The sequence below is a fragment of the Nymphaea colorata genome, chromosome 4, assembly GCF_008831285.2.
Source record: "Nymphaea colorata isolate Beijing-Zhang1983 chromosome 4, ASM883128v2, whole genome shotgun sequence".
NCBI lineage: Eukaryota > Viridiplantae > Streptophyta > Magnoliopsida > Nymphaeales > Nymphaeaceae > Nymphaea > Nymphaea colorata.
Genome location: NC_045141.1, coordinates 19478192 through 19613424, shown reverse-complemented (window position 1 = coordinate 19613424; position 135233 = coordinate 19478192). Strand labels below are relative to the sequence as shown.

Genomic DNA, 135233 nt, shown 5'->3' with positions numbered 1-135233 from the left:
CACTCACCAAACCCGGTTCGATCAGGAAAAACCGGTTCTTTCAAACAGTCAAAGCCCAAATATGTCCACCTGTGGCGATAAAAAGCCCTGAAAAGAAAAGTTGGTTGACCGTCATCTGTCCCGAGAGCCCCACAAGTCCACCGCACGTTCACACAGTTTTTGTCCCCCTTCGCTTCTTTTTTTTCTCGAAAATAAAAAAAAAAAATAGTCGATTCTTTATCTTTTTGGCCACTCGTGTGGGCGAAAAAAGAAAAGAACTTACCAAATCCAAAGCATTTCGAAATATTTCGCTTACGAAATAGAAGAAATCAGCCTAAAAATTTTGTGAAACCAATTGAATAATACCAGTTGTCTTTCAGTGGGCTGATTAAGTAAAGATATAAATACTTTTTAAATCAAAAGCGTGACATCGATAAGGTTGGTAAATAAGACACCAGTAGCAGGGCACACTGTCTGGGGGATTCTGGCACCTTGTGGTATCGGAACTCTCAACGGGTCGGACATGATCCGCTCCAGTCTGATCCAAATCCTTATTTATCTTCCAGATCCGATCCGTTTGTAACCTTATTCTATACTCAAGAGTGGTCTAGTTATGAGATTTGCTTTTACGCTTTCGGGTCTTCAGATCCCATTAATTCTATTTTTTCAAAACATGTGCTTAACCGGAACTGGATCAATTTTTTAGATTTGGACAATTCAACTGTCCCACCATGTCATAGCACACCATGCCATGGCACATGAACAACTCCCTCCTTACAAGCACTGTCCCAGAAAAACAAAGTGTATATATATATATATATATATACATAGATAGATAGATAGAGAGAGAGAGAGAGAGAGAATGATGGAGGCTAAACAATCTAGGGATAGTGTTTGAGAATCATCTTTTGTTTATGTTTCTAGTTTGGACCCTGGGTTTGATCTAAAACGTATGGATCCAAATGGAAGGATTCTGAGCTGGATCTAAGCTAATCCAGATCCAAACAGCTGAATTCAAATCCATAGATTCACTTTTCCTCTATTTACAGGGTTGTAAAAGCTCATTTACCAAAAAAAGAAAAGAAGTTTATGAAAATTTTTTCTAACTAATAAGGAAAAAGATGGCGTTGTCGGATGCCGCTGATAGCAGGTGGTGGGGAGCAATCACCGAGCGACGTCACCGCCCTCCCCAACTGCCCCCCACTTCCTCGTGCAAGAGGGCATCGGCTGAGTGAAGTTTAGAGCAACAAAGTGTAACTGTTTCTCTCTATACTTGGGAAATGCTATTTGCGTCTAATTTGCCTAATTAACTCACATCTTCCACAGGAGCACTAACAAAGCGTCCCAAACAATATAAGAAAATGTCAACTTTAACAATATGAAAAACTTCGTTGTGCTTTTATCTTATGTGGAAAATTTCCTTGCGGAAAAAAAATAGAAAGGTTTCCGAACACAAAGGTCTCCGCCAGTTTCGGGGCGAGAGACTGTCACTAAGCTGAGAAAATAAACCATATTGGGATGGCCCAGGAGCTAAAAGCACCCCACCTCTTTCCCCCTTGCCTGTAAGGTCCAAGGATGTGTCAACTTACGCACGGGCGAGTGACTGGCGGGAACAGAGGGCTCCCCACATTCTCCCGAGTGCTAGGAGGCTTTCTGCACGGCCTGCTCAAGAGAAAAACAAGGAAGAGAGAGAGAGAGAGAGAGAGAGAGAGATCTATTTCAATTTTGAAAGCACAATAAAGTAGACACAGATTACTTTAATCACGCCTTCTACCCAAGAGGTTGATCGGAAATTCGGACTTATCTATAGAATGCCCAAGTCCCTGAATTCCAATGCTTACAGGATCACGTTTCGGCTTTGATGAGAGAAACCAGGATCAGGATTTACACTTTATACGAGATATTCAGCACTCAATAGAGCATGATACAGGTTTATACTGAGAAATTACTCGAACAAGGCTAAGACCCAGATGGAATATAAGCCAATGAAACTCTCTCTCTCTCTCTCTCTCTCTCTCTCTCGCGTCTTGTCTGTCACCATCCAGTTCTGTTGCATACATGTAATCATCTCATTGCTCAACTGCACTGACCTGGCGCAGTAGTGGAGCCCCACGCTGGCCAATAAGTGCATCTTTCAACCGCGACATAGGAGAGAAAATGCGGCTTAATTTCTGCAAAATGAAATTACAGAATTCAAAGTTAAAAAGACTGACAATCTCACATGTTCCTGAACAATGACTGAATGCATAAAATGCAGGAGCTCAGGATTCATACTGGATCAAGAAAAATTCATGGTTTACTATTATTATTGACATTCATTTTTACATGACATGTTGGAAAGTATTCATTGAATGGCTCGTGCTGACACAACAATAAAACTACAAATTCTGTATTCTCTAAGAAAGAAGTATATCACCAATAACACAAGGCATCAACAGGGTAGCGAACCGCGAAAACAAAAAGAAACATTGATCAACGCTTTCAGTCATGGTATACTATTATTAAATGTTGTAAAAAGCGTGTCGTAAGCCATATCGGTCTGGCTTTAATATACCGTAAAATATCGTAACATACCGTAATTGTATCATATTTTTTTTAAAAAAAACTGAAAAAATGAAAAAAAAAATCTGAAAAAAATCAATAAAAATTAATGTATCGTAACTGTATCGTAACTATATTGTTATGTATCGTACGATACGGTACCTGTATCGTAACTGTACAATACAAGTGGTGTATCGTATCACATTTTTGAAACGCGACGATACGTATCGTATGATACGGCCCAGTATCGTACGATACGTACAACATAAATTTTATTATTGACATTCATTTTTACATGACATGTTGGACTCTATGAATTGAAGGACTCGTATAGAAACAAAAACAAAATTACAAATTCTGTCTTCTCTAACAAAGAAGTATATCACTAATAACATAAGGCATCAATAGGGTAGCAAACGGTGAAAAATGAGATAAGAGAACTGCCAAAATAAAAGGCAACATTGATTAACGGTTACAGTCTGATGCAACTTGATGGCATTTAAGGAGGCTTAACTATCAGAATGCATCTATTGCATTAAAACAGGTCTTGTTTTTTTATCTTCTCTGGTTTATGTTATCGATGTCACCCTGCATCAGACCATATCAGCCTCCACGTGATATGCGGCAATACAGGTCTCATTTTTTAATTTATCAATATGAAAATAAATTAAAGTGTTTGATCTTTTAACCTCACAAATTTGAAAAACACGGTGACCAAGCCAATACATATTGGCAGATACAAACTGATACAGTACTAATACTGTCTTTGACAACATTATCTCCTGGTATCAGCTTTAGGGAAGCCTTTCCTCTTTTAACATTCACTTCACCATCAATACATGTACCATCAGACCATCGTTACATAATTTAATTCTCATTTAACATTTAATAAAAAGGGTACATAGCACTGTAGAACTACATCATTCAAATGCTTGCAAGAATTGGGCATGTTTATATTAAAATAGCCCAACAATGGAAAGGAGAGGAGAGGGAGCTACTTTCAACTGTACAGACTGCTAGCTAGCCTGAATCACTCTTCTTATTCCTAAAATCCATATGATACCCTAATCATCCATCGCCTTATCAATCAGAGTAGTTTATGAACCAAATGACAATAAGCAACTGATGCCCTCCCCTCATTAGCACTGGTTTCCAGACCTACACCCTCAACACCCCCCCGCCCCAACCTCACCGCTTCTTCCATCAGCTAATTTAATTGTTCGTTTTAATGGTGTTGTTAAGAAAACATCAACTATTTATGTTATGGACTTCTCTCACAATTCTATCCATACCTATGCAATTAATGGATTCTCCCAATGTATGTTTCTGTATATGCTGCATTACTATAATATGATGTATGCTACTATATGTTCTCTCTCTCTCCTCCCCCCCCCCACCCCCCTCACTCACGTGCACTGTGCACACACGCACAGAGAAAATTCAACTAATCCATCATCTCTCGTATCCCCATATTTTCAACTGTATGCATGTGACAGAACGTTAATCAGTGTAAAACCTAGAATTTGTGATCTAGAATCTCAAATCACCCCTTATCTGAAATCCAAACCACTCAACCACCCTTTGGTAGGTAAGAAATGTAATGGAAAGCAATTAAATGTAATGGAAAGCAATGAGATTACTCGAGGAGGAGAAAACTACTAGCCACATGAGTAAAAAGGTTAGAGCACAGACCACCAGCAAATATAACATCTTTTCCACTGAATGGGGAGAATGATGGCATGTTTAACAGAGTAAAATGTTGCAATTGCGACACTATTTTCAGCATCAGATGATTACTGCTTTCACTCTGCTAGTCACATTTATAGGGAGAGTCTAGATGTGGAGAACTAAAAGGGCATAACAGGCCTAAGTGGCACCACCACAACATGTTAGTTCAAGTCAACAAGGAAAGGAGAAACAAATAAGGGGGACAAAGTGGATGACTGATCGCTGATGATAAAGGACTGGGAGGGGAAAGAGCAGGAGGACCAAAAACAAAGTAATATTTTCAATAGGCATCAACTAGAATAGCTATAAATGATAAATGTCCTTCCAGATATATAGCGAAACTAAAATACCTGAGAGAAAATAACCAAATAAGGTTACCTCATCACCGATGCTTATTTGCCACTTAAGCTGTTGAATATGCAACTTCTCCTGCTGCCAACGGTGACCTAGAATGGCAAGTCCCGTCAGAGCTGCAGCAATAAACACAGACCAAAATGCATTTGCCTCCCTAGCCTGAGTATATAAAGACACTGCCCGTCTTTTCCACCATGATTCACGAGGAAGACCAGATCCATTGCATTTTGTCACTTTCATCTGCTTTGATGACATTGCAGAATCCGAAGGATAATGTGCCCGTGAAGCAGAACAGTCTGGCTCTTCGAGCAGTTCAGCTTCAATCAGATCACCTTCGCTGAAAGGGACTGATCCACTGCTATCAGCTTCTGCACAGAAAGGTTCAATTTTAGTGGATATAAGACTGCAGATTGCTTAGTTCGATTAGTCCATTCAAGACCTTGTAAAATAATAACCGTTTTGAAGCTTTATCATGGAAATGGAAGCATCTGACTTTTTTTCATCAAAAACTGAATTCCACGCAAAAAAACATTGGATGCAGCAAAGCATCCAACGAAGCTCCGCATCCTACTGGAGTCCAAGTTCTCACCTGTTCTCCCATCTGTCTCCCCTTCTTCCGAACCCAAATTATGCACCTCCATCTGATCAACAGCTTCATCTATTTCAGAAGCCTGAAATGATTCCTCTTGCAAATATTGATCAGCATACTCTGGAACATTTTTCACACTCCCAGTGAAGAAGACCTCGTCTGACACCAAAGGCAGATTCTCATGTTCGCAGGGTGGAAACACAAAATGTTCAGACATAAACATTGAACGTGCATATTCTTCTTGTAAACCCTCCGGCTCTTCATGTCTATCACCTTCATCTTCAAGCCGCCTAGCACCAGGAGATGCAGAATATGCTGATGCAGTGAGAGATACAACTTCCCAATCATTTCCACGTGGTAAAGTATCTACCTGATCCTTTTCACGGTCTGCCATCTAGGACATTCCCTTACCTGCAGAAGAACGAAGGTTAAAATTGGCAAGTAATTTTCCTTGGAAAGGAATGGAGAAACAACAAAAGAATTGCTCTTCTTAAGCATAAGCTATATGAAGTTACTGGATTCTATAAATCTAAATGACAAGACTTTCGAGCAATCTCTGTGGGTGTGTGTGTGTATATATATATATATATTCATTTAGATTGATAGATGCCTTGTTTTTATATTTATCTCCGTCTAATAAATGTATATGTTTATTTATAGTCAACTGACTTGAACCAAGTCAGACCGATTAGCCCTTTTAGGGTCTTCAACAACCTGTGTCAGACTTCCGATTTTCTCAACTTATCTTTTGGCTATTGATTAGTAACTAAATTTTTTGTGGATGTAAAACTAAAAGAGTAGGATCTAAGCAGCATGTTAGATGACCAAGTGCTTATTTCACTGACACCAGGTAAGCAACAAAGGATATACAGCAGACCATCTACACACATCAACCACACCAACAGACAATACTCGATCTGTTAATCAAGCAACTAACACATGGAGCCTCCAATTTATTCACATTTAGATGCTTCCACTCTCCTGTATACAAAGCACTACTTCCAACAAACAATTCATAAGACCTGTGCGACCATGTGTGCAGTTGCTTGTGCAGTCCCAGTTGGCAATTGAATGCAAAACGGAAAAGGACATTCAAAGAAGAAACTCACGAGAAAACAGAAAATAATATCCAAAACATTTGATGAATGACGGAATGGAAATTCCAATAAAAGTGAAGATGGAACAACGGCACCTGGGCAGTGAATAATCGTGACTTGAAAATTAATTCAAATAAAAGAAAGACTGTAACTCCAGGCTAGAAAACTGCTCTGTTTAAAACCAGAAAAAAGGAATACCAAATACAATAACCTCATTCATCTCCTACCTCAAAGATCCTAAATTCGTAAGCAATCCAGAATTCAGGCTACCATCACTGCATTTACGATATTCACTGGAATTACTAATGCCTATAACCCAACCAGCTGAGAAAACAACCCGTCGATATTGATTATTAAGTAATCAACCAAAAAAATTGACTCGATACGAGATAAATTGAGAGTAAGAAAATTAGATGAGAGCAAAGTTCACCATCAGCTCTAAAAAAAGGTAAACACAATCCAAGCCGAACATTCATGCCATCAACACAATCACAATTCTAGTACCGAATGCAAGAAAGAAAGTTTTAACCAATCAATAGGATAGCCTAAAAGTTTTATCCCACGAAAAATAACCAAAAACTCAATTAGATAAAATGTTTGTAATAAGGACCAAATGTTTGAAACACAATAACCGATTAGCAGAAAAACCCAAAAACGAATCATGAGCTCGAGCCACCAATCAAACGCCCAGGTCTCAATAAAACAGTCACCTTCCGCGGATCAAGATCCTGACCACTATACGAAGAACAAACAAATTCACAAACTCATGTAGTTCAAGTCCCAATCGCCCAAAGATCTTCAATTTCCACAACCAGCAAAAAGTAAAAGGCCAAAGGAAAGGGAACAAAAGAAAGAAGAAAGGAAGATTTCAGCGATCAACCACTGGAAAGCCTCAAAACATTATGATATGAAAAAGAAAAAAAAAAAGCGTCAGGCTCGGATACTCGAAATCGTAATAACGAATTCATTCACCTGAAAACCAGAAACCCTGGATTCAACGCTGGATCCTCGAACGGAACATTAGGATTTGTCGCGCCGACGCGACCGCGGGAAAAGTTTCCCTCTTCTCCTCTTAGCCGGAGAAGATAGGCAGCGGATTTTAGGAGAATTTGCGATAGGAAAAGATGAGAAAACTATAACAATTAAACAAAAACAAGTAAGCAAATTAAGACAAACATGAGAATGGCGCCCCCGTTACTTTGTGTAATTAAACAAGTTGACCTCAATTTTGCAACATTTTCAGAAAAGTACCCAAAATTGATCGTCCGAACTGGCTGCTAATTAGGGTTCTACGACGAGTTGAGCTAACGCGATCTCAACTCGAACTCACTCAGTTAAGTAATTGACTGAAAACTTGAGCTGACAAATGAAATGAGTTCGAGTTACATGAACTTGACTTGACTCAATTAAATTAGAACAAGCTGGTTTAATGTATGTTATCCTTTTTTTTTTGGTAATTTCCAAACTTAAAAATATATGAAAGAGATCAAGTCAAATTAGTAGACGGTAGGTAGACGAGCTTAAACGAGTCGAGCTCAAGCTCTGCATCGATCTGTCGAGTTGACCTTGATCTAACTTTGTGCAGCTTGACCTGAACTCCAACAGAGCTAGAGGTAAGCATGATAGGAGTCGAGTCGAGCTCATGTACAGCCCTACTGCTAATTTAAACGCACTGGGTGTTAATCTCATGCTATAGGCTTGTTTTTGTATTAAGTAAAGTTGCTTTCCTAGATGTATTTAGATACTAAATCCAGGATTTGGCATGTTTCACGTTTGTTGAATTTGGCTTTGTATTAAACTTATTATTTCTTTGAACTCGAATTATTTTCTGATACCAAGTGCTCGAGATCCAGTTTTTGTGAGATAGATTGCAAGGGAAAAGGCTAAACTTTTTTAAGATGGCTAAGTTCAAAGCTCTGCAGTTGCAATATTTCCATAATGTCTTATTTAATTTGATAAATGGTTGATACAGGTCGGTGCGCGGTTCAATTTTCAGCTATAACATAAAAACTGACATTCAAACACGCCATGCCTACCTACCCTATCCTCATTCGCAGCAAAAAACGATCTATTTTATCCGCAAAGTAACGGGTTTATAAATGTTTAACTAAATGGCAATTATACGAGCTTTAGGCCGAGTGTAAAAGGCATCCCATATAATTGGTTCTGCCTCGCTATACATATGAGATGTCTCCCCACATGGTCTAACCTTCTCACATGTGCTTCCTCAATCATTGGTGTCAATGCACCGTTCATTCATAAAAAAGCTACACATGCTCATACCTTCACACTCATATATATATATATATATATATATATATATATATATAGAGAGAGAGAGAGAGAGAGAGAGAGAGAGAGAGAGAAGAAGAAAAATAATTTAATTAAACAAAATACATGCGAAGAGTAATTGACGCAAAAAAGAGCCCATGCAGAAAATGTTTTTTTTTTTTCTTACGACTTATTAAAGGCTGAGAAATTTGAATATTGAGAATCACATGCAAGGACGCTGAGTCACTTGTTTGAGAGCGCTAGGTTCGAGCGCTGTGCCGTTTTAAATACCTTTTAATGTTATAAAATATAACTTGTAGCATGACTTGGAATATATTCGGCGTTTTTTTGGCATTTCGTTTGATTCGTTCGTTGGGCTCACACGCTGGCCTTAGGTGTGCATGCACACACACACACACACAGAGAAGCCACGTCATCTGGTTGGCCAACCTTTTGTTTTCATCCTACTTGGCATGCCACATCATCACGAGAGAGGGAGTGGTGGGGCCATGCGGGACCCACAAGCGGTAGCTCCGGCTCATCGGGCGATCCGCTTTTCCTCTTAGCGAGTCGGTCAGCTCGAACCGTATCGCTCCACCCTTTGCCCGTTTTCCTCCCTCTCCCTCTCTCCCTTTCTTGTGTTCTACTACGAGTAAATCCTCTTCATTTGCCGGTTCGTCCGCAGAACTTGGGATTTTATTTGCTTTTTTTCGTTTGTTTGCTCCGCCTCCTCCCATTTCCTGCTGTCCTCGCTGCCTATTCTCCCTCGCTCTCTCTCCGTCTTAGTTTGGTTGTTTACACTCAACTGATGAAGCACTCCTCTTTTCTCCGAGGAATTATCGCCGTCTTTCTGCTGCCTTCCGGTTCTCCCTACTTAGCAGAGAAATCCGAGGCGGGGGCTAGCAACTTTCTTCTTTGATCCGCTCTCCCCATGCTTCGCCGCCGTTCCGCGATCGACTGAGCTGCGCAGATGCGGAGATCGAACCAAAGGTGTGCATGTCTGGTTGCTTTCCTCTTTCTTTCTCTTTTCTGGCGTCTGCGTTGTGGGTACATTTTTGCTTTTTTTCGGGGTTAGGGTTTGCTGCTATTTAGGCGTATCTATAGGAGGTGGGTGGGAGGTGCCGGTGGGAAGGCAATAAGAAGCGTTGTTGCTGAACAAGTTGGATCGATTTTCAGTGCAATGTGGATTTCTCAACTCAAATTGTGGAGTTCACTAGTGTTTTTTCGAGGCCGATTTACAGGTTATGAATGCTTGATTTTAGATGTTAGTGTGACATTGGCTGTTCTGTGAAATGTGCAAAACGAGTTTACTGGAGCCAGACTTAGGTTCACCAGATTTGATCCATCGGATACTTAGTTGCTTTTTCCTAATTTGGCTGCTTGTTTTTCGATTTTCAAGGTGCTTTCATGTGGTTTGACCACTTTTTTCAGAGTCTGATATAATACTGCACTGCGTTATTTGCTCAGGTTTCGATCAATCTTTATTTGGCATCTGAATTGAGCAACCAGTAGTGCATGTTGTCATTAGGGTGATGAAGGGAATTTTGCCACGGGTAATTGGGTGTCGCAACTTTGATCGCATGAATTGTTTGCTTCTGCAAAGGGATCACTCTAGGCGGAATACTCTACGTTTGGTCATATGTTTTATTTCCTCCATTTAATTGGGTTGTGTATAGTTTTTCCATGCTATGGTGGGACAAGGCGGTTCCGTTTGACCTATATACTTAGTCACAGAGACCTGCCAAACTTCCATCCTTCATCTGTTAGAATTGGTTCCGAAATTGGCATGTGAATTTCATTAGTATATTCGGGCCCCAATTTGTCCCTCTTTCTGCAATATTTTAGGTTTGTGCATCTATACTAAAAAGTAATGTTGTTCCATGGATTATGAAGCTAAACTTGTCATAATGAAAGAAGTTTAATCTTACTGCGTTGTCTTTATCTTTTTTCCTCACCCTTCTTTCGGTTTGACATAATTGTCCTTTTTTAAAGCTTAACTTCGAGAAAGTAGCAATTCAGTTGAATCTGATGGTGTGTTTTGACATGTTGTCCTCGTAGACAATTTATTAGGTCAATTTGCAGCAAGTTTTCTGGACACATTTGCAGTCATCTATTTTTTATAAGTCGACCTTGAGTTACATGCATGGCTACTTTCAACTTTTAAAAGATCTGGAAATATGTTAAGCACTACAACAATTTATATACGTTGAGAAGTCCAGCAGTTGGCTATCAACTGTGCTCCAGAACTATTATCAAATATGTCCCGACCTATCGTATAGAGTTTTTGTCTTTTTGAGTATAAAGTATGCTGTCGAGAAGCATGTATTGGTTGTTGTGGTCTGACTACTTCAATGAGCTGGATTTGGCCTACTTGCTTGTGTTAGGTATCAATCAAATGGTATAGGCTCCACAAGAATATGCCCCTCTTGTGTTGTTTCTTCGGTATACTATTCAGTGCTTTTGGCATTGGTGTAGTGCTTACAGGCTATACTAGTTCAATCCAAGTGATTTAGGATGGTATTGTTGTTATTGTTGATGGATGACGTAATGGTATGGGCTTTAGCATCTAGTGCGGTATGTCTCATGTTTGGTTCAGATGGTCACTAGATTTTTTTTCTTATTTTTCCTTTTCTATTGCTTACTTCAGTGCATGTTGTCTGGAGGGAGGTATCTGAATTCTAAAACCATGGTTAATGTATGTTTTTCTGTGTACTTCAACCTAAGAAGGTATTGCTTATCAGTCCTCCAAAAGATGTATAACACAGACCCTGTGGTGCAGATATCCCTTTCAGGAGTTCTTTTATTTTGACCCTCAGATCTATTATGGTTGAAAGATGCTACACATTCAGCGGACCTAGCTGCACCATTTTTGCCGGAAGGTAGTTCTTGTCTTTTCATGGATCAGCCAATTTGGTCATTGTCAGGACTTTTCATCATATGGGGCCTCAAACCTCCTTGTTTTGGATCTCTAGTTTTGTGTTGTTTATGAGAGGATCTATTGTGTCATTCTAACCTGTTGTAACTAGCAGATTGTAAAGCCAAAGAAAGACGAAGGGGCGCCCAAGCCCAACATTTCCAGCAAACAATATCATTGGCACTATGCCTTCATGGTGGGGAAAATCTTCTTCCAAAGAAGCAAAGAAGAAGACAGGCAAAGATAATATATTTGAAAATTTTCATTTTCGAAAATTGAAGATCTTATCTGAAGAAAAAGGCAGTTTTCGATCTAAAGCAGGATTTAGAAGGCAGAGCATTGACACAATTTCAGAGAAGGGCTCTGCTTCCCGAGCAGAGTCTCGGTCAACATCACCATCTAACCAGGTTTCTCGTTGTCAAAGTTTTGCTGACAGGCTACATTCTCAAGTACTACCACTCCCAGGTGTACAGCATTCACATACAGATCTCAGAAAGCCAGCAGTTGGTGCTCACCAATCAAAATTGAGCAAGCATGAAAAACCATCATCCTTTCTTCCTCTTCCTGCTCCTGAGAAGGCATCAAGCAAGCCTGATACCACTGATGCTGATTGTGGCTTGGGGACCGGAACTGCATCTGTCTCTAGTGAGTGTTCAATTGACAGTGATGATCCAACTGAACCACGCCAGATTGTTGGATATGGTCATCATAGTCCTAAGGGCAATGGACATTCCAATAAATCTGTTGCTAGCAGCCGTTCCAGGTTTGTTCATGTTTCACTTTTTAACAGTGATTGTTAATTTTAATACCCTTTTATCTATGGATATTTTGTTCTGCTATGTGTTTTCAAATTAAAAGCATATGATTTCTATTTTCAAGTGAACTGACTTTTTCTTTTCTCTGTTGTGTGGCTGAAGTGTTATGCGTCCAGCTAGTTCTCCTATTGTCGGTCAAAAGAATTCAAGGCAGACTCTGAAACCTGCAAATTTACCACAATTCTCCCAGGTTTCTCATACTTCAAAGAGAAGAGGACCTTTAAGTACCATTGAACACCCACCAAGCTTGCAGATTCCGCAGTATCATGCTTTTGGAAGTGGTCCTGATAGCTCAATGTCAAGCCCTTCTAGAAGTCCGTTGCAAGTTTTCAGTTCTGAGCAACAAAATGGCTGCTTCTGGGCTCCAAAAGCATACCCTGAAACTTTGCCCTTTGGATCAGGTCATTGCTCCAGTCCAGGTTCAGGTCATAATTCTGGGCATAATTCTGTTGGGGGAGATTTGTCAGGGCAGCTATTCTGGCAACCTAGTAGGGGCAGTCCAGAATATTCTCCAATACCTAGCCCCAGAATGGCAAGTCCAGGCCCTAGTTCTAGAATACATAGTGGTGCGGTCACACCATTACATCCACGAGCTGGTGGTGCAGGCCCAGAATCACCAACTAGCTGGCAAGATGAAGGAAAGCAGCAACAGTGTCACAAGTTACCTCTGCCTCCGTTGATAATATCTAATGCTAATCCCTTTTGTTCATCAAATGCATTGACAACCACATCATCCTCACTCCCACGTAGTCCTGGCAAGGCAGAAAATCCCCCTAGTCCTGGCTTGCGTTGGAAGAAAGGAAAGCTTTTGGGCCGGGGCACATTTGGACATGTTTATGTTGGATTCAGCAAGTATGTATATTCCCCTACAATCATGACTAAGGCTGCTAATTTATTTACCTATAACTTTAGTGTCTTGTCTTCTGACTAATTTCTCGTTGGTTTCTCATACTTGAAATTTGAGTCATGCTATCCTTGTTTATGGGTTTCCCTTTTGCAAGCTTCTTAAAGTTTATCTCATTCTGTGGTTCGAACTTCTTAATTGTAGTTCATGAATCATGCAGTGAGGAACTCATGGGTTTAAGATTATTTGCTATTGAGTTGAGTTTTGTCCCTTATACATTCATGTAAATATGCCTTCTAAATTTCATTATTGGAGACAAAGATTTGCTGTTACACTGTCAGGCACTGTAGCATTTTTTTCCCAATATTTTACTCCCTTGTATTGACTAGATAGTCCCTTTCATTTTTCTGTTTGCCTTCAGTGAGAGTGGTGACATGTGTGCAATGAAAGAGGTCACATTGTTTGCAGATGATGCAAAGTCAAAAGAATGTGCAAGACAACTGGGACAGGTGAATTCCTTGTCATGGATCCACAACATACTTCCATTCCCTCTGGAAAAGTTTATTTGGTTTTTATATCTGATGAACCTTTGAGATGTTTAATTTCATGTCTACATTATGTGGTCAGAATTTTGTGAATTTCTAAGGTTACATTTGCTTTAACAGGAAATTGCTCTTCTAAGTCGGTTGCGACATCAAAATATAGTACAGTACTATGGATCTGAAACTGTAAGCCTTATTCTTCTTAATGATACCACTTCCACTTTCTGTTGCATATTCAGAGCTTTTCCAAAGCTCTCTGTAATTTCTACTATGGAACTGCCTACTTAATCTATGCTTAAATGATATTTTTGTCTTCTTGTATCGGCTCTATGTCTTGTTGAGGATTTATAAGCTTAATATGACTCACAAACATTACACACAAAAATCTTGGAATATCTATGGTGAGTAATGAGTTGAATGAAAATTACCCCATGGGCTGAGAGCTTTAGCATATAGATTTGGTTGAGCTTTTATGCACATCCATGTGCTTATTTAGTTGTCTTTGCTTCCCTTGACTTAATATGCTGAAGTGTATTCATTTGGGAAATCCACTGAAGGAGTTAATTTTTCACCTATGCGAAAGGCACAGAAATTGCTTGGCAGGGAATAACCTTAATAGCTAATGATCCTTTCAAATGATAGAACCTCCAAATTCAAAGTCTGAGTGCATCCTATCCATAAAAGAATCCAAGTACTTGGTCCATTGCCTCCATGTACTGGACCCCTTACTCCATCTGATTGTTTATGAAGCCATGACGAACCTTTGGTTGAGAATTTATTGAAGGGTTAATCTTTTTATTTGTATTGCATTTTTTTTCATCTGGAATTTTGTGTCACAAATAGAAGAATCTTCTTTTGTGGTTCAGTAAGGTCTATCCATCTTAACGTTCATCCACCCAGAAAAATGGGGAGGACAAGGATGAGAGAAAGAGACAAGGATGAGAGAAAGATATAATACTTGGTCAGGTTATGACTATTCTGCTGAAAAGTCACATATATTTGAGTCAATCCGACCTAATTAGTGCTCGTTTTCCTCCAAGTTATGTTAGGACTTAATTCTACATACTAATTTTCTTGCTATTTCTAGCCTTCTTTTTTGGTTTTCTTTTTCTTTTTCTTTTTTTTTTGGGTTGGGGGGGGGGGGGGAGGCGGGGGCGCGTTTGGTTTGGAGGGGGGGGGACCGGGATATTATTGAATTTGTGATTTTTTGGAGTGTTCCACAATAAGATGTGTAAATTAGCGTGGATCTTTTAGATCCTCCCCTCCATGTGCTTTGGTCACTAAATGGAATGGTGGTGTTTATACAAACTACAGATCAAAATGCTTATGAGTCTGTACAAACTCTGTTACTTTATATTATAAGGTGATGGTTTGACGTAAATGTTCTTTAATACCTGTTGTCACAACTGATTTTATGTTTCTTTATTTTAAGCAGATAGATGATAAATTGTACATATACCTTGAATATGTTTCTGGTGGTTCCATTCATAAACTACTTCAAGAATATGGGGCATTCAGTGAACCTGTTATCCGCAGCTATACTCAACAAATTCTCTCTGGTCTGGCATATCTGCATGCAAAAAATACTGTCCACAGGTGTGTGCCAGTTCTTTAGACAGCAATTTAGATTTTATATATCATTTGTCTTATTCATTTTATTTTTTCAAAGAGACTTTTGAAATGTCTTTTGTGCATGTTCTCCGTAGGGACATAAAAGGTGCAAATATACTTGTTGACCCAAATGGCCGTGTGAAACTCGCAGATTTTGGGATGGCAAAGCATGTAAGTTTTATATTCTGTTTGTTCTGACCTATTTTCTTTATGTCTACTCGACCATGTTGGCTGCTAAAGATTTCTGGTTTTCTTTCCTTGTACACTATTTATCACTATCTAAACAAGTAGAAAGTCCAAGTGCTGGACGCATCCTCAATGGTGTTTGGAGCTGCTCCTAGTTCTCTTTTTTCCCTTCCTTTTGTGTAGATGAACAAGTTTATCCTGTGGTCAATGAAAGAGTTTTCCCTGTTCTTGCTTTTGCACAATTTGTAACCTCTTAAACACTTGGATTCCTGTCTACCATATTCTCAAAGTTGTACAATTATATAGTCCATCATCTTTGTGGAAATTCCAATTTTTGTTTTTGGAAAGTTATAGATGATGGCATGTCTGTTTTAGTCGAAGAGAGATAACTTATTTGATAGACAAATTATGGTTACCAGACTCGTTCATGGGTAAGCTTTGCCAGCCATACATGGAGAGGCTAATTGACTTCACCTGATGGCTATTTTACAAGATACCACATAACAACAAATGCCTTTATGTTAGACTGGTATCAAACAGAAATCATACATATTTCCATGCTATATAACATTGCTGAACGTGACTTGCAACTGCTTTTGTCTGGATGGTGTTAGAAGGTATAATATGCACTATCCTCTTGTGTACTTTATGGAATGCACTTATTATTCGTTAGGTCGATTTCATGTGCATAGCTGAATAAAAACTTGGAAAATACATAAAAACTGGTTTTTGATTTCAATTGTAGAATGGATTTTTGGTGGACGCTTCTTTATGATTAATTTTGTCTTCAACTTCTGACTGCACTGCCTCTGGTTTCTCAATCTGTATTGTGAAGCACTCATCAACATCCCCAAGAGTTTGAAAAATCTTGATAGGCAGGCAATGATATCGGCAAAAATATTACAGTATTTTAAATATCACCACAAATATACATCCTGAAAAGATCATGGCATTATCTTGCAATTTTTTTGAAAATGTACATGTTCTATTTTCATTTGTTATGCCTACTTTTTTTTTTTACTTTTTCATTTCTGCATTAATGTGAAAGTTTAAACATTGATAGCTTTTGTTGTTTTTCTTTATTTCCATTTTTCAGAATTCTTAGGTTTGGAAGAAAAGGTATTTTGAAAAATTCCTAAAATATTTAGCCAAGAAATCGAGAAAAATATTTATGTCAGAATACCTGGGGTACAATTCTTTGGAGAATTTGTTCTCTTCTTATCATTAAATGGAAAAGCATGAACATGAAGTAGAACTGCGTTTGGAGTTTCCAACCCTGAGGAATGGCTCCAACTGTGGTGTCTTATCTGGGGCACCGAAGCCATAATTTGGACCTGGATTTGGATCAATCAGATTGAGATAATATATTGAAGGACCAAGGTCAACCCATTACATATGGATCATGCTATTGGTGGGTGTTCTTTTAGCATCAAACCCTCTGTGTTATCTAATCCTCTTTGATTAAGGTAGCATAATCTAACGTCTGGTTTCTACTTGAAACTTGTGCAAGGTATCCCAAAATTCCTTCTCAGTTTGATGTGCTTATAGCACCCATGACAACGCCAGTGTATCAAATTGAAAAGTGACCTAAGTAACTCACCTGATCTCATTCCTACTGGATAATAAATGTTAGAATTTGATATTCTATGGATGAAGTATAACTGGCTGCAGTTTGAATTTAATAGGGTACGTAAACTCTACATTATGCTAATTTGACCAGATTTGCTGTGAACTTCATTTCTTTTTATGAAGCTAGCATTCGTGATGGTGAAGATTCTTACGAGTTATGACATTCTTATTCTATTTGTGTCACCTTTAGTGATTTTCCTGGACCATTCAATATCTTTATATGGTGTGTTATTGATGGTCCTCATTGTTTTACAGGATTATCTAATTTTTGGTCACTGATTTGTTGTTATTTAACCTTGGCAGGTTACTGGTCATTCACTGGCATTGTCATTCAAGGGGAGTCCATATTGGATGGCACCTGAGGTTAGAGTCTTAGACTATCCATTTAGTTGCTTTTCCTGAATCTGGCTCACCTGCCAGTAATCCATGGTATAATTCGATTAATTGGGCAGGTTATTAAAAACTCAAATGGTTGCAATCTTGCTGTGGATATATGGAGCCTTGGATGCACTGTATTGGAGATGGCCACAAGGAAGCCACCATGGAGCCAGTATGAAGGGGTCAGTGTGGTTCTTGTCACTGGAACTTCTGAAACTGAAAGTAGTGCTGGAAATAAGTGTATCTTGGAAAATAAACTTACAGTTTTATTTGGCTATCCATGTAAGTGCATGTGTGTGTGTGTGTAGATGCAAAAGTATAACAACCCGACCCACTCCTGGCCTCGGGCCCCTGGTTTGGCGGATCTCAACCCGCCCCCTAGCAGTTTCGGATCCAACCCCAAAAAGGTTAGGAACCAGGACAATCATCTCATCAATGACCCTCATTTATAAGCCCTTGAAAATCTCACACAATCTTCAATACGGGACTAAACTTTTGGGGCGTTACAATACACCCTCCTTAAGGCACACGCATCCACGCGTGTGGGTCCGTAGGTCCAAGTGTTGAAACCGGCTCTGATACCACTGTAACAACTCGATCCACTTCTAGGTTCGAGCCCCTGGTTCGACGGATCCCAGCCCGCCCCTTAGCAGTTTCGGCTCCAGCCTAAAAAAGGTTAGGAACTAGGACAATCATCTCATTAATGACCCCCCCTTTATAAGCCTTTGAAGATCCTTCACAATCTTCAATATGAGACTAAATTTCTGGGGTGTTACAATGCACCCCCCTTAAGGCACACGCGTCCGCACATGTGGGACCCATGGTCCGAGTGTTGAAACTGTTCTGATACCATTATAACAACCCGACCCACTTCTGGGCTCGGGCCCCTGGTTTTGCGGATCCCAACCTGCCCCCTAGCAGTTTCGGATTCAACCCCACAAAGGCTAGGAACCAGGATAATTATCTCATCAATGACCCTCATTTATAAGCCCTTGAAGTTCTCACACAATCTTCAATATGGTATTAAACTTTTGGGGCATTACAATAAGTGCTAGATGACCTGAATTACCTGTCTACATGTCCAAGTGAAACTTCATGTTTTTTCTCTTTTCTCTTGATTACCTCGGACTTGGGGTGCCAATGCAGCTGCATCAGCTAAACAGAAGATTTATAATGCCCTGCTACGTCATTGACATTTTCCAATTATACAAATAATATTTTATATGAATACTTATAAATTATGATATGCTATCTTGGTGTCATTGCTCATGCCGCTGCTGATTCTTTCCGTCCTTTTTCTCTCTGTTTGCTGATGATCCAAAGGTTGCTGCACTATTTAAAATTGGGAACAGTAAGGAGCTTCCAGCAATTCCTGACAGCCTATCAGATGAAGGAAAGCATTTTGTGAAGCTATGTTTGCAACGAAATCCATCAGACCGTCCTACAGCAGCTCAACTATTGGAGCACCCTTTTGTTAAAAATGCTGCACCACTAGCTAGGCCTGACCTTAGTGGCAAGCCTTGTGAACTGAATAATAATGTTACAAGCATAATAAGGCAAGCGGTATGATACTATCCACTTGTAGCATTTTCTCTCTAGTTTATTGTCCTTAGATTTGTACTGTATGCTTCAGTTGTATTCTTGCTTAAGAGAGTTATGGGATAATGGATGCATCTTTTTGAAAGCTTATTAAAGTGTATCAGTTGGTCTTGTTCTGTCACAAGTCTAAAGACTCTAAACTCTAAACTGAAGTTATAATGTACAAAATACTGCCAATCTTTCTCATATGTCTAGATGGTGTCAGTTGGTATGTGCTCCAAGAACTAGTAATTTTGACTCTGAGAATGTTATCCTGCCCTGACAATCAAAGATTCAAGAACAATATTTCTCTCCATTGCATGTTGATCTACCTAATATGTATCATCATCCTGATCATCTGCAATGAATCTTGTTACCAGTAATTTCTGTGATCACCTTTTCAGCAGTTGCCAAAAGAGGGGTGATATATTTTCTTATGCACTACAATTCTTAGCTTTGAACTGTAGTTTGTCTCCGTTTTAACTTGTCGTTCCATATTCATATTTCTGTCTATGCATACCAGGGTGTTGGACATGCAAGACATCTTTCCTCACTTGATATGGAAGCCATGGCAATCCAGAAGGATAGAGTGGTAAAATCCTTTCAGTTGTCCAGGTTGGTTGCCTTCTCTTTAGTGCAATGATCCACAAGATGTAGTTCTTTGTTCTACTCTGGAATTGTGATTGGGTGTCAAGTTTTAGTACTTTCTAAATTTATCGGTCCCTCCCTCTGATTATGACCTGATTCTGTTGAGGTAAAGCTGTAAAGGATTTCAAAGCATCAGTTCGTTTGAAAGGCTTGTTTTGATGGTTGATAGCTGTCAAAATGGATTGTGTTATTAGAGTAAGAAAGTATGTTAACGATCATGTTTTAACATGGGTTCAATTTTTTGCTTTTCAGTGATAATCATATGCCACCATTCATGTCCTTGCCTGTCTCCCCGACTGGAAGTCCTCACCTTCACTCCAGGTCCCCACACCATGTCAGTGGAAGGATGTCCCCAGCATCTATCTCAAGTCCACTCACTATGTCTGGCTCATCTACACCGCTTACTGGTGGCAATGGAGCAATCCCATTTCATCTGAAGTATTCTTCCATCCATAGTGAAAGTTATGGTGGTATTAGGTCACCAGTTGGCCTCTACCTGAATTCTTCCACTATTGGAACTTATCACGACTTGAAACCTGATTTTTTCTTTGGAGCACAAGAATGCCCTTCTGTTTTACAGGAAAAAAGGGCCACCGAAAACAACATTCGTGGAAAGGCATTTTCGAGGCCAACTTATGGAGAAAATCAACTGCAATATGGTGGACGAGTAGCACTGGGTGAGCATGTATCACAGCTTTTGAGAAATCCCGCAAATACAAACTTGTCACCAGATGTAAGACCAAGCTCTCCTATGCTTGGTCATCCACGTCAGTTTGTCAAATCTTAAAGAAAGGATGCCGCAGGAACACGAGGGAATCGGGACTCTGTTGGCTGTAGACATGTTGGTCAATTCTGTGGGGATGGTTAGCTATGGTGCCGTGAGTTACACCAGACCAATTTGTACAACTACCCCACAAATGTGTGAAATGTCAATAAGGTTGAGCTATGGGCTGTTAGATTGGGAGGCTGATCTTCTTCTCTTTCCATGCTGGCACTTGTGTGAATGGGGGCGACCAAGCGTTAAACTTTGCTGACAACCTTATTGGACATTGAAAATTTTACAGAACGTGAATGTTTCCCTGGCAGTTGAATCCTCCTCTGCTAGGTGAGTCTTCTCTTCATGTCTGCTGTTGTTCTATACATCTGACCCCACTAAGCTTTTGAGTTTGTTACTTACATGATTTAGTATTTTGTTTTGATATTGCAGTGGATAAAGGATCAACTGCCAACCCTTCACATTCAGCTTTTTATTGTTTTTCTTTTGAATCACCTGAATGATTGTACAAGTTGGAGAAAATGTAAATTCTAGGTCAACACCAGAAAGTGTAAAAGTCAGGATTCAACAGAGGACAGTCACGGCATTTCTGAGTCTCTGCCTGTACTAAATCCATGTAGTTCATTCAGTTCTAGCTCAAGTAGAATATTGTAGTCATTGATGTTGTAAACTTACCTGATGTGCTAAGGAAAATTTATGTTTACCTTCTGGCTCGATTATGCCCAAATGAGTGAAGAATAAGGCAATCTTTCAAGTAATGACCATCTGGAACCCATAAGTGACTCCTCGTGTGTGCTTAAGGTGCTCTATCTGTTATCTTTTGCTCTCTCGCTAGAAAAGTTCTACTTGCTTTCACATGGCTACTTAAGAAACATTTGATATAGCAGCAGTTCACTGTTGTGGCCTTATGGAGAAGTTCAACAACATGGTCAGATAAGCGCTCCTCTTCAGTCTGTTGGGCTCAGTCCACAACAGGACCCTATGCTTTGCTGGTCAGATAGACCCGTGTTTTGCGTTTGGCTCAAGTTTCCTTGCAGTTCGAGTTACTTGTTCCTTCTCAGACTGGTTTTTCTTGCAGGAATATTGATGGTGAGGTTTAATTCATGTTGCATGCAGTTTATGACTTGCATATTGGAATTCGGTCGTAATGATGCTTCTGAAACACATCCATTTGGTTCAAATTGTTAAAATTAGATTTTGGAGTGTAACTACGCAGAACTAATTCTGTTATGTTTTACCTGTCAGTTACAAAGCATGCTATTGGACTAGCAGAGGCAACATACATATATGGCATTAGAAGATGCACATGTAAAAATTGAGATTAGGTCACCACGTCTTTGTGTAGTCCAGTAATTTTGGCCATTCGTTGACGTCAAAACCCCGATAGAATCAACTGGCATCCAAGGATCCTTTCTGAAATGCCAAACATTTATCCTTCTGGAAGCCCAAAAAAACCATATTTTTTATTTTTATTTATTTCTCTTGAGTTCTTCATTTGTACAAGACATATCTTCAGGTATCTTGGTGGGGAAAAGGACAAGATATTGGATCTTGACTCATTCTTCTCAACTAATGCCAATTTGTGATGTTGGAGACAAGGGTATGGGTTCTACTCTATGAAAATTCTCAAATTGAACTAATCAAATATTAGTTCATTAGATGCAGATTTGAGTTTAACGAGCAGAAGCTATTAACTCTATTTGGTTAATTACCTCATGATCAGATGCACGTATCTATCAATTTGTGACAGCTCTCAAGATACGAAGCACTTCAAGTACTGGAGGAAATCCTTGCATTCTCAGCGAGTCCCATGGAAACTCACTACTTTACACAAATTTGGTGAATCCTTTATGTTTTTGTAATATCCTGCGATTTGTTAAATGAAGTCTTTGAGAAATCGCTACTGCTCTTTCAAACATGCTTGAATAACATATACAAGTATGGGAATGCTGAAATCAAAATTGCTCAAGCCTTGGGCCTACTAAGGCCGAGTCGATCTGCAAGTATTTTTCTAGAATGCTAATAAAACTGTTAATAATTCCAATCTAGGGCCGCTGTTAACAGCTATTCAACCGGAAAATAAGAACAATAACTCTTTAAGATATTAAATTATTGGATTTGTCGTTCTAATGGCAAACAACCCAACTTTTTAAGGAAAATTTGTCAAGAAAATAGATACTAAGTTTATGATAAAAGTGCAAAAGGGCCCCTAACAAGCGGATGAATAATAAATCACCACCCTCACCGCCTTGCTTCTAAAGCTCATCAAATAGGCCCTGGACTTTTCTAGCTAATTTTCAGACTTCTTTTAAAGACATAACAAACAACCTGCTTAGCCTTCACATGACATTGAGTGTCATGCCCCTTTTTGTAGGTGAAAGGGCATAACAAGCAACCTGCTTCACATTTTAGATTAGAAAAGTTTGAAGAAAAAAATGCAAACCGGCGCTTATCTTTGGCAACTATGACAGATGCACGCTCAACTTTTGAAGGCTACTAAAAAGGCCCTCATGTTTTAATCACATGAAATTCCATGCACTAATATGGTTAATGACAAAAATGCCCTTATTTAAATTAAGAAACTTTTTATAAGGACCGAAGTGGAACTCAAAAAAAATGAAAAGACTTAAAAGGACATTTCTTTTTCAGTAATTTCAAAAATATTTATTTTTTTCTTTTGGTGGTGCATGCAACTCTGCTTCTGAACTTGCAAAACCTAGCTGGACAAGAGGACCCGACAAGGAGGGGCAATAGTCACCCTCTCTATCAGGCCTCTCTCTCTTGTTTTGACTAGAGATCGGCCCCCGCCCTCTCCTCAGATGTAAAATTTTCAAAAATTTTATATGTGAATTTCAAAAAATTTAGTTTAACATATATAAAAATTTTTGAAAATTTTTATTTTGGCCCCTATTGTAATTGTAAAACTATAGTTCAACCAAAACTCCTGGCTCCCCTCTCGGCCACAGCGGAGAGGGTGACGGTCGCCTCTCCCATCAACGACCCTTTTAAATTTTGTTGCTTGGGTTGGTAGCTATAAATCTTTTGTTTAGATGTCTGGGATTTCTTTGTCCAGCGTGGTTGCACCAACTTGGTTTCAAAATGTAATAACATGAACTGGAAAGGTTGCTTGAAGCTGCAGGTAAAAGCTCAACAAAGCCAATCATCACGAGCTTCTTGCTTGCCAGTATTTTGAGCGAGATGTTTATGATTGTTTTTCAGAACCTACTCCTTAAAGCAAACAATGAGATTTCACAATTTTCGAAATAATTTGGAGGCTTCTCCTTTTCTAATCGTTTGTTCTTCCATATGTTGAGTTGTTTCTGATTTCTACTCTTTCTTTGCAGTGCTCCAGTGAAGAGTTAGATGATGTTGCTCTGAATCCCATAGTATTGGTCATGGCTGGAAGAGTCCACAATTTCATATGGTTCTGCATTAGATGCTACAAAAATGTTTTGGTCTGCAATATTACCTAGAAAAAGCCAGTTTGAGGCTGCTGCAAAGATGAGGGCTGGAAAGGGGAAGACTGATTCTGGAGGAGATCTTAGTTTGCATTGTTTAATTGGGATTCCTGAATACGACCAGAATGTGGATGTTTCTACAAATTCGACAAAAATAATTGTAGGTGCAGACAGTGAAAAGTCAGTCACCCAACCCTTCATGGTAAGAACCTACGTCGATACCTCAAGATACCGCCCATGCGAAGTTTCAACTTGCACGTTAGTGGTAGAATCAAAAGGGAGAACTGTCGCCTGCCAGCCCCTACACGATCTTGTTGAACCAACCCCATTGGGAATTGCTGTCCTTCAAAAAGTTGAAATTGTTATAGGGTGCAAAAGAGGAGCGGCCATTTGTAATTGTTTCAAGTTAGAAAGGAAATTTAGTGTACAAAATTACTCTTCACAACTAAAATTATTTCAAAGAAGACTTACAAGAACAAGAATCGATGCCGGCGTCGCCGTAGTCGACCCCCGTTATCCTGCCGCAGGCCGAGGGTCGACTTTACCCTCATAGAACAGCAAAGCCGTCGATATCGAGGGTTGTCTGTCGACCTTCCGCTGTGCAGGGGACGAAGGACGCTGTCCTGCCATCGACCCTCGTCTAGTCTCAACCTCTTAGGAGTTTGGAGGCGTTTGTTCACCATAGAGAGGGATTTAGGGGGAAATAAGCAGCCTCCAGGGTCGAACTTTCTCCTCGAACTTTGCGCATTAAAGACACAAAACAAGTAAACAAATTTTCATGCTGAAGTGCATTTGTGTCCATGTCGTGGGGGTGCATACAGGTGGGAATTTTACTTGCCGAATACCCTGAAATTCATTTCCTGGTTAATAAATGCCCCGTTGAGCATTTTTTCATAAGTATAGTGGAAGACTCTTGACACTGTACACATTGAAGAACCATGATATTTGCATTTGATCGTTGCTGCTTAATTTAATTGACTTGCAGCTTTATTTCAAACGGCACACACCCATAATTAACTTGAAGTAATCACCTAGCATCACATAACGCATAATGAAAACAATCTTCAGATCATATGACTCAAGTGACACCAAGTATCTATTGCATTTTTCGTCTACAAGCTTCCATAATAAAAACACAGACATGTTTTATCCTTACTGGTTGGTTTTTGCCCTGTTGTAGCCGGTTATCTCTCGCTTTCTGTCTTTTTTAGATAGAGGCGCATTCAGGGGCCTTGAATTCATAGAGTTTATAAGCAGATCACTGGATCAAGTTCTTACTGAAATCCCAGAGTTTCTTTGCCAGCTCCGGGTCTCTCGCATGGTAGCTTGGTGTTGCTTCATTGGAATCACAGTAGTACTTACCACTTATACCTCTGACTTGGGGACTCAGTGCAACATAACATGTGGTTGCTGCTCCCTGTAAACCATTCATTGTAAGGTAAAACTTGAGAACAAAATGTTTTAGGCAGGAGATGAATGAAATGACGTTCCACAAGCAACTAAGAAATGCAACTGTACCTGCTGGACATTTTTCAGCGCAAAACCACTGACAACTTGTGCTAAGCCTGCAATACAAATTCAAAATTCACTCACCTTGAAGCAAGTTAACAGGTTGAACTTTCAACTATTCCCAATGGGGTGCTGGAAAGTAGTCACAAGTGACAACAATTATGATAATGCATCGTATCATTCTCCTAGCCCCATATACTTCATGGTGAACATACAGTACGACCTGGAGGAGTGTAAGTGGGTTGAGCTAACTGAACCGAAAAATGACAAACCAAACCATTTACACGTCACATTCAAGGAACATCTAACCTCGGGTACATCCTATATGTGCCCATTCTTCAGCGGACCAGTCACCAGACACATTTTCGGGACTGACACAAAGATCTAAATATTGTAGTCGCATCTACCAGAAATCAGACTCATTATACAGCTGAACCCATTCACACCAATGTAAAAATTCATCGTATTGCTTCCTATGATGTGCCCACTCTTCAGCGGACCAGTCACCAGACACATTTTCGGGACTGACACAAAGATCTAAATATTGTAGTCGCATCTACCAGAAATCAGACTCATTATACAGCTGAACCCATTCACACCAATGTAAAAATTCATCGTATTGCTTCCTACGACACGTTTTGTTGGCATGTTGAGTCACCAGGTAATATTATGTAGCCTCTGTATTTGCTCTGTGTCGCTTATTGTCCTGTATCGACCTGTATCATTGGATAAACAGTTGTCCCATACTTTTATCGTGTGCTACATTACATTGAACACTCATTTTTAAGTTTCTCGATCAATAGCATTAGTGATTAACCACCCACAGGGGCTTTTCCAGCCCAAGGTATCATTTTAAGCCCCATTCCCTGCAGGTTTAGGGGTAAGGGGTAATTTTCTCAAAATATTAACAACTATTTGCAAAGGAAACAATGAGTAGAGGCACAGAAAATATCATGCTTGGTGAGATGTACCTTCTCCTGTTTTACCACATGATAAGCATACTAACTGAACAAATATTAGTAGCAGAAAACTCACTGTTCACAATACTATGGTACCGCAAAAGGTTGGTGGCAATTGATCCAGGATGTAGTGAATTAACAGTTATCTGCACCCCTTCTTCCTGTTTCAAACAAGGAGAACTAGTTGAAAGTTCTGTCGTGAAGACCAATCCAAATAAGAAAACATGAACAAATATTCTTGTGGATGAGAGATCTTGGGATATTACCACCATCAAGTTACACTTCTCAGGTATTGATTGACAACTAAGATACGACAAGATAAAGTGATATGCTATTTCACATGAAGGACAAGAGACTAGATAAAAATGCTTCAAGCACTTGAATTCTCTCTTTTCCAATTTAAGACCAAGCAACGACAGTTCAGGAAACAAGCAAAAGAGCAGAGTCGATTTTCTTTTTGGCTGTTTCTGGGATAATCAAGAAATATGAACATTGGGAAATAAGAAGAGAAAAGGATCTGATAACCAACAATGACCTGATTCAGTTCCAAGCTATCTGTAGAAAGCAGATATTGTTTTGTAGGGCATAGAATGTGTTTTTGGAAATTGAAACAATTTATTAACTTCTTTCTGACTCCAAAAGTTTTACTTAGTCTTCCACCGGCCATGTTATGTCTACTGAAATCATTTTAGGGTTAGTGAAAGTCTGAAAATGCTACATCTAGAAGGATATTATTTGTAAACGTTATATTTTGAACATGGTTCGATTTTATTCTGTTACAAGTCTTCCTGTGCTTCAGATAACATTATCATTGTTTGTTTTATATAGCTGTAATTCTTCCTGTGTTTCAGAAAGCACCATTATGGATTTGATTTGCTTTATATATTATAAGTATGATATCGCACACAATATAACTTTTCTAGCAGCCTCTTGTTCACCCCTCAATTCCTTTTCAACATGTCATGGTTGACTTTTTACTGCTGCAAGTTTTCCCGTGTTTTTAGAAATCATTACCATGGATCTGTCATGTTTTAGATATTATAAATATGCTACTGCACTTGATAAAAGGGGGCTAACTTTTCTATCAGTCTGTTGTTGGACTCTTCCTTTTCAACATATCATAGTTTGATTTTCTACTGCTACGAGTCTTCCCATGTTTTAGAAAGCACTATCATGGATCTGATTTGTTTGATATATTACAAGTACGTGATTTATATATTAAAGTATGACAATCCATTTGATGAGTACGGGCTAACTTCTCTAGCAGTCTCTTGTTCATCACTTTGTTCCTTTTGAATGATTATGGGCAGTATCTCAATTCGGAATTATAGTCTGTTTCAGCATAAAATTGATTAATATTGTTGTCATATCTATATTTAGCATACCATATATGCACGCCTCCATGTCCTTCCTTGTCTATCACCAATTAGAGATCGCCTAATTAAGCACTTCAACCGAAGATTTTGCAAATTTTAATGTTCATAAAGGACTAACACTGATAACTACAACAACCATAATTTCAGTTCATTGCAGTTTTGTTTTTTCATTGTTAAATATTTTATGGCAAATCTAGTAATTGGACTAATGAATCAACAAGTACTCGTGTATATTTCCTTATCAGAGTCAATAATCACACATGGATGTCATGAATTTTATATTTTCACAAAGTTCAACTAGTTCTCATCAAATTCATGTGGCCAATGCCCTCAAAACAAGGATTTTTGCAATGCAGCAAAGTTCAGTTAAAGTCCCATACGTTTCTGTGCCCTCTTGCTCTTGCCCATAATGCCATATGTGGCATGGATTAATAAATTGAATGACATTTTAAGGTTCAACATGATGCATAAATCTCTTCAACAACAGAAAGCAAAAAATTTAGAATTAGCTTTCTAGACAATTTAGGAGATTTTATAAACATCAGTTGCTTAAGCGGCAGACAAGGAAATCTATTAGGATACTTGTCTTTCTAACGATCCATCCATCAGCAATTTACAGATTATCTCCTTTCATAACAGTCCCAATTCATAACAATAGACCGTTCTTTCCTCTTAAGACTCCTTCATTTCATTACAAGAGGTACTTACTTCACACTGACACCATGAGTCATTCCTCTCAAATAATGCTCATAAGGATAATTTATACTGCAAAACAGACACTGGTTCGGGCATTTCTCAACCTTTAACATAAAAATGAATCTGATATACTAAAGGGTTTAAGCATCACAAATCATACTCCAACCATGATATTTGCATTGTAGTCAGTTTTTGTACTGCAAAATACTGGGAGGACCTAACATAATCTTGGGAGGAAAAATTCCTACGAAATGCTCATGAGACGTGTCCACCTAGAACCAGTACTAACCTCAACACTCAGAGTTATTATCTTAATTGACACACAGTTCGCCACGTGTCAGAACATTCAAGAGCTTATTCTGTCAGAAAGTATCACTAAAATACCTTCCAGAGGCACTAAATCATTTTTTTTTTCTTTTGTTGCCTGAGTGACAGGCAAGATAGATTGTTGATTTTATGCCAACCTACCGTCCAAATTTCAGTAACTTCTAACCTTTCACTCTATTTGCAACAATACGAGGAACTAATGCTTTTACTTTATATCACAAGTTGAGACCTAAAAGATTCCACATGCATTTGTAAAAAATAAAATAAAAAAGACAATAAGTTCAACAACGAAGTTTTTATTGTCTTCATTGCATGACACACTTGAGGAGCAAACACCTTTAGATGCCTAGAAAGCTCATTCGCGTGCAATATATTTGCCAGCTTTGATTGACCATATGCACCAAAGCTTCCGTACCTACATATTTAAAAGCATTAGGGAAAAAGAAACCAAATGAGAGAAAACTTTGATCACTTTCTTCTTCTAAAAGTCCATGAGAAATCAATGAAAGGATCATCCAAATTTTATATAGTCATATATCAACTGGACTATGTTCTCTTGGTTATTGGGACAATTAACTCTGTCGAAAGAAGCAGCACCAATTGGTAGAAATCAACCAAAATATACAAATGTCAGAACTTACCCTGATTTGTCATTTATTTTGTCAAATCGAATCCCCTCTTTGTAGGCAAATTTGTGTGCCTCAGAAGAAACATTGACAATCCTTCCTTCTATATTACTTTCACGAGCTGTATTTTTCATTTTCTCCAACAAAAGATCTGTCAAAAGGAAATGGCCTGGAAAGAGCACATAAAAGCCACTTAGCTAGATTCTCACTTAGCAAACGGTACCCACACTTTTCCTATTTCACGGCATAGAAGTGATGCAAAAGACGTAATGGTGGGAAATACAAAATAAAATCAAGTGCTTCCTTTATCCCATGCACCTTGAATTGAGTGCTATACGATATAGATAATTATGATAACCACCATGGCACCATCAAAAAAATGTCAAACAACTGTGAAGACATTGTTTGAATCAGAATTAGCATTTTATAAATTTTAAGTTTAAGCATATTATAATACATATGCTCCATCATAACAAACACAAAAACCAGTACAAAATGTCCTTAAAGATAGTTTAAGCCATAACTTATTTGTCACAATGCAATAACGTACGTCGCACCCTAAGCACACCCTCAAGAAAGGCTGACACCATTTCTTTTGTATTGGAGTCTTATAAGCAAGACATACCTATATGATTTGTTGCAAACTGCAGTTCAATTCCATCCTGGGAGAGAATAAACGGAGTCGCCATAACTCCTGCATTGTTACTTCATCCATGCACTAAATAAGTGATAGAATTATAAAGTTCAATATTTCTATATGAAAAATAAAACTATACATAAAAAGTATTGCTGTGTACATGAGAATATTCAATGGAAGATTGAGTGAACAATATTCAGATGCAAACTTCTTTATAGATGTCTTGGAGGTAAGGTCTAGCTCCATGACATCAACTTTAGCAGTTGGGTTGTCCTTGATGATTGCGTCTTTAACATCTCTACCAGCATTCACGTTCCTGACTGCCATAAATACATGTACACCTCTCAAAGCAAGAACTCGAGCTGTTTCAGTACCAATGCCACTTGATGCACCTGCAAATACAAAACCAGAATGGGCTGCATAGGGGCCAATTGGAGCACACCAATAACACTAGAATTTGACAACTGGCTTGCATTTGAACTTGCTCAGGAAATTTGAAATACAATTATTGGATAAAATAACTGCCAGAAATGTGTGTCAAACAAGATATTTTGCCTCTAATTTTGATGGTACATCTATGTCCAATGGAGAAGGCGTTACCTTGTAACGCAAAAGATTTTTTTTCTTGGCTTCCTATCATTTGCTTGTTGTAACTCACGTTTTGTCCTTATTTTCTTTTATACTTGTTTCATGAAAACCAGAGGTTTCGGCTCGTAGATACTTGTGTTGTTGGCCATCCGTATCATGATTGACAACCATGTCCAATAATTCAAAATTTCAAACTAAGGTTACAGAGTGACGGTTGTTTGGCCTAGGGATAGTTCGTGCACATTTCCTTGTAACCATTTATGACACCAATGGTTGTTTTCATTCCCTTACCGGATCTGGATGGAGCTTCCTATCGCTACTGCTGTCCTAAACCACTCCACCAGGAAGCAGTTGTCTATCATTCCCAGAAACCAAAGCACATTTACATATTGTAAACGCCTCCTACTGAAAATTTTAAACATGATTTGTTCAAACAAGTGGAAAATAACCTCCATTTCAAGGCTACATCCTACCTTCACATGAAACTAGAGGTATATTCACTAACTTCACCAAAAAGAATTCTGAAGTTATTTTATATACGTTCAAGTTTCAACATACACGTCGTAGCATGACCATGTCAGGTTATTGAATTCCTCTCTCGCCTAATTGTGGCTTCTGGTAGATATTATCGCCCCTAATATATATATCCTTCTACCAAAAACGGGTTTTCGTACATTACGTTTGATATTCATAGGCTACCAAGTTCATCTACAAGTGATAGAAGTGTTCCAGTAGAAAGTTCCTAAGTGAGCGAAAGTGGAAAGGAAGTATCTACTATCGACCACTGTTTCAGGTCATTCGACACCATCCATAAACTGTCGATATATTCAGACTTGAGGGAAATGCAACATTAATAGAACTAAATATGTGATAGGAGAAAAAGCAATATCCACCACGGGGCCATATTCAAAGTTCTTCATATCTAACACTTTCTCTCGTCAAAAAATGTATAGGATGGTACCTAAACAGAAAAATACGAAAATGAAGCAAAGACTGATCTGGCACAAGTAATACTTCGACCTGCCAGACCTAAGTTGACAACCTCAAAGTATGAGCAGGAAATCCGACCCTCTCTACTGTTAAAATCAAGTATACAAACAAATACCAAATACAGGTCGCTACTTGGGGTAATGGTGAAGTAAACTGAAAAAAATGATTCAAATTCGAGGCCGTATCAGGTTTGTTGATTTTTCTAGAGAGACAGTGATAATGAGGGGCTCATGACCACAAAAATCACGATCACCACCTTAGTTCCTCTAAACCAAACTCAAAACACCAGCAAGGGTGAAACAAAAGCACAAAGAGATGGGCACCCACCTGTCACAATAGCAAAGAGACCACTCCCATCTAGACCATGCGTAACTTCCTCGGCTGTCGAACGTGCAGAGAACCCAGAAGGCCCCTTCCAACCCAAAAACCAAACCATCTTTCACCTTGCCGTCTCTAACAATCAGACATGCGATGAACAACCTGTCCTATCTTTGCAACAAAATCCTATCCGATGAACAACCTGTCCTATCTTTGCAACAAAATCCTATCCGATGAACAACCTGTCCTATCTTTGCAACAAAATCCTCTCTGTGCCGTTCGCCTTCCTCGGACCATATGATTTTATGTGTGACAGAAAAGGAAAGTTTCTTTACTTTTTGCTTCCTTGCCTCACCAGAAGGACCAAAGCGGGTTACACGTCAGGAGGATACTGTCGAGTAATAATGGCTCCCTTCCGGGGTAACGGGGACGGACGTCACGGACCACTCTATCACCGCGCTAATAATCTTCTCAGCACTCCCCAAAAAAGAACTTCACTGTCATTTTTCCTGTAATGATTCTTTTAGCACCGAAAGAACCAAACCTTTTTTTTAAAGTTTGTAATATGCTTATAAAAAATACATTTAACCGTTAGTTCTCAGGCTGTTGCTCCATCAAATTTAACCATAATTTGGCATGGGTGTTAAAGCATCAAACGCACAAAAACATCCCACTGACACCCTCACTTTCTTCCATCCACAACTTCTCTAACACTGAACTTCCTAACAGTTTACGCTTCAACAGGTTCGAGATCTTACAGTGTTACGGATTCTTCTTGCATTTTCTGTTTAATTTAAAAGCTTCTATAAATTAGTAAACAATATGATAAGTACAGTTAGAATGACACAAGAATCCATATTGTTGTTTTAGAAACTTGGTTTGTTCTGGTTTAAAGGTTACGTGTAGCATTGATGCACCTTGGTCACACGATGATGGCAGGCAAGAGGCTGAGAATCGTATAAACCATAGTTTTAAGCATATAGTGGAACCGTGGCTATTTGCTGAAACTTACAAATGACAGTGCCTTGGTCACACTAAACAATAGTTTTAAGCATATAGTGGATTCTATATATAGTGGAACCGTGGCTATTTGCAGAAACTTATAAATGATAGTGCGTTGGTCACACTATTGAGAGTATTTTTAAGTTCGGAAGTACCTATGAATGCACTCGTAATAGTATCGCCAATGGCTATAAGCATGTGTCATAGATAACCGTTATAAATTGTCATTCTCGTTATCCGATTGCACCTCAATCATTTTTCCCATTTCTGGTAGTTGGCTTTAGACAATGTCCACACCATTCCTTTCGGAATCACGTTATTGATGTATGCTTGACAGCATTGGACCTGGAATCCCTTGTGTGTGGGACTCCTAGAGCAATCAAACACCAAAATTCACTTCCATGTAAAAAAAAAAAAAATTGAGATCCTCTATGGTCAAAAGTTCAGATTCAAAGTTGGATAGGATGGTGTTTTTTCCTTTGAATCCTCAAATATAAGATTCCCAATGACCTCAAATCACCTGGCATTTCATTCTCGCAAACAAACACACCCCTTCATGCATATCTATACAAAACACTCGCAGAGCTAACAAAGAGTGCTTCGCACAAAGCATTTGCAACTTTGAATGCACCGACAAAGCCCTGAGTAGGCAGGGACAAGCAGTCCTTGGAGGTCTTGATCCTGAAAAAGAAAAAAGAAAACGTTGTAAGACTAATAATTTCTTTGGAGGTAGAGCCCTATGGCACCACTTGTAGTAGACACCGGCGAGGAACTCTTGAAGTTGGCATAGGATCTCGACAGCTCCATCATCTTTCCGTTGCTTTCCGAGCTAAACAGATAAGCCCGTTAGGTGGCATTTGAATGACACCCTCAAAAACTTAGTTTTGGCAAAACTTGGTTTTGCTAAAACTTGGTTTTTTAACGAGTTTTCAAAACCTGATTAGTCTGTTTAGATAAGGCAAAAGCCAAGTTTTCACTTTTCAAAACCTAGTTTTTGTTTGGATGACAAAACCAGAGTTTTTGAGGATACTTGTAGGAAAAAAAAAATTCACGATCTGAAAAATGAATAATGGTATAACTAAGGTTCGGCAAGCCTATTCCCGTTGCATCTTAACATTCATTTCAATTTTAAATAACACATGTTAAAAACATCAGGTGCACAAACGAGAAACAATCCTATTTTAGTAGCGAATCGAATAACTTACCATCTCAGTCATCTTAATCAACATTGTCAAAATTATATCACCAAACTATGAAGGTAACATCCATGCAACTACATAATATCATTTAAGTTACCAACTGGTGTTGCCACAAGATATAAACCAGATTCCAATGAATCTTGCATGCAAGATGAAAAATAGATGACCAAAGCTCAAAGAAACCTTAATTTTTTTTTTCACCTTGTTTAGCAACTGTGCCTTTAAAAGATACGCACATCCTTTTCTTGTCACTAGGTAACACATTTTATGAATACTGTTGTTGCCTGAAATTGCTGCTCGAGTGATAATTAACTACGTTTCAGGAGTCATTTCGACTTCCCCAACAAACTGACCAACACCACGAACATGTGACTTCCCAAAAGTTGGATCAAAACTACAAAGCCCAGCGGTTTTTAACACTACTACTATGATAACCATGACTTGCTCGCAACAAATATCAATATCACGATCTCCCGTCCAAACAAACCTCACCTTACCAAACTAAAATTTGGATGAAAAATGCTAAACTCGATCCAAAAATATACCAAACCATTTTGTATGAAAAATGCGCGAATTTTTGTAGGCTTTTATATATGCATATGAAAACCGATGTAAAACACATCAAACAATGTTTTTTCACAAACTGTTTGAATCTTTGTGGGATTTATGTGCGTGTGTATATATATATATATACATTTGTTTATTTATTTGTTTGTATTTATATATATTTTTCTATATATCCGTATCTACATTTTTCTAAATTGCACACCCATAACTGGGTTATGTAACCCAGACCCAAACCCATTACGGCATGACAAGAAATTAAAAGCTTTTGCAGGAGAATCAGCATCGTAACATGACATTCTCCTCTCTACTGTAGATGAAAACGCACATGGAACTCAAAACCACTGGTTGAAGGAAAGGTTGAGAAGAATTGAGTACCCACAAGCTGACACCAAGCTTGGATCAGGCAGGCATGGCATGGAGAAGAACTCTGGGCAGCGCCGTCCAGATGAATCCCACTGTAAGGAAGAGATGGGTCCGCCGCAAATGGGACGTGGAGATCTCCAAACGATGAGCCAGAGTGCATTTGGAAAGGAAAATAAGAAAAAGGAAAATAAAAGGTGGTAAGAGAGAGAGAATGGGTAGAAAGAGAGCGACTGTGGGGAGAGAGAGAGAGAGAGAGAGATATATATAAAGAGAGAGAGATATTGGCTTCTCTTCACACAACCGTAGCATGGCGACGACGATGACACGCACTCGGACTATAATTAGACTAATTAGTTAAACGCTTCAAAGAAAAAAAAGGATGAAAGAACGACCAGACAGAGTTTAAAAGGCAGCCCTAATTTCTCCCCTTCCCTCCCCACTCCCCCAACACATTTACACGACAAAAACTTTCTGTTCTTCCACTTTTCGTTATCCTCTCTCTCTCTCACATTATCGGCGCGAAAACTACCTCCGAATTTCAAAGGACGCTTCCTGTTCGTTCCCAGGTACCAGTTGAATCTTGTGTCGAGACTCTATTGCCTCTTTCCCACGAATCCCCACATCGTCTTCACGGCTTCACCTGGCAGAGAACTTTTCCGAGGGGAGACAACCTTTTATTTGTTCCCATTTTGTTGGGCCTTTCGGGTGGTGGGCGTCGCCGACAGCGTCTTGGTTGGTGGTTCCTGGAGAGTTCCATCTGCTTGTTTTATGGTTCAGCGTTTTTTTAGGAGAGGGAGGGTGGATTTATTTTATGTTGGTGGTACTGATTCTTGGTTCCCTCTTTTTTTCTTTTTTTTTATACTTTACCGCTTCTAATTTTTCTTCCCGGCTCCATTTGTCTTCCTGACATTTTACTTTGTGTGCTGGTGATTTGCTTGTTCGTATTTTCGATGATGGTGGTCGGGTCATTCTCTACAGCAACGGGGCGGTGTTTGCTGTGGAGGTCTTGATTAATTCTAAGCTCGGTGACAGTGATTCGATCTACGCGGGCCTTTTCTTCTTTTGCTTTTGGATATACCTTGGCAACGCCGTTCTGGTTGAACTTTCCTTCTTCTCGCCCGCGGTCGGAAGGATGGGTTCAGTTAGTTGGTATCATCTTGACATGGTTGGTAGTAGGAATAGTTGATCTCGCTGGCGTTTTGGAGATTGGCCTTCTGATACCCGCGTTCGGTGGCGTTATATGCTCTCAGGGATTAGCACTGGATGTCGGAAACTAGTATGGCGATCATTAAACCAGAGGTATGTGCTCGTCCTATCCCTCCAAGTTTCTTTTTTGATTTTTGTTAAACTTTCATTGGGTGCCGTCATAATGCACTAGGGTTTGATTTTTTTGCTTTTATTGTTGTGTTAATGCTATCTAATTTTTGATCTTTGGGCCCGTAAGTCACATATGAAATTATTCTTTGTGAGAAGTTCATGACTATTTAAGCATGGGGGGGGGGATGGAGGAAAACTTCGGCATCGGTTTGTGAGTGTGGCGGTTAGTGAATTGTGAAGGGGAATGGAATTTTATTACCCAATCGTTTCCTCTGTCGCAATCTAGGTTTTTTTTGGTTGGATGTGTATAATAATTGTAATAATTGGTCATGTCATAGACTGTATTTAGGAATTCAATAGTGCAGTCTGTAATTTTACAAATGTTTTTCTTTTTCAACTATACGTTGGCAGTCTATGAAGTCATTTATCTGGCTGCAAACAGCCGATGGATCAATTCAGCAAGTCGAGGAAGAGGTTGCAATGTTTTGTCCCATGATATGTCGAGAAATAGTTCAAACAGGTATGGGCTCGAGCAAAAACTTCGCAATTACACTCCCTCCTCGGGTCAATCCTGCCATCCTCAGCTTGATACTTGATTACTGTCGGTTCCATCAAGTTCCTGGGCGCTCAAACAAGGTTTGAATTACCTGTGTCCTCCTGTGGCTCTTTCTTTACTCTTCCTGCTCGTACCTGTGCATCTCGAGGAGCTTTCTGATGCTGCATATGCTTTAGAACATCGACCCTTAAGGATACATCTTGCTGTCTGTAGGAACGGAAATCATTTGATGAAAAATTCATCCGCATGGACACAAAGCGTTTATGTGAGCTGACATCTGCAGCTGATAGCCTTCAGTTGAAGCCTTTGGTTGACTTGACTAGCCGTGCACTTGCTCGGATGATTGAAGGAAAGACACCCGAGGAGATAAGAGAGACATTCCATTTACCAGATGATCTAACAGAGGTGGCTGTGATGTTGAAGAATGTAGTTCTAACTTCATCCTTATGGTTTATTGACATTCATCTTAGCAGATTAGGCCTGTTTTCAGGAAGAAAAGCTGGAGCCTTTGAGAAATACAGCCGATGATCCACGTATTCGACTATTAAATAGGCTGTATGCGAGAAAGAGAAAGGAACTAAAGGAGAGAGAAAAGTTGAAGGTAAGCTGGTTGTACTAACACTCGGTGACTTTTTACATTCCCTGAAAAGCATTAGACATAATTTCTGTCTCTGATGTTTGCTCAATAAAGTACCGCATTTTCTACATTGTATGAAGTTAATATATGGCAGCCTATCATCTACATGCTGCTGATTATTGTTTCATGTCGTGGATAAATACTTGTGCAGTATTTTACATAAGAATCTCGTATGATATTGATACATTACATAATGCAAATGTAAAGCAAAATGAGATGATAAGGATACACTTCTGAAACTAGTTTCAAGGATGTAGCATGCTGTCTCACTCACAATTTGCTGATGTATTGATTGTTCCGGTATGATATGCAATGTATCTTACATTACGTTTACACCTTCAAAACATACAAAAGCGACATCCTTTTTGAAGTTACTAAATTTCGTAAACCTGAACATTAAATTCATTGGGAAAGGCATTCTTAGACAATTAAAGTAAAAAAAAAGGTCTGATTATAAGTTTCTGTAATCTATATCTGTAATTAAAAGTAAGGATTTCAAGTTTTATGACCATTGAGTTGTTTCAAGACTCGAAGGAGTAAGTCATACACAATAAAGCCTGTTTATTTTGATAACCTTTGAGTTTTGAGAGCAATGTAAGTGGTCGATTTTAATTATTTCTAATGAAAGTGTGCTTGTTGTAGGTAGCAGATACTTGTTACTTTGTTATGATTATGCAATTAATGCTTTCTCATAAGAAAAATTATCTTTGTTTTTATTTTTTAAAATCAAAATTTTATGATTTTTTAGCATTAAAAAGTTTAATTTGCTATTTGATGTTATTTTACATTATATATTTAACTCTGGACCTGAACTTTGTGGGTTGCGTTATGCATTTTACAACATTGGTTTTCTGAAACAGGTTAATGTTCTTATGTTTGAAGATATATTCTATGCAGATATGCATATTTTGTTTTCATCTAGATTTCTGATCATGTTTTGGTTTAAACGAATCACAATAATATGTTTCAATCTTTTGCAGAGTGTTGAAGTTGAGGAACATGTTGATGAACGATCATTGGATGATCTTCTGTCTTTTATTAATGGAGGAGATGGAGGTATACACGATTTGGTTTTGTCCTTTGTGCCTTCTTCATCCTAAGTGCAGGAGCTCATGCTTTCAGGTGGCTCATTGTTGTGTGCTATAGCACCTTATAGGAATGATTCTCACTTACGATCACTGTTTCAAATCATCATAGGGATATCTGGCTGTCATATTCGAAAGCACATTTTTTGTTTTGCTAGATCCTTATTGTCTGCGATATGTGAATTGTGAAGGAGAAAAAAGAAGAGAACAGTGACTGTCTGATAATGTAGAATATATATTCATTTTCAATGAATTAAATTACGGTGGTGTTCATTTCTGTAACTTAAAATTCTATGCGTTATCATCTTTAGTCTTTTCCTTCTGAGTTCCTAGTGAGAACACTATAGTTAGCATCTAAATGTCAAAAAGATCTCCTTACCGTTATAACTTTTCCGTATTTCCTTTCCCTTGGCAACTTGGGGGAGGAATCCCTTCTCATGACATGGTTGCACATTGGGTTGGGCCTTTTGCGATCCATTAATATATGCATGGTTCGATGGAATCAATTAATGTCACTTGAAATATTCATGGCTTGGGTTATCCAATTCTCTATCCAATTAAAATCCAATTTGGGTCAAGATAAAAATGGGTTTGGGTTTACCGTGTTTGCATATGAATTTGAACTTTGAGTCAGAACTGGATCTAATATTTGAATAAAATTCTAATATGAATAGATTGCCACATTTAATTTAGGCTCATCAGGCTTGATATGTTTTCTTAGAAAATCAATCTGAGCTGGAGTCTGAATTTGAACCTGATTAGTTACAATCCAATCAAGTTAGCTTCATTGAAACCTAGATGTGTAGATCTGTCTGCAGTCTGAGCTATTCACATCCCTAGCTGGGTGCTATAAAGAGCCATCACAAGTTTGTATAGAATATGCATGTGTTGATGTATATTCAATTTAAATGCGCTATATTGTTTCTGCTCCTTTCCTTGTTTTTTTTGCTTTTCTAATGGAGTATTTGTATGAAGTAGTTAAAATTGTCTTCTTCCACCTCAATTGAAACTTAAATTGTCAATATCAGAAGTTGGGCATAAGTCAATTAAGATCCTACATAGTACATACACTAGCCAGGTGCTGGGGCTAATTGGTTTGAGTTGGTCGACTAAAATGAAATCACTGAGATAATATAGAAACACGACCAGAGACATAAAAAACGTAAATATAAGCAGATAAACAGATATATGGAAGAAACACATATGCAGATTTACATGTGGGACATGTGCATAAACAAATAATACATATATCTTTGTATAAGGGGTTACCCGATGACGTGTTTGAAAGAAAAAAAGGAAACTTGTCTTCTTGATAGAGAAAAAAGAAAACTAACCAAATGTGGGACTGACCAGAAAACCTACTAGTAGTTTCTCCGGTTGGTAGGGACTTGTGGCTCCAGTAAGTCAACCAGTCATGGTCCATGATTACATGGCTATGGACTAGCCAGCGGACCACCAACTATAGCCAAACCTACTATGGACTAGCCAGCTGATCACCAACGGTGGCCAAACCTACTAGTCACTTAAATTAATCATTGGCAGCACATCCTGGGGATGGTTCACCTTTCTGGAGTAGGCACTACCTTAGTTAGATGGTTGATACTCTAGACTGATGGTATCTAGAATGCCTAACCTTTTCTGACCTGCAGGCTCACCTTGTAGTGCCAACTGCCAACCACACACACACACACACACACACACAGAGAGAGAGAGAGAGAGAGAGAGAGAGAGAGAGAGAGAGAGAGAGAGAGGGGTGTGTGTGCACATCCGACATCCTGACCTGGAGGCTGACCTTGTAAAAATTCTTTGATGTGGTTCTTGCCGGAAATTTGTCTCACTTGGACAAACCTGAAATTTACATGATATATGTATGTTTATTTGGTCATTTTATTTGATAAGCTTATTTTTTTTATTTAATTAGGATTTTTATTTTTTTAAAAAATTACTGTTATTGATGTTCACCTTGACTTGAATTTCTGTCATTGACTGGGGAAAGCGATTAACCAGTGGACTTTTTTGCCCTGGATGTTGAAACATACTTTCTTGGCAGCTCATGGAGTGTAGTACATGGGCCATCCAATTTTGTTGATTGGACAGCTCTTCTTAAACCCGACACTGAGTTTAGTCTTTAATTCTCTGGATTGATCTTATAAATGTTAAGTGCTTTTTCTTTATTTGTACTTTTTTGCAGGTTCCAGAAAAAGCAGGACACTTACTTTTTATCTTATGCTTTGTGGTCTCACTTACCTTTTGACCTGGTTTTGTCACTTATGCATGTTCCTCTCGTGAGTTGAGGTCCTTAGTTTGCATTTGTTATTTATATTTATATGAAGATTGTAGTTAATGTTTCGGATCTGTCGCACACTTTCAGGGTAACTATTTCTTCATCAATGTCATATTTGTCAATGATTCCTTGTGCTTGATGTGATAAGGAAAGATCCTCCATCTTTCTTCATTGCTTTCATTTTTATCTTATTTTTGTATGTTGATGTGTATCCACCTGTTTGGTATGAGCTTGTTTACCTCTTCATGAATGAGATTTGTGGACAATAAGGTGTCCGTATAAAATGACTAGTTAAATGTCTGGATTATTTCAACTTGATGTTTGGCTTGTAGTTGATCATACATTATTGGGTGCTCTGTTTTCATTGTAGGTGTTATTTGTATTATACGAGTGTTCATCACTATGCTGGATGTTATTTTAGTTAATTCTCCATTTGGGATATTGATGTTGGGTGAAGGGTATGTCTTTTCATCACTGTGCTGTACTACATTCTTGAACCTTTCTTTCAGGAATCTAGGGTGGTATGCCATTTTTGCTTTTGTCATACTACTAGCATAAACAAGACTTATATCACATATATTATTTTGGAGATCACATTGTGTAACCAGTCCTGATTTCTGGTCTCAGATGTTTTTCCATTTGAGATGTAAGTTCTGGAGCTTGTGAAATAAGGTCTGAATGGTAGAGTGGATGATCTGAATTTATTCTGAAATCCTGTGGTGTCTTGTGTGGATTTTTCACTGTAGGATTGAGTCTGTTGCTCAATGTCTTAATAAAATTTTATTGATGTTGAGGTGGTAGCCATAGGATTACCTTCGTGCCATTGTTTACTAGTTTTCAAATTTCACTTGCACAGTTCTTTTTTCTTGCTGTAGTGGGAGTTCCTTTTCTAATGAAGTTATTTTTTATTTGGTTTCTGATTCATGACCACTTTTTTGATCTATTTCCAATTTAGATTCTAAAGGAGTCCGAGGTGCTAAACAAAAGAAGAAAAATAGGAGGAAGAAAGAACTGCCAAAATCTCATGCTTCCAGCAATGGAAAGGAGAACCATAAGGTTGTTGTTTGTATTATTGCTGGTTTTTTTCTGTAATTCTTACTATTTAGGAAAAAATGCAAAAAAAGGCATCTTAGAATTGACCATTTTCAGATCAACACATAATGTTTCAAAAGTTATGTATGGGTGCTCAGCATTTATGTAAATTTTCAAAGGGGCGTCTTAAGCTGCCACCATTCACTTAACTGTGGTTTTGCTAATAGGGTTAGGAAGTCAAATCAAAATTACTCTGCACACTTCCATTCTCCAATCTTCATTAGTTTCTAGTTCTTTCCCAAAATTTCTATTACTTTGAAGATGCTCCCATCACTCAACTCGTGAGAGACAGATGGATTAGACATTTATAAGAAGTCAATTTTAATTAAGTCGAAGACAAAAATGATAGAATCAGCCATAAAACAGAACATGGAATGATGACATGGTCTCAAGACTCTCAATGTGAGGCAGGTCAGAACTAGAATAATTCAATGAACCCTGTCACCGACTCCCAACATTGAACAGTCCTTTGATACACTGCCCTAACTGTGATGGCTGGCCTAAAAACAGGGGTTATTTCAGTGGTTCATTTCCCATGGCAGTGATTTCTGCAACCTATTATCAGCTTCGCCCATTGTAAGGCACATGCCCCAATTGTAGCAAGCTGGTGGCAGTCTTGCAGTTAAGGACACAGATCATATCTGGTGGAATTGGGGAGATGAGAAGGGGGGGGGCGGGGGCGGCGAGCTGCAGAGAGAGGGTGGGAGAGAGCAATCCACCATATGATAGTCTGATCTTCAAATTAGTTGGAACCTCCATGCACTTGTTTGAAAATGAAGAGCAATAAGACGAAAAAGGAATCCCAATGGCAAAGTTGGAGTATATCAATCTCACCATTAAAACAAAGTAAGAAAAGAGAAAAGGAAAAGGAAAACCAAAAACATTATAAATCTGTAAGAATCACAGTCCTGCATGAGGAAGAGGAGATTGAGGCTGTGAGGAGCCAAAGCAGTGAGCTAAATGAACAGTAACTGCCAAAAAAGGAGAAATAATAATGTAAAATTTAATATGCAAGGTAGTACTGTAATTTGTATCTTTGCCTGGTCTTCTCTGTCAAAAGGAGTCATGAGAATGGTTTTTCGGAGGAAAACTTCATTATCTCAGGCAGTGAACTATAAAATTTCAAATGTTGGGCATGTATTTGTAAAACAAATAAAAGTTGTGCATGATTTTTCTTTAATCTAATTTATTTGATCTCTTGTATAAGTTGATGTTATTGGTCTGCATGTACCAGGAAATCAATTCCCTTTCCACTGAAAGCCATGACAATGATGCAACTGATGGTCCATTATTGCCTACTCACGCTGCTGATTTTAATGATGCTTGTGATGATAAATTCTCACCAAAGCTGGACTTTGATGACGATATTGATGATGGGCTGGATCCTATAATGAAGGAAAAACTTGACCGGTGTGTTGAATGCATGTTGATGGAATTATTCTATATTCATTGGTTTTCTACTCATTGTGGACTCTTTTAGCCTGTGAGCTTGTCTCTAAGAACATTCATTTATGTCACCCTTTTCAGTATGACCTTTGTGATTTGTTTCAATAAATTCTTAGGAAATTACGAACCTTGAAAATGATTTACCTTTTTAGTACTGATTTCATATCTGAAGCACTTCGTAAAATGTGGCATGATTGCTGTTTTCCTGACGCGGTCACATGTATCTAGATTTAAAACTATCACCTGATGCTAACCAGGACTTACTAGACCTTATAATGACTTAAAGTCTTAAACCTATTCAACTGATTTTCCTATAATGTAAGGCTGTAAAATGGCTCAGAGGGAGTTAGAAACAAGTGGAGTCAAAGGCCAAAATTGGGTCAAACTCATGTTAGCAAACTGAGGGGGTGACACATAGTTAGAAGCTGTGCCATGGGGGATTGGCATGCCATGAATAAATCTGACTTACTGGGGTGGTGATAGGAACATCTTTTAGTCCGTATCATGGATTGACTTGTTACAAAAGGCAACATCCTCCATTCATCTGATATATGAAGAGTGATACTGTTAAGGGCAAGCGTTAGTCTATTAGACTTATGATGGATGTTGCAATGGCATGCTCTATGTTCTCATTTTTCCTGCATTCGGAATTGAACAATGAGAATCTTGACCAAAGGGATCTCACAACAAGTGCATTGTCCGCAGCAACTTCATTTTTGTTATGCCCAACGATTGCCAGAAAGATGTGTGTGTGTGTGTATATATATATATATATATGTATATGGAAAATTGAATGGTGATTGGCTTTTAAGAGTCACCCAACTATCTAATAAGGGTCGTCCGATCCATCATGATGGACGGTTAAGAGAAAAACATGGAGAAAAAGGTGATGAACATTTTCGTTATTTAGTATTAGTCACACTTTTTTCTTCTTGTTTCTCTCTCAGCCATCCATCTGCTTCAGATGGACGGTCCTGGTTAGATGGCTGGTGACTTTGGATAGCAAAGTCATCATTCACCCACCATGTGTATATATATATCTCATGAGAAAAGGAGGGATGCATATCCCAAATAACAAGGACTTCAGCTCCATTCAGGATAGAAGTTTTGAGGTATGACTAAAAATCTTTTACACATCTGAAGCGACTGCATAGGACTCGAAGAGTGGATTTTTTCAATGTAATTGTAGTATTAGGCAAGAGGAATTAAAGTGAATGAAAAATTGTTGAATCAAATACAAGAGATGATTAGTTAGGTTTATTCATTGATGCACATTTACCGATTTCAATTTCTGCCTTGTCATTACTGAACTAACTTTTCTTCTCATCTGCACTTATGGGACATTATGGTATTGCCATTTGTCTTCAGTCGGGATTCTTCCTGATTAATGTTCTCATATTACTGAGGTTTGGTGAGTACAATAATATATCACCTAGGAAGTCTAGACAGCCCCTTGTATCATTTTCAGCTATCAGGTTACTGGATAGACTAATGGATTCAATAAACGCTTGAAAGTTTTTAGTTGTTACATTTTATATGTTTTCAGTGTCATTCTTGGCTCGGAGGTTTCACGTTTTTGCCTTTAATGGCTTTCAGTATGTTTGATAGGTTTAGTTTGCTGTATTAAGGAATGGTCGTAAAAAAAATTCTTTTTGCGGGCTAGCTATCAAAGCAGGCTAAGATACAAGTTTCGTAATAGCTCTGTAGGGAAATGTGTAAGGGCTAATGTATTAGTGGGTCATTGACATGTGGACACAGTCTCCACGGTGGCTGGAGAACGCAAATATTCAATTACTTACATTTCGTGTAAAAGGAAGTATAAGATTTCTCATGCCTGCAGAAATGCTAGTTTCTAAAGCGATGGAAAGGTATACCAGTAAAGTCATGGCAGCTGGTCTAGTGATGCAATGCAGTGCCAAAGTTAGTGGACAGGCAAGAGAATGCCGTACTACCCTTTGGCAAATGATGAGGCATAAAAGGATTAAAAGTAAGTACCGTTGATTACTAAAAAATAGGAAAGTGTGGAAGAGTAGAAAGTCTCAACAACTGGTCCTACATACATGATAGGCACATATAGGGTACTAAACTTGATTTTGTTGAGGTGGTATAGGTGGGTTTGCCACTTTAGTTTTGGACAGATTCTTCTGGGTTTCTTGTGCTGTTGACTTAGGCATGCTTTTGTGGTTGGTCGCTTAGCATTTGCATGCTTTTATTCCTCAGTGGCCTCTAACATTATTTTGGCCTCAGGTTTTTCAACTACTTGTGAGGCAAGTATTAAGTTACTTTATTTTCTAATTTTTTGCAATATGGATGGTAGATGCTCCAAAAAATGTTTTTGAGGTGTCTTATTCTGCATTTATAGGCATTTATTCTATATTTATTTATTCATGTACTATTGAGTTACTTATTGTTTCAATAAGCTACTATTTGCCTATTTGGTTATGAGATAGAGATTATTGGTCTGTAATATGGGGCAGAAAGGTTTTCGGCATTCCAGTTTTGGTACTAGTACTTCTGGGTGCCACCACATAGTGCTGGTGTCGCATGACACCTTGAAAAAATGATTTTTCGTTAAAACCTGGTTTTGGTAAACATAAATTTTTGATGAGTATTGAAAACGGTGGACATGACAAAAACTTGTTCAAGTGAATAACAGTGGGGGAAGGTCTTTTTTTTTTTTGGGGGGGGGGGTGGGGGTGGTGGAGTTACACTCACATATGGAAATGGTGTTTTCAGAAAAACAGGTTTTTTTCGAAAGCGCTGTTTACAGTCCATCCAAACATGCCAAAAGCAGTCTATTGGAGGCAAAATGGTGTTTTGCCTCCAGAACACCGTTTTGGGCATGCATCCAAACACAGCCTTAGTTTTTTTTCTTCCAAATAGGTTTCTACAATAAACTTTGACATGTTCTCACCGAAGGGCCAGAATCTTACTTGTGTGAGCACATTTGGGGCAACACTCTACATACATTCACTCTTTCTTCCCTGCACCTGCTTCTTAAGGGCATGTGCCAAACTAAATAACCAATTTTGTAGTTCCCACTTCTAAATCATATCTACATGATCTTGATATCCACCGAAAATAGATTTTCTATGCCTTGTCTTGGATAAGGAAAAAATGGATTTTTAGGAGATTGACCTTGGAAGTTTCAGGCTTGCAGCCTAGTAACTGCTTGCGTCCTTGGCCTCTGAATTCTTTACTACAGCCTGGAAACATCGCTGGTAGAAATCCAAAAGGTATCGATCCCAGTATGATGTTTTTGCTAGCTATGATGATTTTACATCTGTGGATTAGGTTTTAGAGGGATTATAGGAAATGGGAGGGCCTAGATCCATGCTTTCTTGTCATGTCAACCCATGAACTAGTAGCCACGTCAGCAATCACCTGGGCTAGTCCATGGGCAATTACTAAGTTGTTCTCTAGTTATACTACATTTGTTTCTTTTTTTTGCCTTTTTTAAAAAATATTTCTAAAAATAGTTTTTTTCTTTGCCTGGTGTTTCTTCCCCTATTTAACATGTTCTGCTTGTACGGAGTTCCTTCTTTCTAGTTTCTATTAAACATGATTTCTGTTTGCCTATATGGTGTACTTGATCTATAGTGATATTTTATGTCCTTTATTAGTTATTACTTATTACTTTTGGCGTTCCTATTTTTGTTTCTTTATATTTTTCTATTGATTATATTTTTGGGGACCAATGCATCCAACTAGTTGCTTTTAGGTGAGGTTCTCTTTATCTTCTTTCCATGGTTTAAGGTATTCATGTAGATGCACATATATATGGCAAGCTTAGGATAGCTTTAACAATAACCAGATAAAAAATGTATACCTCATAGAGTTTGTTAGGCTATTGACTTTGCCACCTCACTTGAACGAGAAATATACTAGGAGCTTCACAATTAAATTATGCTTCTTTGCTATATGGTCTTGGGCTGTCACATAGGTACGAGTATGTGTTCAGACTATTTTCAGAAAAAGTTGTGTATGAAGGTACGGCCGTATATATATAACTTGTAGGGCAGAGTTATGATCTCTTTGTCAAAACTGACTTTTTTTAACTTGCATTACTCAAATAAAACTTCTGCAAGAGTTTGGGCAATCATTGGTGATCAAGTAAGTTAAAGAGCCTGATTCAGCACTCGACCTCATTGCAGGTGTTCAGCATGTGACTGACTCAGCACTATTCATGTGTAATTAATTTGGCATTGGAACATGAAGATGTGTGGTAGTTTGGTTTATGGAGATAATTCATTGTCTTACTAATCTTGTAACAACTTGACTCAGTCCAACATTAGGCTCGGGTCCTTGGTCTCGTGGATCCCAATCCACCCCCTAGCAGCTTTGATTCTCGCCCTAAAACACTTGACCATGTAGCCAACTTCCTTATATGTCATTGCAGATTCTTCACATTCTTCAATACGAGACTAAACTTTCACACTCCAACACTTGACAACACTTGCCCATGTAGCCAACCTCCTTATATGTCATCGTAGATTTGTCACATTCTTCGATATGGGACTAAACTTTTACACTCCAAACCAAAAAAAGAAAAAAGGTGTCCATGTGTTTGCCTCGAGCGGGTGGATTGTGGCAATGTACATTGAAAAGTTTAATTCCGTATGTAAGATTGTGATAAATTGAAGGGATTTATAAGGTGGTTGGCGAAGTGATAGATTGTTATGATTCCTAGCATTTTTTGGGTGAAAACTGAAGCTATTACAAGGTAGTTGTATATGCCAAACCAAGGGCTTGAGCTTGGTGTGAGAGTGAGTTAGGTTGTTACAGTGGATGAGAGCCGGTTCAACACTTATACTTAGAGTCCTACATGCGTAGGCGCGTGTACCTTAAGGGTGGTGGATTGTAATATCTGATTATGAGAAGTATAGTCCTGCATTAAAGATTGTGAAAAATCTTTGAGGGCTCTAGGGTGCGGGTTGGGGCAAACCACGGCCTGGGCTCGGTGTGGGAGGGGGCCAGGCTATTACAATTCTATTCTTGTGATTGTTATCACTTTTTTCTTATTGTTTTGTGAACTCCAGAAATTATTCTTATTTGCTTTCAAGTAAGATTTACATGCCTGAGGGTATTCTTGCTAATTCAGATGTTATGGGGTTCAAATCTCTGCTTTTAATTTTGATATTCATAAATTCAGGGAAGTTGAAGATTTTGCAAGGAGACTTAATTCAGGTTGGCCTGAAAGGATGCAAGAAATTCTTTCATTAGGTCAAGAGAGACGACAAGTTCCAATATCCATTACTGGCGATTCTTCCCAGCGAAGATTTACAGGTAAGATTTACTTGCTGACCATACTTAGATTATCTTCTTTTGTTATTTATATTAATTAGATGTTGATTAAACTTGTATGATGATGATTCCTAATTGCTTAAGTAGAAAGGTTGCTGGCACATGTCTAAACTGCTTTCCTGAATATTAATTTATTTATTTCAGTTCATAGGAATTATTAACTTTTACAGTACACAACACTGAGTATATGCTTCTAATAATGAGTCATGGGGATGTGTTTTTTGTGTGAATGCATTTGTTTGTCAAATTAGTTTCCTATTGCTTGGTTAATGCATGTTATGCTTGCCGTGGAGTATTCAGTACTTCTGCATGCTAAAAGACGTTGGATTTCTGAAGGCTAAGCATGTTCTTTCATACTGGAGCTTTGACATTTCCTATAGTGTCCAATTTTTCCACCTTTAGTATGGGAGCTTCGACATTTCTTACAGTGTTCAATTCTTCCACCTTTAGTATAGAGCACACATTAGATGGTGGAGAGCTGATAGGTTAGAGCACTGGGCAGTATGCCACTTTAAGAAAAAATTTGGCTGGGGGAGGGAGATTGGGGTTGTTGGTTGGGGTGGGGCTTGACGTCAGGGTTAGTATTAACCTAACGTTGGGATCTTTTTCTTATTATCTGAGTTTAGCTAAGTTTAGCTAATTTTTTATTTTAAAATTTGCTTGTCATAACTACTAGTCTGGAGCTTCTTTTGGTAATTTCCATGGTATTCTGAGCTTTTAACCTTGGGGATTGTAGTTTCATTCAGATACCAATAAGGGACTCTTTACATAAGCTTACTTGTTGCGTAGGGTAACCAAGACATTGTGATTAAAGAGCTCCAAAAGGGGTTGTAGGCATTTATGGAGCTTCATAGAGCCAGAGTGGGCAAGTTCCAACTTCGGGTGTCTGCCTATTATTAGAGAGGGTCAGGTGGGAGTGGGTAATGCCCACTCTTGGTTTGGGTTGTTCCCTTCCTGACTTCTCTGGCTCTCTGTCTCTCATGTTTTTCTTTTCCCTTTTTGACAACTAAATGTTTTGATATGTCTGACCATATATAACCCACTTGTTGGTTTCAACTTTTAGTCTTTTACAATGTTCAAGCACATCTTTCATAATCAAAGTTTTGTCATGCTTTTGGATCTTGATTGCTATGCTGCAGTTGGGTATGTAATATTCTTGGGTTTACACATCAGCTTTTACTTCACGTAGTAGTATACGGGGTTTTGTATTTTGATATATATGGCCTTCGTTACTATTAGAAAATGTGCTTCGTTTTGCATAATGCATATAAAACTCCTTCGGATGGCTTTTCTTGTTGCATATTTGAGGTAACTTTGAATTAAGTAGTTATATTGGGGAGCTTGGCAATTTTTAGCAACTACGGCAATGGTTTTCATTTTTGCCTGCCTTTTTTCACGATATGCCTATCCTTGGTGCTGCTATGGCGACCGTAAGTTTCAAATAAAATTCATTTTTTTTTTTCATTTTTTCATTTTTTCAGTGTGGTCAATGATAAAGTCTATATTGTGGTCACTGATAGAGTTTTTAACTTTTTATTGTTGGGAATCTATATCTATTCTTCGGTCAAAACGATAGGGAGAGTCATTACTTAGGAAAATGGGATATTCTCCCTTTTCATGTTTTTTTAATGAATGTACCTAACATTTTTTTTCTTTTTTTGCTAGTGGAATTTGTCCTGCACATCTCTTTCTATGAAATGACTTAGGCTTTGTGGCATTATTAAATAGTTAATAAAATTTAGGGAGGTGTGTGTGAATATATAGAGAGAGAGAGTTTAGTCTGCATCTACCTGTTTTATATGACGTATTTAGGTTACTTTTTCAAAGCACTCCTTGTGTCACGGGCAGTTTTTGCCATGTGCATTCAGGCATTGAAAACTAGATTGACATCTTTATTTTTTGTCTGAACAGGTCTCAATCGAACATAAGCTCCTGTCATCCCTTTGTGCAGCATGAATGACCATGTTGTGCATTGTGTGTTGCTTCCAATCCCCACTTGCGGATTTTGGTAAAGATTCCAGTTGCTATGGAAAGCAGCTGAAAAACCAAATGTTGAAGGCAAAAGTCCGTGTGGAAGCCCATTTTGAACTCAGGGCTTCTAGTAGAAATTGCAGTGTATTTCCACTGACATTGATGGCTGGAGTACCTCTGAAAAATCTGCCGAGTTTGCTCTCTCGACCGAACTGCTCTCATGGCCAAAGTTGTGCACCAGTTAGTTGTAAAATAGTTTTAACAGCCGTTACCAACCATGTGCCTGCTATGTATTTTGCTACTGCTTCTGTGCATCTATTTTTCGTAGGCTGCAGAAAGGAACATCTCATGTGCATCCTATGCATTATGATACGATTCTAATTTTATTGAAAGGGCAACTTTACACAAAAGTTGCGTCATGTGCAGAGAAACCATTGCAGGGGGCCGATAATTGTGATTGAGCAATCGGTGAATATATATATATATATATATATATATATGTGTAGAGAGAGAGAGAGAGAGATTAAATGGTGACTTTGGTTTTTTAGAGTCATTTTCAACCATCTAACTTCGTTTGAGGTTAAGAGATAAACAAAGAGAAAAATCTATTAATACTTTGTCATTAAGTACAAATTTTTCTTAGTTGAGAGAAAAGTAATAAGAAAAAGTTGTGGACTAATACATAACGACAAAGTATTCATAGTTTTTTCTTTTTGTTTTATCTGTTGACCTCAAACGAGGTTGGATGGCTGAAAGAGTGAATTATGCAATGAGCTCATGTCTAAAACTATGAAAATCAACATAAAAAATCATATTTTAAACATTCAGAGGAGTTTTATAGGCTAAATCTTGCATTGTAACAGAAAACGTGTTCTTTTTTAAGAAAAAACATGATATTTTTTGGTGTTTTTTTCACTGTTTTACTTTTTTCATTTTTTTTAGTTTTTTTAATGCCAAACAGTTTTTTTTATTTTTTTATTTGTTGCAAATCTTTTTATGTTTGTGTTATTAGTTTTTTAAATATTTTTTTTATTTTTAATTTTTTAACATTTTTAAAAATTTACGGTACTTTTCTCGTTATTTTTCAAGCTCAACGAATTATATGAGAAAAACCTTGTTGTTTAAACAGTGTCGCATGTGGAATTTATATCATGTGATATGTTGCATGTCGAATTCAGGTCATGTGATATGTGATCATCACGATTGCTGACTTCTGTTAGTGCTCCCGCCTTTGGAGAGATTGGATCCGTTAAACCCCTTCTCAACTCAGACTTCAATGCAAACAATCCGATCAGTTTTGTACCTGCGGAAGCGTTCTTGTTGGTCTTCTCTTGTCATCTTCTGTTGCTGTTGAGGGCAAACAACTGTGCATTCTTTCCTACACAGAATGGCTCCCAACGATCGACAAGAGCAAAATCGTTTCTCCGTCGGACAAATGATGGAAAACATTTACAAGATCGAGAATGTCTATGATATGCAGAAAACGGCATCGAAAAATTTGATTCAACTTCCGAAGGCGGTCTGTGAGGCAACAAGAATAAATATGCGTAGTCCATTGAATCTTGCAAAGAGTGAAATGCCAAAAGCACGTCATGCGTCCACTTTTGGGGTTTTGGTCGTGCATGATTAGCTTTTGCAGAAAAATGCCTCATGAAACAAATACTGCTCTCTGTGTGGCTGGTGAACATTCTTTTCAGGAGTGTTAGTCTGGGCTTGGGCATGCCAGACTTTTTTTTCAGGGTTCATTTGACAAATAAAATACTTTGTGAGTATTTTATGAATCTGTCACAATGATTAAGGTAAATTTATGAACACACAGTTTTTTGTCCCATGAGTTTGCCATAATCTTTGAAATAGATTCATATAACACTCACAAAGTGTTTTAACTGCCTTAAAAAACTAGAGAACATTTTATGAAGGAACAGTGAGGCAGATTCATGGAATATTACAATGACACCTGTTAGAGCATGTGGGTAGTTGATGTTTTCGTTTCGACTGTACAGCTTCTGACAGGTACATTCTTTCCTTTGCGCATCAGATTAGCCTTTAACGTTCTCTTAGTCAAAACTAATTTTCTTGTAATGAGATGACGTGAGTACCAGAAGAGGAGATGTGCCAATTGCAAACCTGGTTTATTGACAATGTGATTATGATGCCGGCCATGATTTAGAAGTCAAATAACAAAATTTGTCTTGGAATTGCTGATGCCTTTCACAACACGACGTAGAAATGAAGAAAATAGTAAAATTGGTATACTTTCACCTTGCCGTGGCCCCAATTGCTTATGTTGGCGCACGCCATAATTTGAGTCCTATGATTTTTCTCTTCTTTGATGTTAAAAATACACAAAAAAAAAAAAAAAAAAAAAACTAGCCTAGTTAAATCTTATTGACTTAAAATAAATAGTACCACAAATATAATATACAAGCTGGAATAGCTCAGTTGGTTAGAGCGTGTGGCTGTTAACCACAAGGTCGGAGGTTCAAGCCCTCCTTCTAGCGGGTTCTCGCTTTCATTTTATTTTTTCTTCGGGCTTCGCTGGGTGTTTGTCAGTACTGTTTGGAATAAAGATTTGGCTAGGAATTACTTTGTGAACCGAACCAACTTAGCTAAAGTCTTAAGTCGAGTTAATGGATTTAGTGGCACTATAAGCTTCTCAAGCGCCCAAAATGAAATTTTTCTTAATGAAAAATATAAGCAGGCCCAATAAGGTGATGAGAATGGCTTCTCTGATGAAAGAAACTAGGAAGTTGCTGATGCGCCACACACTAAATCACAATACATTATTTTCTTTTGAACAAGTCTAGACTTAACTACACAAAGGAAATTGCTAAGATTCAATTTTTTGGGACCTATGGGTAGGGTTTTGTGATTATATATTTTTGACTAATTCGACATTTTGAGTAAGGATCAAATCTGCATAAAAAACTAATGTCATTATCAAGTCCAGCCTGTTATATATCCTAAGCCTTTGACTTTGTCTTAAAAAAAAGGGGGGTCTATCATTGGTGGTCCTCAGATGTTGCATTCGTGTTGCCTACTAAAGATATATTATTCAAGCAAATTAGACATATTTTGGAAGAACAATCGCTTCAGGTGAGCAGTAGGAAATCCCATTGTCTCAGCAAAAGTCAAGCCTCTTTCCCCACTTTTAGAGGATTGTGTGATAATGGGGATGCTAACAAAGTGTTTCATAAATCTGTCACAATCTTCAAGATATTTTCATGAATAATGTTTTAGTTCCTATTGCAAATTCTTTGAAAGAACAGTAATTTCTTATTCTATGAAAGGTTTGTGTGGGTTCCTTCTTATTAAACTGCGCATGTGGATCCCATCACTTTATTTTAAACCCCAAAAAATGTTTTGCAATGTAAAAATCAGATTTTTTTTTTTCTAGGGGAGCACTCTAAAATGGTTTTATGAATGCCTAGGTGATCTTAAATTTTGATTGTAGAATATGATCTAGACATTAAAACAAACATGAATTTCATGTTACTGCCTTGGTTTTAGAACCTAAAGATCATGTCTGCCAGTTATTTTGATTATAAGGTAAAATACTGCTACTTCATTTGGGTGATTAGGATAGTTAACAACTAAGAGTTTGAAAAGACCTGAAAGGGTTTATATTTTCCATGGGTTCATGATTACGGGAACTTGTGTAGAGTATGGTACAACCGTCAATTAGGATGTCGCATTTCCACATTTTTATGGTCTAGCGGATAAGCACACATGAGAATCAAATATGTGACATGGTTTTTGCACGCCCACCAGACCAACTAGCTATACTAGGCGTGTGTCAAAAGACTACTACCAATTTTAAAATTTATCCAATTAATAACGTTCTTACTCTTTCCTACATGAAATTTTATGGTTCTTTTATTTCATTTGTTAAACGGATTTTTTGATAGGAGTTTTCACTGTTGAACATCAGCAGGTTGAAGAGAATAATTTTCATTTAATGTTTGATAGTTTCCAATAATCTTTATTCCATTTTTCGAAAAACGCGTTTGAGGATTCTCATAAGACGGCGCCAATTCTTCGAAAGGTAATTTAATCCGAGTCTCTTGTTCTTGATTGTCGTTAAAACTTAAAACTGAAGCTTGCATCAAGAAAATAGTCAGTAAAAAAATATGCTGCCGTAATTTTGAGATTGTGAACATGATTTGTTGTTTTCTGAATCTCCGTGACACGTTGTGTTCTTTGTGTGGGACACTTGGTCCCAGCCAAGCTTTTGTGTACAACTTTTTCAGAAAAGAGATAAGACTTCTGTAATTTGTAAATAAAAATACATTTTCCATACAAACTATCAAATAAAAAGACGAAGTGAATTTCCGTTCACTTGAGAAACGAAGAAGTACTAACTAAAATAATGAAAATGTAACTTAGCATTCGAGAGTGAAATTAAAAAAAGCTGTAATTAGCTTTTTCGTTTCTTCAATGGGGAAAACTTTATTCTAATATTTTTTAAACAGTTTTCACTAAAGAACCTTGTTTGAAAAATTCAAAACACCACTTTTTCGTTTCAAAAATTATACAAAGACAGGTAAGTTTGAAAATGCATAAATTTCCTTTTCATATAATAATTCAAGTTAGAATGTCTTAAATAATTAACATATCAAGTTTTTCAGTTGGGCATCCACGTGTGTTGTCTTGCGGAAGAAGTCGCAAGGGAACGGCAGTAGACGGAACCACGCGAGGCAAGAAAGAAACGACTATTCCACGTTACATAGCGGGCAGGGACAAAAGCCATGGAAATTCCATTTCCCCCTCTTTCGTGATCCACAGGTGAAAGGGCGGCAACGCAGAAGCTGCAAACAGAAAGAGAGAGAGGGACAGGGGGAGACTGCTTGGCGTGTTCGTTGATCTTAAACGAGGGCTTGCTCCATTCCTCCCTTCTCTTTCTCTCTTTTGTTTCATAGGTAGCAGAACCGATAAGAAAGCCTTCTGTCCTTTGTTTTAGATACGATGACCACCGTGAAGTACGTGGACGTGTTGGTTCTCTGTTATCTCGATTGGTTTGATATTTGAGGAGAGTTGAGATATGGAATGCTTCATTCTGTTTTCTCTGCACCTGTTGGTATCTTGTTCCCTTGTCAGTTTTAGTACATGGTTGGTTTCATAGATTTTTGGTGATTCTTTGATGGGTGTTTCTGTAAACGTACTTTTTCGGTGGGCAGCCTCTTGATATTCTCCTTTTTTGTTATTTCAACAATGGTTGACGTAAAGGGTTATGGTTTTATAGCGAAGCGGAGTGCTTTTGATGTGTAGAAGTACGTGGTTCTGCCCCTTTGTTTCCTTTGGTGTATGTAAACTGAGTCCTGTATTTATTTTGCTTTTTCTCGTGTATTTCTTAAATGTTTGCTACCCTGAGATCTGCTTTTCTTACTTTCATTATTTCATAAGAACTTTAGTTTGTGATGTATCCCTTCTTGCCAGCGGTAGTTGCTGCATGAACAAGTAATGTGACATCTTAAGCTTCAGCGGTAGTATTTTCGACACGACTGAATTTTTCTGGACGGAGAGCCGACGAAGATAAATTGTTGCTAGAATCGAAAAGGAGCCAGTTCCTGGTTCTCTCTGTCATTTCTTCTTTCTATTTTTCTTAGAATTTTTCTTGCGCGAACTACAGCCTGCGGGCCTAATATGTAGTTCAATAGTAACCGTTCCGTATGCAATCTTGCAGAATAGTTTGCTTACTTTTGCAGATAACCAAAGAGTTGATATACATTTATGGTTCTAAAACAGCTGCAATCTGTCCATCTTGTGTCCATCATGGTCGTTTTACATCTTATTCTCTATGGATTGATGTTTCCAATTTTTCTGTTTTTTCACTCATATACACACACATGGTTCATGAAAGCATGTTCAAGGAAAATGAGGCTAAACCATTACTGAAATGGTGGTGACCATATTTGGTGAACTGGTTCTCAGGATTTTTAGGAAAACGAATAGAAAATGCGTTTAAATTAGTCTCTGAATCCTATACTGGAGATTCTTATGACTATCTTGAATTTGTGCAGGATCTCTCAGAAGCAGCAAAGATTTGTGTGACTTGGTCTGACATGCTACAGCACAGGCTCACGAATTGCTAAGGTATCAAATGTAAAACGCTGTTTTTACTCGAGACCCAATGCATCTGCACTAAGGGAATTAAATCAGATTACTTGGTTCCCATATTTTTTTTGTGTGGAGAACAGCCTTGTAGGTTGTTTCCTTTTTGCCACTAATGGGGCTGGGCTGGTGAAATTTCTAGCAGGCGAAACCTGCAATCAACAACTATTTCTGCAGTGAAATTGTTACAATGGACGAGTTGCACGATTTTGTGGAGCGAACAATGGAGGAAGGGTTTGAGAGATTACATAAGCAACAAAAGGCAGCTCAAGATGAATTCAGGAAGCAGCACGAAGTAAGTATTTCAAATTTTACTGTTCAGCGACCAATTAAAAGGTCCTCTAGCTCCAGTGTAACTAGTGATGCAGAAACTATAGCATATTGAATTATGCTAATCGGATGAATGAGGAGTTTGTCATCTGATCAGCCTGCCCTTCTAAGTGGCAGCTTTTGTTTCTGTTGAGATTTGTATTTCATTTAGTGCTCATGATTTTTATAGTTCATCCTCACAATCTACGGAATAATAGAATAGTTTGCTAAAATCTTGGAAAGCAAGCATGTATTAGGAAAAGACTTTCCACTACCCTTTGGAATCTCATATAACCCTTATTTGCATTTAAATTGTTATCGGAGAACAAAGGGCAATGATCCACCCATATGGAGCTCAAATTAACCCTTCTTTGCTATAAAATTGTAACAGGAAGACTTGAAAACAATCGAGGAGTTGCGTGATCAACTCTGGCAGGCAAAAGAAGAGAGGTATCAAGAAATGTTGAACCGTCAAAAAGCTGAACAAGATGCATTTGAGGCTGAACACAGGGTAAATTTCCTAAGCTGCTGTCCTTCAGCATAAGTGCCTGATACAAGTATTTTGTTTATGTTTGACAATTAAAACAATGAATTTGGAATTCATATTTATGGCTGTCTACATATTCAGTTACTTTATGGTGGCCATAAAACTTATGACCGCCCTAAATATGTTCATTGTTTTCTGACTGTTGAAAAGAAATGACATCTGCATGTTTTCGTGCACACCTGAGGGGGTATGCATGTGTTTGAGAAGGAGGGAGGGAGGGGGTGGTGGGGTGTGGCATGAGTAACGGACATTGGCGAATCACATTCATGCACGTTATTTAATCTGGGCGTGATGAGATTACGATAGAGCACATGGTTTATTGGTTTTCCATGTAGATTCACATTGATATACGCAACTGAACTTGGGCGTGATGGTCATGCATGGTAGAACATATGATTTTGCGTGTCATTACTTTTCTGTTCAGTCTGTCTGTAGTTTCCATCATGATATTTTTAAGTTCTCTTGGACAGGCAAGACTGGCGGAAGATCTGCTTACAGAAGAAAAGAAACAAAGAAAAGCCGTGGAGGCATCTTTGGCTAAAGAGAGACTAGAGGTAAATGTACTGAGAGAAGAGCTACGAGATGCATGGGACAAGAAACATTCACTTGGAACTGAAGTTGGCAGCTTACATTGCATCTTAGATGAGATGCTAAGACATCAATATGAAGGACCATCTGAAGTGGAGAATGAGTTCGGAGCGGAAACTGAACTGCAGAACTACACTATACTCACACATACAGAATTGGTTGAGGCAACAAGCAATTTTAGCCAAGGTTTAAAAATTGGTAATGGAGGTCTGGGAATTGTATACAAGGGATGGATTGACTCTAAAATGGTTGCCATTAAGGTGCTTCGGTCAGAGTTTCCTCAGGGATCAAGGTTTCTTCGTGAGGTAAATGTCTTATATAATTAAAGAGTAGCATCTAACTAGTTTACATACAGTTTAAAAATTTCCTCACTAATTTTGTAATATGATTAAATGTGCAGCAACCACATCAGAGATAGTGAAAGACGTGGAATAAAAAATTAGAGGCAAGAAGAAACAATTTTGAACCTATTTACTTCATTATAAAACACACACACACACACACACACACACACACACACACACACACACACATAATTTTCAGTAAACTGAAAAGTGGTTCAGTTCTGAAAATGGGACTCAAAGTACACATGTAGCTCATGCATGCACAAGAAGAGCTGCAGTCATGGTTATTAGTGGATGTTCAGAGGTTCACATGCCTAATAAAGTAAAAGATCTCATTACATACTGAAAGGGCAGAGTTAATAAGAACAGAAACGAGCACTCACATTTAGCTGCCTGCGCACATACATGCAGACAAAGCTAGTATTATAGCTGTTAATGGATGTTGACAAGTTCACTTGAACATTGAATTTGAGTATGTCATTAGATAGAGACAGAAAGGGACAGTTAATAGAGAAATTTTAGAATGTAGGGGAGATCTTTTAATCCAATTGCTATGGACTTCCTGAATAATTCTTGAGAGTGTAGAGATATGGTGAGTTTGTTAGCATCTACCAATGATCATAAATGTTAATTTTAATAAACTGAAGTCTAGGCTTATTTATGTTCTCATTTCATAAGTTTGCTAGGAGACCCTTGAGGGCAATTAGTTGGTATATAGGAAACATGATGTCCTGAATTGGATTGGACAAAATGATTTGGATAATGATCACTACTGTAAGCGACTGCTTCTGCTAGCGTCTAAATCTTTTTGGATGTAAAAACTTGCTCTTCCATCTAACAACCTTTTATGAGGATCAGCAATTGTACCCCATTACATCCTTCTATGGATGTTAAAAAAGTTTAGCTCTAAAAGTCTTGGAATTTTGTTGTATTTGTAGACTATTAAGATCGGTATAGTTTCACTATTAAAGAGCGAAGTTGGGGAAGTGGCATCTCTTAGCTCTTTTTCTGCATTGTGTCGAACATCATCTTTATGATATTGATGTGTCAATTTGCTTTTGTATTCTCAGTGTATTAGGTTTGTCAAATGTGGCAATTTTATTGTATCCATTATTATAAATCTCAATTATATCTATGCTACATACATCACTTTATATATATATATATATATATATATATATATATATATATATATATAGCAAGAGAGAGAGAGAGATGTGCCGCCATGTGCCTTCAGTCAGAAGCAACTTTTTTGTGGTACAAATGGATTCAGAAAATTTTTCGGTTAAATTAATGCTTTGAGTCACAATTTTTGAAGCAGAAATTTAATATTTCAGGTCATCAAATTTTGATGCCCTGTAAGCTGTTGATTTTCTTCTCCCACATTTGGATGATGGAATTCGATATTTTTTTTCTTTTTTTTTTCATTAATAATTCATGTTATCAGTTCCATCAAATTGACCCTCTGATCACTTGATTGGATGTCTTTGCGTGGATGCTTGTTCACGTAGAACATAGTCAATCCAGCCTTGGACATGTTCATCTTTCTTTTAGGCTGATTTTTTTTTTTTTTGTTTGGTAACAACCATAAATTGTATCCCATTCTTGGAGAACAAAATGTCAGACCTTGTTCTCTTAAGAAATACTAGAATGCGAATGGTCTGAGGTCTCATCATGGCAATAGTGAGATAAGAGATGGAAAGTGCTGGATCATGTAAACTGGGCTGCATGTTATAATGTGATGCCAAAAAGAAAGGGTTGTTTATATTCTCTTGATGTTCTAATTTTGTGCATCAAATTGGTTTAGGATTATAAAACATTCAGGATGAACTGAATAAAATGATGTATATCATTTGTACTATAAATCATTCGGTCAACCTTTTCATATTGTAAAAATATTGTAGTCACATCAACATTTTCTCATAATTTTTCCAAAGTTGACAGTTAACAGCTTTTCCCTGCTACAGATGATTAATCTGCTTAAACTACAACATCCACACCTTGCTACCCCAATAGGACTATGCCTGCAACCTCAATCCTTGGTGTATGACTACCTCTTTAATGGCAGCCTCGAGGACCGCTTGCTCTCAAAAGATGGGATAAGGCCACTTACATGGGAATCTAGATTACGGATAGCTGCAGAGATATGCTCTGCCATTGTCTTCCTTCATTCAAATGGTATAACCCATGGCAATCTCAAGCCCAGCAATATCCTTCTTGATGGGAATTTGAATGTGAAGATTATTAATTCTGGTATCAGCCACCTTTTCCGTGATCATTACCACACTTATGTGAACAACGACCCAGGTGGTTTGCATTCTTACATGGACCCAGAATTTTTTGAGGAAGGGACATTGACCAAGCAGGTAGACATTTATTCATTTGGAGTAATAATTCTTCGGTTGCTAACTGGGAGATCACCATTGCTGCTTGTGGAGGAGGTTCGGAAGGCAAAGTCTGCTGAAAAATTGAAAGACTTAATTGATCCTGTGGCTGGGGACTGGCCCTATGTTCACATTGTCCAACTGGCAAATTTGGGGTTGGAATGCTGTAATGCAAGAAGGGATTCTCGACCTGACTTGAAATCTCATGTCTTGAGGGTATTAAAGCCAATGAGCCCCTCATCAGCAGCCAACTTTGTTCCTCCATCTGCACCAGTGGAGCCTCGACAGCCTCCATCATATTTCACTTGCCCCATTTCTCAGGTTAGTGATATTATTATTTTTCTAAGAATCAAGGTCCCAGATTCACAAAACGATATTGTTGCATATGAAGATACTTCAATCCATTTCTTAAACGGGGGGAGAGGTAGGAGGAATGAGGGGAATCTTGGTGTTAAATATTGCATTATATTGTAAATGAACACATATTTTTGTTGCAGCAACTGTATTAGTGCTGAAAATAGAAGCATTGGTTCATTAGGGAATAATTAATTCCCACTGCATTAGCATATCCTACAGTATTCCGGTTTTTTCAATGTAGTGTGTTTAACCAGCTTGGGAGTTTGAGTGCTTTTCTATAGGGAAGCTGGAAGATTGCAATTGATAGTATGTTCCTAAACTTTGTCCGTTTGATCCATCTTTCTGCATGTTTAATTTTTTTTGCAGGGTCCTCTGATTTTTTGGTTGTTTCTTTTGCTTTACTTTATTAACTGAGTGTAGTTGCTCAGTATGCATCTTTATAATATTGGAATTCGGGCAAATGATTTTGTTGCATAAATGCTGAAGTGTTTTATTCTGTCAGTATACTAGTACCCATTGTATTTGTCCAGTTTTGAGTGGAAGAGGTTGAGTTGAGGTAGAATCAACACTAGCCATGTTACTGTTGTCTCGTGGCACAGGTTCCACTTAAATGCCTGCTCTGGCATTTGCAGACCAGACTGTTGACATGCAATCTAACGCAGCTTGATATTTAAGGGAAAGTAGGGGTGTTAGATTTCAATAGAGTCAGCCTCGATCTTGACAGTAACTGCCCCATGAATTCAGCAATTCCATCTAATTAGATTTTTTATGTGACTATTGACTGCCCATGCATGTTACTCCTTCACGTGGAGCGGATCATTCACACAAATATATTGAATTTAGACAAATAGATCTGAGGCTGGACATCTCCTGGGGCACAGGGTTATGAAACTTTATAGGCCTAGGCTCTTCGACAATCAAATTTGTAAATGCATTTCTCATATACAGTCATGAGATCGATGCTCATGTAAATATGTTAAGAGCCTCTTTTTGTCTCATATATTTCACGTGTCTGATTTTATCACCCCTCTTCCTGAATTGCAGGATATCATGCAGGATCCACATGTGGCGGCTGATGGCTTTACCTATGAAGCAGAGGCACTGCAAGCATGGTTTGATGGTGGCCATGACACATCTCCTATGACAAATTTGAGGCTAAATCATCTTAATCTTATCCCAAACCTTGCCCTTCGGTCTGCAATCCGCGATTGGCTTGATAACTCCTCAGGCTCATAAACAACTTCGTGGTGGGCATCTTTTGTGAAGGTATGGTTCTTGATGGAGTTAGCGTTTGTGGCTCCAGCTGCCGCAGGATTGGTGCTAAAATTAAGGGTATCTTAATAGAATTCAAATTTGCATCTCGTTCTGGCCAATCCCCACCCTCCTTATGGTTTCTGGTTCCTGTCTGGGTTCAATCACAATGCATTTCTGCTCTAATAGGTGGTTTAGTAGTTAAATGTTGAAGGGGTTGTCTGACAATCTGTAAATGCTGATTTTTGTTTCTAAGGAAGCTATGGTGCGTGCGCATGAATGTGTCTTGGAGAGGCGCCACGCAGTAGTAATGTTGATTGTCTGTAAATATCTATGTACATGACAGTATATGTTATGACTGTTTAGAGCTCTTTATTAGTTTTTTAAAGTACTGCATTTCTTTGTTATCTTTTTGTTTCCAAAATTGTAGGTATTAGGTGCGCTGAACCATGAAATTGCTATGGCAAAGTGAAAGATTGACTTAAATGCTGGCAGGGAAGGAACGCATTTTAATATGGCGCTCAAATATGGAGGATGCCCTTATCCTCTATCCTCGTGCTCTGAAGTTGCTGGTTGAAAACTTACCCATCCATAGTCTCTTCTCAGATTGGGGTAGTTGGATGGAGTCACATCACATACGATTGTGTCAGAATTGATGTTTAAATTACTAAAATCTGCTTCCCTCCAGAAGAAGTCATTATTTATTGAAAATATGACTCAGAGTCGGATTCACAAGAAACCAGTAGACCCGGTCTTTCCTCGAAATAATGCCGTGAGACTCAGACTTCTAACAAATATGAAAGTATGTGGGAGAAGGACATGAGAATCCTGCTTATTGAGACTGAGAAAGACTCTGGGTGAAAATTTTTGCTCGTACAAAACAAGTTAAGGTAAATTGTTTTTTTGGTATTTGGAGTCACCGGACTAATGTAACAACATAAGCGTTGGAAGGTTTAGATGAATATGCAACCAAGAGAGAGAGACCATCCCAGCTGTTGTTTTTTCAGGCTGATTTTCACATAAGGGTTCAAGGTTTTCGATCTATTTGATGTCCCTACCATAAGTTTCCAGTCGTTTAAAAATGCCTATGGGGCCTTCACTTTATATATATATATATATATATATATATATATATATATATATATATATATATATATATCATTGTTATTAAATGTGAAAAAATGCGTCTTTTAAAAAAAACGTCAGAAAATAAAAAACACGTTTTTTTATATTTTTATATTTTTTATAATTTTAAGTATTTATTCATTATTTTAAATTTTTAAAAAATTTACCGAGATTTTCCTGTTTTATTTTCGAGATATATAACTTTACTGTATTATATCTCAAAATTTCTAGCCGCATAATACTCGTATACGTTTTTTGTGACAATGATATATATATGTAACACACACAATTTGTGAGTGTCATCCTTGCGCTGGGCCAACCTAATCTTCATTGTATCATTCCAATTTTATCAGTATATATTCCCATTTTATCGGCTCTTTCTTTGTCTTATATAAGATTTTTACTATTTCAAATGATAACCAACATGAATCCTCAAGTTAATCCAACGACTTCAAAACCACAACGAAAGTAACTCCATAAATTTCGACGACTTTAAAGAGTTGACAACATGCCTCGTCAATCTTCCTCGAATTAATACGTCCTCCTCACAATCATCCTTACAAGTATCTGCCATCTTCCTCTACAGGTACATAACGCGCTAGTTATCCCTTCAATCTTGTGAAATAATGCCCTCTTGGGTTAGAAAATGTCAAGAAAAAGAAAAACGAGGCTCATTGACCCTTTCTACTCCTGCATTTTCTTTTGTAACATTTTAGGATTAGGACGTTCTCGGAGAACCCATCTGAGTTGACTTGAACCACTGGGCCCTACCTGGTCAAGAGCCAGCGTCGTAAGATAATGGCTATCCATGAACTCCCCATCTGCCGTATTTTGATCTACATAGAATTGCAACCACTGGACCCCCATTTACATGTTTCTGCAATTTACATGCTGCAGAAAACATTCTGAATTTGACCTGAGAAAACTTCCGGAAGATAACTGAATGCAGGAAATCATGAGGGATCTACAAATCGCAGCTGACGGTCTAGTAATGGCCATGGCATGTCCCCTGTTACCAATCTTGATCACATTGATCATGAATACAGTCTGACTTGAGAAGAGGGGAAGCGTAAGCCATTGGAATTCATACGATCAGCTCGTGCCGGATGTTTTTCTTAAGATGTGGTGTCAAGTAACGATCTGGCGTGGGAAAAGGAAAATGATGTGCCAACTTGTAAGATGATTTAATACGATTAAACAGTTCATTATTGCTTCCACCTCATGATTCTTTGTACTTGTATTCAAGCAGTCTACAAACACGAAGTCACCTATATAGTTTTTCTGAGTCTAGAATATTTATGAAATTTGAGGGCCATTGAGTTCTCAAATTGTCATTATACCTGTATGACCACCTTAATTGAATAAAACGAAGCGTTGATTCTTAGCAAGTCAAGCACATAGATTAGATTTGTATGGTTTTACAAAAAATACACAGAAAAGCCATAAATATCTGTCATATTTAGTTGTAATAGTCAACAAGAGAGAGAGAGAGAGAGAGAGAGAGAGAGAGAGAGAGAGAGAGAGATCAATAATGTAAAAGGTTGGAAGTTTCTAATGTTATGCAGAGTTTGTCCCACAGGACCACAGAAAAAGAAAGGGGATTTTTCAGTTTACAAAGGTAATATACAAGTATTTGCAGTGTAAGGTCGATGCTTACGCATAGCAGGAACAATAGACACTATACAACCACTATAAATAAAAAAACAAAGAGAAACATGCCTCTGTTGCAGGTTGTGAAGGCCAATGACAAGCTGTTTCCTTTTGCTGGCTGACCTTTTTCATGGGCTACAAGTTACAGGGAAAAGCTGCCACCGTTATCATAATGTGGACAGCACTTCAACTTTCTGTCTCCGTGGACCACCAGCACCAAGTTACTTACAGTTCTTTTGTTGGAAAGTTACAACAGTTTCCAACCTGCGACCATGGACGAGGAATTGAGGATTCATGCTAGATCAGGTGTCACGTTATTGCACAAACTTTATGAAATTACACCTTCAGAGGTCAATTTTGCAAGCGTTTCTGGAAAAGCTAGTTAAACGGACTTCAACATCATAGACCAAAACCTAGAAAACAAAGATTCTTGAATCACTTTATTCAGGTTTCTAAAAATTTTATAACAGAGTTTTTCAAAATTTCAACATGTTTAGTCCACTGAAATTCCAATTCCAGTAAATCTTATGTACACCACTACTGCATAAAATAATCCAGGAGATTAGATTGAAAGTTCCAGACCATGAAGATTAAATTCATACAGTAAGATTTTCGAAAAAGTCTTCAAACTGTAATTTTTGAAGTGCAATTGCATGAAGTTCGTGCAACCACGTTGCGAGCAATCTGGACTTGAGACAAGAATGGGCAAGGGATCACTAGCAGGTGTAGTGACTGAACCGCATTCCCAGTGCATTTATTGATGGATCTCACAAACAAGACCCGCAGCGATTTCATGCAACATTGAATCTTCCAGAGTCATAATCAACTTCCCATGGAATATTCATCAAACTTAATTTCCTTGTAACAGAGAGAAGGATGGCTTTTCTCCTTCAATGACCATACAGAAATCGTGGAGTTGAATGCGTCCTCTGGTTCCTAACTTCCTAGACTGACCTGATCAGGAGTGACTACACCACTCTTGGATTGCAGAGCGAAGAGCACGATTTGGTGTCAGGTTGAGGTGGCTAAGCTTCAAGTTCGTCATTGGAGAAGTGTCATGGCCACTGTCCAGCCATCCCAGTAACGCCTCTGCTTCATATGTGAAACCATCAGCTGCCACTTGAGGATCTCGCATGATTTCCTGCATTATTGACAATTTTCACAAGATAAGCATAAATACTATAACAAAATATGTATAGTATTACAAATATGGCTGATGATCCTGTTCTGCTCCTGAGCAATAGCTGAAGACAGTGGCGTCGTGACCCGGTCTCCAGCAGATTTTCAACATGAAATAATTTGACATGCTGTTCTTAGTTAAAGAATTCAAGGTTATAGTCTAAGCAATCTCTAGTAATACGAACCTGGAATATGGGACAGATGAAATATTCTGGAGGCCGTCGAGAATCTGTCACCATGGAATGTGTTGATGGTGCTAGTGAACCCTTCAATGGCTCCAAGACCCTCCAAACTTCTGTTTCCAGATCTGGCCGGCATCTGCGGCTCATGTTGCAGCATTCCAGCCCAAGGTTGGCCAGCTGAACTGCCTGAACAAATGGCCAATCACCGGCTGTCGGATCAATGATTGCCTGCAAATTCCTAGCAAAGTGTGCCTTCTGGACATCCCTAGCTATCCACAATGGTGGCCTCCCTGTGAGCAACTGCAGAATTATAACCCCAAATGAGTAGACATCGGAAAGCCGTGTAAGCTCGCCGGTAGCAAGGAACTCTGGGTCCATATAGGCGAATGTGCCCTTGGGATTGGTGGTGACGCAAAGGCTGACAGTTGAGTCCTGCTCTGGGAGGAGACGGCAGATCCCAAAGTCACCGATTTTGGCAGAAAGTTTGGAATCTAGAAGGATGTTTCCAGGCTTGAGGTCCCCGTGAACGACACCAGCAGAATGGAGGAAGAGAAGTGCAGAGCAGATTTCTGCTGCAATGCTAGTCCGGGCTTGCCATGTCAATGGTGGGGTGCCGTCCTTACAGCTTAGTCTGTCTTCCAGGCTGCCATTCGGAAGGTATTCATAGACAAGTGCACACGACTCAGTACATGCGCCAATAAGGGTGACAAGATGCGGATGTCTCATTCTACTGAGAACATTCACCTGCAGAAGAAGAATTATTTGTCAGAAAAAACGAAACGAAAAGAAAAAGGTACCTCTGGTTCATCAAGAAACTTTGAGGGTCTCCTGGTTGGCTAGAGACATGGCCAAGCAGGTCGGCTAGGTCCATCTCATTGTCGGAAGAAGGAAAACAGGTCACTCAGCTATCACGTTTTGCTTTCTGTGATCTATTTCAATTTGGAGTAAGAACAAATATTGTACATGGAAGAACTATCGACTCACCCAGACTTTAGATCTTTACTTATGGGCTATCTCAAAATTATGGTTTTTGAATACAAAAAGAAATGATCATAAGAAGCAAGTTACCTCTTGATGGAATTCAGACCCTCCCTGCATGCTCTCAGAGTTCAGCATCTTGATTGCAACAGTCGTATAGCGTATTCGTCCTCTGTAAACTGTGCCAAATCCTCCATCCCCTATCTTCAATCCTGGGTCAAACCCGTTGGTAGCATCTACCAGCTCTGCCAGAGAGAATTCCGTGAAACTGTGCGCCATTCGAGACGCTTCACCAAATTCCTCCTGCCGGATGTTGAGCTCTTCAACCTTTGCCATTGCATCTTCCATCTGCCGCTGCATCTCCAGCTTTTCCCTCTCCATCTCATCCAACGCGTGCAGAAGGTCGTCCAACTTTTGATTCTTCTCTTCCAACTCACGCACCACTTCTGTGATGCTTCTCTCAAGCGAAGCTTTCTCGACGGACATCTCACGTATCTCTTCCACGGCATCCTTGTGTTGCTCCACTAGCTTTTCCAGCTCAAGTCTTTCTTTTGACAGCGCTGCCTCTGCCTCTTTCCTCAACCTCTGCTCTTTTGCGGACAAAACCTCCGCTATCCTTGCCTGAGAGGGAAAGAGAAAGAAAGATGTTCTTACCAAATTGTAAAGAGTTAGGAGGAGAGAAGATAAGCTGTCCATTCAACTCACTTTTCGTAGGGCCTCGAGGGCCTCCTGCTCTGCTTGCTGTCGCCACTGTGACTCCTGAAACGCTTCCTTCTTCGAAGCCTGTGCTTCTTCCATGGCTTTCTTCAACCGGGCCAGCATTCCTTCCATTTCCAGGGATTGTTGCTGAAACTGCGGTTGTCACAATAAGCCTTGATAAATATATCTCTCACACACACCGTTGAATCACACCAACACCAATGTAAGTGCAGGTCTGGTCACTGAAGTGGTAACAGCCTTTCTTTCTTCTTAGAATACAGATTTTGGTTAATCAGTTCCACATTACAAGATAAATGGGAATTAGGTAACCAAAAAGAGAGTTATGGTAAACATATATGCTATCTGTTCTGATTTGGATGACGTCAAAACTATGCTACAAACTCACCTTTTAGCAGTAAAACTAATTTCATAAAAAGACCTTGTTTTGATGCTATAGCAAAGTTACGACACGGTTTTACTGTCACGTTATTCTCTTCATGAGAAAAGTTGCGGACAGAGAATGATGGACGAGATTGGTTGGTGCAGCTATCATTTCTGGATAAGTAGAAAAATTCCCCCCTCACCATCTTTAGTTGAAGATAGCAAATAAACTTGAAGTTTGGAATTTCCGAGTTTAGAATCGGGTTTGTATTCCCTATTATATCAGCATAAGTTTCTTAGCAATCTCTTTGCACAATAAGAAAACTTTTGTCTGCAAGGTCCCAATTGTTTATAAAACTGGCTCAGATCCAAACACTGATGTGGATTCATGGAATCATGGGCCAAGAAAGATCTAGATGAAGCAGATCATGCACCTGCATTTTCACTTTCCAGCTTCATGAGAACCAGTTAAATATCCTTTATAAAACTTTTAAACAAACCCATGGACTAGTGATATTTGAAAAGCAGTTAAAAATGTGATTTTATCGACGATATTTTCATCACAGTACGTTCTGCGGGTAAGCCGTTTAAGAGACGCATATGCAATTGTGCCATACCTGTTCTTCAGAAGTCTCTGTCTGCGGGAATGAACGATCAGCGGCTATGGGAGCGTCCACACCCGGTTCCATCGGCGGACCATCTTCGCCGCCGGTCCTCTCCATTGACAGCGTCGAGGACGACGCCCGCGACGACAAACACTGCCCATCCTCGCACGAAGACCAAGTCGTCCCCACGGAATTAAGAGAAAGACTCCTCGGCACCTCCTCCGTCCTTCCGATCGCATCCTCCGGCGACGGCGAGTTGGCGTAGTTCGACTGCGGGGAGCCAAACCAGCGGCTGAATGAGGAGCTCCGGCGGCCGCCTTCGGAACCGGAGGAGGGGTGGGTGGGGCTCGGCGTCACCGCGGGAGACGACAGCGAGGCGTAAGGTTCGCGGGTTCGGATGTGGGTGCCCTTGCAGACGAACCGTATCCGGCACGACGGGAGGGCGTGCTGGTTCACGTAGATCGCCTTCTTTGAGGTGGGCGTCTTCATCCTCCTGTCAAACAGATTTCTCTCGCATAAGATTTTCTAAGCTACCCAAAAATTTAGATGAGCCTTTTCCACAGGATTCCACTCAGGCTTAAACTGACTCTCCTAGGAGCACCATTTTGTATCATTTTGATTTTAAGCTCTATACTTAAATAGAATTGGCTTGTCACGCTCATGAAATTTGCCTGTGAGAATGACAACCACCATGCATCCAACAACTCCAACTGTTAAAAAATCATTGTTGAAATTAAATATGCGGAAAGCGATCAAGATCAATTAACTTGATGTATCTGAAGATCTAGTGTCATTGCCGGCAGTGGTTGTAATAATACAGTGAGTTTGTCAAAGATCCTCATTCTTTTTTTCGAATTTTATGACATTATGATCCCGACATTGGAAGAAATGATGATAGAGACAGAGAGTGATGAGAGGATGAAGGACGCATACTTGGAGAAATTTTTGTCAGCAGCAGCCCCCATGACAAGCTCCTCAATCTCATGTTGAGCAACTAATTCCACTATTCCTTTCCCCACGTCCTCCGATTCAATAACGAGACGTTCTGCTTCTACCTGCAACACCAACAGAAGGTCGGTGGGAAAGAGTTCTCTTTACATTTTCTTTTTTCCTAATGGAAAGCTAGAGTCAGGCGAAAAGCTTTAGTGGATTATGATTAAACATGTTCGGTAGCAATGAATTCTTGAACATATTCAATTTAAAGGTATTGATTCTAATCGCTAGCAGGTGGACAAAGCTATTTTCTGTCATTGAGCTGCAATTTAACATTGGATGTGTGTGCACAAGAAATATCTAAATTAAGTAAACATAAGGATGCGAACATGAATTGATTAATAGCTACCTAATTAATTTAATTGATACTATGATCTACAAAAGTATTGTTTTTTAAACGGTAAACGACAAGTAATATATTATTTTGAAAAGATATTTTACATATGAGACTTTGTAAATTCTAAACCATTTTGACAGAGAGAGAGAGAGACCTTTTTGGAGGCACAAAGCAATAAGTAGCCATCAATTGCTTGCGTCATCTCCTGTCGCTCCAGCTCTCTGAATGCCTTTAACTCGGACGCCTTCAACTTGCTAGCGTGCATCTTCCCCCCAACTGTAAATTTCTCTCTTGTTTTAGATAAAAACCTAGTTTAAAAACTAAGAATAATAACAATAATATTTAAACGAATAAACTTGATTAGACAGGAATTTTATAGTTTCAAATGCACCCAACTTGAATCAATTCTGACTTGACTGGATAGTCAGAATTTGTAAGAAAACAAGAAATCAAGCAAAAACAATCCATAAGATGTTGGGAAGCGAGAATCAAGCAGCGCAGGAACTGATAATCATGTCAAAGGCACCAAAAACAGAGCTCAATCTGTGGGTGGTTGCCTTAATTTCTTAAATGAAACTTTTGTAAAAACAAAATCTCAAGTTAAGCGGTTAAGTGGAAGTCATGAACAAAGTTGTCTGCACAAAAGACAGTAGGATGAGTTTGCGAACTTTTGATTCACAAGTCACTGATGATTTTTTTTTTTTTTTTTTTTATAGAAAAGAGATGCCCTTTTTCCCGATTCTAAGCAGAACAGACAGACACGTAGCAAAAACCGGAGAAGAACATCCTTGTTTGTTGTGTTAATCAATTCCGTCTCCTAGAAACAGAGATTCTCCCTACCCACTTTAAAGAAAAACAGGATTTTCTTTCAAAAAGTTGGTCTACCTATAAAGTTCCTTTTCCTTTTCTTCTAAAACTGCAAAATCCTGAAGGGACAACACAACTTGAAAGAGACTAGGCAACGATCAACCTATGAAAGTTCTTTTTTCTTGAAGAAATCTCATCTAGAATTGCAACCATGGATCTTGGAACTGCGAAAAAAAGCGAGAGAGAGGGAGGGAGAGAGAGAGAGAGAGATTACAAGGGCCAGGGACCATTTGGTCGGGCTGATGAACGTGAAGGATCACCACCTTCGCTCCTTGGTAGGCCTCAAGGCTCCATAGAAGTTTGTTCCTCTCTTCCTTCATGTTCCTCCCCACCGCCACATACACTTTTCTCGACGATGGCGACGGCGAACCAGCTCGGCTCTCCGCCCCATCCCTTCCTTCCCTGCTCTGACCCGCCGCGATCTCCTCCGTCGCAATCAGGTCGTGGAATCCACCGGATTCTGGCATCCAAATGACCCACAGCGCACCCTCAAACCGCAGCGCAGCAAAATCTCGCTTCCGTTTCTTTCCCGCTCAGAAGATCAACAGCCTCCCGCTCTTCCGGGTTTTCCCGCCGTTTCAGAAGATCCTAATCTTCTAACTCATCGATTCTGCAGCGTCGTTCCGTTCCCGCGCTCGAGCAAGCGAAGCAAGGACGCGGCCTGTTCTTGTTTCTTCTACCGCACGGCAAATGATCCCACCGGAAGTTACAAGCACCACAGGTCCACAAACTGCACTGCACATCGAGCTTTTAAATGTGCCAAATTCTGCCTAAAATTTAGATCAAGAAACGTGATTCTGCCCGGCCGAAATTCTGAACCTAGGAAGGATCCCCGGAGTCCAAATTCTGCCTTTTCCTTTTTACCGGGGAAATAAACCGCGATTTCCAGGGAATTTCAAAGTCCGTACCCCTAGTAATTTAATATGATCCCTGGGCACCCCACCGGTTCCTGGTCGCCGAAATTGGGAAATTTGAAGAGAAAGCGAAGGTAAATCTCGAAGAGGTAGCCATCCAAACAGGATCTCATGTCATCCACCAAGGATCGAACTTCCCTCCCACGACACCGCAGTTTTTTCTAGTGGCAGACGAAACCCCCCGCCTTCCCTGAACTATCCACATTTTCCTTGTTGGCTTTCCTCTGTTCTTTCCATTATTTTATTTACATGAATTAAGAATGTTTCAACTGAAACCCAAATTCGAAAAGTGATTACTTGCGTTGGCCTTCTTCATCCATGGATCGACCTTGAAGGAACCTTCCGCCTCCCATCTCCCACCTCTCCTTTTGTTTCTGACTTGCAGAGTCAACGCCCGCTGTTGGGGACGATCCTGGAATATTCCTCTTCCTCCTCCGACGAAGCGGAAGCTGTTGAGCTCGGTTGAAGGCATCTGCATACACCCGGGATTTGATCCGTTGTGACGATAAAGTTGGAAACCACATGGCTCGTTCGCTTTCGGGAAATGGAAAAGGAAGAATTTCTTGCTGCGGTAAGAAGGGAATAAAAAACTTCCATCTTTGGGTATTGCTAATAAATGCCATTCCTTTCTCACCATGAACAGTCGAAACCTTTCGTTGTTGATCAGTTGAACCGTCTTTTTTGCGAATAGTGTGCCATCCTATGTTGTTAAACTGGTTTTTTGGGTTGAATCGTTTTCTCGAAATGGTCAAAGAAATTGACAGAATGGTTAAAAAACTTCGGCGCGTTCATCTGATGCACAGTTTTTCTGTCAATTCGAGTAGAATCGGCCAATTGTAAGAAATGATGCAAATTTGTTTAGTCCATTCCAGCCGAGTTCTTGATTCATTTTCAGGAAACATTTCGATTCGGAAACTGATCCGTAACACTTGGATGAGGAAAACTTCATGCCAAAGCAAAGATCCCAAGTAGCAGGGCCAAGACTGTAAATGGGTGTCCATCATTCTGAGAGGACACCAAGTACCAGGGCTAAGACTGCCAATGAATGCGCCGCATTATGAGAAAAAGTAAGAGAGAGATCCTTTCTTCACAACTCATTGTTAAGATAATTTAGTCTATTGGTTGACTGGGTCTATCTATCTTTCTCGGGAGAGACTGGCCCAGTTGTGAGTTGTCTCGATTAGCTGTCGCCAGGAACTAAATTTTTATATGGATGCTTCAATGATCAAAATGCTACCAGATAGTCAGAGTCAATGCTGGATATTCTAGTTATTTTCAATATATTCATAAAAAAGTTATTCTTAATATATAGCCATTAACTTAACAAAGAAATTCAATATACAGCATCAGCTTAGTGTTTCAGTATAATAGTAGTAGACTTTAGTCTTCGGCATCTTCGCTTCGCTAAGAATAACAGTCTTTCTTACATCCATGGCCGCACTGAACAAATCCTCAAACGAGATCCGAACTCCTAGCAACCTAACGAGAGCCTAAACGTCTGCAACTACCATACATTTGATTTGGAAGATGGCATCAATCATAAATTTAATTTCAAAGATGCTGCGAAAGTTGGTGAAATTTTCTCAAAATATTGTTTCCCGGATAATAAGTTGGGATGAGCCGGATCTGCACCATAAACCACCGCATGCGGGTCATCTGCTAATATGGTTGCGCATCAGCGCCGTCACTGGTGGATCTGAAAATGCTATTCAAAACCCAAGAGGTTGTAGAGAGGTTAGAGATCCACTTTGATGAGCACACATGATTGGCTTTGCAGCTAGAATCAGATGGATCTGTAATGGCGACAGTGCACATGGTTCTCATGGGCTCGGCTGTATCCTGGATGAAGTTCATCATCAGAACACTTGGGTAAGTACCAAAATTTGGATCGCATTTATGGTTCTACCTTTCCTTTAAACTTGAAAAAAGTTCTGATGAGGCTACACCTGATCACCAAAGAAGCTTAGTGTTTAGGATTTAAAGCATTAATTTTTTATGGGTAGAACGGAAACGAACCTGGCAACTGGCCAGGAACAAGTTTTGAGCTTTGACCGACCTCATTGCAGTTGTTCAAATGAATGATTTAAGATGGTTCACTTCCAGCATTGACTCATTGAATTTGTTAAACATAAGCTAGTTGGTGCACACAGGGTTGACCTGAGCATCTAGTTGCTATTCCAACCTGGTGGTTTATACTGTAATCGGAGTACTTGGAGTACCAAGCATCTAGTGCGGTCCAATGCAGTATCTGTTTCTTCTTCTTCTTTCATGCCACTCAGAAACCCAACAGTACTTGAAAGATCGGAAGACACTCAATGGCATTTGTAAGACCTCACCATTATAAGAAATCGAACCGAAAAATATGCTGTTCTATTGAACCAATAAAAAAACAGAAGAGACAGAGGAAGAACTACGAAGGACGACAAAAGAAATGTGCGACTGCTACGGTTGCGCTCAATTGCTTTTGAAATCTCCTTGTTGCCAAGAACTACATATTACTCGTTGCCTGAACGGCGTGAAAGTACACCAAGAAAAATAAGTTGGTATAAGGGAGATAATTAATGAAAATCAAGTACCAGTATTTCCATTTTTTATATTCCTAATACGCAAGCTGGGGTTATTATAGCCCTTGTATTGAACACAAGCTCCTGAACCCAAGAATAAGAAAACATGTTAAGCAGGCAGCTATTTGTGGCAAAATCAGGACTGTATTTCTACAAATTTTTTTATTTAAAGAGAAGAAACAGAGATCTCCAAACAATATGATTACGTAACTTTCTCTCTATGCGACCGTCAAGCAGGCATTAACTGAAATGCATTGAACCACCAAACCAGGCACGCCAGCAAATTAATGCCATGCACCACGCAAGGCAGGCTGCTTGTAAAGGAATCCGAAACTACAGTTCTCGGGGTGGGAAGAGCTTGACTGGACTCCACCACCGACTTCATCTGAAACTGACCTTCAGCAGCGACAAAGCATGATGCAAGGGGCGAATGAACATCGATCGACCTGGCCAAGAAAGTCTGATGTTTTTGCGAAGGAAAGGTGCCAATGAGTTAATGACCGACTTGGGAACAGCCGGCTGGCGAGAACAAACGGCATCAGGATGAGAAACCCCCACATGGAAAGCAAGTGATACATTGCCTAAAGCCAAAGGTGGCCCACCATACAAAGGTAATATAGGAATTTGCTGTGTCGTGTCAGATCGATGCTTATGCATAGTAGGAACGATAAACACTCTACAACCACTATAAATCAAAAAACAAAGAGAAACATGACTCTGTCGCAGGTTGTGAAGGTCAATGACGAACTGTTTCCTTTTGCTGGCTGACCTCATTCATGGGCTACAAGTTACAGGGAAAAACTGCCACCATTGTCATAGTGTGGACAACACCTACAAGTTCCTATCCCTTGGATCACGAAGTTACATACAGTTTTTCTGTTGGAAAGTTACAACAGTTTCCAACCTGCGACCATGGACGAGGAATTGAGGATTCAAGCTCAGATCAGGTGTCACGATGTTTTGCAAAAAGTTCATGAAATTAAACCTTCAGAGGTCAATTTTGAAAGCTTCTATGGAAAAACTAATTAATTGGACTTCAACATCATAGACCAAAACCTAGCAACCAAAGATTCTTGAATCACTTTATTCAGGTTGTAAAAATTTTAATACCCAGTTTTTCAAAAATTTCAACTCCGTAAAGCGATCCAGGAGCTTAGATTAAATGTTCCAGACCATGAAGATTACATCCATACGGTTAGCTTTTCACATCTTCAGACTGTAATTTCTGTAGTGCAATTGCATGAAGTTCGTGCAACCAGGTTGCAAGCAATCTGGACCTGAGAGAGTAGAATGGGCACGGGATCACAACCACGTGTAGTGGCTGAACTGCATTCGCGGTGCATCTATTAATGGATCTTGCAAACAAGACCTGTAGCGATTTCATGCACCATCGAATCTTCCAGTCATAATCAACTTCCCATGGAATGTCAACAAATTTAATTTCCTTGTAACAGAGAGAAGGATAGCTTTTCTCCTTCTTCAATGACTATTCAGAAATCATGGAGGTGAATGCGTGTTCTGGTTCCCAACTTCCTAAACCGACCTGATCAGCAGTGCCTACACCACTCTTGGACTGCAGAGCGAAGAGCATGATTTGGTGTCAGGTTGAGGTGGCTAAGCTTCAAGTTCGTCATTGGAGAAGTGTCGTGGCCACTGTCCAGCCATCCCCGTAATGCCTCTGCTTCATATGTGAAACCATCAGCCGCTACTTGAGGATCTTGCATGGTTTCCTGCATTATTCACAATCTTCACAAGACAAGCAAAAATACTATGCGAACATATGTATAATATTACAAATATGGCTGATGATCCTGTCCAGGTCCTGAGCAATAGCTGAAGACAGTGGGCTCATGACCCAGTCTCCAGTGCATTTTCAACATGAAATAAATTTGACAAGCAGTTCGTGGTAAAAGACTTCAAGGTTATAGTCTGCAAAAATATGGAGTAATGTCTAATAATAACGAACCTGGAATATGGGACAGATGAAATATTCTGGAGGCTGTCGAGAATTTGTCACCATGCAATGTGTTGATGGTGCTAGTGAACCCTTCAATGGCTCCAAAACCCTCCAAACTTCTGTTTCCAGATCTGGCCGGCATCTGCAGCTCATGTTGCAACATTCCAGCCCAAGGTTGGCCAGCTGAACTGCCTGAACAAATGGCCAATCACCGGCTGCCGGATCAATGAGTGCCTGTAGATTCCCAGCAAATACGAACTTCTGGACATCCCTAGCTATCCATAATGGTGACCTCCCTGTGAGCAACTGCAGAATTATAACCCCAAATGAGTATACATCGGAAAGAGGTGTAAGCTCGCCGGTAGCAAGGAACTCTGGGTCCAAATAGGCGAATGCGCCATTGGGATTGGCGGCGACGCAAAGGCCGACTGTTGAGTCCTGCTCTGGGAGGAGATGGCAGATCCCAAAGTTACCGATTTTGGCCGAAAGTTTGGCATCTAGAAGGATGTTTCCAGGCTTGAGGTCGCCGTGAACCACACCAGCTGAATGGAGGAAGAGAAGTGCAGAGCAGATTTCTGCTGCAATGCTAGTTCGCGCTTGCCATGTCAATGGGGGCGTGCCGTCCTTACAGCTTAGTCCGTCTTCCAGGCTGCCATTCGGAAGGTATTCGTAGACAAGTGCACACGCCTCAGTGCATCCGCCAATAAAGGTGACAAGATGCGGATGTCTCACTCTACTGAGAACATTCACCTGCAGAAGAAGATTTGTTCTGAAAAAAAGAAACTAAAAGAAAAAGGTGTCTCTGGTTCATCAAGAAAGGTTTAGGGTCTCCTGGTTGGCTAGAGCCATGGCCAAGCAGGTCAGCTAGGTCCATCTCATTCTTGAAAGAAGGAGAAGAGTTCACTCAGCTATCAGGTTTTGCTCTCTGAGCTCCGCATAGCCAAACATAAATATGGGCCACAATGCACCCTCAGTTCTGTGATCTATTTCAATTTGGTGTAAGAACAAATCTTGGACAAGAACTCCCTACTCAAGAAATGATCATAAGGAGCAAGTTACCTCTTGATGGAATTCAGAACCTCCGGCCTGCGTGCTCTCAGAGTTCAGCATCTTGATTGCAACAGTCGTGTAGCGTATTCGTCCTCTGTAAACTGTGCCAAATCCTCCTTCCCCTATCTTCAATCCTGGGTCAAACCCGTTGGTAGCATCTACCAGCTCTGCCAGAGAGAATTCCGTGAAACTGTGCGCCATTCGAGACGCTTCACCAAATTCCTCCTGCCGGATGTTGAGCTCTTCAACCTTGGCCATGGCATCTTCCATCTGCCGCTGCATCTCCATCTTTTCCCTCTCCATCTCATCCAACGCGTGCAGAAGGTCGTCCAACTTTTGATTCTTCTCTTCCAACTCATGCACCACTTCTGTGATGCGTCTCTCAAGCGAAGCTCTCTCGACGGACATCTCACGTAGCATTTCCAGCTGAAGTCTTTCTCTTGACACTGCTGCCTCTTTCCTCAACCTTTGCTCTTTTACGGACAAATGCTCAGCTATCATCGCCAGAGAGAGAGAGAGAGAGAGAGAGAGAGAGAGAGGTAACATAAGCCCAACAAAAAGTTATACTCTCGTTGAGGTTGAGTGTACCAGTATTTTACTATTACAGAAAATTAACCAAATGTCATACAAAATGGAGGAAGCCATGCGTTCCACTGAGACCGCCGCATTTCTATAAATAATATCATTTCTAGAGTTCCAAATGACCCACCAAAACGTAAACAACCAAATTCTCCAGATGGTGTGACATTTCTTTTTGTGCCTCACTCAAGTTGATTCATGGATCAAGTCCTGAATTGTAGATATGTTTGTGACTTTGATAGGGGGCATAGACCAAGTAAGTGCATAAAGATCTTGAGACACTCGACAAAACCATACCAGGTGAGTAGTAGTTTCTTCGGAACAACAACATAGAGGGCATCTACTCGCAAGGTGAAAACCAGACCTTTTGAGGTTATTCTGAGTCTGAACGCGGTCCAATAGAATGAGACATGCAAGAGTTTTGGATCGTCTAGTAGAACCTCTAGCCCAAAGAAGATTATGGGGAAACCAATTGACCCCGGGAGATTGAAGCAAGCTATATGCATGATGTACAGAAAAACACCCTTCGCCATCTCTAGCACATGAAGAAAAATGCTTTATAAAATCCGTCTTTGAATTGAACTTGGTGAAGGTAGATATCCAAGACTTCATCAAATGAGATGTTCTTCATCTATTGGGGAGAGAAGAGAGACTATGCAAATTGTATTTGTGATGCAAGGTCATCGCACAAATAGAGTTGGAGTCTTGGATGAACGCCCACTACTTTAATATAAGAGAAATATTTCTCTTCCTGATATTTGGGACTCCTAAACCTCCACGAGCAGAAGGTTGAGTAACGTATTCCCAAGCCACAAGATGTTTTTTCCTCTCCAGGTTTGTCCCACACCACAAAAATCTCTTGAGAATACGATTGATCTCCCTTTCTACCTTGACAGGTAAGGAGCGCACCGATATAAAATAAGATGGCAAAGAGGAGAGCACATGCTTGATCATAGTTACCCGGCCAGCTAGAGACAAATATCTTGATTTCCAAGAGGCCAGTCTATTATTAATATTATCTATTATTGGCAATCAAGAGGATGTCTTGATTGCTTGAAGTTGAAGGGGAAGACCCAAGTACTCGATAGGTAGATCCACAATTCGGCATTGAAAAATATGAGAAGCCATAAACCTAGTGTATGCATCGACATGGAACAAGGTAATAGACGTTTTACCTTCATTGATGTCAAGACCAAATGCCATAGAGAAGATACGAATAATGAGCAATGTTACCATCATCTGTTGGAGAGTTGCTTCTCCAAAAAGGATCAAGTTATCTGTATACTGAATAATATTAGATGAGAGACCATTCACATTGATCTGGTTAAGTAACCTGCTTGCAACCGCCCTTTTAATCAAGACTGCTAAACCTTCTACTGTAATATTGAACAAGGCTGGGGATAGGGGGCAGCCTTACCTAACTCCTCGTTGTGGTATAAAGGAGGGCCCTTGACGTCCATTAACCACGAGAGATGCCTCTTAACAATGATCCTAGAAGGTTTAGGCAGCAAAACTAATTTCATAAAAAGACTTATTTTGAAGCATTAACCAAAGCTCCGACATGGTTTTAGTGTCACGTTATCCTCTTCATGAGAAAAGGTGCAGTTGTAGAAAAATGGATGAGATTGGTTGCTGCTATTCCATTTATTTAGTTGAAGATTGCAAGCATCATATGTTTCCTGCTAATCTCTTTGCATGTAAGAACACTTGTGTTTGCAAGGTCACATTATAACTGTTTATAAACTGGTTCAGCTCCAAACATGGATTTAGATTCATAGGCCAACATCTAGATGAAGGAGTTCATCCACCTGCATTTTCAGTTTCCAGCTTCATGAAAATCCTTTGCATGTCTTTTATAAAACTTTGAAACAAAACACATGAATTAGTGATATTTGAAAAGCAATTTAGAATATGATTTATCGACGATATTTTTCATCACGGTACGTTCTGCGGGGAAGCCCGTTAAGGTTGAGGAGACGCGTATGCGATCACGCCATACCTGTTCTTCGGCTGCTTCGGTCTGCGGGAATGAACGATCAACGGCTACGGGAGCGTCCACACCCGGTTCCAACGACGGACATTCTTCTCTGCCGGTCCTCTCTGCCGTCAACGACCGCCGCGACGACCCATCCTCCGTTGAAGACCAAGTCGTCCCCATGGCATTAAGAGGACTCCTCGGCACCTCTTCCGCCCTTCCGACCGCAACCTCCGGTGACGGCGAGTTGGTGTAGTTCAACTGCGGGGACCCAAACCAGCCGCTGAATGACCTCCGGCGGCCGCCATCGGGACCGGGGGAGGAGTGGGTGGGGCTCGGCGTGACAGCGGGCGAGGAGATCGCCGCGTAAGGTTCGCGGGTTCGGATGTGGGTGCCCTTGCAGACGAACCGTATTCGGCACGAGGGGAGGGCGTGCTGGTTCACGTAGATGGCCTTCTTTGAGATGGGCGACTTCATCTTCCTGTCAAACAGATAAGCAGCTCTCAGCTACCCAAAAAACTTAGATGAGTTTCTTCCAAAGGATTTCGCTCAGGCTTAAACTAAACTCTCTTAGGAGCACCATTAAAGCTTCCTGCGTGTATCTTTGTTATTTTAAGCTCTATACTTAAACTGAATGGGCTTGTCACGCTTATGAAATTTGCCTGTGACAATGACAACCACCATGCATCCAACTATTCCAACTGTTAAAATCATTGTTCAAATTATATATTTGAAAAGTGAACAAGATCAACTAACCTGATGTATATAAAAGATCTTGTGACATTGCCTGCTGTGGTTGTAATAATGCAGTGAGTTTGTCGAAGATCTCAGTTTCTTTTTTTCAAAATTTATGACGTTAAGGTCATCATGTTTTCAAAGTAGTGCTGACATTGGATGAAATGAAGATAGAGGCAGAGAGTGATAAGAGGACGAAGGATGCATACTTGGAGAAGCTTTTGTCAGCAGCTGCCCCCATGACAAGCTCCCCAATGTCATGTTGGGCAACTAATTCCACTATTCCTTTCCCGACGTTCTTGGATTCAATAATGAGATGGTCTGCTTCTACCTGTAACACCAACAGAAGATCGGCAGAAAATGTTAGTTCTTTTACATTTTTTACACTAATGAAAGCTGGAATTAAGTGAAAAGCTTTTGTGGGTTAAGATTGAAGATGTTCAATAGCAATAAATTCTTGAACATATTTAATTTAAAAAGGTATTAACTCTAATCACTAGCAGGTGGATAAATCTCTTTTCTGTCATTAAGATGCAATTTAACATTGGATCTGTGTACACAAGAAATACTAAGTAAACATAAGGATGTGAACAAGAAGTAAACGACAAGTAATATATCATTTTGAAAGACATATGAAACTTTGTAAATTCTAAACCATTTTGACCGTTTCGACTGAGAGAAGATAGAGATGGAAACCTTTTTGGAGGCACAGAACCACCAGTAGCCATTAATTGCTTGCATCATCTCCTGTCGCTCCAGCTCTCTGAACGCCTTTAACTCGGACGCCTTCAACTTGCTAGCTCGCATCCATCCCCCAGCTGTAAATTTTTCCCTTTTGTTTTAGATCAAAACCTAGTTTAAAAAGCTAAGAAGAATAACAATAATAATTTAAACGAATAAACTTGATTAGACAGGAATGTTATAGTTTCGGATGCAGCCAACATAAACCATTTCTGATTTTGACTGCCTTTGTATGCATTACTACGTAAGAAAAAAAGAAATGAAACAAAAATAATCCACAAAACATTGGGAAGCGAGGACCAATAACAATGTCAAGGGCACCAAAAACAGAGCACAATCTGTGTGGTTGCCTCAATTTCCTAAGTGAAAATTTTATGAAAGCAAAAGCTCAAGCTAAGCGATTAAGTGAAAGGAAACCGAGCTTGAGCATTTTCTTTCTTTCTTTCTTTTTTGTTCCACCAAACGTGGAGTATGTTTTTGTAAAATTTTTCTTGCACACAAACTTTTACCTTATTCCATTTTTTTTCGCAAGTACCACTTGAGACAATCTTTAGGTTGTGTTTGATTCGCTGCAGATTTAAGATACGCTGGGATGTGATCTAAGATCCTAGGATATTAGAATTTCAGATTTAGATCACACCACCCTTCATTCCGCCTTAAATCCATAGTTTTATACGTAATATGGAATCTGTTTAAAATTCATGCTATCAAACGCAATCTTAATGAAAAGCGGTAGAAAATATAGCAAATTATGCTCCCTTCAAAAGACAAAAGAAGCTGGTGTTTGCCCTCCTTATTTATAATAAAAGAATCATCCACGGGAAACAGTAAAAAGAAATGGGTTTCTCCTAAAAGTGCAGAAGTCATGATTTGTTTTATAGAAAAAGGAGTGCCCCTTTTCCGCGATTCTAAGCAGAACAGACATACGTGTAGCAAAAACCAAAGAAGTCCCTTGTCGTGTTAATCCATTCGAGCTCCTAGAAACAGAGATTCTCCCTACCCAGAATAAAGAAAAACAGGATTTTCTTTCAAAAATTTGGCCTACCGCCTACCTGGGCAACGACCAACCTATGAAATTTCTTTTCCTTTTGCCTTTTTCTTGAATAGCAACCATGGACCTTGGAACCGCAAAAAAAGCGACAGAGAGAGAGAGAGAGAGAGAGATTACAAGGGCCAGGAGCCATCTCCGAGGGCTGGTGAACGTGAAGGATCGCCACCTTCGCTCCTTGGTAGGCCTCAAGGCTCCATAAAAGTTTGTTCCACTCTTCCTTCATGTTCCTCCCCACTGCCACATACACTTTCCTCGACAATGGCAACCGCGAACCAGCTCGCCTCTCCTCCCCATCCCTTTCTTCCCTGCTCCGACCAGCCGCTATCTCCTCCGTCGCAATCAGTTCGTAGAATCCACCGGATTCTGGCATGACAATGACCCGCAGCGTACCTTCAAACCGCAGCACAGCAAAATCACGCTTCTGTTGCTTTCCCGCTCAGAAAGAACAACGGCCTCCTGCTTTTCCTGGCTTTTCCCGCCTTTTCCAGGGATCCCAATCTTCTAACTCATCGATTCTGCAGCGTGTTCCGTTCCCGCGCTCGAATAAGCGAAGCAAGGAAGCGGCCTCTTCTTGTTTCTTCTGCTGGAGGGAAAATGACCCCACCGGAAGTTAGAAGATTTCTGAGGAAGTTTAGTTCAAGACCATGAGCACCACAGAAGCGCTGCACATCGAGCTTTTAAATGTGCTCAATTCTACCTAAAATGTAGATCAAGAAACGTGATTCTGCCCGCCACAATTCTCAACCTAGGAAAAATCCCTGGAATCCAAACTCTTCCTTGAAATAAACTGCGATTTCCAGGGAACTTCAAAGTTCGAACCCCTAGTAAGTAGTATGATCCCTGGGCACCCTCGGCTCCCAGGTCGCCGAATTCGGGATATTTCAAGCGAAACCGCAGGCTAATCTCGAAGAGGTAGCCATCCAAACAGGACCTTATATCATTCACCAAGGATCAAACTTCACTTGCACGACGCCGAACTTTTTTCTACTGGCAGATGAAATCCCACTCCTTCCCTCGAATATCCACATTTTTCTCGTTGGCTTTCCTCTGTTCTTTCCATTACTTTATTTACATGGATTAAGAGTGTTTCAACTGAAAACCAAATTCGAAAAGTGATTACTTGCGTTGGTCTTCTTCCTCCATGGACTGACCTTGGAGCGACCTTCCATCTCCCTTTTGTTTATGACTTGCAGAGTCAACGCCAGGTGTTCGCAGGCTGGGGACCAGCCTGGAATATTCCTCCTCCTCCGACGAACCCAAGTTGGCGGAAGTTCCGCCGTTGAGCTGGGTTCAAGGCATCTGCAGACTTCCGGGATTTGATCCTTTGTGACGAGAAAGTTGGAACCGGAATTGCCCGTCTTCTTTCGGAAAATGGAAACAGAAGAATTTCTTGCTGCGGTAAGAGGGAAAAGAACTTTTTCTTTTGGCACTGCTGATAAACGTCACTCAATTCTCACCATGAAAAGTTCGTAACCTTTCGTTGTCGATCAGTTCATCTGTTTTTTGCTAATAGTATGCCATCTTATGTTGTTAAAACTGGTTTTTGGATTGAATCGTTTCTCACAACGGTTTGGAAATTTGACAGAATGCGATTACTTTTGAATCGAAAAGAAAACTGAGAAAGTGATTTTCCAAGATATATGAAAGAAACGGGTTGAAGTGAATAATGGCATAAGGTTTGATCATTTCGAAAGAGGACAAGTAAGAAACATTCAGTAACGAAATTTTGGAAGTCAGAAAATCAGCAACTTCAGCACCTTCATCCAATGCACAGTTTTTCTGTCGATTCGAGTAGAATCGGCCAATTGGAAAAAAATGATGCTAATTTGTTTAATCCAGCCGGTTTCTTGATTCACTTTCAGGAAATAATTCGATTCAAACTGATCCCTAACAACATCGATGAGGAAAGCTTCATGCCAAAGCAAAGATCCCAAGTGGTAGGCTAAGACTGTCAGTAGGTGTCCCTTATTATGAGAAGACACCAAGTGGGTGTCCCTCATTATGAGAAGAAACCAAGTAGGTGGGCTAAGCTGTCAGTGGGTCTCCCTCGTTGTGAGAAGACACCAAGTAGCAGGGCTAAGACTGTCAATGGATGTGCCGCATTATTTCCTCACAAACCCATTCTTGAGATAATTTAGTCCCTTGGTTGACTGGGTCTATCTATCTTTCTCGGCAGAGACAGACCCAGTTGTGAGTTGTCTCGATTAGCTCTTGCCAGGAACTAAACTTTTATATGAATAATTCAATGATCAGAATGCTGCCACATGGTCAAAGTCAATGCTGGATTTTCAAGTTATTTTCGATATATTCATAAGAAAAAATTATTCTCAATATATAGCCGACAATTTATCAAAGAAAGTTATTCTCAATGTACAACTTCAGCTTGTTGTTTCAATATAATAGCAATAAACTTAGTCTTCGGCATCTTCGCTTTGCTAAGAATAAGAGTCTTCTCTAGTCCATGGTTGCCCTCAACGTTTTTCATTCAAATTTGACATATACATCCTGAGGGAGTCGTCACAACAGACAGGATGAAGGCCGGTAGGAGAAGTTGTCAACAGACAGGATGAAGGCCGGTAGGAGATGAGAGTTGGTGGAGTCCGTTTGTGAAGTGGACCTCATAAAAGCTTAAGAGCCAACACTTGGAGAAGTTGAGCAGAAACGGAGTTCCCAATCATTTGTTTTTCAAACAATAGTTTGTCTTAACTGTTTTATTGTTTAGGGCTAAAAATGTATATACATGTGAAAGAGAAAAGAGAAAATAAAGACATGGCGATACCATAGTTGCCCAGAACAGAATAAGAACAACAGTCTTCTTCACACTCTGTCATGCCACTGACGGACTGCAGACCTAAGAGCAAGATTTAGTGTGAGGTTGGAATGGCTAAGCGGCAGATTTGTCATGGGAGAAGTGCTATGCCCATCATTCAGCCATTCTTGTATTGCTTCTTTCTCGTAGGTATAGCCATCAGCTGCCATGTGTGGGTCGCGCATTATATCCTGCAATTTTCATTGGTAAGAGTCAATGGCATTGGTAGTCATGTCACATCCAGACGAGTAATAGTTCACATCATTGATCACATCTTGTGATCAACTTCTCCGCGACGAGCTCACTTTCGGCTTGTTTTTTCAATGGGCTTTCGTGAATAGATCACAAGCTGAACCAAGCTCGACAGCCGAAACGTCTGCTTCATATATTATAGTTCATGGCACATAAAACAAAGGAGCCGTAGCAAACCGTACCTGTGTAATGGGGCACAAGAAGTAGTCAGGAGGTTGCCTAGAAGCTTCTGGTGCGGTATTTGCTGCCGAAGATTCTGAGCACCTCATTCTCATATCATTTAGTACCCGCCAGATGTCAGACTTCAAGTCAGGACGCAGTAGTGAGATCTCGGCGCAGCATCTCAACGCCAGATTAGCTAATTCTAGTGCCTGCTCAAATGGCCAACGTCCAGCTCTTTGATCCAACACTTCCTGCAAGTCTCCTCTATTCACCTCACGCTGAATGTCGTCTGCTATCAGAAGTGCTGGGCGACCAGTAAGCAGCTGTAGGAGAATGACTCCAAATGAGTAGATAGGCCCACCACCTAAATGGAACTCAGGGTAAATGTTGGCCAAGCTACCCATTGGGTCCCAATCATCTAGATCTGAACTGTTGCAGGAAGAACAGAATCCTACATCAATCTTGGCGACGAGATTAGCATCGAGGAGGATATTGCAGGGCTTCAAGTTGTTGAGCACCACGCCAATGGAGTGGAGAAAGAGGAGGCCGTCACATATTTCTGCAGCTATTCGTATGCGGGATTGCCATGTCAGCGATGGGGATGCATTCATACGGTCGTCCAAGTTTCCATTCTCGAGGTATTCGAATACGAAAGAACTTAACTCGCTGCACCTGCCGATGAAGGTGACTAAGTGTGGATGTCTCATTTTGCATAACAAGCCCACCTGGAACAAGGAAAATACTTGAATCAGGTCCATTCCGTGCAATGCGTTCAAGCAAATGCTGCACTATATGTTACTCCATTAAGCAGGACCTGTTTGCAGGTGAAAGCACATGCAAACAAGTCCGGGAACCTGTGAAATTTCCTTCACTGGGCCTCCATTACTTCTTTTCTTTAGTGGTACCAATTTATGAGCATTTTCTTCTCCCATTGAAATAAAACCAATGCATGCAGTCTTTGTTCAACGGTCACTTATCAAGAGAAGCAACATGAATGGTGTGCACATAGAAGGTAATCGGTCCCTGTTAGTCCTTGGGCTGCATGTGGGGATATGGTTCAACAGATAAGGCCATTGTTTGCAGAACAGTACAAGATGAAATAAATACACGCATTCTCGATGAGGTTCCCTTAAATCCTATCTCAACGAGAATTGAATTTGATCAAGTTTCAGGTTCACTGAAATGTTAGAAAACGGCAAAATGCCAAGAAGAAACTAGAAAGTGAATACCTCCCAATCCATGTCATGCCCACAAGGCAAGGGATCAACAGTCAGCCGCTTGATGGCCACTGCCGTGTGATGGACGCGCGCCTTATACACGGTTCCAACCCTTCCTTGCCCCATGATCAGGCTGCTATCGAAGTTGTTGGTGGCCTCTTCCAACTCTGCCTGAGAGAACCGCATTGTTCCTGCAGCCTGCGCTCTGCGCAGCTCCTCCATCTCCTTGATGGCATCATCCCTCTGTTTCTGCATGTCCAACTTCTCTTGCAGCATCTGCGCAAGCGTTTGTACAACATCATCCTTCTGCTTCTGCATCTGCAATTTCTCCTTCTCTGCAACGTCGAGAGATAAGCGTACTTCCTGCAGCTTCTCAGATGTCTCTACTAACTGGGTTGTCATCTCAGGGAAAAAGGACTCGAGTGACGACTTTTCTGAGGCCAAGTTTTCCACTTCTGCCATGATATCTCGTAGTCTCCTGACTATATCCATTCCTGGCCTGATGAGGTCTGATTTCTCCTTTCCTACAAGTCGTTATTTGGTACTTCCAGATAGGATCAGAAGTACCCAGTAGAAGAAATGATCTGTTTTTAGGTGCCATTAAACCCAAATGAGTTAAATCTAAATCAGATATAATTCTTGAAAGATTCACAGTCTAACTTCATTGTTTTGAAGTTTACATGACAGCATTCATTTCTCGCATCACACTGTTTCCTAGAACCCTTTCATCTATTATAAACCGTTCACTTCTCTTGCTTTGGCTTCCCTATGGATTCCCATGTTCTTTTTATTCACCATGTTCCATATACTAATCAAACGTCAGAGGTATATTGATTGACCTCACCACATCACTCACCATAAAATTGAACCTGGAGAAGAGATTCTCTGGTATTTGTAGCATTGTGCGACTCACCGATAGATTAATATGCAGGATAACATTGTTTCACAATGGTGGCAGGAGCCTTTGACAAATCTTTCCAAGAGATAAGTCAATGATTTATCTTGTAATATAGAAAACAAAACATTGCGTTGTGTTTACGGTGAAGCAAATGTTCCAAAACAAGTGGAGATCTAGGTAAAAAATCATGGCTGACCATATTGTGAGGGAACTGCTATATATTCGAAGTAGGAAATGTCCTGACTTCCGAAGTTCTTTCGGGATATTTTGGCTTTCTTTCGCAATTTTTCTTGATGAAGATTTGAAAATCCAAAATTAACACAGTTCTGCTCCCTTTTTTTTCGGAAAAAAGAAATGCTTGGATCGGACAGAAGCAGATTCCTAGTCAGGGGAGAGAAAGTGCTTCAACTCTTGACCTCCTCCTGAAGCTAAACGTAGTATGTAAGACCTCGAAGCCTGGTGGGTGGAGTTTGATTTTGACAATAGGCCTGTTATTTTTCGATATTATTTCTTCTATCGACATAGGAACATTATGTCGGAGGCATGGTATCGTGTTACTCTTTTCATGTTGGGGAGTGTGCACAAAATATATCAAGAAAGAAGGAACTGGCAACAACCCAAGAAGCTACACATTTTTCCTGCTGCAGAATTAGAAACAAAAAAATGTCTCATTATAAAATCAAAATTTATGTAAGGAGAAGAATACCTTCACGATACGAAGAAGCTTCAAATGATCGCGAACGATCTGACAGACTATATTTAAATTTCTTCCCTTCAGTCTTCATACATTGCAACTGCATCTCATCACTGCGTCAATGGTTCATTTTATACACAACTGAAAAGGCCGTCTGTGGACAAATTCAAAGGACTCTCGTACCCTTTCTCCGTGGGTTCCACTGGGAATTGAGTGCGAATCTTCCTGCCACCGTCTTCACATGTCGGTCTTAAATGTGGCATTCTGGCAACAAGAGCTGGGTAGGGATTGGAATCAAGACTTTTACTCGGTCGGATCTCCAAAAACACTTAATAACATTACAACGAGATTGATGATCGATAGAATATAAATCATAAAAAAGAAAAGTCTAACGAAGGAGTCTTAATTAGGTTCTTAATGTGAAAGTAAACCTCTTCCTCCTACCATGGGGACATGGTCTTCCCTTGACAATGAAAATGACATTTTGCTTAGGAATGTCAACGGATCGAATTCGAACCGGATATATCCTTAATTCTATCCACTTTTTTGGATATTCATGTGTTCTCATATCCAATTCCAAACCTAAAATTCGATTTTACAATCCGAATCTAAATTGAATCCGATTTTTATATTTATATCTGAATCTGAATCTAAATTTTGAACCGGATTTTGCCAATTTTCAAAAATTTAATAACATTAGATATTGAATATTTATCTAAAAATAAATCTGATCCATATCCGAATCCAATTTGATATTTATGTACATTCGAATATGATCAGCTGCCATTTATTAAATTGGAATTCGATTCAATTTCTTAATCGGGTATTAAATTTTTTTTCACATCTGATTTTTTCGAATTGGATCGGTTAGATATTCGATTCAAATCGGATATATTGACATTTCAAGACTTTTACTCGGTCAAATCAGGTCAGTTCCTAGGCTCCTGAAGTAATATAGTAAAAGAAATATATGTTTAGTTGCTATTTTACCCAAGTGAATTGGATCTAGGGCTGTTCAACAAGCCCGAGCTCGACCTCAACTTGTCCAATAAAACACGATTTGAACTTGACTATTTCATAAACGAGTCAAGAGTTCCAGTCAAAAAATGAACTCGTTTAATTTCATGAGTTGAGCTTGAACTAGGCAGATTCGACTTGGTTAAACTCTCTTAAGTTCTTGGAGAAAGAATATGTAAAGGAAAAAAAAAGTTTTCTATTGAGGCTGGCAACCTATACGTTCAGGGCTCAAACCTTAACATATCACTTTATATGAATGGTAATTTTTTATAGATAGTGCCGCTAAGCTCTAGCCGAACTTGAGCTCGAGCTTAGCCTAGCAGCAGGGGCGGAGGGGGGGCCGCCTGGGCCATGGCCCAGGTGAGCGCAGGAAAAAATAATTTTATATTAAAAAAATTATTATTTTTTAGTTTGGCCCGGTCTGTCGCTCCTCTTGGTCTTCATGTTTAGACTCACTAAACTCGAGCTGAGCCAAGCTTGAGTTAGCGAGCTCAAGTACAAAACGAGCTGGAGCCGTGGCTTCTGCCACTCAAGCTAAAGTTCGAGCTCTCATGAACAGCCATAGTTGAATCTAAATCACAAAAAAATGTTGAAAACAAATTCCATCGAGCATGCCTCCACAATCTAACTTCATTGTTTTAATGTTTGCTTGCCTGCATTTGATTCGTTCTCGCTCCACAATGTTCCCTAGAGTTCGATCACCGATTATAGAACATCTACGTCACTTGCCTTCGTTTTTCGTATGGATTCCCATATTCTTTTATGCTCACTGGCAACCCATGTTTCAGCCGCTTGATGGCAACTTCCGTGTGATAAGAGTCGCAACTTATACACGGTTCCAACCTCTCCTTGTCCTACGATTCAGAACATGCGAGCCCTTTTGAATGTGTGAATGGTCCACCATCTTTTCCTCCATTACAAAGACAAATTCTGCGAGAGTAGATCGAGGTGGTGGCTATCATAGCCTGGATCTCCCGAAACACTGATTCTTTTTTATCTCATTTTTGCATGTCTTTCTTTTGCATTTTCTAGCTACTTTTTTGCTCAACTTTGGCGATTCAAGAACGACAAAGTATCCACTTTCGGTAGATATTTTAACCAAATTATGATATTTATGTTGTCCAAACAGAATGGTCAAAGTCAATGCTGGATATTCAAGTTATCGATATATTCATAAGAAAAAGTTGTTCTCAATATATAGCCAACAACTTATCAAAGAAAGTTATTCTCAATGTAGAGCTTCAGCTTATTGTTTCAGTATAATGGCAATAAACTTAGTCTTCGGCATCTTCGTTTTGCTAAGAACAGTCTTCTGTACTCTCTAGTCCATGGTCGCATGAACGTTTTTCATTCAAATATCACATATACATCCTCAAGGGGATGAATGTCGGTAGGAGATGAGAGTTGGTGGAGTCCGTTTGTGAGGTGGACCTCATAAAAGCTTAAGAGCCAACACCTGGAAAAGTTGAGCAGCAACGGAGTTCCCAATCATTTGTTTTTCAAACAATAGTTTGTGTTTTATTGTTTAGGGTTAAAAATATATTTATACGTGTGAAAGAGAAGAGAGGACAAGGTGAAGGCGCCATATCCAACAACATGACAAAGCAATACCATAGTTGCCCAGTCTTCTTCACACTCTGTCAAGCCATTGACGGATTGCAGACCTAAGAGCAAGATTTGGTGTGAGGTTGGAATGGCTGAGCGGCAGATTGGTCATGGGAGAAGTGTTATGCCCACTATTCAGCCATACTTCTATTGCTTCTTTCTCATAGGTGTAGCCATCAGCTGCCATGTGTGGGTCGTTCATTATGTCCTGCAATTTTCATTCGTAAGAGTCAATAACACTGATAGTCATGTCCATCCATCTGGCTTCAGGGAGCTTAGATGCCAATGTACAAATGTCTTGTGACCATCTTCTCCGTGAGCTTGCTTTCGGCTTGTTTTTTCAATGGGCTTTTGTGAAGAGGCTTTTGGCAAGCTAAACCAAGCTCTACAACCGAAACGTCTGTTTCGTACATTATAATTCATGACTCGTAAAACAAAGGAGGCGTGGAAAACCATACCTGCGTGATAGGGCACAAGAAGTGGTGAGGAGGTTGCCTAGACGCCTCTGGTGCGTTATTTGCTGCCGAAGATTCTGAGAACCTCATTCTCATTGCATTTAGAACCGGCCAGATGTCAGACTCCAAGTCAGGACGCAGTCGTGAGCTCTCGCAGCAGCATCTCAATGCCAGATTAGCTAATCTTAGTGCCTGCTCAAATGGCCACTGTCCAGCTCTTTGATCCAATACTTCCTCCAATTTTCCTCTATTCACCTCATGCTGAATGTCGTCTGCTATCAGTAGTGCTGGGCGACCGGTAAGCAGCTGTAGGAGGATGACTCCAAATGAGTATACATCAGACTTGCATTCGTGAGGAGCACCTAAATGGGTCTCAGGGTCAATGTAGGCCCAGCTACCCATTGGGTCCCAATCACCTGGATCTGAATTGTTGCAGGGAGAACAGAATCCTAAATCAATCTTGGCGACCAAATTAGGATCGAGAAGGATATTGCTGGGCTTCAAGTTGGTGTGCGCCACGTCAAAGGAGTGGAGAAAGAGGAGGCCATCACATATTTCTGCAGCTATTCTTATGCGGGATTGCCATGTCAGTGATGGGGATGCATCCATTTGGTAGTCCAAATTTCCATTCTCGAGATATTCGAATATGAAAGCACGCAAATCACTGCAACAGCCGAGGAGGGTGACGAAGTGTGGATGCCTCATTCTGCATAACATGCCCACCTGGAACAAGGAAAATGCTTCAATCAGGTCCACTGTGTGCAATGTGTTCTAGCAAATGCTGCACTTTTACTCCATAAGCAGGACCTGTTTGAAGGTGAAAGCATATGAAAACAAGTTCCGGAGCCTGTAAAATTTCCTTCAATGGGCATCCATTACTTTTTTTCTTTAGTGGTATCAATTTATACGCATTATCTTCTTCCGTTGAAATGAAACCAATGCAGTCTCTGTTCAATCATCACTTAAGAATCATTTGCATATGAAAGGTAATCGGTCCCTCTTAATCCTTGGGCTTCACGGGGGAATATGGTTCAACAAATAAGGCTATTGTTTGCAGAACAGTTGAAGATTAAATAAATACATCTTCTCAAAGATGTTCCCTTCTTATGGAAGCATTTGAAAAGTAATATGGTGCTCGGCAAGAGCAGAGTATGTTGTTATCTGAATTGTGCCAAACATAGCTAAAAAAGACTCCGTGATTTCTCTCATCATTAGTATTGTATCTCAACGAGAACTGAATTTGATTAAGTTGCAGGTTCACTGAAATGTTAGAATACGGCGAAATGTCCAGAAAGTGAATACCTCCCAATCCATTTCATGCCCGCAAGGCAAGCGATCAACATTCAGCCGCTTGATGGCAACTGCCGTGTGATGGAGTCGCGCCTTATACACGGTTCCGACTCCTCCTTTCCCTACAATAAGGTTCCTGTCGAAGTTGTTGGTGGCCTCTTCCAACTCTGCCTGAGAGAACCGCATTGTTCCTGCAGCCTGGTCTCTGCGCAGCTCCTCCATCTCCTTGATGGCATCATCCCTCTGTTCCTGCATCTCCAACTTCTCTCGCAGCATCTGAGCAAGTGCTTGGACAACATCATCTTTCTGCTTCTGCATCTCCGATTTCTCTTTCTCAGCAACGTCGAGAGCTAAGCGTACTTCCTGCAGCTTCTCAGATGTCTCTACTAACTGGGTTGTCGTCTCAGCGACAAGGGACTCGAGCGCCGACTTTTCTGAGGCCAAGTTTTCCACTTCTGCCATGATATCTCGTTGTCTCCTGACTATATCCATACCTGGCCTGATCAGGTCCGATTTCTCCTTTCCTAAAAGTCGTTAATTTGGTGCTTCCAGATAGGATCAGAAATACCCAGTAGAAGAAATATCTGTTTTAGGTGCCACTAAACCCAAATGAGTTAAATCGAAATCAGAAACAGTTCTTGAAAAATTCCATTGAGATTATGTGACTCACCCATAGATAAATATGCTGGATACCACTGTTTCAAATAGTGGCAGGTGCCTCTTACGAATCTTTCCAGGAGATTAGTCAGTGATTTATGTTGAAATATCAGAAAAAATCGTTGCCATATTGTGAGAGAACTGCGATATACTCAAAGTAGGTGATGTTCTGACCTGCTGAAGATTTTTGGGGACATTTTCGCGAGCTTTCTCAAGTTTTCGTGATGAAGATTTGAAAATCCGGAATGGACACAGCTCTCTGTTCCCATTTTACAGAGAAAAGAAAAGCTTGGTTCAGACAGTAGCAGACTCCTACAGCTGTTATTTTTCGATATTAATTCTTCTATCGACATAGGGACATTATGATGGAGGCCTCACATCGTGTTACTATTTCATGTTGCGGAGTGTGCAGAACATATATCAAGAAAGAAGGAACAGGCAACACCCTAACAAGCTAGACAATTTTCCTGCCGCAGAATGAGAAACAAAAAATGTCTCACCATGAAATCAAAACATATATAAAGAGAAAAATACCTTCACGATACGAAGAAGCGTTAAAGGATCGCGAATGATCTGACAGACTATAATTTGCACTTGAATTTCTTCCTTCAGTCTTCATATATTGCAACTGCATCTCATCATTGCGTCAATGGTTCATTTCTAGTATTTGGATTTCTAAACAAGTGGAAAGACCGCCTGTGGACAAACTCAAAGGACTATCTGAACTCTTTCTCTCTCTCTGTGGATTATACTGCGGAATTTGAGTGCAAAGCTTCCTGCCACGGCCTGTACCTGCCTGTCTTAATTCTTCATTCCTTGACTTTAAGTTTTAAAATGAATGTGACATTCTGGCAAAAAGAGCTGGCTAGGAATTGGAGACTTTTACTCGGTCAGATCTCCAAAAACACTTAAAATATTAAAACGAGATTGCTAATCGACATGTACAGAATGTAAATCATACAAAAGTCTAAAAAAGTCTTAATTAAGTTCTTTTTAATGTGAAAAGAATTAACTTTCTGCTACGTACCGTCGCGTCATGGTCCTCCCTTGACAATGAAAATGACATTTTGCCAAGTAAGAGCTGGCTTAGTTGGATTCAAGGCGTTTACTCGGTCAGGTCAGCCAAAAAATTCGAAGAAAAATTTTAAATATTCTAACAAGATTGATGATTGACATGGATAGAATATAAATCATAAGGGGGAACAGGTCTAAATTAAGTCTTTAATGTAAAAAAAAAAAATTAACGAATAAAGCAGCCTTGCGACTTGTTGCCTCTCCTACAGTTAAGGTTGGACGTTGGGCCGGGCTGGCCTTGTGAAACCTCGGGCCTCGGGCTGGAGTTTATGCTCGAAGCTCTGCCCAGCCTGATTATTAACGGGTCGAGTCGGGCTTTTTAGGGGAAGGTGGGTGGAGCAGTGATTAGTAACATACAGTACATACGAAGTACACCAAATAAAACTAGGTCATAAGAGATACACGGTCCCCAAAGACACAAAAGAAAATGAAAGGATATGAGGAGCCAACATAAGATGAAAAAAAGAAAAAGACATAGTTACATAGTATAGTTACATAGTATAGTTATTAGAATATAAGAACCTCACTGCTTTGAATTAAGTGTACCATCAAGCACAAGGTTATGCAATGACCAAAAAGATATGAGAGGGCCAACATGCCACATCTAGAATACGAGCCAATATAGGGCTCCCAATTACACATATTGTTTAAATATGTATTCTGGGTGATATGATCCTCGTTGATATACCATTAACAAAAAAAAATACAAACTTTTAATCAACACGTCCAACATAAAAACATTAGACAAAGTGCAATCCACAAGTGGTTTTAAGACTAACAATGACATTAATAAATTTTTGTTCCTCAACCATTAACATAATTGCATAATAGTTAAACCTCGATTTTCACCAATACTTATATTATATGGCTTCATTTCATCATTTATCCTGCAAAACATTTTTAATGGTTATTCTACAAAATACATAAAAATAACATGTAACAAATATTAAATAGCAAACTGAAACACACAAAATGCAAAAGGTTTATTGCAATGAAGAATTATCATTAGTCACTAGAAGATTCCTTCTTATCTTCAAAACTACAAAAATATATTATCACAAGCAAACTATAATGTTATTATATCACGAAAAACAAAAGGAATGATTAAAATCTAGCATTAAACAATGAGAATCTTACTTTTCGCATAAATCGTCTTCATCACAAATCCAATTCTGTATGCAAATTAGTGCTTCAGTAGTTTTAGGAATGATTAACATCGATAATTATTAACGTTTCTTCCAACTACACTGAATGCAGACTAAGATGCAACTGTAGATATAGGAATTGCCAATATATCTCAAGTCATTTTCAATAAAACTTTATATTTACTTTCATTTACCTTTCACCAAGGTTTTAGAGGAGATGTAGAACTCATGTGATATGTGAAGAACATCTCTTAAAAAATCTCTATTTTCTTTAACTTTCACTATGGCATTGTTTGCATTTTCATTTTCTTCATCGTTTGTACCATATTGTACCATTGCATCAACTTATTCAAACTCCCAAACAAATACTTCAAATACTCCAATTTGGACATAGGATCTAAAACAAATGTCATTGTAAGGAAGACATTGTAGTTTTTTTTTTCTAGTATTTGTCAAATTTTTTTTTACATTTTGTTTGCCAAGTAACCTTATATGATCATTATCTGCGACACAATGTATACACAAATGTTCGTATATCTTTTGTATTTTTTCGAAAACTACATTAGTTTTTACATGTCTAGTGGTAGAGAAGATATTTGTAACATTACAAAATAGCTTCAAAAACTGGCACAAAGAAGTTACATAAGACCATTCATCTTCAGAGGACAAATTTATATAGTTGGGATATTTTTGTAAAACAATGTATCTCTCAACATGACATATGTAAAGTTTTATTGAGTTGGAACATCATAGGTTAATTTTTTTGTACAATTCAAGTCCACTGTCTTTATATAAACCTTAAAAGTATGTAATCGCTTTTGTTATCCATTTACATATTTAACTTTCATGAATTTTTGAAATTGTATCATGCAGATCTTGCATAACATCTTGAACCATAAGATTTAAAATATGTGCACCACAACCAATATGCAAATGATGCCCTTCATCGAAATAAGATTTCTTCTTCTTAAGTTCTTTTTCAATGTAGTTATTGTGTTATCATTGATCGAACAATTGTTGGTGGTAATAGAAAATAACTTTGACTGAATGTTACATTTAGAGATGCATTCTCATAAAACCTCATACAAACTATTTGCATTATGTGGTAGAAGTATATATACAAAATTGAATATATATGCATGCAACTTCTAATATCTATCAATATATCATCTTTCGTACTAGTAGTGGAGGTATTCCATTCATATCATGTTCGTGTTTGTCCGATCCGATCTGAAAAAAGAAAAGGCGGCAATAAATGAAAGATCCTTGTAGTTCCGATACCAGAGACAAAAAGGAACTTAAGGAAAGGAAAGAAGATTATTGAAAGGAAGAAAGGAAAGGATTTGATGATAAGGAGAAATGGCAATTATATGTTATTAGTGCTGATCATATAAAAAATGAAATTATATATCATTATCTATACAAAAAATTGTATGTCATTTTTCATATAAAAAATGCAATTATATGTCATTATCCATACAAAAAATTGTATGTCATTACTATTGACTATCACAAAATTGAAATGAACTTAGAAAAGAAAGAGAAAATTCTAATTATAACAAACACACACATGCTCTAATCGAATAACTATGGTGTTTGAGGGTCGAGGGGCTTCCCTTCCTCGATAGAAACTGGAATAGGTTGAGGGCAGAACGCTTAGAGAAACCCAACAGAACCAATGGATATATATAAAAAATAAATAACTCAATGTTTGTTGTAAAGTCCTCATAACAAATGTCAATGAAACTCACAGCGTAGAATTATTTATAAATCTTTGAAATCACATTTTCTTAGTCTTGTACATAAACATAATATCTCTTTTCAATGTTCTTCTAATGAAACAAACGTTAAATTGCAAGCCTGAAGAAGTTTTCCATTATATTTATATTATGCCAAATTCGGGCTTGATAAGATAAGTCCAACAAGTGGGCTTATGGTACCCAAGCCCGGTCCCCCGTCGGGCAAGGTATCGAGTATCCACTGGCAGCCCTACTTACACTATTGCTTGGTTTCAACGCCTGGTCACCATCATCGAACACTAACCGTGAGTTCTTTTAAAACCCTTTTGAAAGATAAGGCCCAGACCATTTTAACAAACGAAACAACCTTTTCTGAATTTCCAGCCGAAAAGTTTGGTACTGTCAACAGAAGCTTGAAGTACTTTTAATATTCTGTTCATGATTCTTGTTCACAGATTTGAAGATTATACACGAAAAAACCAGGATTTCAGCAGCTGATCGTGTATTCAAAGAATCAAGATTACACCATCAACAGGATTTTCGTAGAAATCATGTTTGTGTGTGGTGCAAGAGCATTTAGCAATTAAGAAGATTTTATGTAAAAATTTCAAGGAAAGGTACGCCTCCAAGAAAGAGGGAAATTTAGTGCCAAAATACTACACCGAAATGAATCTGGAGGTGCTTTCGCAGTTTATATCCACTAAAACGAGGATACATGGCCATGGAATTATGCATGTTCATTGTCGTTTCTGGAAAAAACTCGACTCTATGCGACATTTTGCAGAAAATAGTACGGCCGGGCTTTGAGATTATGAACAAGAAACTTAGTGCCGGAAAAGTACCTTGCCCAGACAGTGAAGGCAATGAATTTTGGCACTATACCAGGGTGGTGGCGGTCATAGCCTGGATCTCCCTAAACAACTGATTTTTTTTTTTTTTCTTTCTTCCATCTCTAAATTTTTTCATTTTTGCATGACTTTCTTGTGCATTTGTTAATCAATTTTTTGCTCAGCTTTTGCCGATTAAAGAACGAGAAAATATCCAGTTTCGGTAGACATTTCCACCAAATTATGATATTTGAACCGTTTTAACATTTTAAATGAACTGGTGATTGTTGGCAAGGTCTTGATTAGTCGGGTAGGTAGGTCGGTCAGCTTCACCAAGTTTTTGCTGAATATCCCCGACCCGCCTCTTTAGAAGTCATGAATAACCAAAATCAGCAACTAGTATACATTTGATTTGGAAGATGGCAACAATCGTGAAATTGATGAAACTTTCTCAAAAATTTGTTTCCCGATAATAATTGGGGATGGGCCAATGAGTCGGAGCTGCACCATAAGCCACGGGATGCGGGTTCATCTGCTAGTATAGTTTGCGCATAGCTAGATCCAGCGCCCATTACTGGTGGATCTCAAAACGCTATTCAAAATCCCTTGAGCACCTTCAGAGATCCACTTTGATGAGCACACCTGATTGGTTTCCATTCCAACCTGGTCGTTTATACTGTAATTGGAATACTTGGACTACCAAAACATATAGTTCAGTCCAATGCAGTATCTGCTTCTTCTTCTTTCATGCCACTCAGAAACCCAACAGTACTTGAAAGACCGGAAGACGATGGCATTTGTAAGATTTCACCACTAAGAAATCGAACAAAAAATATGCTGTCCTATTGATACCAATCAAGAAACAGAAGAGACAATGGAAGAACTATGAAGAACAACAAAAGAAATGTGCGACTGCTACGGTTGCGCTCAATTGCTTTTGAAATCTCCTTGTTGCCAAGAACTACGTTACTCGTTGCCTGAACCGCCTGAAAGTACACCAAGAAAAATATCAGTAAAAGGGAGAAAATCAAGTACCGGCATTTCCATTTGTTATATTCCTATATGCAGGCTGGGGGCATAACCCATGTATTGAACTCAAGCGCCTGAACTCAAGAATAAGAAAACATGTTAAGCAGGCAGCTATTTGTGGCAAAACCAGAACTCTTCTATAAAATTTATGATTTAAATAGAGAAATAACGTTAATTAATGAGATCTCCACACAAATCTGATAGATGATTCTGATTATTGTTTTCAAATCATTCAACTGGACGCTACAACTCAGCACCAAAGTTTCTTATCATTGCTAAGAGAAAGCAGACTTTCCACAGTTGGTCATTCAATACGAACAGAGAACCTAAACCTGGACTTTACTGGCTTATACTTTATACTCACTAGTGAAAATAACACAACCCCCTAAAGCTGAAAAGGGAAACCTTGGAGATTACATCATCGGTACAAGAACCACCTGCTCCGAAGACTGCAATTTATCTGGAAAATGACGAAACATAATCTTTTTGTGTTATTTCTGAATCCAACCTCGACTTAAATTCAAACAAATTAATCTGTCTTATTTCCATTAACAAAACCCATCCCTGCCATCAACTTGAGAATTCCAAATTAGTCCTTGAGGTTAAACGTGTCAACTAAAACTCTTCTTTCATGAAATGACAGTCTTAAAAAATAAGAAAAACATGTCAATAGAACAGAACAAGTCTTTTTCCAAATGATATCAATCCATTTGGTAAGCACAAGACCATAGAAAGCTGCTTAGCAAATAGATGAATTTGTCTCAAATATGTAAATGCCAGGGTGTCAACCATACAAATGTATAAATTGCCTATATGTCAAGGACGAAACTGGAAAGAAGCTCCTTTTTTTATGAACAAAGCATAAGCACTACGTTTGAACTTGAAGTATACGAGCCCATCATAAATACAAACACCAACCTGTTCATAGAGATATTCAATCTGCTGGGCTTGTTGGAGCACATGGGTGGACATAAGGTGATTTAATGCTGACATTTCAATCATCTTAGTTTCAGTCTCTTGAACCGCATCCAGAAGGCTAGATAATTCCAACTGCAGAGACATTAAAACGAACTCGAATAAATCTCATGAAATACAAGAGATCACATTGCTAAAAGAAATTCCATAAGGTCATTTCATGGAACACCTAAGAACCTGTAGAGCACGTGTTTCATCATCCAAGACTTGCTGCTGGACATTGACAAATTCTGGCTGAAGCTTCCCACTTTGATTGTCCATAAGATCAGCAGGTTCCGAGCTTTCTGCAGAAACTGTTTTCACATTTCTACGCCGCAACCTTCTTGGCATTGCTTTGTCAATAGCATCCTGGAAACGAATTGCCCTCAGTTGATCAAACAGTGATGTGACAGAATGAAGCCGCTCACTTAAAATTAAAACCTGCAATTAGATGACCCACAATTAGAAAGAGGAACATCCACAAAGAACATACTAATTGTAGTTCACAATTGAGGTTATGCATAGGGCAGGAAAAATGGGTTGGTGCCTGAGTGGGAAAAAAGGTAGACCATTGTGGTAGGTTCTGTCACATGGATGCAGACAAGGATGCAGGTGTGGACCCAGATACAACGTAATTTTCAAAACTCAGCTGCAGGACACAGCCTTATACACCCAGTCGCCCACACACACACAAAATAATATTTAAAGTAAACAAATGCATATATTCATTATGTACATTCATATTTATAAACAATTAAACGAAAAATTACAAAACAAGAGTTTGCCATGTCCAAGCCATATCCCATACCATGTATGTCTAGCATGTTGATACAGGTTTAGCGCCCTTTCAGGCATGTCTGTGTGACATAGATGGTACATTAGCAGTAGAATGCATCATACACTTCCACCAGGACCATTAAATGCTTTCTTGCGAAGGCCAGCTGATACACTGGTCACCAATACAATCAAAGGCATGCCAGCATCACCAAAGTGGAGAAACAAATTTCTTGGCTTCTGCCATTTAACTGTATTACAAGCCTAACAAGAAAAACCCGATGTGATTGCCCCAAAAAACATGAAACATGAAAAATTGATCCACCAGAAAAATAGCATTCAACTCAAGCAGTATATATTATGGCAATCCTGACTCATCTACTGCAATCACTAAAACACCAAGGACCTGTCTTTGATCTTTTTCTTCTCTTCACTACAGCAGAAATGACTTGCAGTCATGAGTCACTCAGTAAGCAATAGTACCAGAAAGCCGTTCACTTTTAAACTACTTGATTTTCACTTCTTTCTTCATTGGACAAAACTTATCATCCTTGTGTTACAGTTTCTTTACCTGTATCAACATTATCAATCATTAGAGCATCCAACTTCTTCTGGGACACCCCCTCCTTTTTTTCTTTTTATTTGTTGCCTCCAATGAAAACAGGTAAATATATTTAAAAGATCATTGCGTCACTGACAGTTGCCTTGGTCAAGTTTAGATAATTTAAAAACCAGAGTAAGAATGACAACGATATCAAACAACTAATTGGACTCAGCATTGTTTTTTTCCCCGATTGTTGCATCTAATTGAAAACAGGGAAGTAATACAAAAAATCATTGCATCACCAACAGACACCCTGGCACCTGCCAACAGAGAACCCGTAAAAAAGAAACAACTAGATCGAAAATAGTTCCAATGGTAATCAATAAGAATCATGGAAGCCCAATTCTCAGACAAAGTCTAATCTTGTCATGAAACATGGTCATAATTTTTTACGTTCTTTGAGGACATCAGAGCCATTAAGACCATCCTCTGAAAAAAAAGCACTTTACAAAATGAGATAAAACTTCTTGCATATATTTTGAAGGAGAAGGAAGACGTATTTCAACGTTTATATTTCATCTTCAATAAACATAAACCTTTATATGCAGACACATGCACATGCAAACATATTTATGTATGCAGTGCAGCCCAGCAAAAGAGCCAGGTTCAAGAAGAGCCTAGGCAATAAGAACCCTCTCTCTCTCTCTCTCGTATATATATATGTATATATATATATATGAGAGAGAGAGAGAGAGAGAGAGAGAGAGAGAGAGAGAGAGAGAGAGAGAGAGAGAGAGAGAGAGAGAGAGAGAGTCAAGCAACCACTGCATGGGTATGACTCAGTCTAAAATTGAGCATGTGATTATCATTGGAAAAAGAGCCCTATTCTAAAGCACGAGTGAGGCAAGAATTGAACCCATTACTTACCAGGTGCAAGATCTAACAATTATACTAGGCCCACTTTCTCTGAAATACTATCAAAGAAACCTAACTATATTATTTGGAGACTTGGACAGACTCGTCAACCTTCACTTAGCTTGCACTCCTTGTCAAGCTAGGCTCATCGCTTGTTCAAGCTCTCAAACAAGCCTGGACTAACGCTTAACAAGGACAAGCTAAACACCAGGCTTGAGCCTAGGTCAAGCATTGAACAACACCACAGCAAGGCAGATCATGACATCATGTCATAAAATACCATTTCGTTAGTGAAAATCAACCATGATGTTCTCTACTCAATTCTCATGAAAAAGTCTGCTCTCTACAAATAAAATACATGATGGAAACCAATTGCTTGTAACCAGATTCACAGAATAACATTCAGAATCTAACCAAAAACAAAAAAAAGAATGGTGATGATTCTTTCTTACTTTCCCTGGTTTAAGCTCAATGAATGTCTGGAAGTGGACTTACAGAAAAAAAAAGTAATAGTAATAATTTATTTTTCAGTAGAAAATATACAGCCTGATTTGAACCTCACTCCTGATAGAGGAACCACTTTAGAAAATATTTTGTGTACATCAACAACACACTAGTCTAAATTATGTATGGTAGACCATTATTCAAAGTCAGCCAACTTAGATATCTCATGTTTCTCACAGAAGTGACTGCAGTGATGGCATTTGGCATGATATGTGTAAGCAATTTTGTACATGTAAGCAATGGCATCTCTAAGGACCAAACACATCACAAGTTGGAAAAAAGATGCAGTTTAAGGGTAGAACAAAGGCTAATAGTAAAGAAGATGGTCAACATGAACAAGAATTTGGTCCATAAGCTGCTCTTATGAAATCAATGTTCCATTACTTTTACCAGCAGAAACAAATAGGGAACATCAACCATACCACACCATGCTTGTGAGCTATTACATCTGCATGAGGATGAACTTGGTTACTCAGCCACAATCTTGAGTTCTTCTTGTCATCAACATTTATGGTATCTTTTAGAATATCAATTTGTTCTTTGCATGTTTTTATGAATACCCCAACCTGCGCAGAGTGAAGACATTAGATTCAAAATGTAAAACAAGTCACAAGCATATGAATATTAGATATCTTCTAAAAAAAAGAAGGTATAAACTATAAAATATTACTATAATTTCGCAAACAGAACAGAACTACATTTAGAGCACACTGTAACATGTTGAAGAAAGGAAAAAAGTGCAAAAATAACTAAAGATAAAAATATAAGAACTAATAGGAAACTAAAATGAATTATACAACAAGAAACTTCTTTGGGGAAATTCACGAAGAAATGCCATCCAAGCCTTAAAAAGTTTTAAAAAACCACATGATGTCTCCCTTTACCGGGTCCCTTGATTGAGATGTAATTTTTGTGAAAGCTGAACAAGGTTTCTCTATAGACACAAAGGATTCTCTTATCTAGGCAAAATGTTTGCCATATACGTGTTGCCTGAAGATCAGTTCACATCCTCAAACAATATTCCCTCTTAAGCAGTCTTGTCAGCCTTGCAATGGAATAGAATAGGATAAGAATTAAGAAGATAAAAAATGTCTTGCATTTTTATGGGAGTCGTACAAAAAGTTGGTGATTTTATACAGCACTGAAGCAATAATGTTTAATATTTGACAGTGGAATCTAGAATGCAACTCACTTCATGCTCAATGCTGTCTCGTTCCTGCTCAGTGGCCCGATGTGGCTCAATGTAATCCTTCCGATGCTTCACAATAAACCTTTCCAATTCATCAATGCTTTGAAGCTAAGCAACAAAAAAATTCATAAACATGAGAAAACTGTAAACAAAAGCACTTCGAACAATTTCATTACGCAACCATTCATGCATGGACAATCAATTTATTAGGAGCTACCCACATACGAAGAGCAGGCTAACGTCCAAACCAGAATCATGTAATCAATGCCAGAGGTGCAATTGCCAACAACTGAACATTGTTAAAAAACCTGAACATCATGCTCTTGCATAAACGGAATTACAATCTTAAACTTACACTTCTCATTAATTGAGCACACATGAACTGTGAACCTTGATTCTGTTCTATATACTTAAGGACTGAATTGTACAAAAGTATTCTTCCTATCCCTTCCAAGTCATTACATTGGTGACTGGGCTCCCTACTGCAAAATTCCCCATCCAACATCTAGATCCTAATCCTGTAATAAGGTAGGTCATGAACACGCAACCTCCCAATCTAATCGCCTATTCACACTCAAGAACTCCAAAATGAAGTAGTGACAAAGAATCATAAGCATACCGTCAAGAGTGCAGATTTAATAAATGATGAGCGTTCTCGAGGCTTTGACATGATCAAGGATGTGGATATTGCGGCCAATTTGGACTGCAACAAATGTAAATGTCCCATTCACAAATGTGTGAAAGGAAAACTCAAGACATTATAGAAAGACAATAACCAACTGCAGAAAGAAATTCATGCAGGCATTAAGTATGAAGTTTCTAACCAAAAGTACAACACAAATGATCAAAGGTTCTCAAAAAATTTTACAAAGGTAAGCAAGTTACTACTAGCCGAAAAAAATTCACATACCTCATCGTACCCTAACGAGATCGCCACAGAACGCACGAGTTCCCTAAAATCATTAGTTCTATCCCGAATATTTGACATTCTTGGAGGACAAAAATCTGCGAGAAGATAACAAGCAAATTTCCATAACATTCTAGACTACGAAGAAAGTAGGAACGAACTAGCAAAAAGGAAGAAAAGGTAGACACTGAAAACAGGAAGGATGATGCACAGGAAGAATTTAACGTGGTAAATTTATCATGGAAAAGAATGCTGGAAAAAAAAATACAGAATGAAATTTTACCCTCTTCTGATTTGAGGCCCTGTTTGATTGCAGGAAAGTTTTTTGCAGGGTAAAATTAACTGTGTTTAGTGCACAGGATAGTTTTTTGCAGGGTAAAATTAACTGTGTTTGGTAGAATTACCTATAAATATGGGGAGTAGCTGTGAGGAGAATAACTACTTTCAATAATAACCCTTAACGCCATTAGACTTGAAAATCTCAAGCCCAACTATCTACCCATAGTATTCGCCACATATTATAATAACTGAACATCTTTTCATCTTAGTAAAGGTCATGATAAGTCATTGAGGTCAAGTTGAAACATGAATTGTCCTTTTGTACATAGAAAAAAACAAATGAGAGCATCCCAATCACATGATAAATCTCATCAATGTGGAGTAGATGCTCAATCAATGTGGTAAAGATAGCACAAGATTGACGGGGGCCATAATAAATGGACACAAAGAGAAAAGAGGTAAGAAAAGAACCACAAACAGAGTCACTTTTAGGGCTTTAAAGTAAGGAAAAACATTTGTTTTTTGTGGTCTTCGGAGGCCTTACAAAGCATGTACTTCTGAATTCTTACACTTTTGGAACTAAAATCATAGTCTATTCTGTAACCAATTTCTATTTTTTTCATTCATGTGGTCCTCAACTTCACCAATTAAGAAAACAGACACGTAATGTAAAAGCCAATGTTGATCAGGTTGCCAAGTTGATTTCTCCCCTCGGTCCTTAGCCAATCTTGCTAATACCCAACCCAAATATCACAAAAGAGGAAAAAAAGAAATTAAACTTCACCAAGATCAGTCTTTAGAAATAAATTCTAAAGGAAACGAATTTGAGAGAGCGTGAAAGGAAAAAAACTTAGGAAGCAAAAGAAAAAGAATCAGTTGCAGGGAAATTCAGGTTTCTTAGCTAGCTTGGAGTGGGTGCCTTTTGACAACAGTGAACCATCAAAAACATAGCCACAGAGACAAAGAGTGACGGAAAAAACAGAGTAACTTCAAGCCAAACAATCTGTACTTAGATAAAAAACCATCATACGGGAAAGGAAACAGAAATTAAAAGCAAGAGCAGGGTAAATTTCCTGTTGTGAGAGGTATACCTGAATAAAGGAGCAGCCGAGAGGGATACGACCAAATCTCCTGTTGGTATTGAAGGCCTGCGTACGAAAAACAGAAAAAAGTAAAGATGAGTTTTCACCAAACAAGCGTGTGAGAGAGCAACAAAGAGACGCATAGGGCTCACCTGGGGCTGCAAGCGGGCGACGTTGGGTTTGACAGGAGAGACCTGTGCAGCGAGAGAGGAGAGGAACAAGAGAGCAAGAGAGGAGGAGACGCAGCGAGAGAGGGGAAGAAGTGCGTCGACGGGAAAAGAGGGGAAAAATTGAGAGCTTTGTCTCCGCGAAAAAGTCCGACCTCAACAGGTCGGACTTTTTTCGGCATGAAATTTCATCCGATCGTACGACTTTTTCCTGTGAAATTTTATAGCGTTTGATTCACTCGCCCGTATAGTTTTTAACCGATGCATCAAACAGGGCCTAATTTCTTAATCACTGAGAGAATCAACCGCTGGAAAACGATCTCTTACGAACCGGATCACAACAGCGGACAGAGAGATAGGAGGCAATGGTCGTTGCCCTCAACCAGAGAAAAAGAATACGGAGAAAGTCACAAGGACAATTAACGGTCGGCAGTCCAAGCCCGATGCCACAGGCAGTCTACATCTAGCTATAGCGAGGACGTCGAGCAAGACCCTAGAGGTCAGAGATTCCAGAACGACTGCGTAAAGGTCGAAAAAGAAGTCACTCCTGCAGGTCCATTAACAACAAACACCCACCAGGTGGAGGAAAAGTCTGGAACACCACCAATAACGACGCTCCTTGCTCCGGCGAGCTTCAGAAGGGCCAGGCTCAGGTCTCGAGTGAAGGATTCACAGGCTGACCACGATCGACGGAGAGCGTGCCAAGAGGAAAGGAAGCACTGCTCGGCAATGGAGCAATGCCAGAAAAGGCGGTCGCTAGATTCTTCTTCCGCTCGGCAGAGGCGGCAGCTGCTGGGAAACTGGACGGCGCTCCGATGCTCGACGTTGAGCTAAGTCGAAACGCCGTCGCCAAGATCAGCAAGGCGAGAGATAGAGGGAGACGATCACTGGAGGGGAAATCAAGGGACTGATCTACCGAAAAGCGATCGTCCATGGTTCCCAAAATGGCGGTTGAATTTTTCTGCCGGGGTCCATCATCTTTTGCGGAAATTACTTGAAAGGACTTGGTTCATTTTTTAAAAAATGGTTAGTAGCTTCGATTTCTAATAGAACCTCGTTGCCTAGGCGCTATCTTACCCAAGATCATGGTCAGCAGGGCGAATGGATTTCAACTTTGTGGTCTGCCACCGCTTCTCCTTCTATTGCAGGAACAGGGTTAGAAATATAACACCAGATCTACTGGCGTGTTCCTACGCTGCAGCCTTTCCGTGAAATGAAACTGACCTCTAACTTCCTTTTGTAGTTAAGGAAAGTTGAACCGTGGATCACCTAACTTACTTGTCGGAAAAACGTCATGACTTGGAGAAGATAGAGAGGTTGAGATAGAGAGGTTGCCAGCAACAACGTCTGTCATCTTCAAATCATCATCCAATCGACCATGGAAGGGGTGACTTTAGGAGAAGAAGAGAGATCAGTAAGAGGCCGTTGGCTGTAGGTAGAACTCCGCCATGCCGGTTAACGTCGGACTAGAATCCGGCCACCACCATTGACAAAGCTCAGGAGGAAAAGAAGAGAGAGAAAGCGACATCCAAATGGAATCAAATCTTCATTCAAACGTAATCCCAAAAACCATAATTACAAGGTTATATACATGAGACTCAATTCACTTAGCTCTTAACCAGAGACTATACAAAGAACTTAAAGTAAAACGATTCTAACACATCTCAAATCGAGACGGTACAAAAGAGTAAATAAATATAAACAAAAAGGGCGCCTGCAATGGATCTGATTGCGCCCGCTCTCTCTATGGATTCGGACCTTGTCTCACTTTTTTCGACCTCAACTGCACCGCCCGCTCCTCCCACTGCAGCCATATAAGTAATGCCCAATGGTTCTATAAGGATCGAATCTTGAACCATGTCAAGGTGTCGTGTGGTTTAACTCACTCGTGTGCACTTGGCCCTACACACATAGGTGCTAGTGTCAGACCTTGCAGGTCACTTCTTGAGCTTGCGCACATCCTCGCCCACACGCAATGATGCGGCTGCTTCTCTCGGCGCTCTCTGCCGAGACTAACCTCACAAGAGAACAAGGACATAAGTCTGTAGGGTGGTAATCAGCGTGCCTAGCTGCTACTCACGTTGTTGGTCGGCTTCGCTCTAGCGCTCTCGGCCAAGCCTTCGGCCGTCCTCATTGGTGCCAAAATTAGGCACGTATCAATTTTGGTTTTTTCTTTAAAATGATTCCACAGGTATATGCTGAAGTATGAGAATAATGCATTTGAGTTGTATGTATTAGAAAAAAACAATCCAATACTTGCGTTTTTAGAAGTTTTAGAACAGAAAGCCTTTTAATTAATATATATTATTTAAAATCAGCCGAATATCACCATGATTTTTTTTAATTTTGTGCAATGAAAAATAATTACAAAACATGCATTTATAACGCCAATTGACCACAGTTTTTAGCCAAAGGAATACATTTTTTACAACAGTTTTTAAATACATTTTTTACAACAATTTTTAACGACACAAAATAAAAAAAATAACCATAAAAATATTTGGTTGATTTCAATTAAAGATTAATTTGAAAATGGAAGTTCCATCTTTTCGCATTCCAAATTCTTGTTTACAGGTCATGACACGACAAGTTTTTTATTTTGGAATTTTTATATGTTCGGATAGTTTAAAAAAGAACTATATTACCGATAAAAATAATATATATCTAACGCATGATTATCGCCCTCCAGTACACATTGAGCCAAATTTCTCCATAAAATCGGTGCTGATTATATGACAGCTTTTCATTAAACGCAAAAAGTAAGAAAAATGAAATGCTCATTTTTGCAATTATTCCAAATAAAAAACTATATTTTCATAAAAAAATCCGAGCCACTGATTTTTTTTTATCCTTTTAAAAAACATGTATTTTCATGGAACGTTCCTAAATGATATCAGCCGAGAACACCTGGAACCATGTTTCTAAAAGGGTTTGAGAAGAAAATGTTTGCGAAAAACTTCTCACACGTAAATTCTTCAGCAGGAAATAACTTCACCTGTTTTGTGGGGTTTTTTGGCAGTGTCATTGAGTGTTTCATGATGAATTTGTCGTGAAGTTTAGTCAGAACAATGAAGTACTAGAAAATGTATTTATAAATCTGCCTCAATTCATCAAACATTCACAAAAGGTGCCTTTCATCCACTCGGTGCGGAATGATTGTTTTGCAGCCGTGTTAGTAACGATATTAGTTGGCTATTCTTAAGATATATTCGTCGCTTGGAAAAATAGGACGACAAAGGCTCAACACGGGTAGACAAATTAAAGCAACTTACAATTTACAAGCAATATGTTATAAATCTTTCCATTTCGTATTGTTATAAACTTTGAAAAACAATGCATGTGGACGACAAGGCATCTATAAGTATTGAACTTAACTTGGGAATTTAAGTTATTTTTTTTTAATATATCGGTTAATTCGGCCGCGTATCGGCTAGTTTTTCGAGGGGATTGTCACATCGACCTGCCTCTATGGGGAAGCAAGGTGAATTACTTTATTTAATATGCTCTCCTTTTCTTGAAGCTAGCAGCTGCTGCGACTGGGCCTTCGGTGTTCTGCAATTCCTTCGTAATATCAGGGAAAAGGATGAAGTGAAGAGCCAAAGAATACAACTGTTGTTACATGCAACGAATACAATCGTCTGAATGTGGCAATCAATCATAAAAGATAATCTAATGCAGTAGTTGGAGAGCTTATGCATCACCTTTTCACCAAGGTCTTGGACAAGGGGCATGCATTTAACACACAAAGCATCTATTGTCTGAACTACACGATTCATTGCAACACCTTCCATACATCTGATTCCAAGTCCGGCCGATTCTTCCTCTCCAGCTCACAGCAGTGCAATCCCAAGTTAGCTAGTTGCACTGCCTCCTTGGATGGCCACTTTCCTGCTGCTGGATCAAGAATCTCATGCAGTTTCTTGGAAGACAATACCTTCTTAACCTCATTCGCCAATCCAGAGCCGGGTTTTGCAGTCAGTAACTGCAAAAGGATGACACCAAATGCATAAACATCCGATTTGGCCGTCAATTCACCGGTCGCCATGAACTGAGGATCTACATATGCATAAGTTCCCTTGGGATCAGTAAGCCTAAATATTGTGGCAGCAGATTCTTGATGAGGGAGGAGGCGACATATGCCAAAATCACCAATCTTTGCGTTGAGGTTAGCATCAAGGAGGATGTTGGCAGGTTTTAGATCGCCATGGACAATGGTGTAGGGCCTTGCAAAATGAAGGAAGAAAAGAGCTGAGTATATTTGTCCAGCTATCCTGACTCTTTCTTTCCATGTAAGTGGAGATGGTGTTGGAACTGTCCTGCTTCTTCGAAGAAGTCGATCCTCCAAGCTGCCATTGGGTAGGTATTCATAGACAAGGCAGCCAGCTTGGGAGCAAGCACCAATTAATGTTATCAGATTTGGGTGTCTCACTCTTGTTAGAATATCTACCTGCAAAAGATAGTAGCTTTAGTACTTTAATCCACAAATGTTCCTCAAGTACATAAAAGTCCATCAATATTATATCATGACAAAAGGGCACAAAAAATCCAGTAAACATTTATACTGTAGCGTTTACTGCTGTATGCATGTTTTCCATTGTTGACTTTCCGGTGACCTTAGCTGCTGAGACACTTGTGCTTCTTAGCTTCAAGTGGCACATTTGCTTTCAACCTCGTGAGAACCATTCTCTCAGGCTTATGTGAAAATGATTCACATAAGAAAAGAATTTTATGGCACTGAAGTACGAGAAAATCTTATGTTGCAAGTTTGTTAAATCAAAGGACATACCATGAGAAAGCGATTCACAAGGTCGGGTTAGAGCCCATGCACCCTATTTCACGGATCGAATGATCCTGACTAGAACATAACATGTAGAAATACAGACAGGAGGATATTTTGGTAAATCCTTAGCCTCAACTGAACCACACGCATGCCCCGATACTTTTTGCTAGCAAGTGGTTAGGCCTCCTACAAGCTGTGGATATACGGAAAGTTTAACACTCTCATCTTTACTAGGAAAAAACTGACTGATAAGCATCTAGTTAAGCACACAAACCTAGGCCTTGGCACATGTGAATATGTGAGACAAGTAGGGGTCCTTAAGACAATGTAGACGGCCACACAGGAAATCCTAAGATGCTAAGTTGGATGCTATAGCCAAGCCACATATAAGAGAAATTGGAAGTGAAGCATTTGAGAGAACTTCCGACTCTCTGTTCATTTTCTATTAATTGTTGCCCCTGTATTGTAGCGCGCAGGCTACAGAGGATAAAACAGTTACCTCTTGTTGGAACTCAGTTGCTCCCTGAATGCTGTCAGAGTTCAGTTTCTTGATGGCAACTGTGGTGTGGCGGATCTTCCCCTTGTACACAGCACCAAATCCTCCTTTACCAATTTGTGAACTTGTATCAAACGTGTGAGTAGCCTCTTGCAACTCCTCCAACGTAAACTCAGCAAAACTTGGAACGGCAGGACTCTCTCTCCTAGAAGATTGAGATGCTTGCAGCTGCTCGTTGGTTTGCTTCAGAATGCGCTCCGATTCAGCTAACGCCGTCTCAAGTTCGGCCTTTTCTCTCGATAGCTGGGCAATTCTGTCATCCTTCTCTTTCAAGAGTTCCAACAGCCTTTGTTTCTCTTCCGCTGCCTTTCTATCTTTGTGCTCCTCTGCCCATGAGTTATCACCAAGTTTTGCCTTTTCTCAAGTGAAAAGGGAATGTCTTAGAGAAAAGGACAATGCATGAGTACAGAAAGCATATATCGTCAAATGAACTGTTCTTAGATCATTCTAGAAGTCGTGCTCCATTGTAGTCTATTTAGGAACGACCTGAGTACAAGTTGGCGTTCCTCAAAATGGAGGACAGAAAGCTTCTTTGTTTGAAGTTTCTTTGAAGTGAATATAGTTTTCTTTTTTCCATTGAGAGTAGTTGAGACAAATAATCACGAAGACATTAATTCACACATATGAACAAGTGATTGCAAGTGGTAAACGTTAATCTACACTATCTAAACAACTTAAGGTATCTCCGGTATTGCCTACGTTTTTATTAACCTTCTCTTCTCAGTTTCAGCATATCTGCATATGACTTCCATTTTCTTTTTCATTCTGCATATTAGTTTAGACATCACAAAGTTGGTGCCTACCTCTGCCAGTTGACGAAATGAAATAGATCCTCTATCATTTTCTGGATCGTCTCCTGCCATTTCTTGTCCATTTATTATCAGGGACAATGTCCTAGCGGGAGCGCCGGCTGCCAAGCCGTTATCTGCTAACTGTGAAGGGTCGTCCGACCGTTCTACCTGAAAATTGGAGGATGGCGTCCGCCAAATATCTTCCTCACCCACGAAGGGATTGGTTGATGGCACCAAAGGAACGCTGAGCATCTTGTGGAGAGGGGAGGGTTCCCTTGTACAGATTTGGTTCCCATTGCACACGAACCATATCTGGCAGTGAGGAGGTGCACAGGCCTTCACATGGCGAGCTTTCTCTGAAGTTGGTGCTTTCATCTTCCTGTGGCAAGAGTCATCCGGATCAAGGTTACACAGCAAGCCCACTTTCGGAACGCCCTATCCCGAAGAATTTTTTAATTTTTTCAAGCGAATCAAAATATTCGCCATTAATTATCCCGATTAGCTTTCACATAGTTTAAACAGTATCAACGTTCAACACAAACTAATTTATCCCTACGCAGACTCCCATTCAAGTCATGATATAGTGTTTGGGGCACAAATTCTTATTAATTGCTGGCTCTTGAGCAAATTTTCAAGAAATTTCAGTACGCCTTTGGGAGTATGTGTACTCTATGGATTTTCATCTTAACAGCCTTTTGTTGTTTCAATTTCAACAATTAATTTCATTTAAAAGCTCAGTTCCATATCCGTAGCATAATCTTAATGATGGACATCACATTTCAAAACACGCTCAGAGGTCTTCAATTTTTGTCGGTAACTGTGAAAGAGCCTCAAGGTTTCAGTTTGTCATTTTGAAGCGTCTGAAATTATGTTTTGTTAAGTATATTCACCTTTCAGTTTTGAAAGTATTTGTTCATTTTTGTTTGATGGCAAAGTAGAAAAGAAAGAATGTTTTCGTCATTTATCTCAGGTTAAATGTTCTCACTGAAGGTGAACCTCAAATTGGCAGTTGTCAGCAAAATATGGACATGTATAAAAAAAAATAAAACAAAAAACGTTAGGCCCATTTTGAAGATTATGGCCAAAATGTCGACCTTAAATGAAATTCTTCCTTTAGACATGCCAACATACAGGCTTTCTAGCACGATTGGATTCATTAGGTTGGCCATGTGTTATTCAATATGACACGCACTAATGCAGAAATGGGTCTAGTGAGTCAAAACGATAAAATTATAAGGGACCTTGGCTAATGCTTGACGTTTGGCTTCATGACATGTTACACATTATTATTCTAACCAGGGTTTGCATTCAAGAGAACAATGGATCAGGACCTTCGAGAAGAACTATATGCTGTGTTGTACCTATATTATTGAACTAAAGCATGAAGTTAGTAATTGCACGATGTTGTTGTTCTTTGAGACAAGTAAATACATCTAGATGGAAAGTCAAGTTATCATATGGCTAAAATTTAAATAATTCGTTGCTAAAAGGACTATAATCATTATTAAATACACCTCAACCCTCGTAGCACTATAAACCAATGGTAATGCCCTTTGCCGTGTGCCGGATAGTAATTTCTTCCCACTTTGAGATATAATAATACATGGTAAAGTAATTTATTTTAGGAATTTTTACATTGGAATATAGTGGCCTTGACAAATCTGTGATTGGACATGAAGGCATATGATCTGATTGTAATCCTGCTTAAGTGCCCGTGAGGGCTCAACTCAAATATTGCAACCTACACCTGACTTCTATTGGTCATCCTTTGCTAATTGCTGTACTATGCACTAAAATATTTAAATGAAAAAGGTCGAACTGGCTCTTACCGATCATATTTGGTGTCCGAAGCAGCTCCCATGACAAGTTTCCGGATATCATGTTGCGCAACCAAGGCCAAGATGCCCCTCTCCACACTCTCTGCTTCTATGACTAGTTTGTCCGCTTTAATCTGTAAAAGCAGCAACTTATCACGCCCTCTTAAGGTTACAGTACTGGCAGATAAGTGACAAAACTCGGAATCGAGCAATCAAGACAATAAATGTTCTCCTCAAGACTCGGGCTCAGCTGCAAGTTTGAGTCTGAAGTTCAGGCTTTTATCATGAGACCATCAACAGCCAAAGAAAGTACCAATAAGTGCCTGGGATTCAGTCATATTATATCCACTCGGAAGCATGATGATCTAATGTAGCTTTGACGCTTTCTCATGCTAAAAATATGATTCGCAATTTTACCTATGCTTCTCATGCATTTCCGTAAGTTTCTAATCAACTTTCCTAATATCGCTCTAAATTTTCTAAATTGATCATCTATGAATGTGGCTAACTATTTACTAAATAAATATGGGAGCGAGACTGCAATGAGTATCACGAACAATGGCCAATGAGGCAGGTGAGATGAGACATCCGAAATCATAGAAAACAGGGCTTCACTTACCTTTTCTGTGGCACAGAGGTTTAAATACTGCTGAATGACTTTCGCCATCTCTTCTTGACTCCTCTGTTTAGGGGCGTCTGCTTCACGTGATTTAAATATCGAACGATACAACTTCCCTCCGACTAAAGGAAAAAAAAAAAAAACAGAGAGAGAATATTTCAGTCCAGATGCCACCACGCCAATAATAATCGAAGCAACATATTTATGTAGCAAACAAGAACAATACTTTCTGTCTCTCTTCCTTATACCGAGTCCATGGACGGAATGGTAGGTTGATTATTTTTCTTCTCCAATGCTAATTACACCTCGCAGATGTATTTTGTAAAAGTACATATTCGCATATGAAGTTATGCTTGATGTTGCATCCTAAATTAGAGAATGGTAAAAATAATGATTTATAGATTAATCTTGTCCAAAGTGTTAAAAAGCCCCTAAATTTAGATTTTTAAAATCACTAGGTGAATTGACTTAAGTACTTCAAACCAAGAGGTCTCGACTTCAACACCTGGAGTATCGGCCCTATCAGCATGCCGTAAAACTAAAGCTGTAGAGACACATTCCCGATGCGCAAGGGAGGGGTAGCAGGTGGTTTTAGACCCATACGTAATTAAAAAGAGAGAGAGAGAGAGAGAGAGATAATTAACATGCATTTCCTGGATTAGGAAAATCAGTCAAGTAAAGATCTTGTGCTTTTAATGTCATTGAAAATCTCAAATGTAACTGAGTGCATAATTCGCACAGCAAGGTGGTAAGTTCTATGAAGCAATTTGGTGCTTCCAGAGCACATTTGTGGCCTCTAAAATGTGTTCCTAACATATGTTTGCTGGGGCGTTTGTGGTAACAGAAACACTAGTAAATCATTTTCTCTGGACTCCCGCAATGATAAAGTTAACTATTTTCCTTGCATCCGTGCCCCACCCACCAAACACCAAAAGGATGGCCCTCATCCGGGTTTGTCATTTCTTAGATGGCTTGAACATTTAATTATTCGGTTCTAACTTCTAAATGATCGTCCATGTAGATCCAAACGGCTAGGTGGTCCGATCTGTCGGGTTCCTACTCCCATCTAGGTGGTTCGAACAAAAGAATCATGCTTCATGTCATATCTGCAAATACGGATCTGAGATTATTCAGAATCAGCTCCAAATCCCAAGCCGCAAGACCGTTGATTGTGGGTCCAAAACTCACATGCAGTGCCACAACAGTGTGAGAAGCACATCCAACGGTAACTAATTCGTATAAAATGTGAATCCAAATTCCGTAAAAGAAATCCCTATATTATTAAGTCCGGACTCTTCTTTCTTTTTCCGGATTTATATAATCCACCATCTGCTCTGGATAATTATATCCCAATATGAACTGAGCGCTCCAGAAAGGGGACGCCCATCCATGTCTATTGTCTGGTCCGTCAGACGAGCATGGTACGAGGGTTGGGTTCGGTCACCTGGATCTGAATCTAAATGCAAACCAATCAGACCCGGATCCAATTGCACACCCTCATCCCCCATCCCCGCGACCTGCGTGCTCCATGAACGTTTTAACCACAGAAGGTCAACATCTATTCACTTGAATCGGAAAATTTCTACTTACTCGGAGTTTCATCGTCGCTTCAAAAGTCTTCAACATAGGAAATTGAGTCCAATCATCCAAGAACGAAAAATTTGAGACCACGGAAACTTTTGGCAACTATTGAAGAAAATAATAGGCTCATAGCGTCCATGCGTCGACCGATGAACGGAATCGATATTTCATGGATTGGATTAGGGTTGGAGAATGAGCTTGAAGTAGGAAACTGGCTCAAAGCTTGAATTGAATTTGAGAAGAAGGAAGGTGAGATTCCTTGCGGCCCCGAGTGTTTGAAAAAATATTGCATCGATGTGATTGTGGAAGCAGTATGAACAAGAAATTAATCCAAAGCCTGAAGCGAATCGTAGAAAAGGAAAGCCGGATTCCTCCTGACCGTAGTTTTCATCTTTCACGAACTCATTCGGATGGATAAACTGAAGCAAGAGAATCCGTAGAAAACGAGATATATCGGGAAAAAAAACAGGGAATTGAATCGGAACTTTCAAGAGGACAATGTCGGATAAGATCTTTTACGAAGAACTATAGATTAGGGAGTGAGGGGAACTTACGAGGGGCGGCGGGCCTCTCCTGAGGATCATGAACGTGCAAAATCACGATCGTCCCGTCGGGGAAATTGCGGATGCTCCACTTCAGGTTCTTCACGTTCTTCTTGAAGCACTTCCCGAGGGCGACGTAGACTCGTTCGGGTTGATCGGACGGCGGCCCGCCGGCGATCTCCCTGTTTTCTCCCATTCGATTCCTCCTCTCGCTGCCCGCACTCGCAACGCCTAACTCTCTCCTTCTCCGATCGCCAGAGTCGCCTCGATTTTCCTTCGCTATCTCTCCTACAGTCGTCCTCCTCTCGGCTTTCCGGCTTCGGTTCTAAACAGAGGACCTCGGTCGCCGGAATCTTTCCGTTTGCATCCCTTAAGTTCAAGAGGCCATCAATCTCTTTCTTGTCTGTGCGTGTGGGGAAGATTGAAAGGAAAGGAGGAGGTGGGAGGAGGGAAGTTGAGGAAGAAGTCGTGGTGGAAGCGTCCAAGTCAACCCACGAAGCCAAGCAGAACGAGGCTGAAATGGAACGAAATGGGACCCCTTTTCTTCTTTTCTTTTTCTATTTTCAGCACCGATACTGTCCTTTTTTGCAATAAGCAGAAATTTACATCCACCATTTGAAAATCTTTTCCGCTGGTTTGAAGTTGAAGGAAAGAAGTTACATCTGGACACCAACCTTTTATCAACAATATCAGAGACAACCTTCTAACACCCTCAAGTGTTTTTTCTACCAAACAACCTTTAAATTTAATTAACATTTTAATTATTTTATAAAGTGATTTTTTTAATTCCACCTTTACTTTTATAAAGAGAGGAGTCATTATTTAATAAATAAGAGTATTTTCAGTCATTTTCAGATTACGACAGATGCCTCTTGTATGGACCATAACATACAACATGTTTTTCGCAAGACTTTAACTCAGCAGTTTTATAAAAAAAAAAAATCAAATATATTAAAATTTTGAGAAAATGGGAGGCTTTCGTCGTTAATGATTAAATTTTTGGTGGTATTTAGAAAAAATATTATTTTCCTACCCTTCCCATGATTAGCGGAAATTTTGACAAGGAGGACCTAACTGGTGCTCATATTGAAAGAGCATCCATGTTTTAAAAAATTTTAAAGTCAAGAGCCTTTCTTGTGTCCAATTTAAGTAGCAGAAAGTAAGAGTTCAAACATAGGCATAATTTGGTTATATATATATATATATATATATATATATATATATATATATATATATATATATATATATATTCTTGACAACCAAGTTCGGTGGCTGATTGCTCATGAATTAGGTGGATTTTGACATTACATCTTGCTTTCTCGATCATTGATGGAATAACTTTTGAAGTTTTAAAAAGTTTCGAGATGCATATTATCGTCATCAGGAATATTATCCGCTAGCGTGGCAAGTTGGACGGATGCTTAGAACCGACGAAATTAATTTCTATCTTTACATTGGATTGGATTTAATTATACATCTGGATCTAACAAGATCATATAAAGTTTTGGTTACCTAGAGAGATGACCTTATCCATTTGAATTGTTTGATTTCCTGTCGACGAGGCTCCGCTGAGACCTAGTTACTTAAAGGGGTTCGGCGTAGCTGATTGGACTAGTGAATAGGTTGGGCGGCCTAGTATTGGTTTGGTTTCTATGAATATTTGTCCCATATTAAAGCCGAAGCAACCCTGAACCCTAATGAGTATCAACTAGGAGGTCGCAAATGGACAAGAGCGGTGAAATTTCGATAAACAAGTACTGGATGGATTTCAAAGGTTCAACATCTATACTTTTAGATGTTAAAGTGAACTTCAAGATGTCGGCCTAAGTACTTTTAGGAAAGCCCTTTGCATTCAAATCGAACCGGATCGAATCGAATCAATGACTGAACGCCTATGATTTGATGGTTGACATAAATTGACACTTGTCTGCCTAACCTCAACTTGCATATTGAAAACAAAATCCTATCAAGGGTGGAGCCAAGGGCAGCATGGCCATGGGCTCCCTTCAAATTTTCAAAAAAAAAAAAAAATCTAGTTAAAAAGAATTTTATTTAGTTTATATAAACAAATTTAAAAAATTATATTTTAGCTCTCATGAGCTAAGTTCGTTTTCCTTAATAGCGCCGCTCTTATGTCGCGTAATCTAAAACTGAAACAATTGGTGTCCATTTAATGAAAAATTCCTTTAAGTCCGATTCTGAAGCCTATAGTTACTATATGGCAATAATAATTCATCATGCCCGCTAGATGTAGACTTGAAAGACTTTCAAGTTGAAGGAGGTCTAACCAGGGGCGGAGTCAGGATTTTTTCTTAAAGCTGAGCCAAACAGTCTAACTTCTGGATCTGAGTATAGCTAAACTGAACCCAAATTCAAACAGAATTCAAACAATGTAGGACCCAACTTAAAATTTTTTCAATGTAATTTTTTTTTTTCAATTCGCTAGGGTGTGGCCATGGCCCAAGCAAGCCCCCCTCCCTCCTCTCATAAGTCTAACGTTATCTGCAATATATCTGTTGGCACAAACTAATAACGGTGCACCTTACTTTCATTCAACCTATTTGTAGTGGCAGACTTACGTGTGGGCAGTTGCCCCCATAAACCCACTCAATGTATTATGTATTAGCTTCCCTCAAATTTAAGATTTCTTTTTTCTTTTTAAATGTTAGTGCCCCTTAACCATGGCTTTTTAGTTATGATATTGCTCATCTATTAAAAAGAGGGAGGAAGAGAAACAGAGGAAAGAAAGTGAACAGGTATTGAGAGAAAGTACAAAGTCATGAACGGAGATTTAAAATTGTATACTTCTGAAAGTGATACGGTCTTACGTGGACACAGTTGAAGAATTTAAGCCAGCTTCCAAGTTTGGATCTTTGTTATTAAAAAAATGTCTTTCGGGACTCGCACAACGACTTTAAGAAAATCACATTTTGGCGACTAAAAGTTGTCGATTTATTATTATTCTTTTAATCGCGGGTGCAATAATTTGAAAGAATATCCTCTAAGAAGGGTCCGATTTTTTACCTGATTCACCTCGGATCGGATGGAGTTCGGATAGTTAATTCGCTTAGATCCGGAAAATCCAAGCAGTCGGATCTCGATCATAAGAGATCAACACTATCCAAATCCAACTTTGAATCTACATTTCATTATTTAAAAATCCGGATATTTATTTCATCCAGTAATAAAGAGGCCGTTCTGTACCGAAGTTATATTATTGAGACCCATCGTTTTTTTTTTTTTTCCCTTTAAAGACATTTGCTGGAGGCGCACATACGCTTCGGAATTTGGTCGATTCAAGAACATGCTAACCATCATATGTACGTTGACGTATCAACGTGACAAAAAAAAATACATCAATATAAAAAATAAAATAGTTGCGTATGTCAGTTTTTTATGAAGCATCCGTTAAGAAAAACTTTAAAAATACGTTTTGTTACTTTATTTTCTTAAATAAACAACCAACCAGACGTTGGAGCTGAATCGGTCAATGCACATTATCAATATTCATGACTTAAAAAACAAAAAGAGAATATAAAATACCACCACCAGCTCCAACAACAATAATATAATAGTAATAATAATAATAATATAATAAAGGGTGACACTGACGGCAATATATCAACAATAATATCTTGGCTCAAGTCAACAAGAAATGGTCAAGAGATACTGGTGCTTAGCAGCTTCTTCATCCTTTCTCAAGAGTTGATCATTTCGAGGAGTAGAATGTACCAGTTGGTCGAATTGGCAAGTCGTTGAAAGTTCAGCTGGGGAGAGAAGGCAGGAAAGAGGACCTCAACATCAAAGAAATGTATGAGAAGCTGCTTGTTGGCTTCAACTCAAGATATTATTGCTCATTTTCCACACATTTTCTGAGAGCCATCTTGGAGCCAACCGACGATCAAAGATGATCGGCGCCATCGCTCAGAAGTTGCGTTGTTCTTGCTCCTGCGAATACCGACAGCGCAGAAGTCTCACATGTACGTACACATGGAGAGAAAATGACTCCATCTCTGGCTGGAATCTGCCCAGGTCAGAGTAAGTAGAAAGATTGAGTAACGAACCAATACTGAAACTGCTGATCGGGGTCAGGAGGCTGGCCAAAACAGTTGTATTTATCACTTGCTACTTTGGGAGTTCTAAGGACGAAGTATAGATCTTGCTGAAGGAAGAGTAATGGAAGAGGATTGAATGGAATTTCTTTCTTATTCCCTGATTTTCGGACATGGTACCGGAGCAGGAAGAATTCGAGCTATAGTTTTATTCCTGCTGCGATTTTGTCTCATTCTCATTGATCAATCTGACTCCCAAGACTATCAATAACAGCTAGAAGCAGTAGCTTAAGGGTTTGTTTGGCAAGCACAACCATATGTAATTACTCTATCAACATGTTTTAAAGATTGAAGCAAATTCATTATACACCATATGAATTTGCTTCAACTTTTAAAGTGGATTCATACAACAGTTACAAACCATTCAATTTGCCAAATGAAACACCTCAGGATCAAAATCAGAAAACCCCATGGTAGACTCTGGAAGTCTGAATCCATTTTATATCTGTCATTATGACAGATCTGGAAGTAGAGTTGAACGAGCAATTCTTTTTTTTTTCCTTTGGAGGGCCAAAAATTTTCGAGAAACCCAATTTGGAATTGAGATATAAAAATATAGAGATCTAACTAGCTCGTCTTAATCCTGTTCATTTTTTGATGAAAGTGCATTGCTAACAAACTAAACACATCTTATTAATGGGATTTTGCATGGTCGAAAATAACCATTTGAAAGATCATTTTCAAAGGGTGAGTAACTACAGGTTTTCAACTCTCTCGATCAATTATGCTACCAATGCATTTGACATACCAAAGGCAAATTTGAATCTTGTGCTCAATATTTTGCTTTTGTGGATACCCAAGTCAGCAGAAGTCCCATAAAACCTATGATCTTGAGTCCCGCAATTTCTTTTTAATTTTACCAATCATTATCTTCTATTTGACATTTTACCCTCTTCAAAGTCTTGAACACAAAGAGGACAATGCGTTTAGCAAAAGCTCATGGTGTAGACTGTAGAAAAACAAAGCAATAATAGAAACGTGCTCAAAGGGATTAACGTGGACCATACTTTCTTTACTCACAGAAGGTCATCGGCCTTAACATCCATAAATCATGTCCCCATATATTTATAAGCATTCTCTACAATGATTTTCAAAGATTGCTCCAAAATAACAGGAGCTGTTACAATAAAGATTTATCCTTCTTTATTTATTTGATAACTGTGGCATCTTTTATTTTAGAAACAGCCATAACCTTCATCAGCAGCGATGTCTCTGCCTTGATCAACGTTGCTGCATGGGAGTCATCCTTATCCTCAATGCATAACCTCTTTCATAGATTGGTAACCTTCTGCTTCTGAGTTACCTCGCTCTTGGGCTAACCAAACAAATTAATTAATCAATCTCCCCATCTGCTACGTGCCACGGTATTATGTTTTCTTGGGCTCCACTTATATTTCTTGAAAAACTAAAAAAAAAACATGTATGTTTCTCACTTTTTATTTCGCACGGTTGTTTGAGATCAAGTAAGAGATGGCTAACTACTGATAAGGTCAGATTAAGACAACGTATGGCAATTCGTGTAGCCATTCAGTAAATTGTGTAGAAGGAAGCAAGTAGCTGTTTCAATTTACAACAAATAAGCAAGAAAATGTACACTACAGGTAACGTTCCATCTGCCGCCAGACTTGGGTCTCCAAGTTAGGCCTGCTTCTTCTGGTCGTCTGGCAGCACTGCAGCCCTAGATTAGACAGCTTGGTAGCTTCAGTAAGCTTCCATTTTCCCGCGTTAGGGTCTAAGATTGAGGGCAGTACTTTATTCTCCAATGCAGTTTCAACCTCCTTCACTAAACCCAACTCACTTTTCCCAGTTAGCAACTGCAGCAGAATGATGCCAAATGCATACACATCAGACTTGAAGGTTAGCTCTTTGGTGGCCATGAATTCAGGGTCCATGTACCCTAAGGTGCCCTTAGGGTGTGTAAGCTTAAGAACAGTGTCAATGGACTCCCGTTGTGGTTCCGATAAAAAGCGACATATTCCGAAATCTGCTATCTTGGTTTTATTGTTGGCATCAAGGAGGATGTTGGCAGGCTTCAAATCGCCATGGACAATGGGATGGGGCTTGGCAGAGTGTAGAAAAAGTAGGGCTAAGCAAATCTCTGCTGCAATTCTGAGGCGGTCCTTCCATGACAGCGGACTATCGTCGCAAAAAATGTGGTCATTCAAGTTGCCATTCTCGACGTACTCATAGACAATGCACCGCTCCTCAGGGCAAGCTCCAATCAATGCAACCAGGTTTGGATGTCTTACCCTTGTAAGTGCTTGTATCTGAAATTTTGCACATTATTAATGATTGTTCACTATCACCAACTCTATAATAGATTTAGTACTTTGTCAAGAACTTGAGAGACACTGTCATGCCCAAGATCTTGAGCGAGAGAGAGAGAGACATTTGTGTTGGTATTATTTTTACCTCCTGATTGAACTGAGCTTCCCCATGGATGGTTTCAGGGTTGAGAATTTTTATAGCAACCGTTGTGTGATGGAGTTTGCCCTTGTACACCGTTCCATAACCTCCACGTCCGATTTTCATCTCTTGGCTGAAGCCCTTCGTGGCTTCTTTTAATTCAGCAAGGTTGAACTGTAGGAAGTTGGGGATTGCTGGCATTCCTTTGTCAATGTTAGTGAGAGCTAGTTGTGCTTCTTCGAGCTGCTTCTGTGCCTGTTTTGCTTCATCATTTTGCTTCTGCAGTGAGCGGTTGATGTGGGTCAGTTCTGCAAGTTGTTGGTGTAATGCCGAGTTCTTAGCTGACAGCGAAGTGTTCTCTCTCTCTAGCTCGCCATTCCGCCTCTGTAGCTCTTCAATCTTGACCGATAGTTGAGCCATCCCTTCTAAGAGCGTCATTTCCTAGAGACAGAGGGAAAAAGAGAGACCAAATTAGTTGGTTAACTAGGAAAATCCATCACTGCATGTTTTTCCCTATAATTGACAAACTATTGGCTTTGATTTTGCCGTCGACTTTGGCATCAACACATCCGTCGCAAGAACTCAACGTTTTCAAGTACTTTTACATGTAACCAACAATATAAAATACTGATAGGCACCATTTCATGATTAAAGCCCGAGGCATGACATGAATCATTCAATGCTAACTAAAGCCCTAAAACTTCCCGTTTCATATTTTATTTTGTGTATGATCCAATGATAATCACCAAAGCTTATTCTTAACACTATTAATTGATCATACCTCTGATTCCCTCTTCAGTTCACCACTAACACCACCATCATCCACATCATCATCATCATTTTCTTCCGTTGGCGCAGACCATTCCGAAGCACCACTACCATCATCGCTTGAGAAAATAGAAGACGCACCAGAAGCATCTCTCCCCAACTGCGGCACTGTAACTTCTTGTGACGAGGACTGGTCCCTAACTGCAGGGAAGCTAAAAAATTGCTTTATCATTGACTTCCCCTTCGTGGAAGATTGGCTTAACTTTTCAGAATGAATTCTCCACGGTGCAATCCTGGTCGGGTTGTGGGAGGTCGCGACTTGCCGGGTGCAGATGTGATTTCCTTTGCAGACGAACCATATTTGGCATGAAGGCAAGGCTTTAGCCTCCACATACTGTGCCTTGGAAGAGGCAGGCTTCGACATTGTCCTGCACGACGCATGAACATTCGAACTGATGGAAATCTTTTTGATAAGTTGCCAACACTACTAACAATTTGGCAATGAAATTACTCTTACTTGTCGAATCTTTGGTCAGCACCTGCTCCCATCACGAGAATTTTGATGTTGCATTGAGCCACTAATTCAACAATGCCTCTCTGGACGTCACTGGATTCCAGCTCCAACTTGTCCACATTTACCTACAAAAAATTGAAACTCATGTAGAGCCTGAAGGCCACGAAGAAATTTGATAAGTGAACTAGAGTTAGGAAATGAGGAATAGATGCCATTTATATGGGAGGGCGATTTTTTTTTACATAAAAGCAGACCAGATGACAGGAAGTGGGTGATTGCAGGTTGAAAATTATTTTGATTACTGGTTGGAGTCATGGGAGTTTGGACTTAGCATCGCTAATGGTCTTGATCTTGTACAAATTTGGGAATAGTTGTCACAGTCTTCACAAGATTCACATAATCTGGTTAGCTTCTCAACTATGGTTCTGGTTTTATGTTTAATTATAATCGGCCTTGGAAGATGTAAGACAGGGCCATTTTATCATAACCTAACCAGGGCATGTCCATCCCGTTGCCCGGGCTTGGTAATGCTCTAATTGAGTACACAAAGTTGGCCAATATTCTTGTTAATTTCAACGATTACCTTGTGGGCAGCACATATGGCCATGTACTGTTGAATTACTTCCTCCATCTTCATGCGTTCCTCCTTTCTAAACTCCTTCACTTTTTGCTCTGAAGCACCTGAACAAGGCATTTTTCCTCCCACTGAAGGAAGATACAACAGAGGAAAAAGGGTCAATTTCACACACGTGTTTGCACATATGAGCAAAATTCTACAGTTCAAAAGAACAAGAGAGAGAGAGAGAGAGAGAGAGTTACTTGGTGCGGGCATCGTAGGCGAGGGAATATGGATATGAAGAATGAAGAAATCTGCTGCCCCAAATTTCGCAAGTGCCCATTCCAAATTCTTCTGATTCTGCTTCACTTTGCTCCCCACTGCAACGTACACTTTGTCCCTTGGAGGAGTACTGCTGCTGCCCTCCCCCCCTTCAACAAGCTCCATCTCAAGTCTTTCCTGCTGCAGAAACTAAGCCCACGTAAATTTTTAGCTTTTGCAAAATGAACTACTGCTGTTGATCTCCCGCTGGTATGCACTGAACTGACCCCTCCCCAAACAATATAAAGCAGAGGCCGATACAGAAACCTTTCAAATATAGTCCTACGTGTTGCCTGAATCAGCAGCTCAAAGGCAACCCTGTATATGGGGGTGATTCATATTAATGATTTTCTGAGAATCAACATTTGGATTGCTTTGTTGTGATGTATGTCTAAGTTAATTCTTACAAAGGTTCAAACTTAAGATGCCAAAAATTTCACAAACATTATTCTCCTTGCAACTCCAGATACCAAAAATTTCACAAGCAGTACTCTGTCTGCGAAGGTCGTACGATTCATAGAAGATAGAACAAGTGGTTCAAAATTTCAAGCTCAGCAATCGGACAACGGACGCGTGAATGATTTTAGTTGGTGCTTCACTACCTGATTTTGGAACCGAGGATCTAACGATTTAAGCTGAAGCCTACTTTAAATTCATAGTTCTCGTAAACTGCAGATTCTGAACCATGTGTCTAAGATCTCCACGAATATGCGTCAAATAAGCTGCGGACTTGAAATTTTGCAGTTTTTAAGTTGCAAAGAGTACAAATTCGTCATCTAATTCATCTATTTTTCAGTTAAGGAATTTCAAATCCTTGTCATATATATTTCAGCCATTCTCTCTTTGATAATTTGACATTCAGAACTCTCTGTCTCTGCCTCTTTCTCTCTTTACTTGTTGAGAGAGGTCACTCTTAGAAATTAGTTTGAGACAAAACAAAAGAATGAGATGCACAAACATGTCAACATTAGAGAAAAAAGACGACAAGCAAAAACAAAGAAAGAACTTTGTGCGTAAAGAAAAAGAAAAGAAACAGAACCAAGAGACAAAAAAAAATTCTCCTTTACCTGAAGCCGATCCTGAGGCGGCTGTTCTCCTTCCTTCTACTACAAACGATATCCTCCCCAGCCCATTCCCAATGATCAGCTTCTCTTCCTATAATGATAAGGAAAAACACAAAAGAAATTTCCATGATCCGTCCAGTCTCCTTCTCCCTTCCTTCCAGTCAATTCCGAGAAGTCGACGGTTCAACACAAGCTTGCTTAAGTCAAGCAAAGCCAGCCTGCTGCGTTAACCAATGGCCTGCAGCAATATGTGTCGGTGGAAGAGCACCCAATTTTAAGTCCGAGTAGGATCGGGTACCCGTGCCGATCCCAAATAATAATAGATCCGACTCAACCTGATTGCATGCAAATGTCTACATTTTTATGTCTGCTGGATCTGGAATTCAGTTCTAAAATGTCATCAAGATTTTATTAGGAAGATCTAATTAATTATGTGAGATGTGATAGAAAGATGGGTTGGAAACTGTGGCTGAACCGTTTGCAACCACATGAGGTCGTTTGTTTTGCTTTCTTCAAAATATTGATGTCTTAACAACAATAAGTAAAAAAATTTATTGAAGAACGAAGATAGGAAAAAGCACTAAAAGATTCTAAATGAAATAACATCCTAAAAAATATAAAACTAGAAAAGTTTGATCTATTGTGTAGATGCCACGATATTTTTGTGATCATGGTAAGAAAAAAGAAAAACCCAACAGAAATACAATTTTCTAAAAAAAAAGATGAAAATCAATTTATCGCATTTTGGTCTTGTTTTTTGACTTTTTCCTATCATCATGAATTCAAATTTGAAGTTAAATGAAGTCTTTTATCATTATTAAACAATTTTTTTTACGATTTTGTCTGGTTTTTCAATAGCTTTTCATTAGTTTCTCATTTATTTTACTTTTATCAAATCTTTAGATTTGTTTTTTCATTTTCCTGAGATATTTATGAAAAACATCTTTGTCAAAAAATATAAAAAAAAAAAATCTCGCTACAGTATTTATGACAACGGTTTGCTCCGGAAAGTTGCATTTTATACAGCCAATAAAAAAAATCCAAAAAATACTAACGTTTGCATCTAAGAGGGATCCAACCAACAAATAAATTAAAAGCAATTGCATTTAAAATCTAATAAGGCCACATGGATGCTCGACGCCAATATAATAGTGTTAAAATGACAGGTAGGATAAGTAATTACAGGCTGTGGAGAACTCAAGAAAATCAAGTGACTAATGATCGGCGTAGAGTGTGACATGATTGACAACGGCGACATTTGAGTTTCAATTATTATTATTATTATGCATTTATGCCGGAGGAGACCGGGTCACTGCTTTACCAGACTTCGAAGTCGCCACTTTACTGAATATTTGTTAATTATATATTTAATATTATTTTAAAAAATTAACTCATTATGTCATTCAAAACTATTATTTTCTTTTTTCTTTCATGGACAACGAAGAAAGGATATACTTCATGAACATGGTCATATGTGCATCGATTTATGACATGTCCTCAAAGCGCACAATCAAGAAAGGACAAGCTCGGTAAGGTGCACAAACCTGCACACATAACCCAAGTTTAGTATTTGTGTGTTTGGGTGTATGTTATTAATTTATATGTGTGAAAGACGATGGTAGATTTTAGTTTGATTCATGTACATGTTATATTTTTGTGTTTTAATGTGATAAGACCAGCATTCAAGTTGAAGGGTGCATCATTTTATCGCTGACACCGACTCAGCTTAGAACTCTAAAAGCAGGAAAAATGAAAGGCCATTTGGGCTTCGGTTTGAGCGGTGGAATGATCCTCTCCCTCACCCGAAAGACAACGGCGATATATGTGACTTTGGTGATCCAGTCACCTCTTTAACCCGGTGACTCATTTTTCAATAAAACCTAATCCAAGTTAATAGGGGGTTATAGTCTTGGCCATTAAAAATGTCATTCAAAGGTTTAGTGACGCTTTCTTCAGTTTCATCTATGGCTTTTTTTTTTTTTTTTAGGCATCCGTAAAGAGACCGATGTAAATTTTCTCTTCTCATGTTGACCTGAACTGGAGACGTTGACATATTCAATTATTTGTAAGATGTACGTCATTGTCTTGACTACTGGAACAATTCCGTAGCGTGGAGCGCTTTTCTTTTTAAAAAAAAAAAAAAAATCTTAAACCGGTTGCTGTCCTTTTCTTCAAGCTCATGGTAGTGATAGAAAATTTTGTCGACCACATGGGCCGAATATCCAACATGATTTTTATTTTAATTGATATATATTTTTATTAAAAATATAAATATTTTTAGTTTAACCGGGTCAGGCCCGATCTTGGGTCTTGGGTGTCGGGTTAGGCCGGGTCGGCCTGGCCCGAACTCGAGTCTCGGGCCAGAATTGGGCTTGAGTCACCGGCCGGAACTGGGCTGGGGTCTGGAGTCAGGCCGAAACTAAGCTCGAGTTTTGATGGACTTTGTATTGTATTAAGATCCTGGAATTGTTTTAGATTTTCTTTTGTGGATTTCTCTAGAACCATATTTGTGTGTTTGATGGATATCTGACATTTAGGCAGGCGAATGGAAACTTGTAGCTCAGGAGCACTGTTCAGAATTGTGCTCAATTCAATTGAGAAAGACAAAAAAGAAAACTGCATAGTGAACAATTTTTGATGCATTACATTTTAAAGAACAAAAGCATGACAATGCTTTACAGGGGAAGTGACAAGGGAAACAAACTTGTTCAAAACTTCAAACGACATCGCCAATCAAATCATACTAGTATGTTTTATGCACACTTAAAGTTCAATGACAAACTAAGCTCTGCTACTACTCCAACTTCCTTTTTACCCACTCTGCCCTTGCCTTCTTAGTTATGTTTGCTTTGTTTTGTAGTGCTCTTTTGTTTACTTATTTTTTTTTTATTTATACGTAAATTTTAAAAAAAATTGTGTCTTACATAAAAATTTTTAAAAAATGATATTTCGGCCCGTGTCAAAATTTAAAAACTTTAATTCGGGCCTTCATGAAAAATTTCTAGCTCCACCCCTTCTTGGAGCTAACTAGAAAAATTAAATAGCTTCCAATATACATAATTGTTTGTAAGATTGGATTTAGTAATGTGCACCGCAGAGAGCCCTCCACATGCGACGCGCAATGCCCATTTGCTTTTCTTTTATTTTTTAAATAAAAAATGGGCATCTAATCTTCTTAGAGTGTACTTTTAGAGGTCATTTGATAAATAGAAAAAATTATGTTAGTATCGTGAATCAATTATAAAGATTGAAGAAGATTTAAGGACACTCAATTCTAGTGTTTTTCGAATCTACTCTAATGCTTATTGTAAATTCTTGAAATATTCAAGAGTGTTTCAATTACCAATTTAAGTCAATTATTTGGTATATATATATATATATATATAGATCGACCAGAAAGTTACTCTTCGGCAATGCTATTGATAGAAGCAGGTAACTGGATGTGCCTCAGTGATTAAGGGCATAGACCCGAACCTAAAGTTCCCAGGACGAGAAAAAGCTAGCTGAAAAAGAAACTCCCAAATCACATATAGTGAAAAGTAGAGTTGAAAGTGTCAATAAATTCGACTTAAATTTGATATTCAACCGAACCACACAAATCAAATTAGATATGAAAAGAAAATTCATATCAGATTCCGACATAATTTTAAACAAATCTGTTGTATTCAACCTCTAAGATATGGTTTGGATTCGGTTTAAAAATCCAATTCAGAATCAGATATTAATTCAAAATCGTTTTCGGATTATGAATCTGGATTTCAATTGGAACCGAATAGATTCATATCCCCAAACTGATATGATAAAGTATACATTCCGGGATATTTCTAGCTTGAGAGAGAAAGTGAGGATCAGTGGAGAGGGGAAAATCCTGAGACTAATTTACCGAAAAGCCATCGTCAACTGTCGTCTAAATTTTCTGCCCGGATCGCTTATTTTTAAGGAAATTACTGGAACGGCCAAAACGAACGATTGATCTTTCCTCCTTTTTCTTTTTTTTATTTTAGAAAGATATTCGGATGTCAAGGTCCCTTGAAAGTTTTCATTCTTTTTGCCTTATATAATAACATAAAGTTAATTTAAAATGCTGACATGATATTGTTAGTAAAACAAAAAACTTATCAACCATACAAATATTTAACTGAAAGCTTATTCCCTGGGCTACATTACAAATGTCAATAAATCCAGAATATATCCGTCCAAACTGCTTCAAAAGAATTGGATATAGATCATGTTCATCATCCGATTAGAAAATCATATCCAACTCAGACTTAACAAATGACATTCAATTAGATTAAGATTTAAATAAATATCCAGGTGGATTCTAGTCCAAATTCCAATTTACTTTTAAATTAGTATCTACGTTTAATACCCATCCATTTTCAAGTCGGTTCTTAATAATATCATAATGCAGCTTGGATTCGATTGAAAGTGGGATTCAGATTCGGTTATGAATTTAAAAATCAGATTCAAATCGGATTCAAATTATGAATTCAAATTCAAATAGACACAACTTTTTTTTCTTTTGCATTTGTTTCTGAATTCGGACCTAAGTATGTGAACATGATCTAATAAATAACTTTATGAAAGAGAACATTTAGTTCAAATCCTTCCATGCCATTAGCAACCCTAGATTACGCGTCGAGCTTTCTCCATAAAACTGGTGCTAATTATATGACACTTTTTCTTTTTAGCATTAACCTGAGTGTGGGAAAGTGCATGCTGTCAAAAAGCAAGGAAAAAAAAATGCTAATTTTTTCAGCTTTGTCTAAATAAAAACAGAATCTCTCAAAGCTATCAAATTGTGTGTGCATTATCAAATTGTTATGGGTGTCTGCCTTTTTTTTTATTAAATCTATAGGGTGATTAAACTCTCCTATTTTTTTAAGATATCAATGGATCAGATATATACTTTACCATATTCTCTTTTTTGAATATCTTCATATTTAGATTCATATTCATATTGGAATTTGAACGAAGAAAACGTATGCCATATTTGAATCCAAAATCCGACTTCATAATCCGAATCTAATTTCTTTATTAACATCTGAATTCAAATCCATTTTAAAATAAATCCAAACCGTATTATGTACTATATGATATTTATTTGAATCTGAATATGGTCAATATCTACGTAAATCCAACTCCGATCAAATGTCATTTTGAAAAAAAAAGCGATTTTCCATTTTGAAAAAAAAAAAGAGCTTGACGTATATGTATCTTCTCTCTTGCCTCTCATTTCTCTGTTCCCATTTGGGCAACTAAGTTTGTTTAATCTTTTTGTAGGTAAATGTTGATATTTTAGTATTGGAATCCACCAATACACCAGGAAGCTTTGTTGAGTTTAGTTCAGCATCAAAATTCTTGTGAAGGGAGCAGGTGCTGACAGCAACTTCAACGAGTAAGATGAACTTCAATGCCAAATTGTTAATGGTACCAACATGTGGAGCGGGAAAATATTGCTCGGGGATCAGCATGATGGTGGGTGCAAGGTTTCATCAATATGCATGCAAGCATATTGGCCTCGAGGCCCACTTCTCCTTTTTTTCGGATAATGGAGACTTCAAATTGGGCTTCCTGCTTCTGTCCTCCTCACAGTCACAGCATTGAAGATCTAGACGAAATAGCTCAACAGCGCCCTCAGAATTCCACGAACCAGCACTGTAATCTAAGATGGATTTTAGTGTTTGGTCGTTACATATAGTTGGAAGCTCTTTCACTAATCCTTTCGCACATCTCCCTGTAAGAGCTGCAAACTATATGAGTACGCATTGCCCTGCATTTCATTTGAGCTTAACCATGAGTGGAGTAGGCATTGCTTTGCTGACACAGGAAAAGGGGTGTGGAGACTGATAGAAATGCCTTCTGAGGTTGGCAATGTCATTAATGGAGGTGGGGAGCAGGACAGCAGCAGGGTAAGCTTGGCTGAGCGTGCCAAAGCCAGTGGAGGCATCAAAAATTGCCGTTCGATCCATGGCTATATGTTCTGAAATCTCACTGGGAAGAAAGATGGTCAAGCCATGACCAGTACGGACCAGCCATGGTAGCAAAGATCTGAAATGGAGATGGCACTAGCTGAATTGAAGCGGATTTTGGAGGAAACAAAGGAGCAGCTGCAAACTTGCCAATCTTCTACGAGAAAGATTCCTGGAGTTCTGATGACGAGCGGGACCAGATGAGAAGTCCCAAGTATTGGTGAATTCACATTGGAGGAGCTGGAAGAAGGGACCAACAATTTCTGTCTAGGTTGTATGCTTGGTGGAGGAGGATTCGGTGATGTTAAGAACTTGTGATAGTTAACGATATAGGTGCTGTTAAGAACTTGAAGCCAGATATCCATCTGGGTGCTACTGAGAAGAGGTAACTGTATTTTATGTTCAGTAGCCATTACATGAGTAAATAGAAAATAAACAGGTAGATTTATAGATTGATGGAAGCTTTCTCGGACTAATTTTTATGTACTTGAAAGAACATTTATAAGTGTTAAATTTGCAACCACTTGCAGGTAGATTTTCTAGCAGGAGTGGTAACGCTCCCAAGTTGGCTTCCTGGTGTATGAATACCTACGCAATGGCAGCTTGGAGACGCGACTCCTTCAAAGGCGCTCCATAGATCCGCCACCTCCGCTTACATGGAGAGACTGAGTGAGGATAACTGAGCAAATATACTCAGCTCTTGTCTTCCTTCATTATGCAAGACCCAATCCCATTGTCCATGGTGATCTAAAGGCGGCCAACATTCTCCTTGATGATGACCGCAATGCAAAGATTGGCGATTACAACAAAATATTATGCGCTTGCTGATCCAAAGAGAACTTTAACTTTTCTAGATCATGCATCAGCTATGCAGCATGACAAAGACGAGGTTACGCCGCTCGTGTTGATATGCCGAATGCGAACCCTACTAGCAATATGCATATTTACTTTAAGTAGATTATCAGATTTTTTCTTTTTAAATGTTTTTATGTTGACATTAATTAAGGAATCGATTGCTACCTTATGCTTTGTTTGTTGAATGCACAGCCCACTTGTTCAAGCACCTTCCGCATTAGATTCTTGCTTTTATTGATTGTTACATATCAGACAGTTCTATTCAATGGTGGCAATAGATTCAAGAGCGCCGTCTGTTGTATATTATATAATGATGTCCAATGCGTATTTTTTTATGTTTGTATTCATATTAATATTATGTGTTCTGAAAAAAAATAGTATATTAAAATAGTCTACTTTATCACATGTATTAATGTCTCAAGAATATAATTTTCTTTTTTTTTTTATCAAACATCGTCTATCACAAATATAGTTCCACGTGATTTTGGAGATTCTAAGCTGTCAGATAAGTTTATCGCCAATATTTCTGGTGGAAGAGTTTATCGCCAAAATTTC

General features: G+C 39.1%; 12 protein-coding genes and 2 non-coding genes across 35 annotated transcripts; 4 read left to right on the top strand and 10 right to left on the bottom strand.

Annotated features, from left to right (window-relative positions):
- Positions 1-1672: 1672 nt before the first annotated feature.
- LOC116253680 (ATG8-interacting protein 1) lies at positions 1673-7416 on the bottom strand. 2 transcript variants are annotated; one of them, XM_031628617.2, is made up of 4 exons: positions 7261-7416; positions 5192-5602; positions 4627-4970; positions 1673-2150 (listed from the first exon to the last, which is right to left on the bottom strand). In XM_031628617.2, exons 2-4 carry the CDS (start codon positions 5583-5585, stop codon positions 2049-2051), a joined length of 840 nt encoding a protein of 279 aa, XP_031484477.1. In that variant the 5' UTR covers positions 5586-5602; positions 7261-7416; the 3' UTR covers positions 1673-2048. The 2 variants fall into 2 exon arrangements, with proteins under 2 accessions (XP_031484477.1, XP_049933645.1); XM_050077688.1 differs by having other exon boundaries at positions 4627-4967.
- Positions 7417-9216: 1800 nt separating this feature from the next.
- Positions 9217-21193, top strand: LOC116252704 (mitogen-activated protein kinase kinase kinase YODA-like). The gene is made up of 14 exons (XM_031627147.1): positions 9217-9549; positions 11339-11438; positions 11589-12236; positions 12391-13140; positions 13554-13641; positions 13798-13860; positions 15110-15270; positions 15381-15456; positions 17404-17463; positions 17553-17660; positions 18802-19041; positions 19580-19671; positions 19957-20809; positions 20912-21193. The coding sequence occupies exons 3-13, from the start codon at positions 11659-11661 to the stop codon at positions 20489-20491; spliced, it is 2751 nt and encodes a 916-aa protein (XP_031483007.1). The 5' UTR covers positions 9217-9549; positions 11339-11438; positions 11589-11658; the 3' UTR covers positions 20492-20809; positions 20912-21193.
- A 3786-nt stretch (positions 21194-24979) lies between these two features.
- Positions 24980-32428, bottom strand: LOC116253006 (short-chain dehydrogenase TIC 32, chloroplastic-like). Its single transcript, XM_031627692.2, has 8 exons — positions 31973-32428; positions 30228-30459; positions 30056-30135; positions 29446-29599; positions 29141-29219; positions 26482-26566; positions 25456-25502; positions 24980-25354 (listed from the first exon to the last, which is right to left on the bottom strand). Exons 1-8 carry the CDS (start codon positions 32079-32081, stop codon positions 25196-25198), a joined length of 945 nt encoding a protein of 314 aa, XP_031483552.1. The 5' UTR covers positions 32082-32428; the 3' UTR covers positions 24980-25195.
- A 3033-nt stretch (positions 32429-35461) lies between these two features.
- Positions 35462-51214, top strand: LOC116252412 (SKP1-like protein 21). Of its 2 annotated transcripts, none has more exons than XM_031626650.2 (10): positions 35462-35660; positions 36073-36393; positions 36823-37047; positions 37181-37372; positions 37458-37568; positions 38585-38660; positions 41929-42029; positions 43300-43475; positions 48664-48797; positions 50727-51214. In XM_031626650.2, the coding sequence occupies exons 2-10, from the start codon at positions 36358-36360 to the stop codon at positions 50741-50743; spliced, it is 1068 nt and encodes a 355-aa protein (XP_031482510.1). In that variant the 5' UTR covers positions 35462-35660; positions 36073-36357; the 3' UTR covers positions 50744-51214. The 2 variants fall into 2 exon arrangements, with proteins under 2 accessions (XP_031482510.1, XP_031482509.1); XM_031626649.2 differs by having other exon boundaries at positions 35462-35914.
- Positions 51215-53213: 1999 nt separating this feature from the next.
- TRNAN-GUU (transfer RNA asparagine (anticodon GUU)) lies at positions 53214-53287 on the top strand. Its single transcript has one exon. It is a non-coding gene; the product is annotated as a tRNA-Asn (tRNA).
- A 2163-nt stretch (positions 53288-55450) lies between these two features.
- On the top strand, positions 55451-63084 carry LOC116252707 (U-box domain-containing protein 33-like). 14 transcript variants are annotated; one of them, XM_031627163.2, is made up of 7 exons: positions 55451-55661; positions 56807-56879; positions 57043-57192; positions 57598-57717; positions 58224-58646; positions 60653-61390; positions 62471-63084. In XM_031627163.2, exons 3-7 carry the CDS (start codon positions 57088-57090, stop codon positions 62660-62662), a joined length of 1578 nt encoding a protein of 525 aa, XP_031483023.1. In that variant the 5' UTR covers positions 55451-55661; positions 56807-56879; positions 57043-57087; the 3' UTR covers positions 62663-63084. The 14 variants fall into 14 exon arrangements, with proteins under 14 accessions (XP_031483023.1, XP_049933411.1, XP_031483015.1 ...); XM_050077454.1 differs by having other exon boundaries at positions 57040-57192; XM_031627155.2 differs by having other exon boundaries at positions 55451-55705.
- A 986-nt stretch (positions 63085-64070) lies between these two features.
- Positions 64071-64173, bottom strand: LOC116253772 (U6 spliceosomal RNA). The gene has a single exon (XR_004172536.1). It is a non-coding gene; the product is annotated as a U6 spliceosomal RNA (small nuclear RNA).
- Positions 64174-65331: 1158 nt separating this feature from the next.
- On the bottom strand, positions 65332-73215 carry LOC116253695 (U-box domain-containing protein 33-like). Of its 2 annotated transcripts, XM_031628642.2 has the most exons (9): positions 71888-73215; positions 70961-71082; positions 70410-70531; positions 69489-69969; positions 68497-68643; positions 67882-68412; positions 66817-67557; positions 66407-66593; positions 65332-65716 (listed from the first exon to the last, which is right to left on the bottom strand). In XM_031628642.2, exons 1-8 carry the CDS (start codon positions 72138-72140, stop codon positions 66411-66413), a joined length of 2580 nt encoding a protein of 859 aa, XP_031484502.1. In that variant the 5' UTR covers positions 72141-73215; the 3' UTR covers positions 65332-65716; positions 66407-66410. The 2 variants fall into 2 exon arrangements, with proteins under 2 accessions (XP_031484502.1, XP_031484501.1); XM_031628641.2 differs by having other exon boundaries at positions 65332-66593; positions 71888-73214.
- Positions 73216-76462: 3247 nt separating this feature from the next.
- On the bottom strand, positions 76463-84408 carry LOC116253225 (U-box domain-containing protein 33-like). The gene is made up of 10 exons (XM_050077599.1): positions 84360-84408; positions 83676-83718; positions 83357-83490; positions 82144-82265; positions 81657-81778; positions 80737-81193; positions 79913-80021; positions 78168-78652; positions 77118-77858; positions 76463-76881 (listed from the first exon to the last, which is right to left on the bottom strand). The coding sequence occupies exons 1-10, from the start codon at positions 84406-84408 to the stop codon at positions 76699-76701; spliced, it is 2445 nt and encodes an 814-aa protein (XP_049933556.1). The 3' UTR covers positions 76463-76698.
- A 1183-nt stretch (positions 84409-85591) lies between these two features.
- On the bottom strand, positions 85592-89369 carry LOC116253698 (U-box domain-containing protein 33-like). 3 transcript variants are annotated; one of them, XM_031628648.2, is made up of 4 exons: positions 89284-89369; positions 87692-88263; positions 86483-87187; positions 85592-86239 (listed from the first exon to the last, which is right to left on the bottom strand). In XM_031628648.2, exons 2-4 carry the CDS (start codon positions 88169-88171, stop codon positions 86057-86059), a joined length of 1368 nt encoding a protein of 455 aa, XP_031484508.1. In that variant the 5' UTR covers positions 88172-88263; positions 89284-89369; the 3' UTR covers positions 85592-86056. The 3 variants fall into 3 exon arrangements, with proteins under 3 accessions (XP_031484508.1, XP_031484510.1, XP_031484509.1); XM_031628650.2 differs by having other exon boundaries at positions 87692-88223; positions 89284-89355; XM_031628649.2 differs by lacking the exon at positions 89284-89369 and having other exon boundaries at positions 87692-89277.
- A 2476-nt stretch (positions 89370-91845) lies between these two features.
- Positions 91846-94992, bottom strand: LOC116253224 (U-box domain-containing protein 33-like). Its single transcript, XM_031627992.2, has 4 exons — positions 94830-94992; positions 93651-94222; positions 92352-93071; positions 91846-92101 (listed from the first exon to the last, which is right to left on the bottom strand). The coding sequence occupies exons 2-4, from the start codon at positions 94128-94130 to the stop codon at positions 91919-91921; spliced, it is 1383 nt and encodes a 460-aa protein (XP_031483852.1). The 5' UTR covers positions 94131-94222; positions 94830-94992; the 3' UTR covers positions 91846-91918.
- Positions 94993-99792: 4800 nt separating this feature from the next.
- Positions 99793-108366, bottom strand: LOC116253699 (syntaxin-81). 2 transcript variants are annotated; one of them, XM_031628651.2, is made up of 9 exons: positions 107410-108366; positions 107267-107323; positions 105900-105994; positions 105609-105692; positions 104993-105097; positions 104223-104366; positions 101262-101504; positions 101028-101159; positions 99793-100066 (listed from the first exon to the last, which is right to left on the bottom strand). In XM_031628651.2, exons 3-9 carry the CDS (start codon positions 105975-105977, stop codon positions 99923-99925), a joined length of 930 nt encoding a protein of 309 aa, XP_031484511.1. In that variant the 5' UTR covers positions 105978-105994; positions 107267-107323; positions 107410-108366; the 3' UTR covers positions 99793-99922. The 2 variants fall into 2 exon arrangements, with proteins under 2 accessions (XP_031484511.1, XP_031484513.1); XM_031628653.2 differs by having other exon boundaries at positions 108001-108366.
- Positions 108367-111008: 2642 nt separating this feature from the next.
- Positions 111009-118605, bottom strand: LOC116253697 (U-box domain-containing protein 33-like). Its single transcript, XM_031628647.2, has 6 exons — positions 118123-118605; positions 115988-116109; positions 115381-115502; positions 113564-113930; positions 112704-113114; positions 111009-111871 (listed from the first exon to the last, which is right to left on the bottom strand). Exons 1-6 carry the CDS (start codon positions 118304-118306, stop codon positions 111197-111199), a joined length of 1881 nt encoding a protein of 626 aa, XP_031484507.1. The 5' UTR covers positions 118307-118605; the 3' UTR covers positions 111009-111196.
- Positions 118606-123717: 5112 nt separating this feature from the next.
- On the bottom strand, positions 123718-128056 carry LOC116253696 (U-box domain-containing protein 33-like). 3 transcript variants are annotated; one of them, XM_031628645.2, is made up of 7 exons: positions 127855-128056; positions 126730-126937; positions 126494-126615; positions 125914-126035; positions 125410-125824; positions 124635-125069; positions 123718-124489 (listed from the first exon to the last, which is right to left on the bottom strand). In XM_031628645.2, exons 2-7 carry the CDS (start codon positions 126911-126913, stop codon positions 123818-123820), a joined length of 1950 nt encoding a protein of 649 aa, XP_031484505.1. In that variant the 5' UTR covers positions 126914-126937; positions 127855-128056; the 3' UTR covers positions 123718-123817. The 3 variants fall into 3 exon arrangements, with proteins under 3 accessions (XP_031484505.1, XP_031484504.1, XP_031484506.1); XM_031628644.2 differs by having other exon boundaries at positions 126730-126928; XM_031628646.2 differs by having other exon boundaries at positions 126730-126925.
- Positions 128057-135233: the final 7177 nt, after the last annotated feature.

Excerpts from the sequence above, each read along its gene's own strand:
- LOC116253680 (XM_031628617.2), bottom strand. The coding sequence starts at position 5,585 with ATGGCAGACCGTGAAAAGGATCAGGTAGATACTTTACCACGTGGAAAT. Across the intron at positions 4,971-5,191 it reads GGAGACAGATGGGAGAACAG|AAGCTGATAGCAGTGGATCA; the intron begins GTGAGAACTTGG and ends CTTTCTGTGCAG. Across the intron at positions 2,151-4,626 it reads AAATAAGCATCGGTGATGAG|AAATTAAGCCGCATTTTCTC; the intron begins GTAACCTTATTT and ends TTCATTTTGCAG.
- LOC116252704 (XM_031627147.1), top strand. The coding sequence starts at position 11,659 with ATGCCTTCATGGTGGGGAAAATCTTCTTCCAAAGAAGCAAAGAAGAAG. Across the intron at positions 13,861-15,109 it reads AGTACTATGGATCTGAAACT|ATAGATGATAAATTGTACAT; the intron begins GTAAGCCTTATT and ends TATTTTAAGCAG. Across the intron at positions 15,457-17,403 it reads ATTTTGGGATGGCAAAGCAT|GTTACTGGTCATTCACTGGC; the intron begins GTAAGTTTTATA and ends TAACCTTGGCAG.
- LOC116253006 (XM_031627692.2), bottom strand. The coding sequence starts at position 32,081 with ATGGTTTGGTTTTTGGGTTGGAAGGGGCCTTCTGGGTTCTCTGCACGT. Across the intron at positions 29,220-29,445 it reads AAAATAAATGACAAATCAGG|GTACGGAAGCTTTGGTGCAT; the intron begins GTAAGTTCTGAC and ends TTAAATATGTAG. Across the intron at positions 25,355-25,455 it reads CGCTGAAAAATGTCCAGCAG|GGAGCAGCAACCACATGTTA; the intron begins GTACAGTTGCAT and ends AATGGTTTACAG.
- LOC116252412 (XM_031626650.2), top strand. The coding sequence starts at position 36,358 with ATGTCGGAAACTAGTATGGCGATCATTAAACCAGAG. Across the intron at positions 42,030-43,299 it reads ATGGAAAGGAGAACCATAAG|GAAATCAATTCCCTTTCCAC; the intron begins GTTGTTGTTTGT and ends TGCATGTACCAG. Across the intron at positions 43,476-48,663 it reads ATGAAGGAAAAACTTGACCG|GGAAGTTGAAGATTTTGCAA; the intron begins GTGTGTTGAATG and ends TCATAAATTCAG.
- LOC116252707 (XM_031627163.2), top strand. The coding sequence starts at position 57,088 with ATGGACGAGTTGCACGATTTTGTGGAGCGAACAATGGAGGAAGGGTTT. Across the intron at positions 57,193-57,597 it reads AATTCAGGAAGCAGCACGAA|GAAGACTTGAAAACAATCGA; the intron begins GTAAGTATTTCA and ends AAATTGTAACAG. Across the intron at positions 58,647-60,652 it reads GATCAAGGTTTCTTCGTGAG|ATGATTAATCTGCTTAAACT; the intron begins GTAAATGTCTTA and ends TCCCTGCTACAG.
- LOC116253695 (XM_031628642.2), bottom strand. The coding sequence starts at position 72,140 with ATGCCAGAATCCGGTGGATTCCACGACCTGATTGCGACGGAGGAGATC. Across the intron at positions 70,532-70,960 it reads TGCTTTGTGCCTCCAAAAAG|GTAGAAGCAGAACGTCTCGT; the intron begins GTCTCTCTCTCT and ends TTGGTGTTGCAG. Across the intron at positions 69,970-70,409 it reads GCTGACAAAAATTTCTCCAA|GAGGATGAAGACGCCCACCT; the intron begins GTATGCGTCCTT and ends TCTGTTTGACAG.
- LOC116253225 (XM_050077599.1), bottom strand. The coding sequence starts at position 84,408 with ATGGAAGGTCGCTCCAAGGTCAGTCCATGGAGGAAGAAGACCAACGCA. Across the intron at positions 83,719-84,359 it reads GAGGAAGAAGACCAACGCAA|GCGGGAAAAGCCAGGAAAAG; the intron begins GTAATCACTTTT and ends TCCCTGGAAAAG. Across the intron at positions 81,194-81,656 it reads GCTGACAAAAGCTTCTCCAA|GAAGATGAAGTCGCCCATCT; the intron begins GTATGCATCCTT and ends TCTGTTTGACAG.
- LOC116253698 (XM_031628648.2), bottom strand. The coding sequence starts at position 88,171 with ATGGATATAGTCAGGAGACTACGAGATATCATGGCAGAAGTGGAAAAC. Across the intron at positions 87,188-87,691 it reads GGCATGACATGGATTGGGAG|GTGGGCTTGTTATGCAAAAT; the intron begins GTATTCACTTTC and ends TCCTTGTTCCAG. Across the intron at positions 86,240-86,482 it reads TCTTGTGCCCCATTACACAG|GATATAATGCGCGACCCACA; the intron begins GTACGGTTTGCT and ends TGAAAATTGCAG.
- LOC116253224 (XM_031627992.2), bottom strand. The coding sequence starts at position 94,130 with ATGGATATAGTCAGGAGACAACGAGATATCATGGCAGAAGTGGAAAAC. Across the intron at positions 93,072-93,650 it reads GGCATGAAATGGATTGGGAG|GTGGGCATGTTATGCAGAAT; the intron begins GTATTCACTTTC and ends TCCTTGTTCCAG. Across the intron at positions 92,102-92,351 it reads TCTTGTGCCCTATCACGCAG|GACATAATGAACGACCCACA; the intron begins GTATGGTTTTCC and ends TGAAAATTGCAG.
- LOC116253699 (XM_031628651.2), bottom strand. The coding sequence starts at position 105,977 with ATGTCAAATATTCGGGATAGAACTAATGATTTTAGGGAACTCGTGCGT. Across the intron at positions 105,098-105,608 it reads TTAAATCTGCACTCTTGACG|CTTCAAAGCATTGATGAATT; the intron begins GTATGCTTATGA and ends TTTGTTGCTTAG. Across the intron at positions 100,067-101,027 it reads TTGAATATCTCTATGAACAG|GCGGTTCAGGCAACGAGTAA; the intron begins GTTGGTGTTTGT and ends GTGTACTTTCAG.
- LOC116253697 (XM_031628647.2), bottom strand. The coding sequence starts at position 118,306 with ATGGGAGAAAACAGGGAGATCGCCGGCGGGCCGCCGTCCGATCAACCC. Across the intron at positions 115,503-115,987 it reads ACCTCTGTGCCACAGAAAAG|ATTAAAGCGGACAAACTAGT; the intron begins GTAAGTGAAGCC and ends CTGCTTTTACAG. Across the intron at positions 113,931-115,380 it reads TCGGACACCAAATATGATCG|GAAGATGAAAGCACCAACTT; the intron begins GTAAGAGCCAGT and ends CTCTTGCCACAG.
- LOC116253696 (XM_031628645.2), bottom strand. The coding sequence starts at position 126,913 with ATGGAGCTTGTTGAAGGGGGGGAGGGCAGCAGCAGTACTCCTCCAAGG. Across the intron at positions 125,825-125,913 it reads GCTGACCAAAGATTCGACAA|GACAATGTCGAAGCCTGCCT; the intron begins GTAAGAGTAATT and ends TGCGTCGTGCAG. Across the intron at positions 125,070-125,409 it reads AACTGAAGAGGGAATCAGAG|GAAATGACGCTCTTAGAAGG; the intron begins GTATGATCAATT and ends CTCTGTCTCTAG.